Here is a 144,179-nt window from a genome sequence, read left to right on the forward strand (position 1 = left end):
ATGTAAACAACCAAATGTCTGATGTAGATGGAGAAAAAGCATACAGATCCATTTATGTCAAAACTCTCTTTTACAGTAGTAATGTCGGCCAAGCTTACAACTTTATTTTAATTACCAAGGAGATCATTTTTAAGCTATTCATTGCTATTTATTTTTCTTTCAGTAGGTGCCCGAAAAAATTGGTTGCGGGGGGGGCTGCAGCCCCCGCCTCCTACTGGACCTACGCCAATGTGTGTAGTGTTCGGTTTCGATATACCTGATATCGGAAATATCTGCTATTTTTCTGTTCCTTCAACCAAGTTTTATAATAGCCATTATAAGAGGTTGCAATATTTCTACACCAAGAAATTAACTGTGTCGGAATTTTAGAAAATTTCCTCACCAAAATTCTTCATCATACTTTCCTCTACTGGTGCAATTTGACCTGTCTGTTAGGGGTTCCAGGAGGTTTTTCTATATTGGTTGTCCATAGATTGAATTTTGTGCAACATTATGGGTATGTTTTCAAGTGATTTTATTCACGAGAAATCTGAATTTTCAAATTCTCAACAAATAATGGGCTTAAAACCTTCAAAAGTGGGGCTTTCGGATATTGTGGGCCGTCACGTAGAATCACCTACAAAAGCAATGATCCATAGGACATGCAATCAGGTCGAACATGATGTGTGACTGGTGACAATCTTCAAAAAGGTTATGGATGGAAAAAAAAAACTTTGGGGAAATACTTGGTTCTCAGGCAAAAGTGTACATCTGGTTGCTCATTTTGAGAAGCCCGAGAAGTGCCATTTCCGGTGATCTGGGGGGTATCAAAACCAGAAATTTTCTTGTACGCTGCGCGCCAACCGATGGTGGCGCTCCGCTTAGATAGTAATTCGCGCCCCCCGGGTTAGAAAATCCTGGATACGCGCCTGAGTAGTCACATCAATCATTTAATTATCCAGGAAAGAGGTGAAACGTTCTATGATATTAACCAGGATAGTATAGGCACCAACCAGGAAACGTTGGTTAATTTAACCAGAAAAGAGGTGGAATACGTTTGATATTAACCAGGATAGTAGTCACATCCATCCTGAAATGTTGGTTGATTTAACCAGGAAGGAGATGAAATACCCAGTGATATTAACCAGCATAGTGGTAAAATTTAACCAGGAATCCTGGTTATTTCTACCACGATTTTGTAAAAATCTCATTCACCAAACCTGGTCTAAACAACCAGGATATGGAGGGTGGCATATAAACGCAGCCCCTGGTGAAAATTTCACCAGTTTCTGGTGAACTTTCACCAGGTTGTTTTTCAGAGTGTATACCTGAAAAATATTACTTTTCGGATTTCGGACGTAAACAATGGGAAAGTCTTCCTTATAATAAGTAACCGAAAACCTATGTTACGTACAGTACACGTATCGTAAATAACACAAGTTTCAACTTTATTAGAATTAATCAATGTGAAAGGATTATTATTTATTGGAGCTGAAGTACAGCATTTACAAAGTACACAGAACATAAATTCAAAATACTGATGTTCCATGTACAAACATAAGTATATAATAAAATAAGCAGTTTAAAGAGTTCAGGAAGCCAATATAAATCCAGAAGAAGAAAAAAGGAATGCAACACAAGGTAGAAGTGACGTTTGCATGGTATAAAAACAAAGAATTAAGGCTATTGAGGCACATTTTGAAGATTGCACACTTAGTTCTAAGACATCTAAGAGAACTGTAGTTTTGGACTGCATGTGTAGTACCTCCATGAGAGTTAAACCCTACCCAGCTTCCATTTCTTAGCTGGGTCGTATAATTTCGTGATTATCACGGCTTAAATATCTTGCCTGCAACAGTCCCATCAAACTTAACTCCCCCGGGCAACCTGCAAGGCTTGTTGTTCAAAACAACACATGAAAACATTAGTCCCTATATGTGACAACATTCATAAAGTCCAGGTGAAATGACACTGAGCCAACTAGTCAACCCCACAGCATTAATTAAACAAAAACAAAGCAATTTGAATTTCACTAGTTGACGTTTATTATGGGTTCAAGCAGAATTACTGGGTATCAGGCCAGTAATATGACAAAGATATCTTTTACTCAAGATATGAATAGATGAACAACAGATGAATTACACTATCTTTTGTTTTATACGCAATTAAATCAACATAGAAGGGCGGTGGAAACTACTTAAATGTGACCGTTACTCTAGTACCTGGAAAAATAACAGATAAGAGGAAAACATATCAGTATCTGACAACATAAAATTTCAATCAACAATCCTGACATAATACATATTAATGTTATTTTATGCACACTTACTATTAAAGGTAATTCAAGGTTGATTGTACCAATAAGGGAAAGTTGTTTTTGGTAATTTAACCTCAATGGAATACTATTTAAAGTAAACATCAAACAAAACAATTAGTTCCCGACATTTTAGCAGATCTCCAAATAACACTACTTGAAGAGTATTTTCTCCATGCAAATTTACCCATATTTAGGTCTGGTTGCACAGTTAGGGCAGATCCAGAGCCAAATACAATTGAGATCCCTAAACATCATACTTGAGCCTAGCTCAAGGTCAAGCCAAGATACAGGGATGAAATCTCCGCTCTTAATTTAGAGTAATAGTGCAAGGCAACAATAAAATAACCCAACTAAATTTGACAATGCAATTCGTATGACCTATCTGGAGCTAAAACAAACTAATCTTACGAACACAACTAAATTACCCTTTGGCCAATACGGCAACATCTTGTGAAACCCAACTTAGTTACCCTTCGGACAACCAGTGGTCAGCCAAACGATAACATCAGAAAAAGGGGTTGAAGAATATACTTCCAGTAAACACATAATCTCAATATTACAGGGACACCAAACTACTGTAGCATGACCATGTCAAGGTCACAATACAAGAAATCCTAAAAATGTCATAAAACATCATACTTGGAAAATTCATACACCATAAATACGTATATAATCTTAAACAAGACTATCCTAGCGAAGCCTAGCTAACATGGATGTAAATATGGCAAAGTAAGGAGGATACCAAGTATGATAACGGCCCTGGGGAATGGGAAAGCCTGGGCCAAAGCTTTATGATAGAAGCCAACAAATAATGATCAGCACCATCAAAAATACAGTTCAAATCCCAGATCCCATTGCTTATAACTAATAAGCTTTTAATAATCAATAAAATATTAATTATCTGCTTTTCAGGAACAATACAACTAAAATTATTTAGATATCTAGCTATCCCACACACTCTAGCCTGATTAACGAGAGCGCGACCATTTTGGATGAGTCAACACCAAGAAGAGGAAGAAAGAGGGCGCCTAACCACGATTAAATATTATGTAACAGTGGGGAAACCTGACCTGGCAGTAGCAGCGTTATTTGAACGTTAAAATGATAACTCTTCCATAACAATGCTTCATTGATATATTAAATTCATCCATGATCTTAAAAACCCGATATAAATATGAATCACAAGTATGCAGGCTAAATCATAAATTTCAAGCCTAATGTCACAAATCACATATGTATACTGTGTCCCAATCCTATTGACACCACCCACTGAAGGCTATCCTAACAAGTTGATGAATTAACGATCTTTCAGAGGATTTTCCCTGCATTATTACCAAAGAAAATATAATCAATCTACAGAAAACACATGAATACAAAGTAAAAATAAGTATATACCCTGCATTCCTGGCAGAAATAGCCGCAAAATTCAACAGAACTGACAAAATTTACGTTTAAAAGGCAGAGGAAAATAACACGTCTTCACTCAATCAGAGCAAGGACCAGAGAGAGAGAGAGCATGACAGAACAGAGATGGTGAAAAGAGGGGCAAACAGGGTCATGTGACAGGATGCAGATGAAATCAAGTTAATAAAAACAAAGAGAGTCCTTGTTCTAGACAGGGATCATAAATATTGAAGAGCTCTAAGCTCCTCCCCTATGTGAAGGGTGTTAAAGTCACATCCCTACACAGGTTTACATTTAATCCAACAATTTATTACGTAGAGAGAGGAATGCTGGTTTGAAGTTATTATGTGTTACTATGTGCCACTCGGTGACAGCTCCTGGTTAGAATGCAATCATCATTCCCTTATAACTGTTCTGTGAAATGAATCAATCTTTTGTCTAAATTTTGATCAAGAGTGCAATCATTCCACACCTCTGCCATTGCACTTCATACGCTCTAGAATAAGATCGGTCGGTATTGTAGGCACTAACGTTCACGTGGCAAACAACAACTGCGCAATGTAGTAGCAGGTAACGTTCACATGCCAGGTAAAAATGGTAGTCCATCATCTACTCAAATAGTTTAACTTATTGTAGGTGCTACCGAATTAACTTGTCTTTTTTTTTAAAGAGACCTAAATAGAACCGATGTAATACGTGTTTAATTAAACGTTATTTACAAAGTGGTACCATAAATAGACGTTTGGGGTTAAACCTCATGCTTCCCCGTTGCGTGCATGGTTGCCTTTTTTATTGTTACGAGCACAACAATAAGGAAGTTCCGCTTAAGGCTTCGTTGATTTCATTCAAAATTTCATTCGAAATTGTGTATAAATCAGTACAACGATACCATATAACGACAGTATGCAGATAAGAGTCCATGCCAAGTAAGTTTATTACAGCCTTTAGTGATAAGAAATATGTTGAATCTGTGTTACTTCCTTGTGGCCAGTTCCCTGCTGGCCAAAAATGGAGTATTTGCAACCCAGGATAATTGTCCACTCTCAGGTAAGTTGTGATTGCTAAATTGCTTTCTCAGTTTTGTCCAGTGGCTTTATCAGCTAATAGAAATCGTCCTCGTGCATTTTGCTAAAATAATCAGCATAACGTTCCATCACGACACAAATTGTGTTATATCGAAGATGGCGTCAGATCCAAAATGCAGACGATAATGTTTAAATTAGTCCGTTCTTTTATGAATCCTTATACGAAAACATGGTATTATAATATCAACAAGAGAACCCCGTTGAAAGACATTCAACACCACCTGTCTTTTTAAATCGTTTGCTTTGTAAACATGTTATGATTTTGAGGCCATAAAGATCGTATATATTTTCCCATTGAATTTTGAGTTGCATCTAATGAGTTTACCTAATGATACGTGTGTGTTAGACAAAATATATTGTCCAGCCACTTTAATACATGATACCAGGTAGTTTAAGTGGTACTTACTCGATAATTATAAGAGGTATAGAAATAAAACAAATCCAAATTCACCGTGTGCTTGAATTAAAAGAGAATGCAGGATCAAACGGGGGAGAAGTCAACGCCTAATGAATGTAAGAACTCGGCTGGGTACTATGTGAAACCATTTACAGGTGGGCTCGATATGAGGGTCTAAGAAGAGGTGAAATGCGTGCAGGAAAAATTTCAAAAGTTAGAAGACCATTTAACATTAAGAAAGAAAGCACGTCTAAAGACACTTACTTCATAATATTTATGCAAACCAACATACTTTCATCGTAGTTCGTCAAGGTGAGTAAGGAATGAACCATTGTAGTGAAATATTTGATGCTAACTCGGGTTCTTCTACAACAGATCTCTAAATTTCTAAATATTATTCAATTTTATATTCCGTAGACGTTCCGGCCTGTGGTCCAAATGGTGTCTGCGATTGCTCTTTATTTATGGGTCAAGTCATCAATTGCAGTCATATAGGTTTGGTTTCCTTGCCTTCAAATATCTCATCGGACGCTTTGGAAATGTGAGTACATGTGAAGGGTTAATAATTGTATCATTTATTATCGAAGGACTTTCTTATCTGGAAATATAGGTAGGGTTGTTCAGTAAATGTACAGTGGTTAAGACGTTATTTACAGAAAGGTAACAGTGGTTTAATTTCGAAACCTTTTTCTTTTGTTAAATAAAGTATCATTGAAATGTAATATCTATAACTACAGTTACGGCAACATCAGTTACAAAATATTTCAAACTTATGCATTTCGTTGTTTTTTGTAATAGGATTTAAATCTTTCGTTGTAGTTTTTTTTCCAGATTATCCACTTTGTTTTGGCAGTGAAGGACAAAAAGGGACGAGATTGCAACTACAAGCTCCCCCTGGTTGTTACTTTGCACCCAAATCTTCCTCCTCTTCAGCAAATCACCTCTAACAACCACAACATTCCCCTCACTTCAGATAGACTCCAACGAGCCGTCCCTGCAAAACCCACCATCGCCTACAGACGTCCACGCAAACTACGAGACCTTCTTGTGCGTGCTGCTGTTCCACCTCTAACTTCTAACCCTCCACCCATTCAGCATGGTACTTTCAAATGTGATCATACTTCAAGATGCATCATCTGCAGCCACCACATTGTTGAATCTAATTCCATCACCAGCCACAGCATGAAACTCACACACAAGACTAAGGGTCACATCACTTGCACAACCACTAATGTCATCTATCTGATATCTTGTAGAGTTTGCGGCATCCAGTATTTTGGCGAAACCAAAACCACCACTAAGAAGCGATTTTATGGTCACAGATCCACAGTCAACACCATGAAGACTGAGACCCAGTTGTAGAACAATTTAACCTTCCCAACCATACCATTAACGCCATGTCCCTGCAGGCGATTGAATCCTGAGGTAGCCGCCCTGACTTGTACGAATCAGCAGAGAGAGGCTGTGGATGCAACGTCTTCGCACCATTCAACCTCATGGGCTCAATATTCAGGAAGGAAATGACTAACATTTCTTCTGTCCCCTCCCCCTCCATCTCCACTTGTTCCCCCATCACTTCTCTTCTCACAGCTCTCTTCCACCCCTTTTTCTCCACACCTTTCTGTCTTTGTCCTTCTCCAGTTTATTCCCCACCCGCTTCCCTTAATCCTCTCTTTGTCCCTCCACTGTAAATCTCCTACCTCTCCTCTTCCCCTGTTGCTTTCTTCTCTCCATCCCTTGTCTACTAATCCCCATACATCTATCTCTTTGTGTTCACCATGCTCATTAATCTGTCTGTATTCTGTGCGTGTTTTTGTCCCTTCTGTTACTGTTACTTGTCTTTAAGCCTCTGAAGAAGATCCTGCTAGGATCGAAACGTCAGGCCAACTTACTTTTTCACTTTCTATCACACAGGCTCTCTAGTGGATAAGCAGTTTGCTAACAGTTTTATTTTTTTATGTTGTATTTTTTCACGGAACTGAGTGCTCAGTGAAATGATCTAATGCAAACAGAAAATTTAGATGTTGGTTAAGAATTTGTTTTCATTAGACTATGGTAGTACATCCAATCGGATACAAATAGCAGATATGGAATTCATTTTGCTTACTTGTTATCTTGTGTATAAATACTTAATAGTTTCCACTAATTATAGTAAACCAGATAGAAAAAAGAAACAATGAAAAACTGTGATTGGGTTGAGATTGATTACTCAAGATCCGTAGTTGTCAACCACCCATCTGATATACTACAATTAATTGTATTGTTTGTGTTTACTCCTGTTTCCAACAGAGACTTCTCCTATAATAATATTGAGTGCGTTCCAACTAATTTCTTTGAACGCTTTACCAGACTAATGGGCTTGTGAGTAGTTCGTTCAGCTTTTCCGTTCTTTCATTGATCAACTCTCATAGACAATTCGTGATTTTTGTCTAAACTTATTTTTAAATTATGAGCATTTATTGTAGAGATTGTGTATATATATGTATGTCTGCCTGCATGTATATGTATGTGTACACGTATTTGCGCACTTATTGCTCATGCTGGGTTTGATTTTGAAGTTACTAGCTATCTTGCTGCTCTTGAACTTGATTGTGCATACATACTTTCAATAAGAATAGAGAGACCGATTAAAGTCGACACACATATATATCAATTAATATCGGTATATGTCCACTTTAATCGGTATATATGAACTGAAAACGGTATATGCCAATCTAATAGACAAAATACAGATTTAAATTGACTCATACCAGTTTCAACTGACGTATCAACGATTTACCTCTGTATTTGATATCAACCATGTATCGAATGATTGACAGCTCTATTGTATACATCGAGATATTTAAAATTCCGTTGCAGAAGGCGTGTGACCTTCAATGTTTTTTCTTGTTATGTTTACCGGCATGTGTTCAGACATTGATAACTGCAGAACTATGAATCTATTTAAACTGGTGTATGCAGACTGGTAGGAATTGCCTGTAGGAAGAATTTGATACATTGTCCTCATAGTTCACATTTTTCTCTTTCTAACCATGTGTATATGACGGATAAACGATATTTAAAACTTGTATAATTTATAAGAAATTTCATTGAAAATTTAAGGAAGAAAGTAATCTGTATTCAAACACGGTTATTTTTGTGATTACTGTAGGAACTGTATGGAGCATTGTTTATGTCGCAATCTGCATTTGCGAAGGTGACGTCACGTTCTCTACTGTTCAAAGTATATTTGAAATATTCATCCTAAACGATTAAAATATCGTTTCTCTGTCAAACACAACATTAGCGGTCTCATATTTTGAAAACATGTTTGGACAATTATTTATCGTTTTTTTAAGGAAACTTCTAAGGGCTATACCAGACAATTCTTTTAAATGAACATATACCGATACTGGTATATGTCGATTTAAATCGGTATATGCCAGATTTTAACTGGTATAGATATCCAATGAACTTTTTATATCAACAAATGCACCATTATACCAGTTTCGCTTGTGTGTCATATGCGTCAGCAACTGCTGATGGTTTTTTTTGTAGACGCATTCAAACTGCAATCCATTGGGAGATGTTGTGATAGTTATTTGGCTGTTCCCCAAAACAAATACAGTCCCCTTCACTACAGATTGATTATACGGAATAGTTTTTGTACAATAAGGAGGTTATGAGCTATACCGGGAACAGGAAGTTAGCTTTCTAGTTTGCCATCTATAGCGGCAACGATGGTGTCAATGACATAAACATTTACTATTCAGCTGTCAATATAACGGTTGTATAACATTGATTGAATCCTTACACATTTCAAGTTCGTTGCCGTGAGCAAAAACAATGGAAATATCGCTCAAAGAAACGAAGCATAGTCTCTGATGTTAGCAAATACTAGTTTGGGAGGTGTCAACGAAATTCAACTGTGACAGAAAGGTGCGGAATGCTTAAAGGAAAGAATGAAAATATCATGTGACCTAAAAGCAAATGAAAGTAAATTGTTTGTCAGTGTAGATGTTTCTTTACTTTTTACAGGGCGTTCGAGCATAACAATATAAGACGGTCATTCCATCTCCCCCCCAATCTTAAGCGGTTGTAAGCAGAAATATTTTTCTTTACGTAACATTTATTTAAAGAAATTGTCAGTTTTTCTTTAATTTTTACATATCGGAAAAAAATGTATAATGATTTAATGTCTGAAAATAATTTTAGTTTCACTTTTATAACGGGAAGGACGGTAAATATAATCTTAACCTTAATCATGTTTATATTTGAAGTAATTAAGCAACAAGGTTACGCTAATTCCTTCACGCTACTTATGTAAAAACTTAATAGTGGCAAAGGAACACAGCATGAAGAAAAGTGAACACATTTAACTGAGTTTCAGTGTAGATAAATGGTGCATCTATTTTTTAATATACTTGCAACTTCTTTCATCTACACAGTTACATAGCACTAAACTCACTCGAAGAGTTAGACAATTTCTTCACTCATTGTGATAAACTACAACGCATGTAAGTCTAGTATTCGTAAGTGTGAATGCGTGTAGGTGTGTGTGCGCGTATTTGTGCGCGTGAGTGCATGTGTGTGTGGGTGCACTAATGTGTTCCTTAATAAAAGCATTGTTTGAACGAATGTCTCAAATTTGATTTGAGAATATTCGATTATTATAATTATCTTATTATTTTATAATTAAACAGAAATGTCAACGTGTTTTATAATTCTGAAAGAAATGTTGCCATTTTAGCATATGTAAACATTTTGAGATCACTGTGTAGAATCTCCATTAGGGTAGACGGTACTGCATGAGAAAATAACTTAATGAAAGTGTGAAGTACACTTATATATATATTTTTTTTCAAAATTTTATTTCAACATTCTTTCGTTGCAAAAATTATAATTTCAACATTCTTACGTTGCATAAATTATAAAGGAACATAACATGAAAATAATTTATACGATTGATGATGTCTTTACGAAAATAAGAGATTGCATTTCTTAAATGCATTATGTATAGTATTATAGGAAATATATATATTTCTTGACAGTTATACATTGCACAACTTATATGATCTATGTTTTACCTTGTAGTCAACTGCAAGGCAATCAGCTGCACAACATTACCGAAGACGTATTTCAAAGATGCACCAATCTCACAGAGATGTACGTTGCCTATTTAACAACTTTTTAAGAATTTACATAATATGATACCCACTGATCAAATGGCATTCAAATTTCTTTCCTGGTTTTGTTAATTTGTGTTATTATAATGGTACAGTATTTTATGGATGACAGATTAATGTATACAGAATGGACAAAGACTGGGCAGTCGCCGTTTCAAATTCGTACATAAAACATTATGATTTAGTGCTACAGAGATGTATGTTGTAAAACTTACTGATACACAGTCATCAGTCGGACGTTTAACCAGGATGCAAAACGCATAGAGGTTTCGATGGCTTCATTGCATTAGACTTCTGCTTGTACACCAGAAGGAGCTGTTACAATATAAATGTCCCGAACCCTTATGTTGATGTACAATTACAGTATGGTATGTTAAACACAGGTCAGTATACTGTAGGTGGCAATAACACACCTCCACCTAAAACAACAGGGTTCTTGTACTCAATGTGATGCATCCACATATCAAGTATGGGAAGGGTCCACGGTTCCCATCGTTAGATATCATGTCAAAGGGTTAGGAGAGTTTGACCTCTGGTGTCCTCAAATGTAATTTGACATCACAAGTAACATGATTCTTGTACTCAATATGGCAAACTCATATACTATGTAGCCTATAAAAATATCAATGACTTCTACCATGAGACATCATGTATAAAAGATGTTCAGGGCTGACAATTTTTTTTTAAGTATACTCGCTATTTGGCGACCGTGACTAAAAGTCTATTCGCCAAAACGGAAAATTCACTTGCCGCTATGACTGCTGTTCCAGTCTCCATAGTACAGATCTAAAACATCAATACTAACTATGAACAAAATGTTAGGCACTTGATCCAAGGTTTCCTTCTTGAGATATCGTGTTTAAAATGATTCACAAAATGACTAAATGACCTTTGACCTCCACCAACAAACACCAAAACAACATGCTTCTTCTAATGAATGTAGTATCACCACTCACCAACAATTGGTCCAAGCTTCCCTTCTTAAGATATATTGTTTACAAGCATTGCGGCACACCCACACACACGCAAACTCATACACACATGCTCCATACAAACGCACATGCTCATCCGCCTGCATGAGCGCATAGATTACCAGTATCATCGAAACCAAATACTTGTGACGTCAAATGATTGATTCAAATGTCTATAATTACCTTGCACCCTCACAGAGACTTAAGCCTTAATCACCTGACTACGATTTGGAATCGCAGCTTTATTGGACTTAGTTCCCTTACAACGCTGTAAGTACATATTAATCATTACCAAATATACAAGCCTTTAGCATGCTTACTATTTTAACCTTAATACATACTTTAAGATCAAACTCGTTTGCTCGTAGAAAACGTTTCCGATACGTATAGTTTTGCCCATCACTGGTACCTCAATGGCGAAATTTAGGTATTGGAGCAACGTACCGCATCTGATGGTACGTACCACTTTAAGGGTTATAAGTTTCAGCACAAGAAATTTAAATAACATCCTTAATCACATAACATGAAATGAAGATTCTCGACTACAATTTTCCACCTTGCAAAATCATTTATATTGTTTGAATATTGTTGTATACTGTAGTTGTTCATTCCACTTCGGTGTTGATGGGAATTAAATATTCACCCAAATGTGAACTGATTTTTTTTTTCTCCAGAAACCTACGTGATAATAGAGAGCCATTGTATTTGTACGAAGAATCGATATCAAGTGTTTGCGAAAGCCTCGAATATTTGTAAGTACAACAGATAGAGAGTAATGTTTTCCTGATTGTGCATCCAGGAAGAAATGTGAAGCAACATAAAGGATGACGATACTGCATGATTAACACTGCATGGTCCACTCTCTCTCTTTCTTAAATTTAATCGGTATTTTCTTTTGTACCTAGGAAATTACGGTCAACGGAAATAACGTTTTTGCCCGACAAACTTCTACAAAACTGTACCAAACTTGCTACGTTGTAAGTAAACATTCCAATTGTGACTTATGTAATTGTCTGGGTATTTTTTTTTAACCATCAGCCTGCATTCCATATGATTTTTATGGATATGGTTTACTTGATCTTAAACAGTATTAAACACGTCCTTAAAGAGTAAGCTTGGGAAATGATTACACGAACACTGAGGCATAACCATTCAGCTAGCGTCAAAATAAAATACGATATTTGCATTGATTAATATCAATTCAGTCCTACTCTTTCCCAATAATCCAAGATTGAGAGTTTAACGCAAATATCTATATTCTGGAAGATTTGATTGAAGTTTTTTTAATGCACACTCATCCCAGCACCCCCAACAAAACAAAGAAAACAAAACCAAAAACAATCGGTCACATCTCTCCCGAATGGCCTGGTTTAGTTTAAAGACTTTTTCTCTATAATTTTTAACACTCAGTATCATAAAGATGTAATAAATAATTCACAGCAATTGATATGCTATTAAATAAAGATGTCCTGATTAATGGCATTAAAGTGCTAACCATGTGTCGTAATTGTACATGTTGAATTAGTTTTTCTATTGTTATGCTCAACAGAGAATTTCAGGAACTTGGAATAACTTCGTTGCCCGAGGACTTTCTGACTGGTTTACCAATCAGGTTCTTGTAAGTATGTCCTAAAAGGCGTTTATAACTGGTTCGCAGCTTTAACACGCTTGCAAAACATTCATGTGCAAATATTGTAGTGTTTTACTGCCTATGGATGTCGTAAGCCATTAAAAAGTGATTCAGAATAGTGGTTTCCTTACAAAAAACTTTCAGCTCTAAACTAAGGCCTACATACTATCGAAGTGAACATCTCTAGTCAGTGGCTTGTATAATACTTGAAAGGAGAGGGGGGAGGGGAGAGGTGGAGAAAAACTTCCACTGGCTGGTTTATAGGTTGGGAAATTAACCTGTATGGAAGAGCAGCTGGTTCCAGGATTGTCAAAAGGAGTGATGTGTTCATGGTGGAACGTTGATGCCAACTTTCAAGAGGGGTTTCGTCTGTTTCCTAACTATACTATGTCATATTGTTTCAAAATGTTCATTCTCCTTCATAAAACACGATAAATAATAAAAATAAATGGAGAAGGAAGAAATAATATGAATGAGAGGTTTAAGTAGTTTTCTTCACCATAAAAATATATTCAAGGATTTTATTTCATTCTAACCTGCTGACATCTTGCTCAAATTAAGATCGCAATTGTTCAAACGTAGACATCTGTCAACCCAGTTTTACTCGAACATGAAAGTCAATTAGCAAGTCATTATTAATTGTAAATTAACTTGATTCTGAAATCTCAGCATGCTGTTACCCGAGCACTGATAATACTTTTGGTAGCCGATTACCTTGTTATGGGATTTGTAATTCGTAATTTTGACCAAGTCAACTAAAAAGAAAAGAAAAGTAGTAGGTGATGCACACACCACAACTTCACATGTCCTCTCTTGTTCATCAATTTTTCGCTAAAATTTGTAATGCTCTACAGGGATTTATCTAGGAACGACTTGGTTGAACTTTCGGCAAACTCATTTAAAAGGCTCCCTGGCTTCGTGTACTTGTAAGTAATGTTTTACTTTCTCTATTCGGTGAGTAAGCCTGTACAGTTTCCCCGGCTACAATGTCGGTTTATACAACATCTTTATATTTTGCATCCTAGGACATCGGCCAATAATTGTTTCCCTGTCAAAAGTGAATAAATAAAAACAGATCCATTTAAACACCCGATATTGTTCTTGATTCGCAGAGCACTGTCGTCTACCAAGCTGAGGAAGATACCAAAAGAATTATTTGATACTACTTCTATTAATTCAGTTCTGTAAGTTTGATATGTAATTAGTAGAAATACCGGGCCACAGGAAATCGCGCGGGCAATTGGTGAATTTTAGCTGGTCTTGGTGGTCAAGGAGGGGGAAGGAAATTTGATTTGGCTATTGCAAAACCAAGAAATCAACCGGGTCCATTACTCATACCCCAAATAACGAAAGAATTAGTAAAAGAAACTGAAACGTAAGAAAACAGGCGAACAAGGGCGGAATGGAAAATGTTTTTAAGCAGAAATATACGTACTTATATAATTAATGAAATTGATCTTAACGTAACTTTAGTAAAGATTCTCGAAGGTGTTTAGAAAAAGTACACAAGTCTGTATAATGCATTCCCTCTCACAGCAAACAAGTGTGTAGATCTAGCGTATTCTGACAGGTATAAATTACACTTTAAGTTCTGCTGTTCGTATTTTAAATTTCATAATGGATCTTGGTGAGATGTGTTATTGTAAAGATGTGTTATTAAAGTTAATTAAGTGGAATTTGTATTCCGCAGTTGTGCCGAGAAAGAACCAGCGGGCTTAAGTTTGCTATAGCATACCATGCGGAGTATTTTGACAAATTGAATCATGTAAGTTAGACCAAAAGAATATGAGCTTTGTAATGATTTTAATAACAATTTCTTCTGAAATTTTGAGGGACCTTGGTAACAACGAACTGACAGAGGTGCCTTTTGATCTCTTCTCACGAAATGCGAACGGTCATAGGATGTCAATCCTGTTTTTGTGTGGCAATAAACTGACATTTTTACCAAAGGGGTTGTTCAGAAATGTTTCCTTGCTACGAACTCTGTAAGTACAGTTAACAATATAAGAGAAAGCATATTATACGTTTTAATTACAATTAAATGTTGACGAAATGAGTACTTCTTTATGTTCATAGACGCAAACTAGTCACTAGAGTCCAAAAATATCCGATTAACCTCTCTCAAAAACACACACAAACAGAACAATTGTTTGAATAAAATATTACCACAATTTCATAGCTTCTGCATTAAAATTTGAAATTACTTCATGACAACTGAATTAATACACAAGATCGTCATACTGAAATATGTCCATCATGATTTTCCAGAGCTTTCTACGTTGTTTGAATAGTAGTTGACGTGTTCCAACAGATTTCCATAAATAGGCATTGAACGAAGTCACTCTGAAAGAAAGATAATTATAGCATTAAGTATATGTTGTTTAGTGTTACAAACAAATCCCATACATTTCATTTCAGCATTATTTTTGAAGGAGTCCCGCTTCTACCTTGAAAAGCAAGACAGAGGATGCTTAGCATCTTGATATGTGTTCTCGTAATTAATATGTCGCATAAATTAACTAGTTACTAAATACATATCCCAGTGAGCAGAAAGGGATTTTTGGGGTTCTTAACAAATTCCCCATCTCTTATAGAAAAATTGGAATACTTTAGTATAAAAAATATTATTCATAATAATATTATTAATAACAATATTATTAGTAATGAGTATAAAAATTAAACGTATAAAACATGGGATTTTGTTAACGATTCTCAAATCTTTCACACTATTTTTCTGTATCGAAAAATGTCAGGTACCTTCATGGGAATAATCTAATGACCTTGCCAGGATCACTCTTGAAGTTGACACAGGTGGAGAATCTGTGAGTAGCCTACACATCGTTCTTGTACCATATTTAAAAATCTTGAAAGGGAAAATGCATGTACTGATAAGAACTAGGTTCGAACCACTCTCTTCATGACTGCTGTCTAATCAAAAGATAAAGAGACAGAAAGTAAAGCAAAGCAAATGTGAAATTGAAAATTGAGGATGATAGATAGATGCCCTTTATCATTACTTACCCGTCTATCCCACATTTTCAAATCATCAAACCTAAATAATTGAATGTTGGCATTTTCTATTTTTTTTTGCAGATATCTCTTTCAAAACAAAATAGAGAATCTAACAGAGCCATTGTTTGGAAGTGCCAATAGAACTCTCAAATATCTGTCAGTATAACAAAATGATTGTATCACAGACTAACAATTTAAATAAGCTGTGTTAAGACTCCTGCTTAACAAGTTGATCACAAAACATAATATTCTTCTATTATAACGTACGGTTTACTTTTTTTATAAATGGAAATTCTTTTGGCATTCGAAAACGAAAGATCAATTAAAATATGAAGACAATGGAACAAGAAGATGTTTCTTTATATCTACTGGCAGAAAACTGCCAGTGGCTATTTCTTCTTATGGCAAACCGAGAAATCCTACTGGCATGTAGCCACTATATAGCTCGAATTTTTGAGGCTTGCTAAATGAAACAACGGACGCTACCTAGTGCATTTTATGAAAGAACTATTTGCAGAGTAATTCCGCTCCTACCTAGGAAAAGGTAGACGGAGGATGGCTAGAACCTTGAAATGTTTCCTCGTAATGGATATATCGCATAATTTAACTAGTTGTTAATAACATATCTGATTAAAAATATTAAACTTGGTATATAACAAATCTCTTCTCTTATGTACATCGGAAACTTGTGAAGTGATCTTAAATATGAGTTTTCAGGACTATTGCGCCATGTAACTTGGGAATACGGAGCATACCTCTGTACTCCATATCCCGTGTACACAAATTATATATTGATTTTATTCACAGTATTATGTCGGACAATCCGATTCGTCGATTATCATCTGCAGTACTTGATGATATTGTCGACGGAGGTGTCGTGTAAGTTAATTTTTACAATCAGCTTACGGTAAATAAAACTATATTGTTATATTTAGGTACTTGTGGCATAAGTTGTAAGAGCTTGTGAGAACTATACGTAATACATTTTGATAAACAGGTCACTCGAATATTCTATAAAATGAATAAAAAACTATAAACTGTACGTAACATATAATGATAATAAGTCACTTATAAGGTTATTAGAAATTGCCAAAAACACATGCAATAAATGTTGGTAATGGAACATCTACATGGTTAACTCAAAAGTTTCTTACAATACTGATATTATTCTTTGGTTTTTTTGCCAAGATTCTAAATATTGACATAGTCATAAATTTCATTATTGTCCTACGTACAGGAATATCTCTTGTGAAAGTCTTACACTACCAACGATTCCAAAGCAATTGAATGTGTAAGTCATCTTCCCTCAATTTGTCTCTTCTATTTTATATAGCAATCGAATCTATATATATATATAAATTATCATTATCAAATTATTTACACAAAATTAGGCTAAATTGTAAATTTGAGAAACCGCAAACTTTGAATGGGCATCACTATATTTTTGATGTAAGAAAGAAAAAGAATAGATATTTACCTGAGTGCCTCCTTAGACAAAACGTGTTATATAAATATGACTATGAATGCACCATACACACACACACTATATATATATATATATATATATAAATCCTTACTTGCCTGTATCCATCTATCCATCCATCATATCATCCATCCATCCATTCATCCATCCTGTTTATTCAATCTTATCACAGAAAGTGTGTGTCACCATCGACTCAACTGTCAATGAACGTTAGCGTGTACGGTAGCAATTGGTTCAGTGTTAGAGGCTTTAGCTGTATCGAACACGAGGATCAGCTGTACGAGTGTGTATCTTGTCCAACTGGTACGTCCTCGGGACGAAGAAAGAGAAACTATTGCGAGAAGTGTCCAAGAGGTACAGAGACATTTATCTATTAACCTTGCAGTACGTGAAAATCAATTGTTTAGCCCAAAGCAACATTGAAGCCACTTATTTCGTTATTGACCTAATCATTAAATGACGATAAAACATCAACATTCAAGAAAAAAATGTTTTGTGTAAAGATTTTGTTTAGTTTGGTCGGATTTCCCCCTCAAACATATAAGTATTTCTTAACATACGATTGTTATTAACCACATTAAGACATCTTTCTTGTTTTCCCTTGTTCACCAAATGAATTGAATAATTAGTGAAATTTATTCAATCCTCAACAATACGTCGACCGGACACTTTTCATAGTAGTAAACAACTACTGTAAAAGCAAATTCCGTATTTCACTTTCGACTTTTGCTTCACTACTTGTAATGAAAATTGACCAACAAATTAATAAGTTACTTTGTTATTAAGAACGGTGAATAGTGAATATTGAATAGGGGATATTGAATAGGGGATAGTGAATACTGGATAGTGGATAGCGGATTGTGAATAGTGATGGTGATAGCGAATAGTAACTTAAGGGTGCGTAGTGGATAGAGGATGGTGGACAGTGGACAGTGATAGTGATCATGATCATGATCAAGATAGTAGTAATGATAATAATGATAATAATAATAATGAACATTTGTAATGCTCTAGAATCCGCTTAAAAGACATTAACTGGGCAGTAAAGCTATTGTGAGAATGGGCGCAGCAAGTAGCTGAGAAAGAAACAGTTAACAAAGGTAAAATTCGATTAGAAAACATCAAGTTCTAGAAACAGATGAGTTTTCAAAGTATATTTGAAGGACACAAGAGAAGGAGGAGTTTGAGGGTTTCAGTTAATTTGTTCCAAAGTTGTGGGGCAGCAGAAGAAAAGCAATGGTTTCCCAAGGAACTGTTAGAAGAGTTTATTGTGAGAAGTTGTGTAATATGAGAGCGTTATTCACGAGGTGCACAATGTGGCTGTAACAGCTCTGATAAATACATTGACGATAAACCGGCATAGTATGAACGGTAACCATATGTAAGTAACTTGAAAATGATTCTTAGTGAGACTGGTAGCCTTTTAATCCTCTAAATGCTGGAGTGATATGTTCTGTAGAATTAGTACAGGTTACATTTCTATCGGGTATCATCCCAAATTAGTATGTGTTGTGGTATTTTATTATAGCTAGCTGTGAAAGGTGTTTTAAGATATTATTTCTGATTTCTGAAGTATTTTGTTTCGGTAAATCTCCTGGCAGACAACTTGAAAGGACCTTAATATGTCAAAGACCTTCCCCTATATTATTTACCGTTTACTTTTATTGTGTGGTTACATGCTATCATCATCAATACTAGTGATTATTTTGTTGTTTCAGTAAGATTCACCTTTCTTTTCAACAGGTGGCTTCTATCAAGATCAAGTTGGCCAATACTCCTTGGATGGAACGTCCATGAACTGTAAAAATTGCACTGAAGGAACGTTTGTAAGGGACGGTTCAGGAAAAGACCCTCTGAGCTGTAAAGTTTGTCCCACTGGAACAAATAAGAGCGCATTGGCAGGATTACGAGCTTGCTCGTGTTTGGATAACTATTTCAGGCGTGATCGGTTTGATAAATGTGAACTTTGTCCTCAGGAGGGTGTACATTGCAAGAATGATTACATGACCATAAGCCAAGGCTACTACTGGAACTGGAGTTACACAAATATTGACGAATACAAACGATTTGTAGAAAACCTTCTGACATTTAATGACTCGTACGAAAACAATACAACGATGTTTAATGGATCTCTTCCCAAAGCTCATAAATGTTTGAAGAGCGATAGATGCGCTAATGACGTTGATCAAATCACAGGAAATTGTGCGGAAGGCTACATTGGTTGGATGTGCACAAACTGTGACGAAGAATTCTTCCCTATATTTGGATTTTGTCGTCCTTGTCCAGCTTTTAAATATTTCATTTTGGAATCTTCAGTCATTTTGATCATTCTTGCTCTTTTCCTCTTTCTTCTGTTCAAAACTTATCGTAACCAAAAAAGACGGTCTCGATCCCTTGTAGACAGTACGTTGGCCTTGGCCAAAATAGTTCTCGGATTTTATCAAATTATGGCAGAATTTTGGGAATCTATAGATGTCATCTTTTGGCCACAGTTTTTTAGAAGCATTGCTGCATGGCTAGATGTTTTGCAATTTAATATTTCAAGCATACTGATAAAGCCTAAGTGTTTCTGGCCTGCATTTGAGCTAACACCGTACACAGCTTTTACTCTGGGCGCTATGTTTCCATTCTTTTCAATGGCTTGTGCCATTCTTGCTATTGGTGCGGTAAAACTTCACGCAAGAGTTTCAGAAAAGAAGAGCCCTGCAAACGTTGACGATATTGCTTCCCGCTTGCAACTTCACCAAAATAATATTCTTACCTTTCTGGTTCTCATATTATTTGTCACTTACACATCCACTTGTAACGTTACCTTTGCACTTTACGGCCCTACTTGCGACACGTTTTTTCTTGATGAGTTTGGTGTTTATAACATCAGCATGCTGCGATCTGATTATTCAATAAACTGTAACACCACCACCCATCGTCGTTTTCAAATCGCTTCGTACTGTTCGTCAATATATGTTATTGCACTTCCCGCAGTTCTGTATCTTCTCTTGTGGAAACATTCTCGTCGAAATGGCAGCAGCGAGCTTGATGAACACAACAATGATGACTCACCAAAGTGGTTGAGATTTCTTAATGAGAATTACCAGTCTAAATTCTGGTACTGGGAAATCATCGAACTTGTCCGTAAAGTGTCACAGACTTTCGTAATCGTCATATTTGGTTGGAATGGTTATTTTTCTGTCACAATCACGTTAACATTGGCTGTTATCTTCCTGAGTTTACATATTTCCTTCAAACCGATGAAAGACAGGGTCGAGTATTACTTACAGGTGGGTTTGAGTACTAATTGTTTCATTTAGCATATCTTCTATTAATAGTCTAAGCGTTTTCTTCAAGAGAGGAAAGTGGGAGTGTGGTGGGATTGAGGGTAGGGAGGTAGACAGGTTACTATCTCGCGTGCTTTGTTGGTTCTGGAGTCATCATGGTAAATGGTATTCAAAACGTTAATCATTATTTGCATTGAATCACTTTATCGAAGTAAATACAAAATACCTAATCATTTTGAAGATACTTTGACTCTTTTCAGCTGATGTCCCTTTGGGCCATTTTCTTCAACATGCTTGTAGCAGCAATTCCAGCTCCGGAATCTTTCACTGGACAATTCTCAACTGATATCCTTGTCACGTTTCTGGTGATTTTAAACACCAGTGTTATTGTCATTGCATTAGGTGAGTGATATCAAGATTATTAAAACAGAAACACAATATATGCTTAGAAAGTTGTTGGGAAGAATACAATTAAATGGTTTCAAAATGTTAACTAGAGGATAATTGAGGATAATTAAGACGGAAAAAAACATATTCGGGAACAAACAGGTATCCTCTCTCCACGTTCAAGCTATTGCAACCCATGCGTACTATCAACGGTCCAAGGTGCGATAAGTTTAAATATTTGATTAAGCAGTCATTGTAGTTTTAATCACTATGTAAAAATATTGATATTTGCAGAAATGTCTCTTTTCAGCTGTGACCGTATTGAAGATGGGTAAAATTGTTTTCAGTAGAAATTGTCTACGAAGAGGAAATAAAGGGTACCAAACTAACGAAGGACAAGATGAGCATTTCTACGATGAAGTCCAACCTCTTATCAATTGATATCATCACTAGTGTGCGATATATCCCTTGGAGTTATAGATTCCCTACCTACAAATGATTCGGTCTTGCGATAAGCGGTTAAGAATGGCACTTGGATTCTGATGGTTTCCGACATCTGTTGCATTCATTTCATTAAAAACGTTTGAAGTTGAAAACAAAAACATTGCTGAAACACTGCATGAACTTAATGCGTAATAGCGGAGGAGAGGTTAAAGAAGGGATGGCTATCCCCATAACCTTTGAGTTTCAAATGACGCAATAAATGAAAATTTACATTGATATTTCAACTCATTTTGTAACCATTTTGTAAGTTAGCTAGAAGCGAGGCCTTCTTATAAATGCACGAAGCGATAGTGGAAGAGGAGTTAAGAGGAAGGAGGTTTTACAACGACGCAATATATATATATATATATATATATATAAAATGCCCTGTTCGATGGCATTGATTTTATCAATTTGTAATGATTTTGATAAGGAAATTTTTCAAATCCGGCATGAAAGCTCGAAAAAGTGTTTGATTTGATTCCTGAAAATAGAAAAGGATTTGGTAATTTTCTGGAAATAAATGGGGGTGCTTCTCAGATTTGATTATATCACAGAAAATGTGTCTAGACTTGCAGTGTGATTCTAACAGAAGAATTTACAAAATCCCAATGCATTGATTTTTCAATTTGGATGGATTTTGGTAAGAAAAGTTCCTCAAAGCGGGCATGTTAACTCGAAAATGTGTTTCATTTGATTCTTGGAAGTAGAAACGAATTTGGAACTATATTATAGAAATTAATAGAGTTGCTTCTCAGATATGAATATTGAAATCTGTATGAGCATTCTGTGATAAACCGTGACGTTATTTCATCGGATAATCGTAGGCGAAGTACTTCAATATGGGACCATTTCTTAAATAAATTAACTTCGAAAGTTTCTCAAACTGTGCATATGTTAGATCGAAAATGCGTTTTATTTTATTCCTGAAAGTAGAAAGAGTTTAAAATATTATTCTGGAAATAAATATAGGTGACTGTCTGATTGGAATTGCGATACATGACTTTATTTGATATGGCTGTACTATGTAGCATGTAGCAGGCGTGGGCTCGATTCGTCCAGAAATTCATAAACGGTTACCTAGATTTTGGTTTTGAATAGGTGAAAGAACCAGAAATAGTTAATTATATATGTTTTTAACATAGGCTACAATTTAGGATTTGAAAAGCAATTTTTTTAAACTAAGAACACAGGTAGGAAACTAGGTTTATTTTAATCTTGACTACATATGTTGAGTTCAAAGAGACCAGAGTTCACACAAGGGTTAATTATAATAATTGACTGAGCACATTGTGACCCATTTTTATATCCCTGGAGGCTGGAGCAGGATTTCTTCTCAAATTGTGCATGTAATTTCTAAAATATTTATTCTTTGATTTCTGAAAGTAGTACAAAAGATAGATGGATTAGATACATATTTCTCTCTGTGGATCACAAAATTCAACGCCAAAACAACTGCAAGGTATCTGACTTAGATTGTCCTCCTCACTACCACAATGTGACTCTCGTTGTATGTTACTGCCATCGTCTCCTCCATTGTCTTCCTCATTACTACAATGTGACTCTGTGGGTACCTGACTTTCATTGTCTTACTCATTACCACAATGTGACTCTGTGGGTATCTGACTTTCATTGTTCTCCTCATTACCACAACGTGACTCTCGTTGTATGTGACTGCCATCGTCTCCTCCATTGTCTTCCTCATTACCATAATGTAACTCTGTGGGTATCTGACTTTCATTGTCTTCCTCACTACCACAATGTGACTCTGTGGGTACCTGACTTTCATTGTCTTCCTCACTACCACAATGTGACTCTGTGGGTATCTGACTTTCATTGTCCTCCTCACTACCACAATGTGACTCTCGTTGTATGTTACTGCCATCGTCTCCTCCATTGTCTTCCTCATTACCATAATGTAACCCTGTGGGTACCTGACTTTCATTGTCTTCCTCATTACCACAATGTGACTCTGTGGGTATCTGACTTAGATTGTCTTACTCATTACCACAATGTGACTCTCGTTGTATGTTACTGCCATCGTCTCCTCCATTGTCTTCCTCATTACCACAATGTGACTCTGTGGGTATCTGACGTAGATTGTTCTCCTCATTACCACAATGTGACTCTCGTTGTATTTGACTGCCATCGTCTCCTCCATTGTCTTCCTCACTACCACAATGTAACTCTGTGGGTACCTGACTTTCACTGTCTTACTCACTACCACAATGTGACTCTGTGGGTACCTGACTTTCATTGTCTTCCTCACTACCACAATGTGACTCTGTGGGTATCTGACTTTCATTGTCTTACTCATTACCACAATGTGACTCTCGTTGTATGTTACTGCCATCGTCTCCTCCATTGTCTTCCTCATTACCATAATGTAACTCTGTGGGTACCTGACTTTCATTGTCTTCCTCACTACCACAATGTGACTCTGTGGGTATCTGACTTTCATTGTCTTCCTCATTACCACAATGTGACTCTCGTTGTATGTTACTGCCATTGTCTCCTCCATTGTCTTCCTCATTACCATAATGTTACTCTGTGGGTACCTGACTTTCATTGTCTTACTCATTACCACAATGTGACTCTGTGGGTATCTGACTTAGATTGTCCTCCTCATTACCACAATGTGACTCTCGTTGTATGTTACTGCCATCGTCTCCTCCATTGTCTTCCTCATTACCATAATGTAACTCTGTGGGTACCTGACTTTCATTGTCTTACTCATTACCACAATGTGACTCTGTGGGTATCTGACTTAGATTGTCTTACTCATTACCACAATGTGACTCTCGTTGTATGTGACTGCCATCGTCTCCTCCATTGTCTTCCTCACTACCACAATGTGACTCTATGGGTAACTGACTTTCATTGTCTTACTCATTACCACAATGTGACTCTGGATGTATCTGTAAATTAAATGGGACAATTTCTCAAAACAAATTTGGTCATACTGGACTCACTCGAAGAAATAAATAAACATACACACAGGTCTAAATTAGTAAACTTCTATATGTAGCAGATACCCTTGTAAAACATGTTGGTTTATATTTTTTGAAAGCGCAAAGACAATTTATGACCCAGTGAATTAAGGACTGTTAATTCTTTGCTCAGCTACAAACTGAGATGTCCAAATCTGAGTTTTGGTTCCGAGGTAACTTGCTCTCATTTCATGTGACATCAAGTCAGCTATAGTGATCACCCAGATGCATGTGTTTGATTCACTGCTAATTCATCTCGCAGGCATCAAGAACCAGTGAGCAAAGAGGTGAGTGTGGGCCTGTGGGGTAACAGAACTTTTTCATTTTCTTCTTTTATTGGGGGTGGCTGCAATGTAAGGCAGCAACTGGGTACAATTCTCCACCACATTGTTCTTTTACCGTTCAAACAAAATTAATCGTGATTTTTTTAGAAGAACTAATGTAGTGCATGTACTTTACACACCACTTCACTTTACTTTTACATATTCTCCTACACATGCTCTCGAGTGGATAAGCAGTTTGCAAACAATTTCATTTTAATTTGATTTCACTTTCACTTTAGGGTAACAATCAAGTAACTTTCAGGGAAGCAAGTGTCCCAATATTCTGCCACTGGCACTGTTCATTTCTGAAAACATTCTTAGGGTGTCCGCGTACAGAGCGGAAGGCCCGTGGTTCGAATCCCGGTGGAGGCTGAAAGTTTTTTCACTGTTCTTGATTTTCCAACTCATTACGATTTTCATTTATATATATTCATTTGCCTTTGTCGTTTACCTCCATTGCATTAACATAAAGTCTGTTCAAAGTATCTCTTTCGAGATCCGGCTTTAGGAATCACAAATGATTTCGAGTTGGTCAGCATCATGTTTGATCTCTAGAGTAAGGCAAAATATGTCACCAAAACAGAACTAGTATTGTTCGATACAGGTGACAAACGCCTACAGTGGAATTACGACCTTCCTTACCGGTTTCGAACCTCTGGACATACAATCAGCGTCCATAGCCTAGTGGTTAGGGTGTCCGCGTACAGAGCGGAAGGCCCGTGGTTCGAATCCCGGTGGAGGCTGGAAGTTTTTTCACTGTTCTTGATTTTCCAACTCATTACGATTTTCATTTATATATATATATATATATTATAATATATATATATATGTACATATATATAATATATATATATATATATATATATATATTGTCATGATGTAGCATGTTACTTTAAAGGTTTACTACGCTAATTGATGTTATGCAATGCTTAAATGGTGTATTATTATTATTATGCTATATATATTATTATATATATATATATATATATATTGTTATGATGTAGCATGTTACTTTAAAGGTTTACTACGCTAATTGATGTTATGCAATGCTTAAATGGTGTATTATTATTATTATGCTATATATATATTGTTATGACGTAGCATGTTACTTTAAAGGTTTACTACGCTAATTGATGTTATGCAATGCTTAAATGGTGTATTGTTATTATTATGCTAATTTGTAAACGTAGAGCACAATCAGTGCAGTTCTAAGCTACGGTCGAGTGGCTTCACCGAATGTCATATAAATTAGTTTTCAAGGAGTAGCTCGGTCTCTTCTCCCAGTGGCACCAACCTGTACGTCACGCCACGTAAAACAACTATGTCTGCCTAGCACTTACAAAACCCACCTTTTCCGTTCCGGCCTTTCTTCACCATGCCAACCACGCTGTGTGTGTCTTTCTCTTAACTCTCTTTTGGATACCATTCTTCTGGACTTATCATTTACCTTACCTTGTCCTGTTCTCTATACCGGAACTGTTATTTACGTAAAGCGCCTTCCGGAAGCTTTCAGACGCACCCGCACTACGGTTACTTAATCAACACCGACTACCCTGGGATTTGACACCCCGATGGAAAGCCCAGCGGTAGCCGAGGTACCTTGCGTGCGTGCTAAGTTAACTTTAAGTATTAAGGTATGTAATGTATTTATGCTAAGTAATATATTTTTGTTACCAAGAGACACGTATTAGATTCATTTTAAAAATAAAACCTCTCTAACCTACTTAATTGTGTTCGTTTCCCAAACCATGATATCTGGACTTCGTAACAATATATGCATATATATATATATATATATATATATATATATATGTATATATTATAATATATATTATAATATATATGTATATATATGCTGCCGACCATGGGTGTGGTCAGGGGCGTCGATTTGCTTCAAATATTGGGGGGGGGGGGACATTTGCTTGGGTGCAGGCGAATTACTATCAAAGCGGAGCGCCACCATTAGTTGGCGAGCAGCGTACAAGAAAATTTCTGGTTTTGATAGCCCCCCAGATCACCGGAAATTGCACTTCTCAGGCTTGAAAATGACCAACCAGATGTACACTTTTGCCTCAGAACCAAGTTTTTCCCAATAGTTTTTTTTTTCATTCATAACCTTTTTCAAGATTGTCACCAGTCACACATCATGTTCGACATCATCGCATCTCCTGTGGATCATTGCATTTGTAGGTAATTCTACGTAACGCACAATACCCGTCAGCCCCACTTTTCAAGGTTTTAAGCCCATTATTTGTTCATAATTTGAATAATAAATTAACTTTAAAACATACCCAATAATGTTGCACAAAATTTCATCTATGGACAACCAATATAGAAAAACCCCTTCAACCCCTAACAGATCGGTCAAAATTGCACGAGTAGAGGGAAGTATGATGAAGAATGTTGGTCAAGGAATTTTCGAAAATTCAGACACAGTTAATTTATTTGTGTACAAATATTAAAGCCTCTTATAAGGGCTGCTATAAAACTTCGATATTTTAAATATATATATATATATATATATATATATATATATATATATATATATATATATATATATATATATATATATATATATATATATATATATATATATATATATATATATATAAATTGCGAAGCGCAAAAGAAAATTTTGCCCGAAAATGCCTCCCAGATCGCTGGAAATGGCACTTCCCAGGCCTAGTAAGTTGCATCTAAGCATTTTCTATTTTGAAATTACTAGCGATATCATAAAAAACACATAATATATGCTAAAAAAAAACTATGCCACCAAATATTGGGGGGATATTAGATACTATATCCCCCACCTAAAATTTGGGGGGGGGGACATGTCCCCCCGTCCCCCCATGATCGCCGCCCATGTATGTAGCATGAAAAGGTATTATCACCTACTACATCGAGAGATATTCAACTCTCACACTGCGTGAAATCATAAAGAAAACGAAGAAAGGATATATATATATATATATATATATATATATATATATATATATATATAATGGTTAATTGTTTGTCATGCATGCTTCGTTGCAACTGTGATATGTGGCGTTACGTTTTTGCAATTTGCAGTATTTGTCTTCTCTTCTCCATTATGCGACTGAAACAAAGTACACAGAAGGAACTTCCCAAAACAAACGCTTTATCATCGACGGCAGATCTGTTTGATTTTTACTTCAATTTCATGGTCATGGATCACAGCACTAGGTGTTAATTAATGCCAAGGACACCTAAATATTGCATTTATGTTTATAACAGGATTTGTTGAACTCAAGCTGTACTTTGCGATAAATTTATCATAAAAAAACTGATGTCATCATTCATACGCAACCGTTTATAGAAATTAAGATCGGCCTATATTTAGGCCTACCTCGTAATACATCTAAATTGAGTGACAACAGTCGAAAAGATGAAAACACTCAACTGCTTTCAGTGTAGAAATAAGTCTAAATATCGAAATTTTCAAACCTGAAGTTAACATCTACAGAACGATAAATCTCCAGGTGCATGAAGACCACAAGCCCCATCGGTTTTTCCCTCTCACGTTTTGGTTTCGATGATAATCGTAACCTTTGTAGTCATGCAGCCGTATGAGTGTGTGGGTGCTTGTGTCTGTGTGTGACCCCTTGCTTGTAAACACGATATCTCAAGAAGGGAAGCTTGGACCAATCTCATATTTAGTATGTAGTTACGACACGTTGACCAACCAGATGTACACTTTTGCCTCAGAACCAAGTTTTTCCCAATAGTTTTCTTTCATTCATAACCTTTTTCAAGATTGTCACCAGTCACACATCATGTTCGACCTCATCGCATCTCCTGTGGATCATTGCTTTTGTAGGTAATTCTACGTAACGCCCCACAATACCCGTCAGCCCTACTTTTCAAGGTTCTAAGCCCACTATTTGTTCATAATTTGAATAATAAATTAACTTCAAAACATACCCAATAATGTTGCACAAAATTTCATCTATGGACAACCAATATAGAAAAACCCCTTCAACCCCTAACAGACCGGTCAAAATTGCACGATTCGAGGGAAGTATGATGAAGAATTTTCGAAAATTCAGACACAGTTAATTTATTTGTGTACAAATATTAAAGCCTCTTATAAGGGCTGCTATAAAACTTCGATATTTTAAATATATATATATATATATATATATATATATATATATATATATATATATATATATATATATATAAATTGCGAAGCGCAAAAGAAAATTTTGGCCGAAAATGCCTCCCAGATCGCTGGAAATGGCACTTCCCAGGCCTAGTAAGTTGCATCTAAGCATTTTCTATTTTGAAATTACTAGCGATATCATAAAAAACACATAATATATGCTAAAAAAAAAACTATGCCACCAAATATTGGGGGGATATTAGATACTATATCCCCCCACCTAAAATTTGGGGGGGGGGACATGTCCCCCGTCCCCCCATGATCGCCGCCCATGTATGTAGCATGAAAAGGTATTATCACCTACTACATCGAGAGATATTCAACTCTCACACTGCGTGAAATCATAAAGAAAACGAAGAAAGGATATATATATATATATATATATATATATATATATATAATGGTTAATTGTTTGTCATGCATGCTTCGTTGCAACTGTGATATGTGGCGTTACGTTTTTGCAATTTGCAGTATTTGTCTTCTCTTCTCCATTATGCGACTGAAACAAAGTACACAGAAGGAACTTCCCAAAACAAACGCTTTATCATCGACGGCAGATCTGTTTGATTTTTACTTCAATTTCATGGTCATGGATCACAGCACTAGGTGTTAATTAATGCCAAGGACACCTAAATATTGCATTTATGTTTATAACAGGATTTGTTGAACTCAAGCTGTACTTTGCGATAAATTTATCATAAAAAAACTGATGTCATCATTCATACGCAACCGTTTATAGAAATTAAGATCGGCCTATATTTAGGCCTACCTCGTAATACATCTAAATTGAGTGACAACAGTCGAAAAGATGAAAACACTCAACTGCTTTCAGTGTAGAAATAAGTCTAAATATCGAAATTTTCAAACCTGAAGTTAACATCTACAGAACGATAAATCTCCAGGTGCATGAAGACCACAAGCCCCATCGGTTTTTCCCTCTCACGTTTTGGTTTCGATGATAATCGTAACCTTTGTAGTCATGCAGCCGTATGAGTGTGTGGGTGCTTGTGTCTGTGTGTGACCCCTTGCTTGTAAACACGATATCTCAAGAAGGGAAGCTTGGACCAATCTCATATTTAGTATGTAGTTACGACACGTTGACCAACCAGATGTACACTTTTGCCTCAGAACCAAGTTTTTCCCAATAGTTTTCTTTCATTCATAACCTTTTTCAAGATTGTCACCAGTCACACATCATGTTCGACCTCATCGCATCTCCTGTGGATCATTGCTTTTGTAGGTAATTCTACGTAACGCCCCACAATACCCGTCAGCCCTACTTTTCAAGGTTCTAAGCCCACTATTTGTTCATAATTTGAATAATAAATTAACTTCAAAACATACCCAATAATGTTGCACAAAATTTCATCTATGGACAACCAATATAGAAAAACCCCTTCAACCCCTAACAGACCGGTCAAAATTGCACGATTCGAGGGAAGTATGATGAAGAATTTTCGAAAATTCAGACACAGTTAATTTATTTGTGTACAAATATTAAAGCCTCTTATAAGGGCTGCTATAAAACTTCGATATTTTAAATATATATATATATATATATATATATATATATATATATATATAAATTGCGAAGCGCAAAAGAAAATTTTGGCCGAAAATGCCTCCCAGATCGCTGGAAATGGCACTTCCCAGGCCTAGTAAGTTGCATCTAAGCATTTTCTATTTTGAAATTACTAGCGATATCATAAAAAACACATAATATATGCTAAAAAAAAAACTATGCCACCAAATATTGGGGGGATATTAGATACTATATCCCCCCACCTAAAATTTGGGGGGGGGGGGACATGTCCCCCGTCCCCCCATGATCGCCGCCCATGTATGTAGCATGAAAAGGTATTATCACCTACTACATCGAGAGATATTCAACTCTCACACTGCGTGAAATCATAAAGAAAACGAAGAAAGGATATATATATATATATATATATATATATATATATATATATATATATATATATAATGGTTAATTGTTTGTCATGCATGCTTCGTTGCAACTGTGATATGTGGCGTTACGTTTTTGCAATTTGCAGTATTTGTCTTCTCTTCTCCATTATGCGACTGAAACAAAGTACACAGAAGGAACTTCCCAAAACAAACGCTTTATCATCGACGGCAGATCTGTTTGATTTTTACTTCAATTTCATGGTCATGGATCACAGCACTAGGTGTTAATTAATGCCAAGGACACCTAAATATTGCATTTATGTTTATAACAGGATTTGTTGAACTCAAGCTGTACTTTGCGATAAATTTATCATAAAAAAACTGATGTCATCATTCATACGCAACCGTTTATAGAAATTAAGATAGGCCTATATTTAGGCCTACCTCGTAATACATCTAAATTGAGTGACAACAGTCGAAAAGATGAAAACACTCAACTGCTTTCAGTGTAGAAATAAGTCTAAATATCGAAATTTTCAAACCTGAAGTTAACATCTACAGAACGATAAATCTCCAGGTGCATGAAGACCACAAGCCCCATCGGTTTTTCCCTCTCACGTTTTGGTTTCGATGATAATCGTAACCTTTGTAGTCATGCAGCCGTATGAGTGTGTGGGTGCTTGTGTCTGTGTGTGACCCCTTGCTTGTAAACACGATATCTCAAGAAGTGAAGCTTGGACCAATCTCATATTTAGTATGTAGTTACGACACGTTGACCAACCAGATGTACACTTTTGCCTCAGAACCAAGTTTTTCCCAATAGTTTTCTTTCATTCATAACCTTTTTCAAGATTGTCACCAGCCACACATCATGTTCGACCTCATCGCATCTCCTGTGGATCATTGCTTTTGTAGGTAATTCTACGTAACGCCCCACAATACCCGTCAGCCCTACTTTTCAAGGTTCTAAGCCCACTATTTGTTCATAATTTGAATAATAAATTAACTTCAAAACATACCCAATAATGTTGCACAAAATTTCATCTATGGACAACCAATATAGAAAAACCCCTTCAACCCCTAACAGACCGGTCAAAATTGCACGATTCGAGGGAAGTATGATGAAGAATTTTCGAAAATTCAGACACAGTTAATTTATTTGTGTACAAATATTAAAGCCTCTTATAAGGGCTGCTATAAAACTTCGATATTTTAAATATATATATATATATATATAAATTGCGAAGCGCAAAAGAAAATTTTGGCCGAAAATGCCTCCCAGATCGCTGGAAATGGCACTTCCCAGGCCTAGTAAGTTGCATCTAAGCATTTTCTATTTTGAAATTACTAGCGATATCATAAAAAAAACACATAATATATGCTAAAAAAAAAAACTATGCCACCAAATATTGGGGGGATATTAGATACTATATCCCCCCACCTAAAATATTGGGGGGGGGGACATGTCCCCCCGTCCTCCCATGATCGCCGCCCATGGGTGTGGTAAAAGAAACGAAACCGTCTTTGACATATGCCAAAGCTAGATGCGGTTTTTCGTAGTATTTGACATCTGGCAACACAATACCTCCCAACACTTTGGTCGCTCCGTAGATGCCAAAATAAGTGTACATGGTGGCGTTCTGCCAATCATTAGAACTCCCCGTCAGAACCGAACATTGTCTCCACTTAAGAGCAGGATAGAACAGCCCCCCCCCCCCCCAGCCATCCGATACTAGCAAATACAGTAACTTGATAATGCCCTGCAACCTGTGCAGCAGTCGGAGTATCCTACCTTGGGGTATGGCCTCGCCATTGTCAAGAGCAATTTGATGGTAGGCATACTATATCATCCACTACAGGCCAACGACGACGAGGAAGAATTCTGCCCCAGCGAGACCAACAAATGTACCCATGGTGAAGCTGAAATGGTAGTCGGATGAAGGAGAAACAGATAAAACGTTTAAATATTTGACAATAAAAACAACATTTCATAATTATTACGATTAACCGAAAGAAAATGGTACAAACTTCTCATAGTATGGAAAAACATAGTGAGACAAATACCCTCAATAATCCCTCCTAATAACCCCTTCCCTCCCCCACTTTGACCACTCTTGAGTATTCTCTTGTTATTGATGAAATGAATAAGTTATGTTTGCGTGATCGGTATTTTGCCTACATTTTGGATAACATAAGGTACAAAATCAAACTTTGATATGTTAGTGTATTAAATATCACTGCTATCAGTCCAAGATAATGTACTTCTAATCCTCTTTAAATTTTTGAATAAAAAACCCTTTAAGCATCCGAGCCTCGTCAATTTTAAGTGGCTGAACAACATAGCTCATCTCGGAGATCATTAGGTCGGTGCCTCAGACACAACACAAACTCTTAAAGAAATGAGTTAATAAAAAAAAAACGAGTTTACAATGCATGACAAATTTGTCACGAAAATTGAAGGCTCCTCCTAAACATGACAATAATAATAATAATAATAATAATAATAATAATAATAATAATAATAATAATAATAATAATAATAATAATAATAATAATAATAATAATAATAATAATAATAATAATAATAATAATAATAATAATAATAATAATAATAATAATAATAATAATAAAAATAATAATAATAATAATAATAATAATAATAATAATAATAATAATAATAATAATAATAATAATAATAATAATAATAATAATAATAATAATAATAATAATAATAATAATAATAAATGGCGTTGGATGTTATCCAAGGGTACCTAGTTATTTATGTGCAGTTCAAAAATATGATTGTTTTATAGCTGAGTAACCAGTTAAGGTAAGCTCATATTATTCCGATATGTGATGTTATACAAGCTGTCGTTAGCTACATGAATATGCGAGAATTTCTGTTTGCCCCTGTACTTACAAGCGTCAATGATTTAGGACTATAACAGTTATTGATCTTCGTGTTGAACTTTGAACTTGAACATTTATTGTGACTTATTATAGTAAAATCATATAATTTTCTTCCATTGATTGGTGCACACCAGTATCTGACCTTTATCTCCTTTGATCACGTGACCTTTGGTATTTTACGTTAACCAATGCACTGAAGATTTTAGTCTCAGGTTTTTTATTTTTGTTTGAAGGTTTCGGCGATATTGTTATTTTGGTATGCGTAATGGTCACAATGCTGTTTGAACCCTGAACTTTGGCTCTATGACGTATTGTGATTGATATTAGTCTCAGGTTTCCTATATTTGTGTAATCTTCTTGTTGAAATGTTTTGTTGAAGAAAAGAAACCCCACAAGAATACGTTGTGGAACGTTCTTAAAATGTATGATATTGACAAAGAAAAGTGACCAAATGTAGTGAATATTGAGAAAGCATTATTCCACTTTTTCCACAAACAAGTGTGATCTGTGAAGTCTTAGGTTAATGGTATATGGAACTAGTACTAATTTTCATGTATTCAAATAATTTTTACTTGAAATATTTCTTTTTTTAAATTTATTACATCTTTGATTTCTTCTATTGTATGTTTATGAATTCAGTATATTTGTACAACTTACATGAGAACTTAAACATTGTAATGTCAAAGTTGGATTACTAAATTTAATTATAAAAAAAAGATGAAAAGAGAGATGGAAAATAGCTGAAGTGAAGGGATTCCAATATGTCGACAAATGATGCTTGTTATGACGTCACGGGGAAAATTCTGCAGTTTAGGTCCATTGTTTGTCTTATAACAGCTTGCAGTAGAAATCGATATAAAAGCAATGCGTTTACTGCATCGGTATCGCCCGTCAACTGCATTATACATAAAGAATTGAAAAATACTGCCAAGGGTAAACCCCTAAATTTATCATGAAAAAGCAAAACACTGTAAAGATTTTCGTAGACTCACTAAATAATCACCCCAGTAATTATCGAACCCCCCTCCGCAACTCCTCCTCCCCACCTTCCCCACCACTCCCCCAAAAATATGATTTGACAATATTCGTTAAAAGTATTTGTATTTTTGACAAAGAATTAAATGTACTGTAAGTAGGAAAATTGTAGTCTTGATATTTCGTCGAATGCAGTGAATATTGAAAAAAGCATTTGTACATTTTCCCCCCACAAAAAGTGTGATCTGTGAAGTATTAGATTAATGGTATATGGAAAAAATATTTGCAATAATATGAGATTGTAGGGAAGGTATTATTAATCAATAATTCAAAAATAATCCATAAACTATAATCAACTAGTTTTCTAGTACAGATTTTCATGTATTCAGATAATGTTTACTTGAAATCATCTTTTTTTTTAAATTTATTACATCTTTGATTTCTTCTATTGTATGTTTTTGAATTCAGTATATTTGTACAACTTACATGAGAACTTAAAGATTGTAATGTCAAAGTTGAATTACTTAATTTAAAATACGAGAAAAAGATGAAAAGAGAGATGGAAATAGTTGAAGTGAAGGGATTCCAATATATCGACAAATCATGCTTGTTATGACGTCAGAGGAATTATCCGGGGATAATTCTGCAGGTTAGGTCAATTGTCTTATAACAGCTTGCAGTAGGAGTCGATATAAAAGCAATGCGTTAGCTATACTGCATCGGTATCGCCCCATCAACTGCATTATATATAATGAATTGAAAAATAGTGCTAAGGGGAAACCCCCAAATTTATCATTTATAAATCAATAAAACAAAATCATGAAAAGGCAAAACACTGTAAAGATTTTTGTAAATATATCAGTATATATGTAGACAATAAGTAACGTGATCATCTCCAACAACGATTTCAAAATGTAACCCTCATGGGAGTTTCCCAAGCAAGATGTCGTATATAGAACAAATGATATCGTTATTTTTGCTCGATCCAATTTATTGCAGCGTTAGTGATATGCATTCTCAATCTTTTGTGTCAAAAGCTTTATACATATGTATTGGCACCCGAACCGAATTGTACAGTTGCTTATAATAGCGTTTTCGACTTGAATATATTGCGCATTTATATGCATCTGTGTTATAACATGATAACACGTGTTATGCTAGAGGCACATTTTATTGCGGCCTGTGTTAAAAAAATATTTAAAAAAAAAAAAAAAAAATTTTTTTTTTTATATTATATAAAAAGATAAATAACATATAAAAAAATATATGTATATGTATATATATATATATATATATATATATATATATATATATATATATATATATATATATATATATATATATATATAATATATATATATATATATATATATATATATATATATATAAATATATATGTATATATATATTATACCACTACGATTTCCTGTATTGTATCTTTAACATATAGCTTTCGCATGCTCCCAAAACATAACACCTGTTAGTGTGCTATAACACCCTGGCATATAAATGCATAATATGCTACACGTTAAGAACAAATATAAGTTCACACCTAAGTTCGGCTTGGGTGGTATTGGTGGCCCCAGACGCTGGATCACTTCATTTGGGTACCACAAAACAGTTACTACAGTAGTATATAATTTGAAAGGACGCGACCAGAGACAGAATTGCTTGAGCACTTTTAAGCCGAATAGTAGTAGACAAACAAGATAAATCAGTGGAATATGATATTCGAAAACAAATGGTTTTGTAAATTCGCCTTTATTAGTAGTTACACTTTTAAGGTGACAAGTTTGCAGTTTTACTGAAGTATACCTCCACCGAAAGTTGCACTTTTTCATTCAACCTTTCTGGTAAAGACGCTGATGTTGAAACATTTCTAGTTCGACATTTTCCAGGCGATTTGATATTGCAGGTACAGTTAAAATATACGTCATCACTGAATTAATGTATCTATGTATTTATGTATGTATGTATATGTATATCGGGGTGTAGGGAATAAGTGAAGAAATATGCTTTCTTCAGTTAGTATTCGGAATATCTAAAAGGATTTGCTCTCATAAATACAAGCCTGTATGTTAACTAGTGTCATTATTCAGTCGTCATTGATCTCACTTCCTGTATGCTTTCATTTGTGCTACATTTCAAAAAATGTGCTCAGGCAAAACATTTTACTTGCAATGAAGATGTATGTATATATATATTTCTGATAAAGAACTTTTTATCTTCTTTATATAACTATTTTATATACTTTTCTAGTTCTTAATATGTCATTTAGTGCATGGATAATTAGAACACAATTTTGAACAGCTAAAACGAAATTAAAATTGTTCTTATATACTTGAACTATAACGTCATAGTCGGCATGTTTTCCTTTTCTTCAAATTCCTTTCTGCCCTCCTTGACATTGCAATTACAGATAAAGCCAAACACATAATAAGTTTCTTAGAAATATCCTTACTCTTATAGTTAATGCTGAAATGGAAATTGTTCCATACTCGTCCTAAGCAATATTACAAAACGCATCTTTCCGTGACCAGTAGAAAGGGTACAACGTTTGACGAGAGCCAGTTTCAACATATTTCTTTACTTGTCAAGTTAATTATAGTTACTATATATTTACTATATATATACCATCAATTCTACAAAAAAAGGAAAAGTGTCAGAGAAAAAAAGGAACAAAAAATAAAAATTATCTGTGGTAAGCCCAAGACGTCGACAATAGTAATATTTTAGATCCCTTAAAGACCACATACTCAAGACACATTTTAAGCCAGAAGATTTCGTTAATACAATAAGTAAAACAACTAGAATATGTTAATACTTGATAAGGCCATGTGTTTTATAGCAATGTTGAATAAGGACTGCGGATTGTGATTGATCCTGGCATGGCAGCAAGGAAAATGTTATGCTCTCTTTATTCATGGATTTTTTTTTTGAATTTTAAATTATACAACGGTATTCTGCAATATTTGAGTGCAATCCTTTTAGTCTTCTCATCATTATACTTCGGAAACCGGATTCATTTGAATGATTTGGTTAACTGTTAAATAAACTAAAGTCAGTAAACTTAGCATATTCGCACTACCTATACTTACAGCAGGCCTAGCCTATATTTGCTCGGCTAACGTCAATTTAGCTATAGAGCGGTCAATAACAATATGGATTCGACCGCCACACCTCAGTGCGTGACACACGGATCAACACAAACTGACCCAGAAGAACTATTGATCACCTATTGTTCTGGATCCTGTGTCAGCCCACATGGCGGTGCAGCAAAAATCGTATCCTGTGACTTCTGTGGTGTTGATTACCACATAGGTTGTGTAGGTCTAGACAAGACACCTACTAAGAGTGCTAAATCCAAATGGTTCTGCCAACCCTGCTTGAGACTTTGAAGTAATTTGCTTGAATCCCAAAAGCAACTGACAGAGGCACTTAAACAGATAAACTCACTACAAGCGAAAGTAAGAGAACTCTCCGAACATAACTCGGCCACCACATCTGGTCAAAATTCACAAGAAGCTGAAGATCCCTGTCACGAAAAGAACACTTACTCACAGACCGCATCATACAAACCATCTAAGAATGGAGTATTAATCATTGGCGACTCAATGATACGAGATTTATCGGATGATGATTTCGATGGAAATAATGTTAGTGTCAAGTGCATCAAGTGGGGCTTCAACGGAAACTATAAGAAATGAGATGAAAGCGAATACAACTCCTCCAAGCCGTAAGTCACGTAATCATCCATGTGGAAACTAATGACGTTGTTAAAAAATCTGACAAACTAAGCGAAATCCTAAATGATTTTGAGGATTTAATCAAACTACTCAGGTTAGCTGCGGACATACTAAAATCCATATATCTGGTCCATGTCCACGGTGAGACGAGTGTGCCCATGCTATTCTGGATCTAAACGATTCTTTAAAGGATTTAGCCACAAAGTTGGACTGTCGTTACATCGATAATATCACATATGGCGATGGTGAAACGGATACTAGCCTGTTTGCCTATGATGGTATCCACCTTAGTCGCAAGGGTTCAAAAAAACTACGACAAAAGTACACCGCCATTGGTCCAGTTTGCCTTCGAATTCACGATAAAGATCAGGACGTACCATACACACGCTACCACCAAGAATCACATCACCAGCAACGCCAACGTCTCTCGGGACACCACCGCCAATTACGTCAGCAACAGCGTGAACACTTTTCAGGACACCATCGTGAATCACAACATCATCACCAACGTGAACACGATTATTCGAATCACCGTAAAGACGGACACCATATTGAACGGAACCAGAACCACAACGGGCACACAAGATACCACAGCAACCCTACACATCAACATGCAGAACCAAGCAACAGGAGTCAATCACATCATCAAACCTACGATCAACGCCACACCCATCATTCAAACCGTGGGTGCTACAACTGCGGCGAATCTAACCATGTTGTCACAAACTGCCGCTATGACCGCCCACTTCAATGTCGGATTTGCTCCCGTCTGGGTCATAAAGAACGCAATTGCTACTACCGATAGAATCATGGCCATGAAAAGAGTGCCGTAAGCATACCAGACGCCGATAAGGAAAAAGAAACTGATAACAATACTCACCAACTAACAAGTGTACAATATTCTATAAACTGTAAGGTAAGACAAAATACAGGACTCAAAATTGGATTTATAAACATCCAACATCTTCACCCAAAGATGGATCAGTTGGGAACCCTAATTACTCATGATGATAAAGTTTTAAATATTTTAGCTATTACTGAATCATTTTTAAATGAGAAATATTTTGATTATGAATTAACCATACCAGGATTTAAAACTGTACGAAGGGATAGAGTTGGGAAAGAAGGTGGGGGACTTCTAATTTATATTAATAATGACACACCATTTGTTAGGCGTAAAGAATTTGAAGTTGACAGCATGGAAGTTATCTGGTTAGAAATCAAGCTACCCTTTAATAAGAATATGTTTCTATGCTTAATCTATAGACCCCCGAGTGCTAGAGCTGAATGGATAAACACCTTTCATAACAGTTAAATATACCATATGGTACATGTCAAGATATTGTTGTCATAGGAGATTTTAATTTTAACATCTTAAATGAAAGTAATAATAAGACATGGGAACACACTGTAAATCATTTTAACTTGAAACAAATGGTAAAGGAACCAACCAGAGTTACCGAAAACACATGCTCTCTAATTGACCATATATATACTGATAGTGAAATGGTAAAAAATATTCAAGTACCACATATCATATTGAGCGATCATTTTCCGGTGTACTTTTCCCTGTGCCATAAAGAGAAACAAACAAAGAAAAAAAAGCACACCTCATTTACATATAGAGCAGTGAAAAATATAGATGATGGATTATTTTCGCAAGACCTGCGGTCATTCAATTGGCACAGTATAATTTCTGAATTAAATCAAGAAAAGGCACTTAAAATATGGGAAAATGCATTGATTAGTATCGTAAACAAGCACGCCCCTCAGAAAATGAAAAGGATTAAGAGAAAGTATCAACCTGCTTGGATGAACACAGAAATAAAATCTGCAATAAAAAATAGGGACAATGCAAAAGCCAATGAACCTACGCTATATCGTTTTGGAGAAACAAAACAACATCCCTTATTCGTCAATCTAAACAGGATTATTTTAAAAGTGCCATTTCCAAAAACAGTGGAAATACAAAAGAACCATGGCAGATTTTAAGAAATGCTCAACCATCATTTAATTACCCAAATTCAAGCGAAACAACACTCCTTGAACTAAATGGCAAGAGTGTAACCGATGCAAAAGAAATTGCTGATGCCTTTAATTTATTTTTTACTTCTGTATCAAACAAATATGTAAATGATGATGAAGACAACAAACAACTTATAAACAGAAGACATGAATCCTTGAATCGATATGTATCCACTAAATTACCAATAGACGCTTGTTTTAATATACCGGAAGTTACACATGAGTTTGTCTTTAAGTATCTTAAAAACCTTGACACTACTAAAGCCACTGGTACCGATGAATTAAGTGCCTACATTTTAAAGAAAAGTGCACGATATATTGCACCAAGTCTTACCCGTATCTTAAATCTTAGTATTCGAGAAAACGTATTTCCATCGATATGGAAGTCGGCTAAAGTTATCCCGATTCACAAAAGCGGGTCCCCCTTAGAGCCAGCTAATTATAGACCGATAGCGGTACTTCCAGTAGTGTCAAAAATCTTAGAGAAACATGTTCACCATGAATTATATAGATATGTAGATAATTTCGGCTTGCTAAGGGTGACTCAGTCTGGGTTTAGAGCCAAACATTCATGTGAAACGGCCTTGCTTAATTTGATAGATTGTTGGATAAAAAATATTGAAGAAGGATATTTAATTGGCTCAATTATGCTAGATTTAAGAAAAGCATTCGACCTAGTAGATCATGGTATCCTATTAGAAAAAATGAAAATTTACCAATGTTCAGATACATCAATTAAATGGTTTCAGACATATCTGTATAACAGAACACAAAGTGTATTTTCAAACGAGGAAAGATCAACCCCAATGTACGTTACAAGTGGTGTACCACAAGGTTCAATTCTTGGGCCACTCTTATTTTTACTTTATATTAATGATTTAGATTTATGTCTTGCACATTGTTTTGCGGATATGTATGCAGACGATACTACATTTCATGTTAGTGATAAGAGTATTGATGAGCTGTCTATTAAATTAAATGAAGATGCTAAACATATATACAATTGGTGTCAGCAAAATAAGATAGTTATTAATACTGAGAAAACGAAAAGCATGTTAATATGTTCTAAGCATAAGCAAATTACTCTAAATTCCAACAATCTAAATGTGATGATAAATAACGAGCTGCTAAGTAATACTTCATCAGAGAAGCTTCTAGGTGTCAGGATTGATGCAAATCTTACATGGAATGATCAAATTGATTTTGTTTGTAATAACATAAGTAGTAGAATAGCACTCTTAAGAAGAATTAAACGATTTATCGACATCCCTACATGTGTGTTATACTATAATGGCTATATTCAGCCATTCATGGATTATTGTAATCTCACATGGGGTTCATGCAACCAGGGATATATTGACCGAATAGAAAAGCTTCAAAAATGTGCAGCCCGAATAATACTAGATGCTACTTATGATGAAAGGTCCAGCGACCTTTTTCAAAGACTTGGATGGCATACTTTCAATGAACGTCTTAATATGAAAAGGCTGGTTATGGTATATAAATCACTCCACGGACTTGCCCCGTCTTACATGAAAGAAATGTTTGAGTATACTCATGATGTACATACATATGGCCTACGTTCAACTACATCATCTGAGCTCTTTCTAACTGGGGGAAAAACTGAATTCCACAGGAAAAGATTCCCCCACATTGCTGCAAAACAATGGAACGCACTACCAAGTGAAATAAAAAAATGCAAACAGCTTAAGTAGTTTTAAAAGAATAGTTCAACGTTTTATCAAGTAATGACATGTTTTATTGCTCTCTTCGTTTTATTCGAAAGTTTTAGATCAGTAGTTGTGTGATTTTGTTTTTATTGATTTTATACACATTGTATAATTGTAATATTAATAATATTCTTATTTCATTTTGATCGTAGTTTAAGAATCTTACTCGTTTATACTCATTCATAATTTTATAATTTCATACTTCATTTAGCATTTTTTAATTTGCAATTTTTTAGTTTTATACTTATATATTTTAATTGATATTGATCTATTTTTGTATTTTACTAGGGCCTCGTGGAAGATTAGCTTCGGCTAAACGAGTCACCCTCTCAAAATAAAGTTTAATAAAATAAAATAATAAATATATTTCTTGACGGGGCCCAAATTGGAACAAATTGGGCTTACAAAAACCAGCTAATAGACTCGTTAGATTTTTAAGATCAGATAAGATTTCCACAACCCTTGATATAGAAGATAGCTTTATGTCATCAACAGAAATGGTAAAATGCTTAAAAATCCCCATACTCAGATCACCGGTCGGCGGAAAAGCTTTAAAAATATCATCGTCCGCACGCAATTTCATTGCAAAATGTCTAGCACATTTAAAGCAGCATTTTGCGTTTTGTCGCCGTTTTCCTCTTTTTGACAAGTCCATCGAGTTTTTTTACATATATCAATCACAAAACAGCAAACTAAGATATTAGCCAAGTTTTTCCCTGCCAAAAGAGTTAATTGGCGAGTAATTAAGGACATTTGCAGACAATGAGAAAAGTGTTCTCCGACAAATTAGACATTTAATATTAATCGCATACAGTTCCCCCAACCCACTAGTTTGAATTCAACCAATGAGAGATGCAGGTTTAGTTATGAACCGTTGCTAAAAGTAGATTCAAAACGTCGAGTTGGTAACTTGGTACAACCAGCGAGCTGGACTCATAACAGCTCCCTGGTACAACTGGCATAGACAATCTACACAAATCAAGCATGGTGTTGTATTACGTATTGGCCAATGACGTTCGTAGCTTTTAAATATTCATATTATGGGCGAGGTTTATTTGGATCCCAAACGGAAAATATCTTCGGGAAAAACAAAGTTGAAAGTTGTAAATTTTTCGACTTTTATGCCACCATTTGAGGTAAGATCTGAATAGATAAGCTAGTTATGTATGTCGTTATGGCATCGTGGAATCAGTGAGGTTGAGAAAACCCATAGAAAAGGACGCAAAATGCTGCTTTAAGAAATAAGCAAGGGCTTTACAGGACACATTTGGCACATTCCGCGCTCAATAGAAAGATCAATTGTAACGAGAAGGTTTAAAAGAATAGTCTTGTGGCTATCGTAAATTTGCCGTCTGATTCTTTCGGTGAAAAACTGCATTCATAGCAGGTTGTATCGCGAAGACATGAATTTGTCAATGTTTGCGATATTTTGTAAATGCAGCAAAATGGATTATGTCATCAGGGCACTTAGTTACAAATATCTTTGTTTTTCTTTTAACATTTTCGATCATTTATCTGCAGAGGAATGGAATATCTTTACAATAATATACATTTCGATGTAATTCTTTGTACAAACAGGGAGTTGTTCCACAGCAACTCCCTGGTACAGCTAAGCAAACTTCCAAATGTATCAGGTATCAAGGATAAATCGAATAGAAGATTTATAATAGCCTAAGTAAAGCTTCTGTAGAACATTTGCCAGATGCCGTCATAGGCCTGCTACTGTGATCCAACTTCCAGAAGTAGTTGAAGGTTTAGTCAGTCAAGATTATGTTACACTCAATCAAACATATCTCGGCTTAGGGGTAAATGATATTGAGATGGGGGTTTCAACTAGCAGTGTGGATTTTTCCCCTTCAATAATAATAATAATAATAAAAAAAAAAAAAAAACACATTTTAACAAGCAAGACGAACAACTTGAGTAACATGTTCTGATACATCGCATTAACCCCCCCCCCCCCCCCTCACACTCTAAAATGAAAGTATGAAATTAAAACGTTTTGTGTATTTCTGCTTTATTCGACTACCATATCAGCTTCACCATGGGTGTATTTATTGGTCACGCTGAGGCAGGATCCTTCTTCATCGTCTTATCTCTCTGGTGGATGGTCCAGTATGCCTACAATCAAATCGCTCTCGACAATGGCAAGGTCAAACCCCAAGGTCGGATACTCCGAGTGCTGCACAGGTTGCCAGTGGAGGGCATCATAATTATTGTCTTTGCTACTATTGGATGGGTGGGAGAAATGGATTACCCTGCTCCTAAGTGGACAATGTTTGGTTCTGACGGGGAATTCAAGAATGCTGAGGAATGGCAGCACGTCACCATGTACACGTACTTTGGCATCTACGGAGCCACCAAAGTGGTGGGGGGCACTGTGTTGCCAGATGTCAAATACTACGAAAAACCGCTCGGAGCTCTGGCATATTTCATAGAAGGTCTGCTCTTCTTTTACCACACCCATGGTCGGGAGCATCTGGATATTCAACTACATAACTGTATAGTCATCGCGAGTTGGGCTTGCGCATTCGTAACTTTCTTGGAATTCCTGAGACCCAAGGAGAAATTATACTTTCAGGTGAGGGTCCTATTTACGCTATGGCAGGGAACTTGGTTCTGGCAGGTTGGTTTAGTGTTGTACCTGCCACCAGGTGGCAAAGAATGGGACCAAGAGAGCATGTATAACATTATGATGACAACGACTTTGTTCACGTGGCATCTCTTAGCAGACATGTTCATCCTGCTGGTGGTATACGGCAGTACCAGTGTCGTCTTGAAGGTGACAGGGAGAGCGGCCGTCAAGTACCACCGGATGGACATGAATGGGGAGGAGATCGTAGTCAAACTTCTTATCAGCAACGGATCCAGCAAACAGGATGACTCAGAGGAAGACGAAACTTAATCGACCATATCCATATATATATATATATATATATATATATATATATATATATATATATATATATATATATATATATATATATATATATATATATATATATATATATATATATATATTTACAAACACTTAGCTAAATTTCCCAACTGTAAGCGGCTATCTGGCAACAACTCATTCAAAATTCTCGACTCCGCTCCCACTAAACTCCAGCTTAGGATCAAAGAAAGTCTACATTTCAATTGGGATAAACCTAATCTCAATAAGCAGCTTGACTGTCCAGTGTTATCTTTGTTGAGTTAATCTACTTTTCCTTGTGTGTTATTGCTAGTGTACATTTGTCTGCTATTACTTGTTCATTTTGCGTCTGTAACCTGATGATGAAAGTCGCTACTTTCGAAGCATGTCGTTCTTTTTGTATCAATTTTGGTAAATAGATGTATAAGTTAAAGTCTGTGGTGTTTTCAATTTTATATATATATATATATATACACAATACATATATATCTATATATGATCTGTACATGTATATTTATATATATATATATATATATATATATATATATATATATATATATATATATATATATAAACAAATAAACTTGCAAACAGGAACAGATCATATAGAGATCATATATATATATATATATATATATATAAATATATATATATATATATATATATATATATATATATATATATATATATATATATATAAACAAATAAACTTGCAAACAGGAACAGATCATATAGAGATCATATATATATATATATATATATAAATATATATATATATATATATATATATATATATATATATATATATAAACAAATAAACAAATAAACTTGCAAACAGGAACAGATCATATAGAGATCATATAGAGATCATATATATATATATATATATATATATATATATATATATATATATACTAACCCTAACCCTAAACAAATAAACTTGCAAACAGGAACAGATCATATATATATATATATATATATATATATATATATATATATATATATATATATATATATATATATATATATATATATATATGATCTCCATATGATCTCTATATGATTTGTTACTGTTTGCAAGTTTATTTGGAATATTTACTTCACTTTTCATAATCTTTTGATCTTTTCTTTAAACATGCAGACGAAACATTTGATTATTTATTATTATTATTTACATTTCGGTATTGGATTATTTAGGTGATAGTTTTGTTCTTCTAAAATCATGAAGATTGCATATGTGATTTGGGTAATGTAGCCCTTACCTTAAAGTTTTGACCGAGGGGAAGTCGGAGGGGGGAGGAGGGGGTGATGGCGACGGACTGATTTGTCTTCATATGGTGTTTTCACCGCAATGAACTATGTTGTATATAGATCAAGCCATACTATGGTCAAGACATACAATACTCATGGATGGATGTCCATTTATCTAAGATCGATGTTTCTGCGTCTGATTGTCGAGTTATTTAACCTCTCAATCCAATATAAAAAATGATGTTTACAGAACTGCAATATGATTCATTATAACGCTCATGATCTTACAGTGGGAATGTCGTATACTGCACCCCAACTGTAGCACAGTGGGCGTATAATATATTGTTATCCTCTATAGTACAGTGGGCGTTTTACATACTGTAGCCCGGCCTCTATAGCACAGTGGACGTATAATATACTGTAGCCCTCTATAGCAGTGGGCGTATAATATACTGCACTCTCTGCAGCACAGTGGGCGCATAATAAAATGTATTCTCTACCGCACGGTTGGCTTATAATATACTGTAACACTCTAAGATAGCACACTTGGTGAATAATAAGCTGTACCTCTCAGCAGCACAGTGCGCATACAATAAACTGTAGCCCTCTATAGCACAATGGGCGTATAATATGCTGTAGTCCCCTGTAGCACAGTGGGCGTATACTATATTGTAATCCTCTATAGCATAGTGGGCGTATAATATACTGTTCCAGTTTTATTTGGAAATGCTCCGTCTACCGCGCAAATGTTGAGTAAAAACTGAATATAAAAATAAAGATGTTTGGTTGACGATTAAAACATAATAGCAAGTTCCCAATGAGGTCAATGTTGTATTGTGTTTTCATTTGTATGGGGTCTTTTGTCATTATTTTTGTAACCTGGGATATCAGTGATAATGTCACACGTACGGGACTCATGGAAGCTTATGCCCGAAGTGAAATGACAAAAAAGCCCAAAACACTCCGATATTAAATGAACCAGAAATGCGGAGCAAACACTACCTAGGGGAAGAATGCATCTCGATCCTGAAAGCGTATATCGTGGTCCATAGCTTTGCCCTTCTTTAAGAAGTTATAACTTGTTGTTTCAGTTATTGTGAAAACACTATGAAACTTTCCCTGGGAATGGGAGGGGGATGTGAGATGTCAGGGTAGGTGGAGGTATGGATTATCGAGAGTCTGTGTCTAAATGGAGGAAATGAAATTGAACTATAACAAGAACAATCAGACTAAACTGGTGTGTGAAAGGGGGGGGGGTTGGGGATTGGGTGCGAGGTTAGGGAAGTTTTGAGGATGACAATCCTTCCGTTACCCCTTCCAGACCGGTTGTTGTATATATATGCTACTTTAAGAGACTCTCGCTGTTATTGTTCAAGTACCAAACCAGTCCAACTGCACCCTCAAGGTTAAAATTGAGAAGAGGGTTAGTGCACTGGAGGGCCATCGGGCCGAAAAGACAGTCAAACATCAACATACTGTAGTATTTGATGTTGTCTGTAATATAATTCTAATTGGTTTCAGTTCAAACTTGATAATTTCAGTTAAGATTAAAGTTGGTTTTGTATAAGGGGTTGTGGTATAACAAATAAACATTTACCTTAGCTACCAAGCCACCCAGTACCACAATTAAACTAATTTCTGAGAAATAAAACAATTAAGAAAACAGAAATAAATAATAAATAAATTATGTATCACAGTACTGACATATTTTATCAATGACTTTACAATATATAAATTGATCGGAAACTGGCATAATTAACAAATCATCTAACAATTTGGCCACGATGTTGCTATTTAACATAGATTCAGTTGTGTTGATTTTTTTTGTAAATGCTCCTTAACCTACCACGTATACCTAAATATAATTACTTTGGTACAATATAAAAGCTTTAAATCATATGACAGATTGATTTACAAAAATTAATTGGCAGAGCAATAAGAACCCTTTAAGATGGCAGATTCGACCATCATTGAGCAATAATCTTTAAAAAAACAAAGACTGTGTCACCATAATCTCATCTTATAACCAATTTCAGAAATATGTGCTCCCTATGATCCATTCAAAACATTTCAAAGCATAATCTTAAATTCCGCAGAGGAAAATTTAATACATTATTGGAATATAATCATCCCTAATATACCACTTTATACAAGTGGTTAATAACATTTAGTTCTTTAACTGAACAAAATTATTTTCAACCATACTGTCAAATTCCGACAAAGGTTTATAGCATGAGCCCAGTAGATGAAAAGGTGTTGAAACTTTTAGCATTTAATGATAATCTTAAATTAGTAAACATTAGTAAAAATTTAAACTGCAAGAAGCAAACCGCAAAAGGTTTTTCTTTTTTACCATCAGGGTTAACGATCAAATTGAGCTAAGAAAGAGGAAACAGGATTGGGGACTTCATTTTGCAAATTGACAATGTGTACCTGGAATTTTCAGAGATATTCAAATGGACAAAAAAAGTACACCATACTGGTACTACTATATAACTACCATCAGGGGGTTGGAAGCTTCCAAAAAGTGGGGGGGGGGCACAACATCAGAGGGGCACTTTCACATTCCACAACTTCTACTCGTTATGCTATAAACCGATACACAACGGCCATATCACTTAAATATATATGATGTGTTAGTATGCTATGATGTACGTGAATAATTAAAATAAAATTTTAAATTAACAAAGGCTTAAGATATCCAAAAGACAGTTCTTCATCAAATTGGCACATTTTATTTGCCAGGAGGGCTCATTTGCTATTTTGGAAAAAAGTGTGGGGAGGGGGGAAGGCACGTGCCCCACGGCTCCTACCCCCCTGACCACCATAATACAAAAAATGTCACAATTTATAGGACATGGGTATTGTGTCCCACCTTAAATTGTTGGTGCCCCTCTGACCCAGAATTCTTGGCTACATGCCATTCCTATCAATCTTTAAATCTTACATGAATAACAACTTAAATGCATCTTTAATAATATAACACATATTTGACAAATGAAAGAACTTTATGTACAAAAGATGTACAGTGTCATGCAGAATGAAGTAAAATATAAAACTCATTAGTACTTGAAATATCATACACAATCTAATAGAATGGCTTGTATAAACTTTGGGAGTACACATTAAAAACAAATAACACCACCAAGAAATAAAAACAAAAACATGATTTGGGTTATCTATCATATAGCAGCTTTTACAAGCCAAATTGCTGTAGAATCTCCTTGTTTTTGTAATTCTCGTTTCACAAATGTCTCACAAACTACTGTCAGAGGCTCCGAAAACTTCTAAATGCTTGCATTTTACGCATACATGTCAAGAACTGTTGCAGTTGTGAACTTCTCAGGGGTGAATTAAAAACTAATAATTTCACCAATCTTATAACTGTTCCCACAATAGAGAAAGAACACTTGCTGATTATTTAATTTAAATGATACATGGATGAAGCTGTCTATTCTCACTATTTCTTAATCACCTTTCATACTTCGATGACCTTTGCTCAGTGACCTATGCCAAACCAGTAGCTTCCAAACAAACAGATCACATAAAGGTTTCAAGATTAACAATGAAACACAATCTTCAGTGAAAAACAAGAAAAAGTACCCTGTTTAGACTTTGCATTTTTTTACACAACTGCATTATTCCATCATGCCAAGACCAACTGATGATTAGACCAACTCCTCTGCATTTATAAATCAGAAATGCCACGAGGTGACGAGCACTTGACGTACACCATCCAAGAAGTAAGCAACAACCTTTTTCGTTCTGGGGAGAACAAAATCTGAACATTGGGCAGGGGAGGCGTCAACTTGGCGTACACCATCCAAGAAGTAAGCAACAACCTTTTTCGTACTGGGGAGGGGGCTAAGACCTTAAGTCGTCTAAGCCAAGGGTATCCTAGCTCTACCCTTTGAGAAACTTTGGTTAACTGGATGATGCTTGGATAAAAATTTGTGCCTAAGTTTCACGTTATAACGTTAGGCCATAATGTTAGGCTTACAGAACAACAAACATTGGCAGCGTTATACAAATAGTAGTACCAGTAGCACTGTCACTACTACTGTAGGCTAGACCAAAGCGTCTTTATCAGTAGGCTATACCTGGTGGATGTCTCTTTCAGATGACACATGTTGAGAATAAATTGTTGAGACTCTCTTTGCTATCTTTTCATGCATTTTTTTTTCCTTCACATTTTCAATTTTTTTCATTGAAATATTTCTTTTCTTTTCTTTCTTTTTGGATATCGTAATTTCTGTTTGTTATGACAGTTTAGAAACATTTTGAATTCTACAATGCGATGTGCGCAATTTTCCACAATATGAGTCATACATTCAGAGCACAAGGTAACTGTTAGTTGTGTGACTAAATGATCAGTGATTGTGTGAGGTTTTGCAGGTCTGGTATTTAGCTTAATTCCACTGCTTCTTCGTAGTGATCAGTGGAGAACTATATGATAGAACCATAGCATGTGAATCTCATTGGGTTCAAACAACTGGTTAAAGGAGACTTATGTATTCTGTGATGTTTGTGTCTCTTAATTTTTCTTTATGCTGGTTTGGTTTGTTTGAAAGATAGATTTCCGAATGTCTTGATAATCGCAACGAGTTGTGACATGGAAAAAGAATCGAAAGTTTACTTGGTAGATGACAAACAACATCGCATTTTCGACGAAACTTGGAAAAGTGGCATATTTGATGATGATAAATAAGGGGCACAGTCTTTGACATAGGTATAGCACTCATTTGATTATTTCCTCTGCATGTGTGTGCATATGACCGGCTTTATAGACATCAATTGAGGATTAAGGTAACGATATGCTGCATAGATATACCCTGCAAAACTCAGACATAGGTGGTTTATATTAAACAGGTAAGGTAAAGAGGTGGTTTCTACAAACATAAAGCTAACAGGCATAGTGATTGCTTGCCTTAGAAGTTGATACTGTATATACTTTATATGGTTTCTGGTCTATACTTTATATGGTTTATACAGTTTATACTGTAGATGGAATTACAGAGCAACTGAGGAAAATCTGTCCTGAAGTCAAGTACCAGAATAATCATACAAGGTAACTTAATAAATTGCAAATGTATCACCTTCTGAACATTGATGACAGATCACAGTCATTTATGGTGGAGTGTGGAAAACCCTCTCAGCTACTTAAAAGAGTCAAAAAGTCAAATACTGACACAGAAAAGCCATTCATCAGGAATGGTTTAGACTTCAAGTGACAGTCCATCAGCATCATATCTGGGCAAATATTTGGACAATATCTGTCACTGAATGTCCTTTTGGAATACCAAGCACTTATAATGGCAATTGTAATGGCTTAAATGGGTCAAGTGTTCTGTCAGATAAAATCCCTGAGGTCTCTAATATTGAGAGTACGGAGCAGTTTAAGATATTGTGCAGTAATTTCTGACTTGGGAAATGACATCTTAAACAGATTCTTAAACCTGGAGCATGGATGTACACCTATGGGTAAATTGAGCAATGAAATATTACCCTGACATGGTTCAGGAATTACCAATTAGGTTCTTAAAAATACAATCAATCTTAATTTCATAACGACAATATCAATTAAGGTCTGACCAATTATGTGTTTTTTTCTGCACACCATGTAGTCCTGTACACCAAAATTTCATGCTGAAACCAAAAGCATATTACTGAACATTACTGAACATATTGCAAACTAAAAAGAAAGGTTTTCAAAGATTTAATTCTGCTTGCCTTAAAAGCAACCATTGACTTGAAGCTCCAAAAAAGCAAATATGGAACTATTTATGTGAGAATCGAACAAATGGTAGAAAGTAACTGCTTAACACTTCCACTCTGTCAAAAACAGTTGTATTAATACCACGGAGTTACTTTGCTGCAAATCGCATTGAAACAAAACTTCTACTACTTGCAGTTTCTTGCACAATCTGATGAGTTATATTTTATTGTGACCTGAGAGTGACCTCTCTCCACTGATAACCAGCCACATTCAACTAGAATTGCTGTGAAATTATCCCATAAAGTGAAGCTTAATCAATCGCTCTTTTGACTATCACGTTGTTTGGGTCCACACATTTGAAACACCTATAAACTATCACCACTCTTCCAATGTCTTGGATCACATTTTATTCTGAGAGTTATACTTCTAACTTAAGTACAGCCTTGCCATGAAGAACATTAAAACCCTAACAAACTATACATTTTGGCAATTTTAAATAGATTTCAAATTAATTCCATTCATTTTAACTTTACCTAATACTAATGTATATTATTAGAGTAAACTGTCACTGTGTATTCATGTACTAATACCAGGTAAGCATGCCTGTTGACTTCGGTAGGCAGGTAACACGAACCAAGTTCAAAATAACTTTTGTTTCAACAAAGGTTGATTCTCTAGGAAGATTGTGCTAGTTCTACTATTGTCATGTGAAGTGAGTAAAAGATTGGGAAAGAACACCATTACTTTATACAATACCAGATCACACACAGACATCATCAAGGTACCAGCCCCAGATGTAAAATTTGACTATATGGTCCTTAAGCACTAAATATTTACATGTACTGCTATCAAAATGGCACTTGGTTTCTATTTCAAACTATTCACAAGCACCAAACAATAGAGAGAATTTTGTTGCTTTTGTAAACATGACTAAGTTTAAGATTCCCAATAAATTTTAACCTGCTGCTGCTGCTCAAATTTCGTAGGCAGCAAGAAAGATGCAGATGGCACAGGAGGTTGTAAAATGAAAGGCGGCAGAGCAAGATACCGTAAGTAAAAGTACCGCAACATCTAACTGAGACTATTCTACTTCTTTGTTGGAGGAGGTGGAGCAGCACGAACTGGTTTGGCGCTCTCATCCTTTGGTGGGGTTGAATTATTCCAGTTGCTATTATGCAATCCAGTTGAGCTGATGGGTCGTTTCGGTATGGTTGGTTTAGGCCCTGCTGGCTTAAGGGCTGCCCTCTGTGTGGTCACAGGGGATGGTCTCGAAGGTGGTGTGGGCTTTGGTGGTGGTCTGTTAACAGGTTTCAATGGCTGACTGTTCCAAGGTTGAACTATGGACACTGACGGTTGTATATCACTGTTATCTGGTTTGTTATAATTGGCTGCGGGACGACTCGGCACCTGTCTGGTGGGAGGATTAGTTTCGTCGGGCCATCCATGCTGCTGATGACCATTAGAGACACCGCTACCACCAAACGTCTTCTTGGGTTGTGATGCTCCTGTAGCAGTAGGTCGTGGTGGTGGGGGTTTTCTTGGTCTGTTATGGGGGAAAAACAAATGAAATATGTTATAATTAATTCATGTTAATACATAAGATGCATTATGCTTTTCAAATCATTAATATTCACAGCCATAACAGGGCTGGATAGCCCGGTCGGCTGGCACAGGATTATCAATCACACTGCAGTCATTACAATTACTTTCTTCTTTCAAGGTTGTTTGCAAATTTCCCGGTCAGAATTTTGAGGATTTTTTTATGATAAAATCAACCATTGAAAAGTTTTCAAAGAATTCATGAAAAATAATCAATCATAAATTCTATAAATGTGTTTTAAATCCTGACTTCTGAAAGTAAAAATTCCTGCACAATCTTACTGACATTCTGAATAAATAAAATGCAGCTCTACTTGTAATGACTTTCATGAGGTCACAAATTCAATTCCTAATGTTACCAACAAATTTTGCACTCTTTCGATACTGTCCGAATATAAAATGTTTTTTCTCATTGTGTAAATTAGTGACATACAAACCAACACAGTAAAAAGTTATTTGGATCAGGGGAAGCACAATGTATAGGGTAACATTGTGGAAAAGGATAAATGTCACCCAAAAAAAGGTCATATCTCATGTAAACAATCAGACATGACTTCTTGCAAAATGCAAACTACATTTAAATCCAAACAACACCTTATCGTCATGATAGTTTTCAACAAACATGGAGGCTTTACCTTTCATCATACAGACCGAGGACTAATCACTCTCTGTAGTTATACATAGTATTTAAAACTGAGACTTTTCGTCCTTTAACAATTACTCAAATTCTAAATCAATACTAAATCATATTTTTACTCTTACAATCTAGAAATGGATGGTGCATCATGCTACAAAGGTATAAAGAAGGTATAAAAAATGCTACAGAGATATAAAGAATGCTGCAAAAGGTAAAAGGTATAAAACGATTGCTGGATGCCTCCCACATTGGTTCCATTTTTAAATCATCATGGATTGAATTTGATTGGAAGATTGACTGATAGTAAGAATTTCAACCCGGTTTTGAAGGTTATTTCATATAACACTGTATTTAAATAAAAAAGGAAATTTGTTTTATAACTTTTGTCAAATATAGTCCATTTTTGTCAAGTTGGTTCTGTAGCATGACTATCTATTCAAATGAAACACCAATAACATCAAATTGTCATTTACATATAAACAAGACCATGCTTTTCAAACCTATTTAATGACAGATCGAACCAAAATAACTAAAAAGCCAAGACCTAGACATAAAAGCTTGTATCAAAGGAAAAAATAGAATAAAAACAAAGTATATAAGATGGGTAAAGGGTGGCACAATGGAATAGGGTTAGGGGTAGATTTTCTTGGGCTTTTACTTACTCTGAGTACTCAAGGCCTTATTTCTCATATTTATCTTCTATTCATGCCAATGAGAGGTACTGCTAAAACCGGACATATACGGTCATACTTGTAAGTAAATGCTAGTGTCCATCACACAGAGTTTCAGTTAGAGCACAAAATATTAGAGGGCAACCTACACAATGTCTGCCCTGATGTCATATTTAGCATCCTTTAAGAATTCCCAAGCAGAGAATTTTAGGGGATGTTCCCTCTACTAGTTTTGAGATGGGTCTCCCAAAGTTTGGAGACATAAAAACAACTATTGAATGTCCTTTGTAGAAGGCAAATGGGTGAAAAGAAGGGGGGGGGGGCAAAGACAGCCAGAAGGGGAACAAAGTGAAATCTGGAGTCGAGGGGGTTGTTAATAAAAAAAATGCATATTGCACACTGCAAACAATAACATTCTTTGACATGCTTGACATAATAAACAGGCTCGAACAAAATCAGATATATTGTTTCAAATTACCAAGACTGGTTAGTTTCACATATCATCTTTTCTAATATCAGAAATTTCATGCACTGACTCAAATCTATCTATTAAAGCAATCCACTTTGCCCAATGGCTGTTGTGAAATACAGCAATAACTAAATACTTCATTTAATACTACAGTTTGTCAAGAGCACTACATATTATAGAGTGTCATATTAATGGGCACAACTATATGATATAATAGTATGTTAAAAAAGCACTAACTATGTTAATGTCAAATATATACTATAAACAAACATCTATGTCATAGATAGTAACATTTAATGAATTGTGCGAGACATAAGGTCAAATACACTGACGATTTCTTCAAAGTTATGTCACATGCTTTGCATGTATTATTTAGAACAAATCGAAATTGGAAGATGCTAGGTCATGCACAAAGAGTATCAGAGGGTGCCACGTCAAAAGCTCTGTGTATCTACATAGGATGTTATTTGTAATGCATTGGTTTTGTAAGACGAATAAGGACGGTTTGTTAAAGGAAAACAGAGATATGTAATACATCACAGTTATTGAACGGTGAATGGCAGTCTTAAGTACTTATATAATGGAATGAACTAATTAATACATGATGTTCCATTCAAGGAGGCCTCTTCAAGTTCGCCTGTTCCTCTTTGTAATGCAAGTCAACAAATCACAACATATCTTTGTTGATGTTGCTTCTTACACCAGAGAGCTTCACTACAAAAATAGGATAATATCTACATCGATGAAGTATATCATACTGCAACACAGTCATATTATCTACATCAAAAAAGACTATCCAAACACACAGCCATATTTAAGCTATCCACCCAGATCTTACCATTCATTAACCGCTTCCTTTATTATGAACAGCGATTGTATCACTTAGATATTCAAATAAATCCATGGTCATTTCCCATCTCTTGCCCTCCTTCCTTCCTACCCTCCCTTCCCCCTTCCTTCCCTCCCCCTCCCCTCCCCCATCCACACTGACCATTAACTATATACACAGTCATAGCAGGAGCTGTTTCACACCATTTCACCATACCACAAAGCAGAGATATGTTGTTATTATTTGTCTTTTGTATTAGAGCAACCTTTTCCTGTAAACAGTTAATGTTAGTCTGCCATCTCGGTCAAAGTAATCTTAACACACCTCTTCCACCAGTTAATTAATTCCTCATTGTGTAGCAGAATGCATGACACAACGTTGCCATCAAAATACTGTCAAAGTTAGAAGCTTTAATATGAAGATTGAGACCCACCACAGTGTTAGTGACTTGGCACTATGGTAGATAAGCTAAAGGGGCTCATTAAGCTTTATTGGTGGTTTAAACTCATTTATCGATGCAAAACTATTCAGAAAGTAAAACTAGAGTTGATTGATAAACTCGTAATCAAATATCCCAAATCTACCATCATCGACTCCAAGTGGAGGCTTTCTGGTAAGTTACATCATTACTTGGGTGATCATTCATGTTTAAACATCAGGTGTTTTGATGCAAGTGATACATCTTTCAACTACAGGTGGGTCAACTACATGGGGCTCAGAGGTGAATTGTTATTAAAGAGAAAGTGCAGAATCTCACACCATATTAGTAGTTTCTATGCACTACTGGTGGCATCTACAAATTCAATTGGACATACAAGTACAAAGTATTGTGCAACACACTTACACATCACTAACCAACTCTTTGAATCGTCAGTTATTTATCCCCACTCATTATCACCACTAACCCCCCCCCTCCTGCCCCAGCTCCCCCTCCCCCCACAAAATCCATGTGGATAACATCAATTTGATCAGTTTTAAAGGCAGCCACTTTGTAATATTTGTTGTTGAAATGTTTCAAACATTTTTAATTTGATCTTTGTTCTTGGGTTATAAGAAACAAACAATTGCCTTTACATAAGAAGCAAGCAAAGGGGTATGGGAAATGTCTGGAGCTGGTTAAGTGTGCACATATCATACTTTGTATGTATCTACAGATCAGCATAAAACAGCATGAGAGGAAAATCAGAGAAAAGAATCACCAACCTTTCCAGTAATTTTGGGCTATGAAATGAAAAAATATGATACTTACAAAAAGTGATTGTTGAAAGTTAAAAAAAAAAAAAAATACCAAGAAACAAAACAAAAAGTGAATACAGACAATAGTAATTGTGGCTCAGAAGTCAAAGATACACCGGAGAGGAAAAAAATGTGAAAAACTCATGACTGTTTAGGAAATGAGATACAAGGATAACATGAGAAGAAGGGTTGAGGTATGGATATAATGTCAGCTTGCTTGCACGTTAATCTTTGATTATGCTTTATATATGCACATGCATTAAATATAAATGCTACATTCCTTAATTCATAAAAATGAATTATTTTCAATAATATATTTTATTTTCTCCCATCATATTTGTTACAGAAATTTTCAGATTTTTCTGAAGAAATCTGGTTCTGGCCCATAGAAGAGAAACTCTCATGTCACCCGACATGGGCTACTCGAACCATTCTGAGTTGCTTGAGGTGTAGACAAGGCTTCAAAATATATCTTAATAAGTTAAGAATATTTTGGAAGTTTGAACGGTCAAAGCTAAATCAAAAGACAGCACGAGCAAGAAGCGTTCACTTTATATCAGAGGGATATTAAACAAGATGATTGAGGATGCCACAACACCAGATGCATGGTGGGATACTTGCCGATAAATATATCCTGAGGAAGCAGGCTTGGTGACTTGGGCATATCTGCCCTTTGCAGCCCTGTCAGGCTTCCTTTACGAAGAGCAACACAAAAACAAGACATCGTTGAAGAGAGGGGCCAACCAACATTTAGCAGTTCTACAAGGCTACAAACTCATTTACCACAACAACATTTTTAATACTCTATAGATTCCTCTCTTTTTGTTTGCACCATTTTGTTCAAATTCCATCTTTTAGTTCAATTCTCTGATGCATAGGGTAACAGATGGGGGTAGGGGAGTGACATACCTAAAAAAAAAGGCAGGGTTTTTTTTTTGGTCCTTTTCTCTGCCTTTGTTGAGCCATTCCTAATCTTATGATTGGAGAAGTCACAGGCAAATTTCAAAGTAGAAGAGAGTAACAAAGTTAACTGGATGTGTAAGTGACAAACACACTAGTATACTTCACATCTTTAGTCTTACATTTGTATTGTTTGCTCAAAAGAAGGGATGAAGTAGGTAATGGATCAAAGAATATTTGACCACAATCTGCTGATTGCATTACTAGTTGTTGAGTGTGACAGTGTTTCCAACCCACCACATCACAAGTCATGATGAAATATGACACCAATTTATTGTCAAAGTAACCAAATATAAATCATTGCTAGACTGCTGTGCTTGATAAGGTAAACACAAAATGCTGATACCTATAACAGGACAAAAAAATTATCCTTCAAAGGAAGGTAAATTGACAGGATGAATGGAAATGTTATAAACTGTACAAAATTAGTACTATTAAGATGTAACTAACATATGGTTTAGGTCTCTAAGTCAAGAAAGGGATTTAGTGCTGACAGGGATGAACAAAGAAGGAAAATACAAATGTACCAAAACAGACTGAAAAAGCCGTTGGTAGTATAAATACATTAGAATATGGTAGAAATGACATAATTAAGAGAATGTCTAATTACAACTCGAACATTCCCTGTGAGAGTAAATTGTTAAGGCCTACAGACTAGGTTTGTGGTTCATTCAAATGGTATTTCAAATGATATTGATATATATTTCTTGAAGAATCAAACTTTCTCATGTGAAACCAGTGTAACAAACAGTCAATATTAATTTGTGCTTGTGTATCTTCATTATAGAAGATGATAAATTTTCAAGCATCAATTCACAATGTTGTATAGTATCAACATACATTTCACCGACATACCTGAACTGACTTCTGGCTTTCATTGCTTTCTCTATGATGTAATCTCTTTTCCAGATGGCGATGATGACGCCTATCACAAACAACGGGATGAGAATGACTAACAGAAAAATCATCACTAAACCGTTAGACCTTGGCTTCCCATTACCTGTAGCGGAGTCAGAGCAGGAGAGAAACAAAGGGGGAAAAGGGTAAGAGAATAGTCTAAAGAAAATATGTTACAATAAATGATACATACTTTTGTACCCTTTCCTACTCAGTAATATGTATATATATATATATATATATATATAGTCTGTTCAAAGTATCTCTTTAGAGATCCGGCTTTAGGAATAACAAATGATTTTCGGGTTAGCATCATGTTTGATCTCTAGAATAAGGCAAAACATTAACTAGTATTGTTTGATACAGGTGACAACCGCCTACAGTGGAATTACGACCTTCCTTACCGGTTTAGAACCTCTGGACATACAATCAGTGTCCATGGCCTAGTTGGTAGAACCTCTGGACATACAATCAGCATCCATGGCCTAGTTGCTTAGGGTGTCCGCGTACAAGCAGGAGGCCCGGGTTCGAATCCCAGTGGAGGCTGGGAGTTTTATCACTGTTCTGGATTTTCCAACTCATTACGATTTTCATCTATATATGTATATATATATATATATATATATATATAGATACATGTATACTCTTATACTTAACTAACTACTGTCATCAATATTATTACTTAATTAATTGTGACATGATGACCAAAACCGGCCTCATCCAGATCTCAATGTTTCTTTCGAAAGTATTTTATATCTGACAAACAAACTAACTTTGCATTTGACACTTAAATCTTTGCAGGCTGGAAGGAAGCTATAATGTTATATGCACAACTCTCTGTCCATTATCTACAGGGAGATACTTACCAGAGCCATCTTTGTTGGCTGGCCCACTGTCTATGCTGCCACCCGAGCCTGGATATTCACAGAAAGGTGGATTCCATGCATCATTGCAATGGCAGTTGTTATTGGAGTTACAGATCTAAATAATAATAATCATAATAAATTATTCTTATATAGTGCTTTACATCAAAAGAATGATCTCAAAGCACTTCACAGAATTGCATAAAATAATACAACTTAAAAATATTACAGCTTGAAAATATTAGTCTAATTTTTTTTTTTCATCCTAAGAATTACAGAAATAAATAATTTAACAATAAATATTAAAAACAATAAAATTCAGAAATTAAAGACGAAAGCAATAAAATATGACAGCATACAATAAAACTAAAATACTAAACTATTACACACGAAAATTAGTAACAATAAGACTATCAAAACATAAATAGAAAATAAATTTTAATATAAAACAATCAAAAGATGGCAAGATGGTAACACAAACAATATGACTGGAGGTTTAAACAGAATAATACTTTCGAAAAAGTTTAGTTTTAAGGAGTGCCTTAAAAACATTTAATGATGGAGCTGCCCTGATGTCCTTGGGTGCCATAAATGATGTATTGAAATTTAAAATGTTTGGAATAACCTGTCAAACAAATCAACTTTGATGATCAGGTTAACTTATGAATATCTAAAGATGATATTTCTCCCATTTCTCCCAAAACTTTAACATGCTTTGTTTATTTACAAGTGTTATCAAAACTTGTAAACATTTCTGGGAATGATGATTTGAGTCAGTGTAAAATGAGATGTCCAGTCTTATCAACCGCCACCCAGAAAGAAAGATAAAGTTACACTCACCCCCTCGTCATGACAGTTATATTTGCACGGGACAATATTAGCCATGGTGAAGTTTACACAAGCATAATTATAACAAATCTGTAAAGAAGAAGGGAAAAATTATGAAACTAAGTTATCACTTAAATTCTTTATGCTGGATTTGTGCTTGGAGATTTGATATATCGTTAAATATCTCAGTGTGGCTTTCTACTTTTAGAGTGACAGTAAAATACATTTTTTTAGTATTATTTTTTGGCTTGGGAGGGGGGGGGGATGCAATCCTACTGACTTTTAATGTAAGGACAATACTATAGTTGTACACATAATTCTTTCTTAACAATGGCTAACGTTTAGCACTGTGATTTATAATATTTAAACCATGCAGAGGTACTCCTTGTCTCGTTTGTAAATCTGCACCTTTTCCATACCATCCAGTAACACTTTACGGTAATTGTATTCTCCCTCATGGTGTGGATTTGAAAATTCCTATCACTTACCATACCTTCATCACATAATGAACCAGTGACAACATAACCAGGATCTGGGACATCGTTTCCTTGATCTACAGACGCAGCTTTGCATTCGTGTCCCTGTAGCACAGCTCTCTGAGCTGAGGCTAGACTACCAAGGATAGGAAAGTTTGCCCCACCCTCACAGTAGAGCTTGCCACAGTATTTGTTTCTGAAAAGAGGAACAAGATGTTTAAAGATTGATACCAGAAGCAAATGAATTCTGTTAGTAACATCCAGACTTAGAAACATGAGGAATCTTCGTACCATACCGCACCGTACTTAGTTGCATATCATTGCTACCATATTTATTCCAACAGCTAGTTCCATATTCAAAACCAATGGATGAAACATATTTCTCTCAAGCAAAAAGGGGCAGGTAGGTAAGTCGACAGCCTCTCCCAAATGACCAAAACTGGCCTAAATGAGATTACTGTCACCTATCTCTCTGTCTTGTTTTGCTTTAATGTATATTTATTTAGCTTGTACATACCCCTGATCAAGACACTCCCAATCTCTACATTACCCTGTGTCTCAATCAGTTTGTCAATGAATAGGATCATATCTAATTTTAACAAATAAATAACAAGAGTTAAAACAAGCAGGCATTCCTAGATTTGAGATTGAATGAGAAAACGATGCTTTAAAATTCAGTAACTTTTGACTTCTTTGATTGTCTATTATCTTTCAATTTATAAGCCAGAGCTACTATTATGGACCAAGCAAAGAAGAAACCTTACTTTTTTGAACACTTGACTAGTTCATTATTTGGGCCTGTTCCGCAGTTTCCAAATCCATTCCCTTGTTCATTGTATTTCCAACAGATATCATGGCTCTTCTTCGCATCTGGAAAAGAAAAAAATTAAGGATCATAACACAAACATAAGTACAAATCAATTCAATCTATGTTTGCAAAACGCAACATTACAACAACCAAGTCACAGCCGGACACCATCATATCAACTATGAGGTTCATCCAAGCTTTACTTTCAGAGTTACTATGTTTATAAATATTTGACCTACATTGAACGTTGACCTCTTCAAAAACATTACAGTTGATGTACTCACTAAGGTGGATGGATAAACAATCTGAGTTTGAGGTTCATTGCAGCTGTACTTTTGGAGTTTCATGTTTACGAGGATTTCAGACATTTACTGATCCCAAATTACCTTTGACCTTCTAGAGCAATTTAACCAGCCAAGAACTTACTGAGGGGCACCTACATACCAAATATATGATTCATCTAAGCTGGAACTATTGAGTCAGCTTGTGTGCAAGGTTTTCACTGACTTCATATGACCTTTGACCACTAATAAAACAGCTGATGCACAGTGCTCATTAAGAAGGACAAATCAACCAACTATGACACTTACCTATGCTACAGATGTTCATTAAGCTTGTTTATGAAGTATTCTTGTTTTGGCCACTGGTGACCTCAAACGAACTTTGACCTCACTCAATAACAATAGCAGCCAAGAACTTACTCAGAGGAATTTACATGCTAAGCTTGAACTCCATACAAGCTACCCAAGTTGGCGCCGCTAGGCAAGCACACATCATGCCATACGCAATCAACATTGCAAAGATTCCTTTTGCCTTTGCCAAGGAATCAAAAAAAAGTGGAAAAAGCAACATTGCCCCCCATTCTGCCTGCACAAAATTACCTAATAATAACACCTTAATAAGAGCTGTCTCTAGGCACCGTAGAAAACAATAATTAGAAGAGAAAACCCAAAAATGATTAACATTAACTTTGTTTTCCTTGTTTCATTGTAAAAACAACTGATTGAAACGGGACAAAGAGCTAATGCTTACCATCACCCCATATTCTTTTACACTGGTCATCATACGAGACACATCTACCATTATAACAGGATGCGACATCTGTATGGTGTTGAGTACACCCCACACCATTCTGACGATAAACATTTGGTGGACACTGCCAAGGAAAATACGAACAGCAAAGAATATCCATTAAAACTTGGTTTCATGATAGCATACTTCCATTTTTGCCAAAGAGAAAAAAGATAGATATTTATTTCAAGCATAACACAGACTAATGTAAATACGTATCTTAAGAAGTCAATTCGAAAAACATCTTTGGCAAGTCTTCTCCTTTAAAGGCCAAATATCTAATATCAAAGATATTTACTTGATTGTATAAGAAAATCAGCAACAGAAAATTGAGTTGAGTGAAACTGTTTCAATGTCATGTTTCCCATTCCATCTCTACGCAGGTAAACCATGCATCCTACTACGTTGATGGGTTTTTTCTATTTTAGTTTTTTTTCTTAGCTAGCTGCGAACACTTCAAGCATACTTCAAAATAAACCTTCACGATTATCTTGTGCAATGCCACAGATATGTCAAAGTGCCCCTTTTAATACTACATCTCAATTATGGTTCAATTCCATCATGAATTAGATATATTCAGGGATATCAACCTCTGGAGCCAATGAGAAGAGAGCAATGTCTAGTTTGTAGAGCATAGGCAACAATTTCCCATACATTTTCCGTGGTAGGCAAAGTTTCAAAAATAATAATAACTTTTAACTTCACACATTGAGATATTAAAACCGGCCCCTCTCCCTCCACCATACAGAAAATGAAATTTTTTTGGAAAAGAGACAAAAATGATCATCTAATTCAAGGAAAGAGTGTTGACCTAACCTCTTCATGAATTCCAGTACAATACTCCGGTAGATCACACTCATTGACCATACCACGACAGAGATTCCCAGCATCTTTCAGCTGACAGTCTTGGCAACATTCGCCGATGGCGCAAGTAGCGTTTACGTGGAGTGTGCATGTTTCTGCATAACAGCAGGGATTGTCACAATCCTGTCAGGAGAGGGAAACAACAAAAGACAGTGGTGATGCAAAGGAGCAACAGGGCACAGGTGAAGGAAAAAAGAAATGTAGCTAAGAGGAAAGACTACATTCATGCAAGGTTTCAGCTTGGGTGAGAAAGTTTTTGATGAAATTTGGCAGGCTCCAGAGGCCCACTTTGGCACTCTCGGGCTTTCCGACGGCATTAAAGGTGTCTGGATCTGGCCACCAAGATCAGCATTTCTTAGCCTAAGGTGCATGCACCCATGGCAGTGGCAACAGGATGAGTGGCTATTTTAATTTCTGGTACTCATCAATGGGTCCCAGGCAAAATTCTACATCTTTCCCTTCCAAGTCACTCTTAGGAGGAATGACACTTTTTATTTGCTCCTCAGAATTGTGTTCCGTGCTGCATGAAACTTTTGATTATGTTACTAATTAGCAAACAAGAACAACAATTGTTGACATCTCATGCAATATTGTTTATCTATTTAACATTTACATGTCTAACTTTTGAAATCTATTTTACAAATAGGAGATACTAGTTTGTGATAACAAGTCTCCAAGTTATGCTGAAAAACAAACAGATAAGTGTGAAGTAGTAGAGAGGAGACATGCAGGTGATGAGCACCAGTTTGGCGCCCTCTCTTTACCAACCTCAGGTGACCCGCAGTCGCATTCTTCTCCCTCCTCAATGAAACCATTTTGGCAGATGGGTCCATCAAATATTACTTTAGGGTAGTTAAACATACAAGCACCCAATCCAGACTCCAGATTGCTTGCATATTTCTCCTGAGAACATGAGGACCAGTTTGTGGGTGGATTTGATCTGGAAGAAAGAAAAGAAAAATTACAACCAAATTATCTTCATCCTCATTACGACTAATATCCATAGGAAATCTTCTTCATTGTGAAAGATATATCTATTGCGAAGGAAGTATGTTCCTTTGTTCATGGGATACATCCTTACAATTAAACCTAACTCTGATAATACTCTGGTCCAAAATGTCTACCATAATATGAATGTTCAATATGTAAATTTGAATATGCATGCTGTTTTAATGAGTAACCACTACGACATATCTATCCTCGGTTGATTATTATGACGAATAGTTATGTAGCAGAGGGTTTGAGTTTTGAAGAAGTCTTCTGGTTGTGACACTTTCTTTTCAAACCCCTCAGTCAGCCAATGTTTTTGTGCAACATAGTCATCAGCTGAAACCAAAGGATAATCTTCACCAAATCAGCTTAGCTATCTTCTCTGACCTGCTCATTATCTATTCCACTACTAACAGGTCACCCCCTACCAAAGGCAGATTTTCCCACTCGCACACCCACTTGGAACCGATGCGTCACTGGATGTGGGACCCCAAGGGAACTGCTAGATTGTCGTTGCCAAAGGTGCTGTTTTCCTCTTGTTCACTTTAATCACTTTCTGTTTCAAGGCCCAGAGCAAATGCCAGTTGCATTCCTGACCCGTTAGAGATTTATGGCCTAGCCTCAGCCGCCTATCACATTACCATGAAATGAATCTGTTAGGTACAAAAATGGAAGACTATCATACCCGCTAGAAGCTGTCATAATACAGCCAATTCTCGGAGGACCATCACATTTGCAAGTTTCCGAGTCATGACCCAAGCCGAGGTTATGTCCCATCTCGTGGCAGATTGTGCTGGCTACGTCGCCAGGATGGTCGCCATGATCCTGATAAAATATCCAAAAAAGACCATGAATTGAGACAATTTAATCCATCATCCTTACCAAGTGCAAAAAAACTTTGTTTCAATGAATAAAAAACTATATTAAAAGTGACAATTACAGTGTACTGTAAACATACTGCGATGAAGTCAAACTGCAAAAATACCATTTTGAATTTATAAAAAAAAATCTATATCTCGTTATGCATGAAACCTGAAAAAACGAACAAAAAGAGCATATTTAATTTAAATCAAGCAAGTCCTCAAATCATTACAAACAATAGTCCTTGTAAATGAACAAATTTCCCAAACCGCTACTGAATAACTAGCCTTATATTATGGTATAAAATCATCTCATGATGCTGTCAATTTTTTGGGGGTCCAATGTATGACTGCATGGCTAGGAGGTAAAACCAATTATTGTCACCTTGGATGGTTCATTTTGTATGTTACATTGTAAGAGTATTTAATGATGTCCTGGAAATCAATGCCATTTCTAGTGGCCCGGTGATGTCAATTTAACAGTAGGCTTGCTCCAGGCTTCCAGCATGTATTACATGGAGGTACATATGACAAAAATATCGCTGACTAGATTAAAACTTATCATATTTGATTGAGCCGTTGTTCATCACAAGCAGATTTACTACATAAGTGAACAATAACGGTTAGTTATGCTGTTAACACAACTGTCATTTGGCCCACCCAGTTTTTGGACTTTCATCAGAGGTAGCAGACCCTGAAACCCATCTGTCTGTATGATACTACTGTCATAAGAGATACCCACCATCCAAGTCTCCCAAACCATCATATGTGCCTCCTCCCCTACACCCCCCCCCCCTCATCTCAAGAATAACTACCATTATGAGACTCATACACTGCAAAAAAAAATAATGCAATTTAAAAAAATATATCTCCTAATACTCCCACAACGAAACTTGTAAAACTGGAAAATGAGCATGAATAAATTTTATGATATAATCAACTGTCTACCTCATCTTATATATACGAACTTGATAAATGTAGAATCTCTCCTGGGAATGCAAATTAGCTTACTTATATATATTATTAATTGCAAATTGTATTTGCTTACAAATTTTCTTCTCCTCCCTCCCTCCCTTCCCCACACACACATCAGAATCAGATGGTGAAAACTACAAAGAGGGTCCAAAAGAGAAATCGGAGGTGCGAATGTCCATGATTACCTGAGTTACGCCACAAGAATCGTCCAAGGAACACATAGTACTAACACCGGCCATACCCACAGTGTTGCCATCAAAGTTAATACCGCTACGTCCAGGTCAACAGGTCAAAAGGGAGGAAAAGGAAAACATCGACTGACCATCACAGGAAATTACAAAAAATATCAGTCAGCTCTTGCAAGGGTTTGATAACTTTAACAGTAACCATCAATACTTCATAAAGTAACCTTTTAGTTGAAATACAATACTATATTCATAAACAAAGCAATAACTGAGTTTGTGATAACAAGAAACAATCGAAACATATTATTCACCATTTGTTGAAGGTATATATGTTTTGTTCTCTTGGTATTGTAGTGAATGTCAGCTTAACAGAATATTGTTACTTTATGATAACTTTGGCCATGTTTGTAATAGCCCGTACAATATACTACATTTGGCATAGAATGGAACTTCGACCTAGAACAATTAACACTGTATTTGGAGCAAAGAATAAACAGTGTTTAACTTCACAAACCAGAGGCACAGGAAAATCCTCATCTCCCTTCAGCCTTGTATAGTAATATCCCCCGATAAAAACTTGTGCTAGACCTATTTACTTCAGGTAAATGGTCGTTCAAAAGGTGTCAACGGCTATAACATTTGTAACCGCAAGATATCACCACCAGGATTCCCGGTATTGGCATTTATAGGCCATCTGTTATTAACATTAACATTGAGGACCCATGTGAGCATGTCATAGCTTATCACAATTAACTACATCATGATGTAACAATATCATATCAGCTTCCATCCACAACTTCCTAACAGCAGAGATGAATTTCCTATTTTGATCCATGACAGACTACTTTTGGGCTAGAGATATCACCTTAAATTTCCTGTATTTTGAGGATTGAATAGAGCAAATATATCATCAAGGAATTACTATAGGAAGGATGTTAATATAAGCTACTGTGTATAATGAAAATAGTAAGGGGATAGTATACAGCAATAAACAGAGCTGCACATTCAAATCTGTGGACATTTCAAAATGAAAAAACTTCCACGTTCTATGTCTTGAAAATACATTAGATAGTCAGTTTTAAATAAAAACAAGAAAACAAAAGAATGAAAAACAGGAAGGACCAAATAGACTTGAAATGAATAGAAAAATATTACACTTTTCTATTAACACATTTAACACAAAATTTTGCTATACAAAAGACTGGGATGTTCAGCAAAGTGTGTAGCTTGGGGTGGGTCAGTGAGTGAGTGGGTGGGGGGAGGGGGAGGGGAGGAAGTAGAAGTGATTAAACATTGTTTACATATTATTTTGTGGAAGCAGGTAAGGAGGAGTGCAAACATGTAAAATAATGAAACAGAAATACTGTTTGAAATACCAAACTTCTTCAATTTGTTTAAATATAAACTTGAACATTACTGTGGTTCCGCCAGAGTTTAAAGAGGCTGGTCTGTACATGAAAAGTAGGCACAACCATCATCATGGTCTATGTGATAGAGATAACTGTGATTAATAGCTTCCCACAACAGACAAGAAATATCTTATTCCATTTGAAAGATATTACAGACTCAAATATGAAAATTGGGTGTCTGGCTCATTAAAAGCTGTTTTTATGACTCCAACATTATTCTACAGAATAAAATTGCTGAACAGTTTTTTATTGCTTACGTTATAAATTGAGCATTATCGTGACTTATCCTGTCCACCAGATGCTTCCTCCTCCAGTTCTGAAACATACCTAGAGTTTGTGATGGGTTGGAGCTAACTACAAATTCATCACTACTGCTCCATACTTCAACCAATGCCAAGGCGACTCTTGTATTGAGAGCTTGATAATTCTGTGAATCAAAGGAAAGAAAGTCAAAGTCAAAAGCCTATAAATTGTTGTCGTTTCTGGATGAAGTAAATAAGACATCCTCTTGTCTTTGTTCTATATCCTACTGGAAATACGCATTATTCCTTGGAAATTTCACTCGCCGCTAATCTTTTCTTTACTGGAGAGTCACGATCATCATTACTTGCTTCCCTCATTAATATATTTCGTTTCAATTATATATTTTTATTTGCTATGTTTGGTCTTTGGAAGATCTGCTGTAAATAGTCAAGAGGCTGTCTAATTTGTAAGTTGGTGAGTTGCATTTGATTGACTATAAGTATTACTATTTTCCTCCTAATACCTACTACCCATATCACTAAACATGGAAGGGGAATAAGATGAAGTGGAAGAAGACGGGAGGGGTGGGGAGGGTGTTAGGGCACATTCACACACATATATCAATTTCACAAGTTGCATCACAAGCTTCTCAATGACTGGGAGATGGAATACATATGTAGATGTAGAGGCCAAACAAAATATGGAAAACAAAAAAAAGATTTCATAGGTAGACAGATGTACAGTACTAGGTTAATACAGTCTGTCTGGTTAAGTTAAATTCTGTTGTATCTTAACGTAAAGAACCATGTTGCATTACTATGGAAACAGACATTGTGAGTTAAATATGAAGCATTTGAATATGAAATATGAAATCCATTTCTACCTAATTGTTGATCTTACCAAATCCATAATATTGGCTATAGTCTTACATCTCTCAAATACCACTGACTTGCTGCTTTGTCGTTTTTCAAACTGAGAGAGAAAAAGAAACATTTAATAAGAATAACGGCTTGTGAAGAAAATTGTCCCCAAAATTTTTCTTTTTCTTAACTTGTCTCTCCTTCTTTTGGCAAATCTGGTCATTTTAATACAAACAGATTTTGCTTGAATAATATTATATACATACTTTTAAACACTTTTGGACTTTGCCAGTTACTGTCACTTCTTAACTATCATCACATGAAAATAAAAAAGTTTTTTCTCCACTTGATTTTCTGCAAAGAAAAGATACATAAAATTGAACAAGGTGTAATTTAAATGTGTTGTCATCATAGGTCAGAAGTCAAAGGTTGTGACATTTTTAAGTCTGGGTCACTTTTTATCTACTACTACCACCAGCTGTTTCCCACAGATATTTTATAGTTGGTACAATACTCTAGGCGACGACCATGATGAACTTTGGGTGTTTGGAAGCTTTGAGAGAGACACATACTGTATACAGTGCACATGCATGCTCCAAAAGTGAGTACTGCATTGAGAATTACATGATAATGTTCAACTATATACTTTATTTCTTAAGTCACTGAAAGACGACACTGAACGTCACTTACATCCTGGCCAATACTATCCGATGAATATTCATATTGTTACGATATAATTTCAGTCAATTATCCACAACTACTGTGCACTAGCCAATATCCATAGTAAATGATCTTGTCTGTGTAGGATATAAATGCATAGGAAATCCTCTCTTTTGTGCATTGGGAAATACATTTACTTTTAGAATGTATCCCCTAAAATTTACCTGCGATAATATAAACCGATAAAAATGAAATCATCATTTATTATTATCAGATGTTCAAGTCAGGGGATTGTTAATATCATGGTAATCATGGTAATATCATTGTAATATTTATGTGAAAAAAACAAATAAATGAATGAATGAATGGTTAGCCTATTGTTTTGTACGGGCAGATGGCAGCAGATGGGCTTCATTGCTTGAATATTAAATGACCTTTGACATCCTATTGTTACAATGATACAGACTGGCATGAAATATTACTCTCCAAACCCATTATTGAGATGTCACCAGAGATACTGTACCTCAGGACTCAGGTGATAATTTCTACCGTAATTTGATAACACCAGCATACCATTAGAATGAGTCTCAGTTTCTTCCAGGAAAGCAAAAAGCAAAATGCCAGCAACAACAAATCCAGGCCACTAACCCAGCTGTTTTCCTTCCTGCATGTATGCGAATGTCAGTGTCAAACCATCAATCATTCGGTCATACCTGAACGATGACATTTGATCTTCACTATTACAGAATTTCTTAATTATATCAATTCCTTGGTGAGTAATAAGATGCATACAGTACATGTTAGTTAAAGCATACCATGTATAAATCTTCAGTTTCTAGTTTTTCAGTATCTCTAAATGCTATGCAGCTTAAGGATTTTTGCAGCTTATCCTATCAACTTGACTGTGGTTTTCACTAAGGGTGGATGGCGAGTGACTAATTCTGGGGGGGGGGAAGGAACATTTGGGCAAATGAAATTCACAAGTAAGAATCTTGTTTGAAACTTCCGAATGCTGGATTGGGGAAGGACAAAATCAACCTGAATGGGTTGGGGATGGGGGGTAGGGGGGATTCAAAATTTTGTCCAATTGTTGTACGTTCAGTAGATTGGAGAACAGATCAATGTACAGAAGATAGGTAAAAGGGAAGTGAGGTGAATAAAGGAATTTTCTACATGGACCTCAGAAATACCCTTTCCTTGACTGAATTCTCAAAGCTGTCATTACACATCCATTAAACTATTTCATATCAACATTCACATACATACAAGAAACCAAATTTATGATCCTATATAAATTACACTTTGGTACAAGACAGTGGCAAGTTTCATTATTTCCCTTTGAATTCTACTCAAAAAAGATAACATCAAGTTGCCCTTGAAAATAATCAACAAAGATTTATGTTTTCCAAAAATTACTGTAAGGGGAGAGCCACATTCGAGGGATTTCATCCTGATGTTGCTAAATCTCATTAAGATGAAAGCGTGAATAAATGCGGGAAAGCTATACAGACTGAAGGTTGACCCGTTCAACGACTGCATCAGCTGTTTGACTTGATTGGCAACAGACCGTGACATGAGGAAGTAATTACTTGCCTCCTGCTCCATCTTTTGACATAACCTCACAGGAAGAATGAACTCTCCTGTTTACAGTTGTCATATGAACATGTTTCCTCGACAACCATAGAAGGAGTGTGGACCCTCCCAGCAGTTACTCATCATTTCAGAGACAGTGAATTTCTTAATGCAGTTTGGTAAAACATTCAAATAAGGCTGGGTTCTAACAGTTTATGACGATACAGTTTATGCTCGGCATACAGTCCTAATTTGATGAAATATAGAGAAACTTTCTTTAAGGTTTGAATTCTTTAGATTTAGGATCTGTCAAATGTTCATCTCTGCTGACCTCAAATGACCCTTGAGTACCACCAAACACACAAGAGGCACCTACAGTAGTTCTCATTGTGGACAACCCACAAGGCATATATGTGACATTTGAGAGCATCCTTCTTTAAGATATTGTATTTTTAAGCTACCTAGGGTATCATTAATAGACAGTATAGGCATGCATGCCTACCCAACCACCTGCCTCACAAGTATATATGCATGCCTACCCAACCACCCGCCTCACAAATATAAAGTACACTGTACAGGATATGCATGCCTACCCAACCACCTGCCTCACAAATATACAGTACACTGTACAGGATATGCATGCCTACCCAACCATCTCTCAAAGTTACCTGCTATGACATGTAACCATACAAGATGCATTCTATTTTCCTCACAAGAGGTTGGTTTTTGGTGCATTTGCAGGGATAAACAAACTCATAGCCTTTTTTTGTACATGTATACTAGATTGATAGATAAATCAAAAATCCACAGTGTAATGGCATGTACTGTAAGCATATACTACAAGAGGTACTGTACCATAACACATTTTAAACAAAAACAACTGCGATACACATAAAGTTTAATTGCAATAAGTGCCACCACTATCATCCACATGATCATATTCACCATGGAAACAGCTCTATGATATAAAGAATTGTATAAAAGCTAAACGTTGGATGAAAATACGAGAAAAAAGCAAGAAAATGAAGAGACACATGTCAATCCCCCCCCATCTTAATTCGTCCCATCCCATCCCATCCCATCCCATGCCATCCCATCCTAAGAGTGCTGACCAGGATTTGAAATTCAGGATATTAACTGGCTAAATATGCCAGTAGATTTCTCCATTTTCCCACTAGAAAAAGATACCGCACTGGCACTTTTACTGCCAGTGCAGAACTAATGTTGATGTTGTATTAATTCCAGTAAAATGTATGTATTAAGGAATTTTAATTTGCATGTATCTTTCTTAAAATGCACTATAAGTTTAAAGCATGTGGCTTGTTAAATCTAGACCTGCTGATCATGCAATGGAAGTACACTTCGTTCCACAAAGCAAAGAGAAGTATCTTTTTATGGAATAACAAATTCAATAAAACACTTTTAATTGCTCAGTATGACGTCTAGTGTTGCGCCGATAATCGTTTTCAATATCGGTATCGGCCGATACTTGCAATATCGGCAGCATATCGGTATCGGTAAAATTTTGCCTAATTGCCGATAACAGCAAGCCGATATTGAACTTTTTTTTTCACAGCAGAGCTACTTATTTATACTTGCAATGATTTGTTAATCTGCCCAAGACGATCCATTTCTTTAGCGTCAGTTAAACTCTTATTCATTTTCGATTAATATCCATGGAAACCTGACCCTCCGTAACCTCTAAAACACGTCTACGGCGCGCGAATATAACCAATGACCTTCGTGAACCTTGGCCTACACATAGCATTAGTGCAGCATGTATACACTGTACTGTACTAACCATTCATTTTCTCAAAGGCCTCCGTGAAAACCTTGAACATGATGCATAACTGCACTTTTAATTTTCCGCGAACACACTGCCGATTTCCCGCCGGTGTTCGCCCAGCGAACACGCCGAGCAGGCGAGCATAAAGGCGTAGTGTCCAGGGGCCCGCCTTAGGGCCTTGGTGGGGTCATGGGGTAGAACCCCTTGTGGGGATCCTGGGGGATAAAGCCCCGAAAAATTGGCTTTTTTTTGCGTGTCTGGCGATAAAAAAAAAAATCGCAGTTGAGTATGCAAAATAATTTTCTTATTTAAATTGTCACGAAACAGATGAAAATTTTAAAATGACAAGTTAGAGTAGCTATATTATGTTATAAAATGAAAAGAGATTTAATCTGTCTTTCAATCTTTAAAAAGTGCAACTTACAAAACTTCCGATATTATGAAACAAACAACGTTCAGCAAAGCCCTGCCTCTAGACTGCCTAACAATGAATAGCGTGCACAATGCGTACATTTTTACAACTGCGGTGTTTAACCCTATACCCAACTACCGCCATACATGTGCTGCGAATTTTCCCAGGTACCTTCCCAAACACACTGTAAGCTCATCCCCTGTGTAACACCTGTTTGTTAACATTTTTTGGCAAGTTGCCAGGGAACTTTTCAGTTACGTGAGATCCGTAACCGCCGAGGTGGTTAGGCTATTTGCTATACAATTAACTATGGTAGGATATTATTTTTTCCGTATTTTTGGAAATTCTAGAAAATACTTTCTTTTTTCCCCGGCTTAAAAACAGATGTGGTCTTACGGTATATTCATAAATGGATGCACTAGAGCCTTGTTTACATGACATTAGTTGCATTTAGTACGATATCCCAGTTTTGCGTGAATTTTTCGAAAGTGTTTTGTTCGATCTTTCGTAATATTTGAAAGGTGTACCACCTTACTTTCCGTACACAATTGGCCATTTCTCTACTGATTTTCAGTTTTTTTCTTCTCTATACGGTCAAGTGAATAAGTTGTACATTGAGTATAAACTCAATAAATTATCATTTTTACATTGTGATCGACAGTTCGTAACCTAATTAAGATGCAATTTTGCAAGCATACGTTAACACTATAGCTACTTGTAAGTCTTTACGATGTTAAGGCACACATTTACTGCGTCCATTTTATTATCGCGTGCAGCGCTGCAGTGGAAAAGATTCTGGTTGGATTTCAATTATAATTCTCTTTTTCAAAATCAGGAAAAAAGTCATTCTTTTCAACTTAGGACAAAAGGAAAACAAAACACCATATTTTGTTGTTTACTTGAAGATTTATTTGTGAATGTATGCATGACTAAAAGTACGATTTTGCCTTTATTTTGTCTGTTAAAAAATATCGGTATCGGTATCGGACCGATATTGGGATGATAATATCGGATATCGGCCAAAACCGATATTGGAAATATCGGCGCAACACTAATGACGTCGACAAATACTCTCACAACATCTACTGTACTGTATGAACACTTTGCAACATTACCTTCCAAAATTGTCAAAGGTCTAATTAATAGTGCACTTTAAGTATTGATTTTTTGAAGAGGGAGGGGAGAGGGGGGGGTTAATATTACCGTCATTTTTATATATTTTCAGGATTGTTATGGTACCTTGAGGGTATCCATACAATACCACAAGATTACTCGGGTACAGCAGTCTGGTGACTAACGGTAACTGGATTTCAGTGGCTGATGATACCTGAGGTATAATGAAATTACAATCTAATCTGAATTACTCAACCTTGATATTCCTTTTCAAGTCTGAAAATTATGCTGAGCGTCATCAAGGCTTTTATTAATATTTGTAACTGTTTTTAAATTTTACAGTACGATGCTGTACCGTTTATCAAATAAGAGCTGTAGCTCTCAAGGTTATACACAGCAGGTCTACCATTCATACAGGTGTGCAGTTTAATCTATCAGGGTCAAAAGTATAAGATATTTCTAAAGACCCTTTTGTACTAGCTACAATGAAGCTATGCTGATCCAGACCTTGTTAGGGTATGTACTGTAAAGCAATCTTCTATCTTTGGAATAATTGCTCAACAAAATTAATTCAATTGAAAAACAACATAAAAAAGGAAGAAATTTATGCACTCCTCTTCAGCACATACAAGTATGCCACTGAATGTTGGAGAGAGAGGGGGTGGGGTGGGGAGGAGAAGGAAAAGGGGAAGTTGGAAATTCCAATGTATCTATGATTTGAGGCAATTGTAGCTGCCATTCTGTATTGTAGCTACTACATCTCTCTACATATTCCCTATAGGCTATACAAGGGAGGACTGTGCTAAAAGGTTTATCAAATCATTCTACGCACCACCGGACTATGAGAGTGAGCGAGGAAGGTAAGCGAGGAGGGCGATGCCAATAGTACTATTGTAATCCATGACGAGAGAGCAGGCCAGTAAATATTGATTTCATAATTACCTCTGCTCTGTCTGCTACTAGTACAAGCTCAATGTACTTCATCTCCGAGTGAACATCTCTTCTTTGCCTTCCACCACTCTCCCTTAACTTTTGCAACCTCTCCTCTCCATCTTGAAAGTACTGGGGTGGGACATCTCCTTCAAAAGCTGTCAAAAAAACAATACTGATGTAGACTGGTACCAGGGTACCCATGGGTAACGATAGAAAAAAATTACTAGCTGCCACAATCCATTACTACCCGGTGGTCCAGAAATGTTTAAAAATCACTATATTTACAGTCTTTTCATATATATTTATTTGAATCAATGTAAGAGAGTAAAACATTGCACCTGTAATATTGTTCTGTAATTTCATCATTTTTGGGATATTCCCTTCTATCTTGATATATGCTTAAGTGTAATATTTGGTGTAAATTTTTTACTGTTCCTGCCCGTACAAATTTTTGATCAACTGTTTACCATTACATGTGTACATTGTACTGCTCAATTTATAACAATTAGATGGCAATATAAAGTACACCCCAACAAATGCTTAAATAAAGGAATTCTTCAATCATGCTAACCACATTTGCGTTCAATGGTACTATGCACTGTTAGGCATGAAAGGCCATAGAGTTACAAGTTTGCAAACACTTTGATGGCACCCTGAAAAATTGGAAAATATGTAGACAATTGGACAGAATTCCTAATAAAACAGGGTGATGATGGTGATATGAAAATAGACACAAATCATGTACAGTGGTGGATGATGTAGCAATGTGTGTGTGCCAAATTTTACCTTCGACCTCTCCAGCTTACTGCCCTACAAGCTCAGTGAAAATAACACCGTTCTCTTCAATTTTCAAATTATTAATCATTTTTTTTATGAGTTATCTGTCGATAGACATTTTGAGCTGAAATAAAATTCGCCAGATATTTTAACTAGTCCGTAAATTCTACAAACTTCAATCAAAATTTGAATAGTATCTCTCTTTCAGTCATACCGATGAAGCTTGTGAAATTGTGTCATTTCCTTCCATTGCAAGGAATAAACAGGTGTTTCAGACGTTTCCTCCATGAAATTAGGTACAAAAAGTGGACGACACGAGTATATGTAAGTTACATTTGTGTAATGAACATGCTGATATGGGCGGTCGCAGTGATTTTACAGTAAATCATTCCCGCCATAAGGGCAACAAAAAGATAAATTTCTTTCTTTCGATTGCGACAGCTTTTCTCCATAAAACCCACATGGGTCAAATGGCATTTAGAATAAGAAACATTGAATCTGCTTTGAAAATTTTGTTTTCCGAAATTTGTCAGCAAACACCCATTGAGACTTTAAAGGGGTCAATGAAAACTTACTGTACAATGGCTTGTCCCGTAAAACATTCTCTGCTCTGTAAATTAAATGCTCTTGTTCTGACTCTTGGAGGGGTTCAATGTAAAATGATTCGCCATTGAGAAAAATCACACCGCTGAGAAATAGAAATAACAAAAAGAAGATATGAAAATAAACTTTCCTAAGTAAATATGTGAGGAACAATCTGAATAATATATTTTTGTACATACATGCTCACACATGCCAAATAAACAGTGGCTAGGGTGAGAAAATACAGTACATACAGTATATGTGCCACAAAATGATTGCAGAGCCTGACCATGTTCCTCCAACATTAAACACTGGATTGAATCATTCATATATATGAAAAATGTAACACTACTGCACTTCATTGAAAGGCAAACCTTCCTTTACACAATGAGGCTATTGCCTTTTTAATTTTTTTTTTTTATGTTGCAATTATAGTTTAATTATCACATTATCTGGAAGATAAATGTTGTTGGCAGCACAGGAGGTTTGTTTACCCCCCCCCCACCCCACCCCTCCCATCCCAACCTCATCAAATGTCCTCCATCTCTACCTTAATTCATGTCCAAATCATATAATATCACAGATGCTAATATAGGAATTCTCAAATAATGCCCTCCAGACAAGTCCGTCACTCACTCACCAATAATTGACAGAACATTTGACACTGTATAGACTAAACGGTTCGAACCTGGAGATGGTAGCATATGTACTGAAATTACAGATACAGTAATTAATTACATGTTACTTGGAAGAATACATGATGGTCCATAACTTTCATGATTTGTTAGCAATGCCTGCTATTTATAACATCTGTGCCCACACAGAACTATGAGACAAAGTACCTACAGCTACTGTACATAAGACTCTCAATCAAAATAAACCACATCTGTCAATGTAATAAAAATATAATGTAATGTCAGCTGGAGGGAGAAAAGGGAGAGAATTATATTAGATACAATCAACACTAAAGAGGAAGAAGGATTCATGTTGCTTAGCAACCGTGCCCTATATTTCAGGGCAATAACAGAACGATGGAAGTTTGTATCTCAACTTGAATCAAAGGTGAAGCAATGTTATGTAGTGTATTCGTCCACACTGGAGTTCACTTGCAACTAAATGATATCAGACAGACACTGAACAGATTTATAATGGTCATAATTTAGACCTAGGTCAGTCCTATCAGCAAGGTGTAGCAAGAAAACAGAACTTAGACTGAATTCTTGGGGTACATGTTACAAAACTATTGTCAAAGATATGAAATTATTTATGAGCATATATATTATCCAGAAGGTGTATTACAAAGCCCACAAGAAAGATAATCCTACCTTCAAATTCAATGGTCAGTATTATTTGACAAGTAAAACAGTACAATAGGAGGTAACAGTCACGTTAAGCCAGTACACAGTACATAACTGCATTGGACTGTATGGAGTACTATAGTCTTAACTTGTAGTGTGTCAAGGATTTCCTCTGGGATTTCTTGTGTGAGAGGTGGTAACTGGTTTGTGACACTGGAAGGTGTGAGCGTACCTGGGGGGGGGGGTGGGTAGATCTGGGGGCATGGTTTCCCAGAAAAGTTGTTTAACATCCTTAAGTCAGTCACCCTAATGGTAAATTAAATAAAAAAGCTAGATGCTAATTAGGCAGAAGAACTTTTATTTGATCATTGCTGTAATTTAGTGTTCATGCAGTCAGACGATGGCATGGGTTGAAAAAGTTGGAAATCTTGCAATCTTTGCAATTTTTTAAAGTATGACAGAATAGTTCTGGTATGCAAGACAGTAGGAAGAATCACATGATCTATTTTTAAAGCAGAGCCCTGATTCTCAAGTTTCGATTTTCTGGCAATTTTACCAAACCTAATTCTTTACAACTAATAACTGAGATTATTACAATCCATCAAACTATACAGTCATAAAAAGACACCTCTGTACTGTTTTGTTACTAAGTGAAAGGTATCTATATTTATAAAGAGTAATAAATGACTCAATTTCTGTCTGTTGATTTTGTTCCCCTTTGAAAAACATTTTCATGTTATGATATCAACATCATATGCAAACAGCATCTACCTACATACTGTATTTACAAGACGTAGGTACAGTATCTTTAATTACACCTTTCAATAAACTTGGCAACAATATACCGATCACATCACAGGGACTGCCCCTCATTCATTAACCTTTTCACCATGTACGCAAACAGCATCTAATTACAGTATTTACATGAGGTAGGTATCTTGAATACACCTTTCAATAAACTTGGCAACAATGTACCGATCACATCACAGGGACTGCCCCTCATTCATCAACCATTTCACCATGTATGCAAACAGCATGTCCAATAACTTTATTTACATGAGATAGGTACTGTATCTTTGATTACACCTTTAAATGAACTTGGTGACAATGCACCATGACATCCCTGGGACTGCCCCCCCCCCCCCGCCCCATTCATTAACAGTTTGGTGGGGTTACTTGTTAGTACCAACAGGGTCATGGCAAAGGCATTACTGACTGATAGGTTATTCCTCTTCTTCTTTATTGAATTGTTAGAAATTGTTCCCATTGAAATACTGCTATAAATCTCATAAAATCCATATCTATCTAAGTTAACCTTGAACCTTCAAAGCCACATTGAAATGAATCCCATATGTCCAAAAGAAATAAACATGATAATAAACTCCTTGAAGATTCTGAGTAAGTCCTGCTCGGTATATGCTTTGTAGGCCTACTGTATGTTTGTCCAGGCATACAGCCAGGAATAAGTTTACATGCACTTTGGCTCCCTTACAGGTTTGTATGTGGGACAAATGGTAAAATGCAATTTATCTGAACTGTATTGATGAACCCTGACACTGCTTTACTGTAACATCATTACACTACTATGTGTTTCCATATATGCATGTGTGTCTGGGTGTTTCTACGGCGGCGGTCCTGCTACCTGACTATACACCACACCTTATACACCCCTAATGTCAGATCCATTGATTCAACTGTTGTTGACTCATGATGACGTACCTACTGTGATTATAAGGAAACCATCAGGATAAGAGCAAGAGGGGAGGAGGATGACTCATAGCAAGGGGAATTCGGTGACATCCCTATGTTCCCTCTCTATGTTCTGACTGTCTCTATGTTCAGACAAAAAGAAAAAATTCGGAGCAAGGGGAATTCTACTTACATTTGTGCTCATACTGTTGTACTAATACAGAAACCGTACATAGTAGTTGCCTATTGGATGTGTACTCATACTCATAGGTGAGGCATGTTGGATGTACCTAGGATTTACCTGCACTTGTTTGATACTATAAGTCTGACAAGTACTGCAGTCTGATCACTTGCACTTCTGTCTTGAATCTCATATGCAAGTTAGACTAAACCTTGATCAATTTGAGCCCTAGAAGAATTAAAGCAGACATAAGACCCAAGTTTAGCCAAATGTCTTTTGATTTATATGACAGAGATTTTTGTGAAGGCCAACTCACCCAAACAGCTAAGAAATATCTTGTTCTGGTTTGGAGATATCCTACTTCCAAATCTACTCTGGCAGCAGTCATTTTGTAAGTTATTTGTTTAAGGGTGTGAGGACTCGTGCACAAAGAAACGTCTCATGCCGGTTATCTGATCTAGTTTCGAATGAGGTGTAACAGAAGTGTTAGACACCACCATAGATCCCAGAAAATACGCACACAGCTTGCTACTCTCGGTAATTAGACACTAGTGTACAGTCCGTACATACAGCTGCGGTCAATACCCACAGCACATTGTACAAACGATACAGCAATGGACATCTCAGGTCCAGCTAAAGATAACAAGGTATCACGTTTCATTACTGTCTGCAGTTTGTAGCGACAAGCAGAAAACTTCACTTGCAAGCAACCGAAAGTTACCTTTTTCAGAGCACGGCACGCGGTTTGGGGAGAGTCTTCAATGCCTTTAAGGTCATAGTGCCACTACGATCTGAAGGTATATAGTTAAAAGTGTTGACACTGAAACCAATACCATTATTAGGTCATATTAAGGGCTTCAATATGTTAGATTCAGCATTTGCAAAACCCATCTCCATTGCAAGAAATAAACAAGGCACAATGATGTCATATTAAGACTTGATAAAGTACAGGCTTGTGTATGAAGGAACTCGATGTCTGTGGTATCTCTCAAATGGAATAAGATTTTGCGAAGTTGTTTGGGGAAGATGTTCATGATAGTTATATCTACGACATAGACCAACAATGATAGTTGGGTTTGTGTCTCCTTGCTGTGGAGGATATGGTGAGTGGGGGGGGGGGCGGTGGGGAGATTTGTTCATGGCAGTTATAACTATGACATAGACTTACAATAATGGTTGGGTTTGTGTCTCCTTGCTGTGGAGGATGGGGTGAGTGGGGGGGGGGGGTGGGAGGGATTTGTTTATGGCAGTTATAACTATGACAAAGACTTACAATAATGGTTGGGTTTGTGTCTCCTTGCTGTGGAGGATGGGATGAATATGGGGGGGGGCGGGTGGATTTGTTCATGACTGTTATCTCTATGACAAAGACCAACAATGATGTTTGTGTCTCCTTGCTGCAGAAGATAGGGTGAGTATGGGGGGGGGGGGGGTTGTTCATGACAGTTATCTCTATGACAGACCAATAGTGACGTCTCTTTTAATGTTCAAGGCCCAGACTTTTGGCGCACGTTTTCAATGTTCTGTAAAACATGTATCATAATGTACATACAGATGATACAGTGTGTAATCAATAACTGATGCTGGTACAGTATGTGTTTACATGTATGATGCTGTCAGATAACAGACCACTTGAAATTTGATCCTGTTTCTCAGCAAAAGCATTAAATGTCTAATTTGTTTTTTTCTTCTTCTGGCAACTTTGGTATTACCTTTCCAGCTAAATGCAGCCCACAACCTGTGATAGATATCACCTTTCATTACACATGCATATTATTTGCAATATGACAAACAAGGAAATATGACAAACTACATAAAGCAGGGTCATCACAGACAACAGCTTGGTGATGTAAGGTTAGAGCTGTTTGAAGAAAGAAATTTGTCCTGGTATGCTGTTTTTCAAATCAATTACTTCCTTTGTTGGGAAACTGACAACTGGCAAAGGCTCACCAAGGAAAGCGGCTGGACTGTTTAGACTAACACACAGATTATTAGTACAGTAGGTTAGCTCCTCAGATGCAACACAAAACTCAATGTGCAAAAATAAGAATGTCTATGGTATCAAACCATGCATTCCAAAGCCTCAAGAACAAATGGGATGGAATGTCATCCAAGTGTGGGAGAGGGGAGGATAAGGGCAAGATGGGAGGAGGAGAAAGAGGATGAGGAAGAGGATGAGGATGAGGATGAGGATGAGAAGAGGATGAGGATGAGAAGAGGATGAGGATGAGGACGATTAGGAGGAGGAGGAAGAGGAGGAGGAGGAGGAGGAGGGGGGGAGGAGGAGGAGGAGGAGGAGGGGGGGGAGGAGGAGGAGGAGGAGGAGGAGGAGGAGGAGGAGGAGGAGGAGGAGGAGGAGGAGGAGGAGGAGGAGGAGGAGGAGGAGGAGGAGGAGGAGGAGGAGGAGGAGGAGGAGGAGGAGGAGGAGGATAGAGCTGTTCACAAACAAATGGGGTGGAATGTCATCCAAGTGTACTCTGTTGTTCATTTGAAATCAAATTAAGAGAACAGGGTTTGGTTGAGATATTATGATTCATAAACCAATGGATTAACATGACCATTTAGTTCATACCGTGACCTCCCAAATAAGATATTTATGAGCTTTTAGCTTTACTTTGGAAAGATTAAGTTTGCAACATATCCAAGCTTTAAACTTTTAAACCAAAAGTGTAACAACATAGTTTATAGATCATTACAATATAAGTTACAGTAGCATAAACAAACTAAGTTTTCTTATCTTTCAAATGTAAGTAATGAAACTTTTGACACTTCCCTTTTCCTGTTCAGGGCAACTGCAAAAATGAGATCTTCCAGTGAACAGTGATCAAATTATCCATAATTGCATATTTACATTCAAGAAGCTGGCAAAATATGATAACATAATTACCTCATTTCCACTTCCAGTCATATTAAAATTACTTATTACGATATTAAATGACACAGGTCGACAGGAAATTAAGGAAACAGTAACTACCTAATTTCAGGGAGAAACTTTATATGAACACTGTATCGCATCACAAAATGTTTCATGCAAAGTGAGCAACTTTCTATACTTAAGTGTACAGATACTGTATATACAGGAACTATAGTATTCAACGAGAGGACAAACTTTGGAGCCTTCGAAAATGCTACACAAAATATTCCCTGCCAAAACTGGGAATACTGTAATTAACTTAAAGTAATCTCATCTGAAATAATTTCTAATTGGTACTAATTGGTACAATGGATGATGATGAATGCAAATAAGAATGAACAAAATGGCTACACACTGGTATAGTACTTAAACTATGTAGACACTCATATGGAGCATATCACCATATGGATCATATCTAACATTTTGTTAACCTTTCACCTCAGTACTATAGAGCTCTTAAAATTAATGATGGACAGTGTACCTTGTAAGTTAATGTTATGTGACTCAATTTATCAGGTTCTGTGCAGAATACAATATATCTGTTCAAACAAGTGTTTTATGAGCTCTACTGCACACTGGTATAGAACTTAAACTATAAAAGACACTCTGAATATGGAGCATATCACCATGGCTTTACCAATATTATATAGTTGTGTCATAATGAGGTTGCTGAGTGCAGGGTCAAGGCCATCAAAACAAAGGAACCAATGAATTATGAAATATGCTATTCTGCCTTAAGAGTCTAAACGAATGTAGGCCTACCAATGGTAACAAACTTTTTACTAATTCCTGGCCTGCAAGCTTGTCCTCACACATGGGAGACTATATACTGTACACTTAACATTAAACCAGGAACAGAAACATGCAATGACTAACAAAACCTGTACTGTACATGGTTAAGATTGAATAGAACTGAGAACTCCACAATAATGGTAAAAAAATGTTTGCAGGTTGCCTTGGTAAATTTGGGAAGAGGGAAATGGTCAACAGCATAAATGCAAAGATAGCATTATAAATAGGAAGTAAATGAATGAGAGAAGACAGGTTTCAATTGGGATTAAACATGCCGGAACCATTATTGCATACAGTGCATTTAATATCTGGCCATATATACTATATAATGCTACAGGCAATAAATAACTGGGTGTGGTAATTACTAATTAGAAGACCCTTTATTGTTTCCTGATCAAGCCTCCCTCACTCCAGAATATAAGACAAGTGGGTGGTCTGATATATACTAGCGTACATGTCTGTCACTTATTCTTCAGAAGCTTTACTCTCGTTCTACAGTCTTATTATTAATCGTCTGTGAACCTGTAAAACACCGTCTTTGAATCGATACTTCAACTGTTAAGTTCTAGGTTGCGCTACATGTTATTTTCATTTTGGCAAATGCTGTACCTTACTCTGTTGATTACTCATCTAAACATTAAACTAAACACAATTTCATTAAAGGTAATTTGAGCTCAAATGCCAGGGAAAGCCATCTCATTCACTTTGATATTGCAAAATGCACCAGCTGGTAAAATGTCAACTTTTGTAAATTCACATCTCTGTGATAAAAGAAGCCATTTGGAAGGGGGCTTTCATCTCTCAAATGTTGACGATTTGCCAGCAGTCAACAAAGATGAAGTAAATATTCCTTTCAGAGACAATGCAGCAAAAATCTTTAGCAAGAGTGTAAACGTTGAGAAAAGACGACTTACCTCAAACCATTACAAGTACTCAATGCAACTTTGGATGAATTATGTCCCCTGACTCCACCTTGGTAATAACAGTGGTGCTGTGAAGAGGGAAATGAAGACAGTGCATGACGATTACCAGTTCATAGACTAAGACTATAGGGTAAATCAGAATTGTATGCAGGGAATCATTTATCCGGCATGGCATCACAAAATGGTCAAATTGCCCTACAAGTGTGAAGACCTGTAGCAATTTTTTCAACAGAGCAACCATATTATCTTATCAGAGACAAACTTCAGAGATTTCAAAACTGCTACACAAAAGTTCAACAATAAATTATTCCCTGGACTACGTATTCAGTAGGAGGCAGATAACTTAAGGTGGTGGTGAAAAAGGGGGTGGGAAATGGGTGAGGTTGGACATTGGGATTAAATCATTTTATTTATGACGATGACAGTACTTTAGCTAGCTGTCCTGTCCGTACAGCTCTCAAAAAGGAAGTGCCAGTCAAGCTAGCTGCCTCAGTTAACTTACAGTGAATGAGTCTCCTATAATGTTTTACATTCTACCATATTGTGGAAGTACAGCACACATGGTTGACTTCTGTCAATATTTTTACAGAGTTAATTCATATACGAATTTCATGGTGTCTGAAATCTCCATATGAACTTTTACTGCCACATGCATCCATGTCGTCTTTGATATAATAACCCATTCATATTTTTTTCTCAATTTGAAATTTTGTTAACAGACAGTATCTTATTGGTAAGAAAATGTTAAGTATGAAAAAGAACAAAAAATATGAACATAAGGTACACAGCCTGGATCAACTGCAGAAGGTGAGACAGATAATTTCATGTATAGGCAGGCATATTGGCAACTGTTTGGTTTGCCTATTTGATCACTGAGGCAAAAATGGGTATGTCAGAATGATGTCACTGGCAGTTGGCCAGTTTGAAACCTTATCAAAACATTACATCCCTGATTGAGATTAATTAATTCTCAACCTTGTCTGGCATTCTTGATGTTGTACTGTACTATAAAAGCAAACGCTCATTATAGCCTAGGGTTAAGCTTCAATATATAGGTACATATACAGTAGGAGAAGAGAGTTACTATATGGATGCCATAAATACTTCAGCCTACAGTGCAGTAGAAATCACAGAAAGAGTAAATAGGATAGAGAGTGATGTTTAAAGAGTGGGTGAAACGGAAATATTTATATAAATCATCGTTTTCTATACACACGTAGTTTTCCTATGGTATCCAAATTTTTGTCAAACGAAGCTTGCATCCCCGAGGAATATATGATCAAAAATTCGAGGGTAATTAAAACTTTCTCAAAATTGTTGTATATATACGGTAATGCGGTGTGACATCAGTCGAGGAACTCAGCTCACTTCCGAGACGCTATGTTAACATTCTTGAATATCTGAGACAACACTTTGCAGTGCTCTGTAGTCATTGAGATTTGGAGTTTTGTTTTTACGTAAATTTATCTCATAACTGTTAAAATGCCGAGCGGATGTGTTGTTTCAGGTTGCTCCACCACAAATGAAGACGGATTTCACCTGCACGCTTTTCCAAAAAATGACAGAAATCGAAGAATTTGGACATGACTCGACATGCCTATACTATTGCCATATTACTTGTTATGACCATAGCCCAGGCCTCCTTGATGCAGCAAATGACGAATTTTTTGTACTGGTTACCTAATATTTTGCACAAAACTTAAAGCCAGTTGGTTTTAGAACAATCAATACTAGATCTGCAATTTTTCTTTTGAGGTAAAGCTGGCATTGTGTTATGATTTTACGTAACAGTTGGATGATACAATTACACGGGCTAGCCTGTTATACAACGTCTGTTAGTTAGGTCTAGACAGTGAGGCGATTTGTTTCAAATATTAGGGGGGACATTTGCTTAGGAACAGGCGCGTAACAACTTTCATCCCCAAAATACTATCAAAGCGGAGCGCCACCATTGGTTGGCGCGCAGCGTACAAGAAAATTTCTGTTTTTGATAGCCCCCCAGATCACCGGAAATGGCACTTCTCGGGCTTGAAAAAGACCAACCAGATGTACACTTTTGCCTGAGAACCAATTTTTTCCCAATAGTTTTTTTTCATTCATAACTTTTTTCAAGATTGTCACTAGTCACACATCATGTTTGACCTCATCGCATCTCCTGTGGATTATTGCTTTTGTAGGTAATTCTACGTAGCGGCCCACAATACCCGTCAGCCCGACTTTTCAAGGTTTTAATCCCATTATTTGTTCAGAATTTGAATAATAAATTCACTTCACTTCAAATCATACCCATAATGTTGCACAAAACTTCATCTATAGACAACCAATATAGAAAAACCCCCTTCAACCCCTAACAGACCGGTCAAAATTGCACAAGTAGAGGGAAGTATGATGAAGAATGTTGGTAAGGGAATTTTCGAAAATTCAGACACGGTTAATTTATTGGTATACAACAAATATTAAAACCTCTTATAACAGCTACTTTAAAACTTCGATATCATAAAATAAATACAAAAAATATGCTCAAGGGGGGGCGGTCTCCCCCTTCGCCCCCCCTGGCTACGCGCCTGCGGTTAGAAATCTTGTAGGAAACAGGCTAAATGGAAACCCAGTGAACCCATATGGTTGTGGATCATAATCATAATAAACAGATCTTATATAGCGTTATAATAAGTTATAATAAAGTCTCGCCGCTTTACAAAAGAAAGTGAAAGGTATGTACACAATATACAATAAGAGTAAACATAACAATTATCACAATGAAAACAGGTGTGTCTTCAATACAGTTTTGAACATCTCCACAGACATGACCTTCTTTATGTTGAGTGGGAGTTTATTCCAAAAGAGGGTTGAGGAGTACTGGAAAGATCGCTGGCCATGAGATTTAGTGGACACAGGGTCTGTAGAGAGCAAAGATTGGGTGCTAGAGCGCAGACGGCAAGTTGGGGTATAACTTTGAACAAGTTCACCAAAGTAGTGTGGCGCAGTACCATGAATACATTTAAAGGTTAAAAGGATTACCTTGTAAGTTTGACAGGTAGCCAATGAAAGTCATGAAAGTATGGGGGTTATGTGAGAGACAGGGCTAGTGCGAGTGATCAGCCTGGCAGCAGAGTTTTGAATGCGTTGCAAATTAGCCAGTTGACTATCAGGAAGACCAAAGAGCACACTATTGCAGTAGTCCAAGCATGATGTAATAAAAGCATGGACAAGTCCCTTGGCTGTTTGATTGTTCAAAAAACGAAGAATTTTACCAATCTTATGAAGAACGAGAAATGCAGCCCGGTAGATATCATTTACATGACACTCCATGTTCAGATTTTTGTCAAATATGTGAAACAGGTGCAATCGAGGCATGTGCAACTCTAACAAGAGGGATAGAAGTGACAGATCTCATGATTGTACGTTCCTGCTTTTCAATGTGTCCAGGTTAAAAAATGTTGTGAATTGTATCAGACTCATTAACTAATTAAAAACTGCTCCACAGTGACAATTATTGCAGAAGATTGACTCAAGTTTTATAGAAACATAGGACGCTCTCATTCTGTACAGCATAAAAAGCACTGAAAATGAGCTAAAACAGTCTTGTACAGAGAAAAATATCAATATTCCTGTTTTCTTAGTGTACATTCATTTGGTGAGACTTTCCTCTGTTTGCATGCGAAACCAAAGCATACAATTCCACCTTTGTGTTGTCTACCAATCTCCATGCATGCTTGTTTTCCTTGAGTCTTTACCATAATACAGACAACTGAAGACTAAAGTTAGCCCTATTGTGTACTTCAGGTGAACTGTGTAACTATCAGTACAGTCACTTTCATGGACCAACACAAGACTGCTATTGTATTGTAATATGTGAAGTCATAGTGGTGGTTTTACAAACACACACTATACACATAATGGATGAGGACACAACTCCTTTTCAAAAGGTTGTTTTGTACAACCATACTGTAGCCCATCGATGAGATCATTGTCCACTTTCAACAAAGTTCATATTGTTAAACCTAAAGAGCACCATTTGATATACAGTAATATGAATATGTGGTTCCATATTTCGGAAGGTATCCTTCATGATTATTTGTTAACAAAGCACCCTTTAAGATGACAGTCATGAAAGATATTCATGTTTGGCTCGTTAATGGTATTAAAGATCATTGGTGTTACCTTCGAATACTGAGAAATGCAAAGAGTGCTCTTTTGAAGGTCTGTTCACATTATTTTCAGACAGGCAGCGAAAGCAACAGGGTTTCTTATAGATCTCCCAAAGCTTGCTTTACATACCAAGTACAGTATAGAAAGCACATTCAAACTTTACTTTGAGTTATCGTCTTAAAAAGATTGAAGACTTGGACAAGTTTAACTAGTGAACTTTGACACACACATGACATACACATGTTAACCCCCCCCGCCCCCAAACTTTCTGGTTTGGGCAACATGTACGATCGAACGGTGATACTAACCTGTCTCTTATTCATAAACAACCCGTTCTACCTAGCCTACAAACTGGTAACTTTCTTGCACTGTGCCCCCAATGACCCACACTCTATGAGATCACTGCTCTCTCATGTTTTTGCCCATCACCACCGCGTTGATTCCTTTTGGCTTCACAGCAGCGAAACAAAAATCTCAACAAATTTCTAAATTCTAGATGTCATGTATGGTATCCATTGAAACTACAATAGAAACACATCTGTGATGGTTTAAATACTTTCCCAGTATGAAATCTTTCAGTTCTTTGTTGTCATAGATAACACATTAGAGTTTATCTCTAAATACTGTAATAAGGCAAAGTATTTTCTGTTTATTCAGAAAGTAAAAATTACAGTGTTCAGAAGTCTTCCATTGATGTCATGCATAAACTTTCTAAAAGTCCAGTGCCGTAAAACTGATTAACATTCTAACAACACATACCATTGTAGAAACAGCATAACTGATACTTTTTACTTTTGGCCTTTCCAATAATCTCTTTAAGTACTCTAGGAAGCCAATACGCCACTTAACCAGCATCTGGTTCTTGTCATCCAAACGTTCTAATTGAACAATTCCCACAGGAGGTGAAACTTTTACAAAATTTTGATCTGTTGGGCTTTGACTGCTTTCATTGACCCAGAATTCTCTTCCAAAATAACTATAATAACTATCTAATATTTTCTGATTTGCTTAAAATACAGAGATATGTAATTGACAAAGTAACTCAGATTACAATATCTTAAAATACTTCCCTTGGTTGTACACTATGCATTTAAGACACATTGGCATTTTAACTTGTACTTCCAGTAAGAAGTAAGAATTATGTTTGCCACCAATGTAAATCAGGGCATTACTGTAACTCACAAGTCTGGGACTATTCAGGATAACCTGGTTTAATGGTATATACAGTAGTCTGGTCATCTGAGACGACCAAATGTCTGTTCGGACTTGTAACCAAAATCAGCTAGATAGAGCCGGTTGACCCACGGATGACTAGTTGTTTACATCAAATTCAAATTCCATTGTAATTATAAAATGTCCCCAAATAGGTTCAATAATAAATTGCTATCACCGACAATGCTTTTCACCAACCTACACATCCTCTCCTACAATGTAATGTTCCTGCTGGTCACTGCTCTCTGCTACTTTTGTTTTGGACAACCGAATGTGACATTCAAACAACCAAAATTTAAGACCCTGTTGTCCGAGGGGAAAACCAGATAAAATTCTTTTGCCCAGCATATTTGTGTATAAATCACGGGTGTGAAACCCATTGTAGCTATAAATAATATTTGTTCTTCAAAGCATATGTATACATGTATATACAATTACATGGAATTATCGTTAATCACTGATCAGCAATACTTAAAGCCTAAAGTTACATTTCTCAAATGATCATTTATGTTGTACTGTACAGAAAGTACAAAATATCATATAAATTTGTCATCAAAATCATGACAGGAGGCATAAAATTGGGCTTGAAATTTGTCAAAGATTGTAATGGAAACAATAAAACATTGAAATAAAATTGTGGGATGCAAAATTTTCCTTGGGGGATGCAAAATATTTGTGTTGGATGACATGGTTAATACCTTATGACTGGACATAGCTCACTAATTGTAACCACGTACAGTAAATCACTATACATGTATATTAATGAGGTGTTTCAGATACTGTGTTGAAATGAATATCAGATGGCTTGTTGAAAGTGACACATCATGGCGAATGTAGCTCTATGTTCTTTGAAACATCGACACCAAATACCTGTGATCTTGGGCAATCTTTTATGGTGCAAAAGTTACTGTAGCACATAGTTGAGCTATATCTAACTCAACGCATATTAACTTTATAAATTCACTAATGTTGAAAAACAAAAGACCTTGGAAAGAGGAAAAAGAATTAGTGATATGACCAGAAAGAGGTAAAACTTTCAAAGAAAATGGATAATGGGGATAAAAGTTAAACACTTGGAATGTATGTACATTTATGTACATGTGTATATTTCAGATTGAGGGTATAACTTCTGTCAATGAACTAAATGCTGTTCAAACGGGAGGACATATAGTCAGATTTTAGTCAGCAAATGAAGCTCTGGACTAGAAAAAAAAAAGAGTATTTCCTGTATTAGTCTTATCATGGGGTCACATGGTGCTGACTCCAGTAGAATACCTTGGAGAGTGGTTAACCGACAATTTGGCACGCTCTGGTTTCCACGAAAGGATTGGATTTCTTCCGATTGTGCTCAACAATGCAGGAAATAAAGCCAAAAGCGCTCTCTCCGTCCCTGGAAGGCGATCAGCCCATAATTAGGTATGGTATAGTACAATTGCAGAATGAGACAATTGAGATGAATAAGTCATGGCTGCTTTTTCCAAGAGAAATTGAAAAGTGCGAGACGATGATACAGTGTACTGTACTTCAGTGGTACTGTTGAACACTATATGGTGTAACGTCAATAAACATATTTCTACTGTAACATATTGACACAATTACATTAATGTCTGACAGATCATAACTGTTAATTTGTTAACTGTATGCAGTTTTAAAGATTGGGCAAAAATATACTCAAACTTTACAGTCTGTCTTTTTTGTATCGTATACATAGTATAATATACAATATATGTTTGCCCGGATTCTTTGTTCAGTGTCGCATATTTCACACAATTATATATTTCCCCAAATATTATTGAAAATTTATATGATAAATTGTGTAGAATTGAAACAGGGGAGAGGTAAGAGGGTTAACTCTATGTAACCCCCAACTGTAGATATACTGTAAGTATGCAGAAATGTAGTGCAAGCATTATTTCTAGGTCAACCGTGATAAAACAGCGCATGTACAGGTAGGATTACCAATTGCAACACAGCACTCCCTGGTTTGGAAACTTCAGCTGGATAACATGATTAGTCATTTGTAAAGATACTTGCATGAATCTTCAAACTTAGGAGGGTAAATTGCAACAAAGGAAACCACATTTTTTATCATTATAATACCACCCTTATAGTAGTGTACTAAGTACCAATAACCTGGTACAGTACTCAAGGGTTGGAAACTGTGAAGTTATTTCTACACATGATCTTCTACTGACCTGAAAGTATAATGAGAGTAAATTGCAACACACACAACTGAATCTTACTTAGCTACACCTGCACTTCCTCCTGTATGTAGTGGTGTTCTGTACCAAGTCCCAGTTGCATGTCAGTAAATGCAGCTACTGTAGATACCATGTAACAATTTATAAACATACAGTTTGCATGTTGGGAATAACAACAAAATGCAATTCAAAATGGGCAAATTGCATCACAAATGCAACACTGTAGAGCTGTACATACAGTATGTAAAGCACTGTTGTACAAACTGAAAGATAGTACTCTCAGAATTTGATGAGTACCAAAAATTGCATTAATCACATTAAAAGGAAAAGTGAGCCATGCATGCTTTTCTACTTTCGTAAACTTTACATATTTCCTTGTGCATCATTGCACAGTTAGATTATAAATGTCATCTTCCCTGAAATGTTGTCATATAGTACGGTTAACTACATGACTCTGCAGTGTGGCTCTGTGACCATGTATGGTGTTTCCTGTCTCATAACCAGAAATGTCAACACCTACACTCATAAGAACAAGGAATATTGCCAATGCATATTCATGAACCAATAAACCTGGAAGTTCAGTAGGAGTAATATTATTAGATTCATAATGTAAAATGTTGAAGTAAAGCACCGTATACAACTGCAGTACACAACTCACTTTACGAACAACTTACAAGAAAAGGTCCTTGTTTGAGTCATCGGGTATATAATTATAATATATACCTTATGACTCAAACAAGGAACTTTTCTTGTAAGTTGTTCGTCAATATGCTGGATAATCACATTTAATCGTCACCATCAGAGTATTTTTGCCTTTCATTTGAGACATGTAAATGTCATATTGGAACCACACCTTCTATGTCTGAAAATAATACAGAGGATCAGCATCTCTAGGAAAGTACTTTTGGAAAACTGCTTTAGCACACTTAAAATTTGGGGCCAATGCTGATGACCTTTAACCTTGCATGTTCCTATGGGAACACATCCAGCTGCTTGACCACTTACACAAGTAGTGTGAGATTAAGTTACCAAATGTTAAATATGAAAACAAAGTTGCATATTTTCTTAATTCCCAAGAGCTTAAGACAAACTTTTAGGCCACCTTTCCAATTGTAGTATCTTTTCATATCATATATCAATGTCCCTTAGAATGTTTACATTAAAGAGAGTAAGAAAGTAGAAAAATGCATTTACCAAAAATTTAAAAGCAGTATTACAAATTTGGTCGTTGGCTGGCAGGAAATTTGACCAAAAACCTTGAAACATTGTCCAAGTAATGTTTAGGGAAAGCAATTGTTCAACCTCTTTTAACACTCAAGGATTCGCAAATAAATGTTTTCCACTCTGTCTGCCTAGTATGTCACACATGCAAGTTTGAAGGTTTGAACTGACCCAAACAAAAACTGATCCAAATAGCAAAACAGATTGCAAAATCATGTAGCATTTTGGTTTTTCTATATCATTATAATCTGTGAATTTGAGCACGATGAGTTTATAAGCCATAGAATTGCAGACCAATTCACTGTGCAATACTTACAGTTGCCCACAGACCTGTTCTGAGTAACTGTGTGCTGTTAGTATGCTTCAGCTTGTAAAGGGATACAGTAGTCCAGTAACTGAGGATGGCTGATCAATAAAAATGCTGGAAATGTCCTGCATCTATTGGTCAAAACCTAATCCTTATATAGCATGTTGTATCGGGACGAAGATTTGAATTTTACAAATTACGGCAATTCATTTGGAAACATTTCTGGTTTTCTTTATAATATAATTTATATTATTTTTTTTTAATTTAACCCTTGAATTATTTCCAGAGGAAAATGGTATGTCTATACAGTTGCATTTTGATGACATTCTAAATGCAGAGAACTTTGACAGGTAAACAAACATTCCTAATGTACCACATTTAAAGACAAGTGAACAAGGAGATTATAATAGAAAAGTAATTCTTCTGCAGAAAATTTGTCAGAGACCACCCTCCTGTGATCTACTACTCACAGGGAAGAACCTGAGGGTTTAGCCTGCCAAAATAAGTTCCATTCAATCAAGCTTATCTTTATAGTTAGGGATACCATATTGAGATGGGGGTTTTCAACTACCAGTGTGGAATATTTTTATTTCCCACAACGTCTGCCACCAGAATATATCCCCTAAACTTTGGTCTGTATGGTTCCAAAGGTAGGGTGTATACCATCACTTACCACTCTCTTCGGGGGAGTATCAACTGGACTGTGATCTTCTGAATACGTTCGTTCTAAGAAACCATCAGCGAATAGTACACTGTGAACAAAGCAGAGATTAATTACTACATTAAATAGATAGAGGAAAGAAGATTATAAGTATACATCAAATACAAAACAACTTTACCATAAGCTCTGCACAAAATAGAGACATGATATCTACAGTGTACACTATCAACCACTCTGCTACCAAATATATTTATCAACAAAAGGGAGTCTTGTCAACCAAAACCAGAAAAGCAAAAGATGCACTGATGTTTTGATGATGTAATTTGTGGAAGTTTTAAGGGCACACATGCACTGAAGAATTCCTTCTCGAGTTACCATGTTTTACAAGATTTTCACTTTTTCAGAACACCTGAACTGGAAATGACATTTTACATCTGGCCACCACACAAAATGAAGATATCTGCACTCCCAACAAGACACCGTTATACTTACTGTAGAATGTGAATCATACAAACTTCACATCTTGATACAGTATATATCTGTTTAATTTCCTAGTTCTAATATGGCACTGTTCACCGCTTAGCATTCTTATTGCCTTCCCTTGCCATTCCCTTTTAAAGAAAACTACAGGAAGCCAATAGTATTGAAACTAAACTTGACAAGTTAAGTTTCAATATTACAACCGTTTCATGTTTGTGTCTATTTGAATAACAATTTTTAAAGAACAGGTTTTCAGTATATACTTACTCATTTAAATACAAATCGAGTATTAACTCCTCTCCATCTATTAGTACAATAAAACTTGGCTCCCTTAGGTGACCATTCTGAAAAATTTAAAGAGAAAAAGAAAATTGTAGAAATGTAGTAAACAATATCTTACAGTACTATAAACTACTATATGTACAGTACAGTATATGTACTGTATGTACTGTACCATATGTGTGTATTTACCCAAGTATGTATACATACGTAAGTATGTATGTACTGTATGCATATATGTATGCATGTATGTGTGTATGTAAGCATGTATGCATGTATGTACTATACACCACCATAAATTTAAGTTCAGCTGACCAGTAACGTAGCGCGGAAGTTGTAATCAAACTTCTGATTAGTACCAAAGCGCAAGTTACTTTGTAACTGCCAGTAACTTTGAATAGGAATGCTACTTATTGCTTTAAACTTTGGCCTAGTTCTACCATACTCGCAAGTAGTTTCCCACCAAATGGTTCTCACAAGTTCTTTTACACGCACATAGTTTGTCAAATGCTCTAACAAGTTATTCTAGGAAGAAACAATTCTGCACAATATGTGCATTCACCCATGTTGGTTAGTAGTAGTATGCAATGTCTTCTACATGAATACTGTACACGCTCTTGCAACCCTCGTAGTACATTGTAATGTTACCTGGTGTGTCGTTCTTACACCGATTCTGTGAATTACTGTACCTATATTTGTAAGTATACGTCATAGGTTCAGATCCTGATGTCAAGATCTGATCGGGATCTAGTGTAAAAAAACCCTCATGAACTTGCTAATGAAGATGTAAGTTGAAAATTTCTGAACTTTTCTGGAAATTGTTTATTGATCCCTAAATTGATTCTTTTGTACTTTTAGTTTGTATAATCTGATTCTATTTGCATAAAAAATTCATCACTTCTATAATTTCTATTACTCATTACATCAACAGCTGTGACCAGTACTTACTAGTGTTTGTAGGTCAACTAATCTTTTCACCATCTTTATACAGTTTATTTTAACTGACCAGTTCCATTCAGGATGGTTTCCTCTTCCATGGCTTTCCATGGACACAGCCTTACACAGGTACAAACATAAGGAAATCCTGAATAAGAAAGGTAGCCAATGCTTAAATGTGTCACAAAGTCGGCCACAAGGTTAATTGATTGATTCCTCTCTCAGATCTCAGCTCTTACTTAAATTATGACAATTAAAAAGACTAAAGTTCAGTATTTCTGACCATCAGTTTCACAAATTATTAGATACTGAAACAGTCCCTTTCACAACTCCTTTGACAAATTAAAATATTACTATTTTCATACAGTATTTTAGCTGTCTTTCGTCAGGGAAAGCTAATGAAGTACATGTATATACATTTCTAATTGGATTCTGATACTGCTGTGTGGCACTGATATATCACACATATATACCCATACAGAGCTGTTTTAACAAGCATTTATAAGCCTGAACACCAGTCAGAAATGACCTATAGTAAGACGGGGTAAAAAAAAACCACAGGGTAGTTGGGGTAAAAAAAAACCCACCCCCACTACAAGTCGTGAGAATTTAGAAACACATTTTTGTATGGTGTATGTGAAAACCATGGTGCCCAAGTCAATTTGGACATACTTTATTGATTGTTACTATTCTTTTCCATCGGCGTACCGATACTTTTAGCGCCGATTTTTCCCATACTCTAAAAATAGCAAATATTTAAGTTCTGAACACTGTCCTTTAACTTTATCCCGCAAAAATATTAGAACTGATATAGAGGTTTTTGTTTCTTGGTTATGATAACAAGAGGTGTGCCTACATGAATCAGTAATGTAATTACCCGCACGATCTGACATTTTTCTTGAATGACGTGGTTTTTTTTTACCCCAGGGTTTAGTGTCCGTTTGGGGTAAAAAAAGACCAGTCCTAATTTCCTCTCAAAATGGTTTATATTTATCACAGAATGTTAGAATTGCTATATGATTGACACAGGGAGTACATCTATGCTCCTCTAATTTCTACCAATATAATAATTTACATTTTTATAAATAACTGTTGCCTGTTCTTAACCTAAGTTATTGCTATGTTAGCCTAGTGTTATAGCCTAACACAATATATGTCTGCTGTATATATGGTTATCTTGTTATTTTTAGAGTCCTAAATTAATCTCTACCCTAAGTCCCAACCCCACAGCTGGATGTGATACTAATATATAGAATAAAACATGGTCAATAATGTTTTAGGGGGTATTAAACAGTCTTGATAGAATCTTGCTTAGTCTCGGAAGGTGGGGTGTGTTTCCTGGAGTTTATCGTTTGGCAATAGGTTAATTCATGCAGAACTCGATTGAAAATGCCCAAATAAAGCTTTTCTAAAGTGTGCTGAAAATATTTCTGGTGGTTTTGCACATTTTCTTTGGTAGTATGTTGTTTTAACAGTGTGGGCTTTTTTTACCCCAGCAGGGGTTTTTTTACCCCAAAAATGACTAACAGACGGGGTAAAAAAAAACCACCCCTTTTCTGGAATTTCTCCTTTACTAATTGTGATTGAAATTTTTATTATGGCTATTTAGGAAGGTATTCCCATTTGTCAACTGACAATGCTAAAATATCTACCTAAGCATCTACCTAACAAGTTTTATGTTAAACTTTAAGAAAACGGTTTTTTTTACCCCATCTTACTATATATCAACATATACAACATTTAGTGGAATCTCTAATATTGTAACAAATTCCAGGTTTTTATTCTAGAATGAAAATCATGTAACCTTAAGGCCTGTGGTTCCACTGTATCCTCACAAGAAGCTAGTACACTGAGTGTAGTTTAACCATGTAGTCTTTTTTTTAAACATAATTTGTAAAAAGTACTACTCGACTGTGTAATTGAACCTTCACCTACAGGAACACAGGTACCGTATATTAAAGAAGTACTGAATGTCTAGAGTTCAAACAGACCCGAAAAGCCTCTAACAGCAGATACTCAGTACATGTACTTGACAAAGAATTTTACATCAAACCAATTCCTTAGCAGAAAGCCTCAGTGAATAACACACATGTATGCTATGCAACATGAATATTCATTTTCAATTCATACCCATTTATCATCCACACCCGATGCCATCCACACCCCAAGTACACCAACATTCATCCATCATCCTTCAACTTATCATTAGTAATTGACACTGCCGTTGCGCCAACATGAAATCCCCCCTTCCCCTTCTTAAGAAATGAAAACAAAAACATGTTTCAGGAACAGTTTATAATGAACATAGCAATGAAAAGAATGCAAATTTATTTAAATCGAAATCATCTGATACCACCAGACTCATGATTCCACGCTCAAAGAGTAAAACTGGTGATAAATCTTTTCAGGTTATTGGTCACTGTCTCTGGAACCAGCTGCCTGTGGGTATTCCCATGCAGTTTCAGTCTCGGTCTTCAAAGGTCTCATGAAAACATTACATTTATTTACTGTGCAGTAATGTTTGTATTTTTTTGCTTGTGTTTAAGATTGGTGTTTTTTATTCATTGTGTAGTTTATTTTGTTTCTGTAAAGCGCTGTGATCTTTTGTAGAGCGCTCTATCAAATGTATAATAATAATAATAACAGAAATGTCTTTAACAAGCAAGGTACTAACTTCTGTAAGGGTATTTACTTCCCTCCGTTGTCTACCGTCTAATCTTCTTGGTGTGATAACGTCATACTCTTTTAACCTTCCTACTTGATTTGCTTGACTTTGAACTGAGTGCGCATCTGTTGACAAAGGAAATAAAAATATAGCACTTCACTAAATCCTCTTCAAACTACATGTGTATATAACCTGATAAAAATGATCATAAAGGTTCTACTTACACTCAGAATGCGGACTCACATCAAATCGATCCATACTTTATTACTAGAGTTATAATGCTTACATTCCAACTGTTTTACTTTGTTTTCTGTTGACCTCCAATGACCTCTGATCTCCTTGAAAAACTAATGTTTTACTTACAGATTGGATGGATTTACATACTGTAACAAACTTGTATGAAGTTCATCACAACCTTCCCTCTTTGTCATGCTTAAAAGACAGATAAATACTAAAGTATGAAATGGTGTCTCTTTTATTAAAAGGATTATGAAAGGTATGAACACTGCTTAATTGATCACTCATCATTGCATGGACACTGGAAATGATGTCACATTGTTAACATAAAATTGCAAAACAAATTTCAATTTTAATAATTGAAAATTATCTGACAGACATGTTTCAAAAAGAAGGGCAGAAATAGTTATAAACCCTTTTACCTTCTGGAATTTCCGAATTTAAGAAACATACATGCTTTATAATCTAATTATAATGCCACTGTGTCCAGCTCACTTTCTATGGAAAGAGCATGTTAAAGGTCTGCTGTATAGACCCCAACTATAGCTCCCTACCATGGAAAAGTTTCTTCAGATTTCATAATCGACCATCCTTGGTGGTAAAATTACCCTTTATAACCAATTAGCCTGCCACATATTTTTGTGTAAACACTGTACCATTAACTCAATGTAGACATGAGTGTATAGCCTAGTGGTATAGCCTAGTGGTTCGCGGAGTGTATAGCCTAGTGGTTAACGGCGGCGTCTCCTAGTCATGAGATCCCCGGTTCGATTCCCGCCGACAGCAATGTGTGTCGTCTGGCAAGGGTGTTGTTCAATAACAACTTCCCGACATGGACGTTAAATGGATGTGTGCCGAGAGATTGGCTTCGGTCAGTTTGCGAGTCTATAAGCCTCCATGGCTTCTTTCGCTAGTTCCTGCTTGCGGGAAGATCACATATAGATACATACATACATACATGAACCTATTTCCACACAATGTTACACAAAGAGCCTAATGGTGTTAAGAAGCTATGCAGGCTAATTGTTGAGCCGAGTTTGATATACGACCGTGGCAGGTTAAGTACATAATCGCAAAATTTTCCTGGCTATAGTGAGCGATACTTGGAGCCAATAAAGCAGATCTTTAAGTGCAGTTAACATAATGACCTTGACTTTTTGCCTACTGCAAGACTAAACTACTCAAGAATAGTTATAAGTACAGTATGCATCAGGAATACCCACTATAGTCCTGTGAAAGGAAAATACACAACAAGACCAAGTGAATTTAGTAATATGATTAATTTCTTTTCTTTTGCAAGCTGTTGCAGTTCTACATGTATATACCTGATTACAGTACCACATTCACAAATCAACTTTGCTCAACTAAAGTAGCAGATCACCTACTGTACCTGTCCAGCAAATGTTTTAAGTAGGATATCTCTCCTTCAACCAGCACATAGTAATTAACTTGGGAAGTTGCAAGGGTCCAAGGATTATTATTATTATTATGCAAACTTGCCCCATGCGATAAGGTTCCCATATCTTCTTGATGATATTGAATCTATCACTTTGCACAGTTTACAAAATTAGCTTTATCAAATGTCCAAACCTCCTATGACTACACTGTACATAAATGTTGCAACCCCTACCAAAGGTTCCATTGAATGAAGTGATCTCCTGTGTCTAGAATTGTCTTCATTGACTAGCTGAGGCATAGGCTATCTGCTAGTGTTATTACCTAGTAAATTAGCACAAATATTAAAGTCTTAAAAGGTAATAGGGTCCTATATCCCCAAAGAAGGAAGGAAAATTTGGAACTGAGGCTTGGTTCTGTTCTTTAAATGGTTTCTAAACAACTGTTTTCAGTCTCACCCTTTAGATAGGGGTAGGACTAGGTGTTCAAATTGGTGGGCCCTGGTGTAGGAAAAGGTGCGACAATTACACACCTGCCTCGTAAATAGAAGGTTGGGATGTAAAAGCTGTTCATCCATAATCATCACATGGAAAGAGTTCAAATGACCTACTGTTCGCTAATCCTTGGGATACAATAACCAACTGTAACTAAACCCCATCATCATCATCATCCCTAAGATCAACAGTACTACCGCTACATTTCATTTTCCACTCCGAAATCCTAAACGTAGGAGCCGAATACTGCTGGTACAGTATCTCTATTAATTATTGTACTGAAGCACCCTGGCAGGCTACTGTTTAACTGTGCAACTGCTATATAACGTGAAGAAATTAAAGTGTCCTCACCTGAAATTACACACAATATAATAAAACAAATAGAGTACATAGTCCTGTAGAAATGACTTCTTTAGCAGTGAAGGACAGATAGGCAGGGAGGTCCTTCGAATGGATGTGTTGTGTAATCACTTATGCTGTATGGTATATATGTCGATTCAACCGGAGGTGAAATATCTTTGATTCAACACATTCTGAAGCTGTAACACAGGACAGGTACTGTGATGTTAAAAACAAAAAACACCTTCACGGAAGCTTAAAAGTGCCATCAACGCCAACAATCATAGGCCTGGCCTGGTGGCGAGTGGAATTAGGCGAGTAGATTTTTAGTCACGGTCGCAAAATAGCGAGTACTTTTAAATATATTTGTCTAGGCCTGAACACCTTCAGAACATGATTTCTCATTGTAGAAATCATTAATACTTTTCATAAATCTCTTTTGGCCAAGTTTAAAATTCATCAGCTGAAGGTAGATTGCTTAGTCTCTGATGCAAAATTGAATTTCGAAAATAGCATTGCCCTAAAAATTAAGGATAACCCAAAGGCCTTCTTTTCTTATGTCAGGTCAAAGCAGAAAGTTAAAGATGCAATTGTTTCTCTTAGGGCACCACATACTGATAATATGGTTACTGATAGTCAGGATCTTGTAGATCTTTTGAACAACTATTTTGTGTCGGTTTTTACAAGGGAAGATATGAGTAGTATTCCAGATTTTCAGGGGGGCAGTGACAGGCCTAAACTGGATACGGTCTTATTTTCGGATGAGGTTGTCTTAAAGGAGCTGCTTCGTCTAAATGTTTTTAAAGCTTCTGGACCGGATGCAATCCATCCGTATTTGTTGAAGACATTTGCACACCATTTCTGCGTTCCACTCTCATTCAAACGGATTGGGATAAGTTTCTTTCTAAATGCTTTTTAATATTGATAAATGCAAGGTAATGCACATTGGTAGTAGTAACCAAAAGTGTACATACAATCTTAATGGTGTGGAGTTACAGGAGGTCGCTGTTGAAAGAGACCTAGGTATCTACATTGACTCATCTCTGCAACCTTCTGAACATTGTCTTGAAGCTGCTAAAAGAGGTAATAGGGTTTTAGGTATGATCAAGAGGAACTTCAGTTTTCTGAAAGAGGACATCGTAGTTAGGCTTTATAAGCAGTTGGTTAGGCCTCATCTGGAGTATGCTGTGCAGGCTTGGAACCCATATTTTGCTAAGGATAAGGAAGTACTTGAAAAGGTCCAGAGGAGGGCTACTAGGATGATTAGTTCCTTAAAGAGTGTTCCTTAGTATAGGCGGTTACAACTGTTGAATCTCACCACACTGGAGCTTAGGAGGTTACGTGGGGACTTGATTCAGGTTTTCAAGATTGTGTATGGTTTTGACAAATTATCCTTTACCGACTTTTTCATGTTTGCTAACAGTATAGTTGTACCAGAGGTCATTGTCTTAAACTCCAAAAGTCACATAGTAGGATTAATATTCGGCATAACTTTTTTTCTAATAGCGTTGTGAATATGTGGAACGGTTTGCCTGAGAGAGTTGTACTTGCAAGTAGTGTCAATGGGTTTAAGAATGCTTTGGACAAGCACTTTAAGCATTGTAATCGGGTCTGAGTGTTTGTGTCTTCATTTTTTCCCCCTCTCTCTATAGGGTCCTTGATGGGGACTTAAGTGTCCCTCCTGATAGTCCTTTTTTTCTACTAAGCTAAACTATACATGGTATATGGATTTGCCATATTGAGTACAAGAATCCTATTGCTTGTGAAGTCAAATCTCCTATAGGTCACCAGAGGTCAAACTCTGAAAAACCTTTTACATGATATCTAACGATGGAAATCGTGGATACCTCTAATACTTGGTGTGTGGATTCATAACATTGAGTACAAGACCCCTATTGTTTTTGATGGAGGTGAGTATAGCCACGTACAGTAGACTGACCTGTGTTTATCATGCCATAGTGTTGTTGTAACAGCTAGTTCTGGTTATACTAACAAGCAGAAGTGTAGTGCATTGAAGTCATCGAAACCTCAATGCATTTTGCATTCTGTAACATGAAAGGATTTGTTTGATTATACGATATATACGATCATTTCCAAGAATTCTCAAGTTGGGATTAAGAGATCCTTCCCTACATGATATATATGTTGCAACAACTTGCAATATCGAGGGACAGGCCAATGCAGTTCTCAAGTGCTCTGCCTTATCAGTCCCACCACGTACCCCCCCCCCCACCCACTTTTCACTCCTGTCTTGTGATTACAAAACTGCACTGATGCGGCCCTATATGTTGGTATTAATGGATATCAGCCGAGTATTATGATGTGAGTATGAGGGTGAAGAGCCTAATTGCTCTCCAGATTTTCACAAACACAGCAAAATTTAATTGAAAACATAAAGCAATGAGTGAGAAAAAAATCATTTTAGTAGAAATAAACATCTCTAGTTGGGGGACCAGACCGACGACGATGCATGGGGAGGGGGAGGGGGTTGGGCTACAGTCGGGACCGCACGGATGTGGTCTGGTTGGGTATGTCTACAGACCCTCTCATCACCGCCGTAAGTATGTCAAGAAAGGCTCAGAGATGCTGCGTGAACATTTTCATTCCCTCGAAGTATTCAGGCAAAACAGCACGTACATCGTCAGTATTGTGTGATCATTTACTCCAAAAAAACAAACAATTGTTTAAACTGTCGAAGTTGAATGCACAATGAGTCTTTATTGACATATATCATGTAGAACTCAACTGCATTGATTTACAGTGAAACCACATACAAATTCCTGTGTGGTTACATATATATACCGCACATATACCGCACATATATCACATACTTTGTATGGCAAGCCATGTGGGACAAACACCGCATAATATATCCGCGTATTAATTCGAATATATACGTGTATTAATTCGAATATACATGTGTTGTACATGTGTAAAGTTTCACTTTTTGAAGCGATCTCGCGAGCCAGCCAAAAAAATTATCGTTGGTATATGTACACAGCAAGAGCGGAAATGTTTTTTCGTGTATATTCTAATTAATCCGTGCATACATTGGATTTAATCTCCATATGTATTTTATTTAATACGTGTATATATTCGAATTAATACGTGTATATATTCGAATTAATACGTGGATATATTCCAATTAATACGCGGATATATTTAAGCCATATGATTGGCTCATAATATATACGCGTATAAATTCCAATTAATACGCGGATATATTATGCAGTGTTTGTCCCATATGGCTTGCCATAACCCTGCCCCAAAAATAATTGTCCGTCTTGATGGAACGCCAAAAGGATACAGGTCGCGTTGCTACCCGAAATAGAAGGTGCTATACACGTGTACTACCCTAAACTCGAGGTGCCCTAAACAGGAGGAACATTACTTTAAGAAGGAGGTGCTAGTACTGTAAGCAGGAGGTGCTACTACTTCAAACAGAAGATGCTACTACTCCTAAGCGACGATGCTTCTGTACAAGCTGGCGCTACAACTCTAAATAGACGATGCTACTATGCTAATTACTACAGCTAGCGGCGATGCTTGAATTAGTGACGAGTTTTAGTGTGTAAGTCAGAGGAACAATTACTTGTGGTGCGAGACCTATATTGTCACGTTACAACTTACAGTAATTTGTGTCACTACAATAACTAACTATAAGTACAACCTTCATCACTTGTGGTGCGAGACCTATATTGTCACGTTACAACTTACAGTAATTTGTGTCACTACAATAACTAACTATAAGTACAACCTTCATCAAGATGGTTATTTCAACTATTTGCGAAGGTTTATTTACAACATTAACGATAAATGTGACTATTCTAACATTCAGATATAACATATTATCCGGTATTAGATATGTTAGCTCATTACTGTTTCATGATTTGTACTTGGTAGAGCACCAGGATGGGTGCATCTTCATGAGAGTCTGTAAATAACATTACTGGTGGTGATAAATGCAAACCAGTGTTGAGTAACTGATTGTACAGCTAGTACGAGTATAGAAGTATAGGGATTGTTACGATATGACATTGATTGCATGTGTTGGCTGTGAGTATTTCATGATCTGCAGACGTCCTTATGCCCCTACCCACACAGAAAAGTCATTTCACTGCCATGAGTAGTTCCTCCTATCATTCGATGAAAGAAATTCAATTCCATTAGTTTTATCCCGCTTAGTTATATAGCATTTCGAGCAATACGTACCGACGTGGAACGGGACAGTCACCACTTTACTCGTAACCTGCATTCGTAACCTGCATTCGTGTGCGTATATATTTGTTGTGAACTTGACTCCGTTACAGGATGATTTGAAGAGAAGTGGGTACTTATTCGTGGTTAAGGAGTTTCTTCAGCGAATATAGGCCTACTATTTTTAAAATTGGAAATGATGATGCCAATTGGCATTTAAAAAAAAAAAACATTTCTCCAAACAGTTCGAATTTACTTTCGAAAAATACGGCCGAAATTCCCCTTCCACTCCTTTTTGTGTCTTTTGTCAATAACGATTGGATTAAACACATTTCCGTCATCAAATTCAACTATTACCAGACCTATACATTGGTTAATGACCGAGAAATTGGCCTTCGAAATTGGTAAGTTTTACCTAAATAATAATGAGGAGTGACGTCAAGAAACTCCGTGCATATTCTACAAGAAGAGAAAGCACTTGTAAGCGAGGCCGATGTCGGTAAATGTAGAGTTCGGAAGGATACAAAAAGTACTATGTACAACACTGGAAACGTGCGTAACATATATTTAATCAAAAGTACTATCTAACACCTCGAGGCCAACTCAACCAGCCTTCTTTACCAGCGAGCAGGGGCTCGCCGACAGCTAATATGCATGGGTGAACATAAAGATTAAACTATTGTTACAAAAATAAAGGGCATCATTCCTATATCGTCTTAGCATTTCGGATATGCAAATGAGGGATAAAGGTTAAGGGTGAGAGTTAACTTTACAATTGAATATACAGCCGTTTGTTATTTCATTAAAAATATAGTGGGCCATCAATCTTTATTATAAGATGTTACACTATTCTCCCCTTGGCAAAATAAATCGTCCTTGATTTATACATTTCCCTTAAATAAATACCTTGTTTTCCTGAATGGTAATATTGCCATATTCTATTGCAACTTGACCACAAGTAACACGATACTATATATCACAAAATACACAAAAATACAAATTTTCAAGTAATTAAGAACATCAAAACTACATACTACATATCAAAAAATACACAAAAATACAACTTCACAATTGAGAACAAGTTACTCCACTATTGCCTTACAATTACCTGATACTTCTAAATACATAATCTCCTTATCAATTAATAATTCTGCCAATCAGGGGGTGGGACTACGATGACGATCTCTAGATGACCCTGCATCGTGATTCTGCTTTAGCTCTAGCTCCTCAAACTTTTCTGACTAGCTTATCGACAGTTTGCTGCATTAGTTCGAAATTATCTTGATGAATAGGATGCACTACTGTTTGGTTAGGCTTACTCTCATTCTTGGTAATGTCAGGTGATATACGTTGGAACAGACAGTTTACTCGCCTCATGCGCTCTTTCTATTCGTCCTGCATACTCCAACGACTTTAAAAACGTAGTCGCTCCAAGCTCTTAAACTTTCTGTAAGTAGGGATCTATTCCTGCTATGAATCGTCTAAAACTTTCACCCTATTTTGCCACTTTGCCATAATTTGGGAAAGCTTCCTCAACCATTCTGGATATGTCGGCTGCATATATTTCCAGGGGTTCTCCAGTTACTCGGGAGCGCGCACCAATATACGTTCTAAAGGTGGTGATTTTCTGCATTTGCCCAAATGTCTCCTTCAAGTTGGCTTTCACTTTTTGGTAATCATTCTTAGCGTCTCTTGGCAAAGAATATCCCAGTAATTGAATGCGGTACCCCAAGTCGCGTCGGTAGAATGGTGGTTAAGTGCGATTCGTCCCAGTCTGGCGATGCCTCTACGGCCACCTCAAGCCTACGAACCCATTGACAAAAGTCGTCTTTACCGTCACCCCAGTATATTTGAGGGAGCTCAATTTTAAGTTGTGGGCTATAGGAACGGGAGTGTTTTTCGTCACTAGTCGACATTGCATGTGAATGACCAAAAATTAGGAATTGCAATAATAATGGGACAACCAGCATCAAAATCAGGGCAACGTTGTCCAGTGAATAGTCCAATGAAAAACAACAACAGCAATATATCCAATACGGAAGATTTCAGTGTTCCTCCGGTCTAAATTTAACAAGGACCTTTCTACAAACACGAAAACTCGTGTGTTAAATAACTGTACAATAAAGTATGTTCCCGTTTCTCTGGGGAGGGGGTAACAACAATCAAGTCGTTCACGATAATGACATTCGCATTCATTTGGCTTTAATACAGAAATCGTATGCATCGTCAGGATTCCATTATAATATTATAACAGAGTTTTAGTATGTCTATGAGATGAGTTGCTAACTGCGTATATGGTGGCAATGGCCATTTTGCTTGCCCGTATGTAATAATAAAGTTACCGTGACAGTTCCTTTAAAAATCGGTGTCCTCAGGCGAGAAGATGGCAAATAAGGGTTCGAAAAGCCTCCAAAAGTAATAATAGTTAATGGAAACACCGCTGCCACCACTGTAAGCGAGGCCGATTACGGTAAATGTAGAGTTCGGAAGGATACAAAAAGTACTATGTACAACACTGGAAACGTGCGTAACATATATTTAATCAAAAGTACTATGTACAAAACTGGAACTGTGCGTAACATATATTTAATCAAAAGTACACTATGTACAACACTGGAAACGTGCGCCACATATATACTTTTTAAGAAAAAGTCGCCCAGGAAAGAACCTAGGCACGAAAACCAAACTACCGAAAGACTGATCCGCCTCCAACCCCAGTCCCCTTGCATCGGGACTGTGACTGTGTGATCATCGTCAGGTTTGCATCACCATTCCCCTCGAAAGGGAACAGATACTACACACGATCTTAGCCAAAAGGCCGAGAAGCAACATATATTTAATCAAAAGTACTATCTAACACCTCGTGGCCAACTCAACCAGCCTTCTTTACCAGCGAGCAAGGGCTCGCGGACAGCTAACATGCATGGGTGAACATAAAGATTAAACTATTGTTACAAAAATAAAGGACATCATTCCTATATCGTCTTATATGCATTTCGGATATGCAAATGAGGGATAAAGGTTAAGGGTGAGAGTTAACTTTACAATTGAATGCAGTCGTTTGTTATTTCATTAAAAATACAGTGCGCCCACAATCTTTATTATGAGATGTTACACACTTTTCGCACAGCTGAGGGTGGCATACTCCTATTAGAGTCTATATCCATCCGCTCGATCAGGAAAAGTGCCAAAAAGCAGCAGGAGAACATCTTTTTTGACCTGTTATCAATCATGATCTAGTTTTTTTGTGGCGTGCATGTTGAAAAGCATGAATGGAAGTACATGTGGTGAGAAAGTTGGGTCAATTGAGGCAATTTTAGACCCCTTTAGGCCTCCCAGGAGCAGCGTAGGAAAATTGTTTACCACTGAGTGAAGAGGTTTATTTACAAGTGACGAAAACTTCCGGCTCGGATAGCAAAAAAACTACATTGTCATGATAAGGAAAATTGATAGTGCCATGAAAGGCCAACTTGTCAGCTATCCGATGATGGGTAGCGTTTAGCTAGTGAAAAATTCTATCTAGACTTAGAGACCACATTTCTTTTATGATTTAGTGTGTAAGTCAATGGGGCTTTTAATGGGCGTATGCTACCTGAGGACTGACTGTCCATCGACCAACGTGAAGCTATCCCAGGATTCAGATTCATCCCAGGATTCATCCCAGGATACATCACAGGATTCATCACAGGATTCATCCCAGGATTCATCACAGGATTCATCACAGGATTCATCCCAGGATTCATCCCAGGATTCATTCCAGGATTCATCACAGGATTCATCCCAGCATTCATCACAGGATTCAGATTTATCACCAGATTCATCACTGGATTGAAACGGTCACTGCACGCGTTTGTCTGATGAATCTGTATAGCGCAATATTAAGTACCGTTGTAGAACAACGAGTTTAATAAATTATTGGTAAAAATTAATCAACTTTCTGTTAGCTTGTTTGTTTTGTACTAGTCTACCGTCAACATTTTGACTGGTTTGCCTCTAATAAGCTATCGCTTAACATTGGCAAAACGAATTATATTGTTTTTAATACATCCCGAAATTTCAGCTGGGATAAAGATATTTTTATGGGAGGTGAAATTCTCAAAGAAGTATTTTCTAATAAATTCTTAGGTGTACATATTGATCATAAACTTTAATGGGGTGATTATATTTCCATAGTGTGCAGGAAAGTTGCAAAGAATATAGGAATATTATCGAAATTGAAACACTACCTGCCACAACACATATTAAAGACCCTTTATCAAACTTTAGTGGTCCCACATTTTTCTTATTGCTCGATAATTTGGTCTGGTACACGTGATACTAATCTTAAGCCACTTATTATATTACAAAAGAAAGCTGTCCGCCACATATCACATGCTGCACCACGTGATCACACCAACCTTCTATTCAAGGATCTGAATGTATTGAAAATTAATGACATAATACGTGTAAATCTTGCCACCTTCACTTATAAGGCTTGGAATGGACTCCTACCTAATGCATTTCATAATTATTTTGTCAGTAATTCGAAGATACATCACCGCAACACAAGACACGCAAATCATGCGCATTATCACAACACGAATACCTCAACAGGAATGTTCAGCCTCAGAAATCGAGCAATAAAAACCTGGAATTCTATTACTGACATTATTAAAAATAAATTATCGTGTAGAACATTTAGAAAATGTTATATTAAAGAAATAATTGCATCATATTAATTAAAATATAATTGATTTATTGTCGGAACGTTTAATTTGATCTTTAATTAATTCTTCTCTATTCTTTCTTCAGGGAGTCTTCTACATTGTTAAGCTATTGTATGCTTTGTAGAAGACTTCCTTTCACCTTGTATATTTGCACGTGAAAAATAAATCAAATCAAACATTTCGCGAGGCTAGTGCAAGGGCTAGTGTATAACCATTGATGTCTTGTTTTACCTCCATGGTGAAACTGTTTCACTGTCGGTTATCGGTATATATTTTAGTATCATTAAATACAACGTGCAAAGCTGTAACTAATAGTTGCAGCTCCCAATGTAGGCACGAGCTGTAAAAGATCAGCAAAAGACGTCACCAGGGTTCGAACCACCGATGCAAAAGAGAGTCTCGCTCATCAGTTAGTACAGTGCGCCAAGCCATAGCGCCACTGTATGGACTGAGATATTAGGCTGATTAACTAATAGTTACAGCCCCCAATGTAGGCACAAGCTGTAAAAGATCGGCAAAAGACGTCACCGGGTCGGAACCACCGATGCAAAAGAGAGAGTCTCGCTCATCAGCTCGTACAGTGCGCCAAGCCAACGCGCCACTGTATGGACCGAGATAATAGCCCAATTAACTAATAGATACAGCTCCTCATGTAGGCACGAGCTGTAAAAGATCAGCAAAAGACGTCATCACCGGGGTTCGAACCACGGATGCAAAAGAGAGTCTCGATCACCAGCTCGTACATTGCGCCAAGCCATCGCGCCACTGTATGGACTGAGATATTAAGTGGATTAACTAATACTTACAGCTCCCCGTGAAGGCACGAGCTGTAAAAGATCGGCAAAAGACGTCATCACCGGTGTTCGAACCACGGATGCAAAAGAGAGTCTCGATTATCAGCTCGTACAGTGCGCCAAGCCATCGCGCCACTGTATGGACTGAGATATTAGGCGGATTAACTAATACTTACAGCTCCCCGTGTAGGCAAGAGCTGTAAAAGATCGGCAAAAGACGTACGTCACCGGGGTTCGAACCACCGATGCAAAAGAGAGCCTCGCTCATCAGCTCGTACAGTGCGCCAAGCCATCGCGACCCTGTATGGACTGAGATATTAGGCCGATTAACTAATACTTACAGCTCCCCATGTAGGCACGAGCTGTAAAAGATCGGCAAAAGACGTACGTCACCGGGGTTCGAACCACCGATGCAAAAGAGAGTCTCGCTCATCAGCTCGATAAGTGCGCCAAGCCATCGCGCCACTGTATGGACTGAGATATTAGGCCGATTAACTAATACTTACAGCTCCCCGTGTAGGCACGAGCTGTAAAAGATCGGCAAAAGACGTACGTCACCGGGGTTCGAACCACGGATGCAAAAGAGAGTCTCGCTCATCAGCTCGTACAGTGCGCCAAGCCATCGCTCCACTGTATGGACTGAGATATTAGGCCGATTAACTAATACTTACAGCTCCCCGTGAAGGCACGAGCTGTAAAAGATCGGCAAAAGACGTACGTCACCGGGGTTCGAACCACCGATGCAAAAGAGAGTCTCGCTCATCAGCTCGTACAGTGCGCCAAGCCATCGCGCCACTGTATGGACTGAGATATTAGGCCGATTAACTAATACTTACAGCTCCTTGTGTAGGCACGAGCTGTAAAAGATCGGCAAAAGACGTACGTCACCGGGGTTCGAACCACCGATGCAAAAGAGAGTCTCGCTCATCAGCTTGTACAGTGCGCCAAGCCATCGCGCCACTGTATGGACTGAGATATTAGGCCGATTAACTAATACTTACAGCTCCCCATGTAGGCACGAGCTGTGAAGGATCGGCAAAAGACGTACGTCACCGGGGTTCGAACCACCGATGCAAAAGAGAGTCTCGCTCATCAGCTCGTACAGTGCGCCAAGCCATCGCGCCACTGTATGGACTGAGATATTAGGCCGATTTACTAATACTTACAGCTCCCCATGTAGGCACGAGCTGTAAAAGATCGGCAAAAGACGTACGTCACCGGGGTTCGAACCACCGATGCAAAAGAGAGCCTCGCTCATCAGCTCGTACAGTGCGCCAAGCCATCGCGCCACTGTATGGACTGAGATATTAGGCCGATTAACTAATACTTACAGCTCCCCATGTAGGCACGAGCTGTAAAAGATCGGCAAAAGACGTACGTCACCGGGGTTCGAACCACCGATTGAAACGAGAGTCTCGCTCATCAGCTCGTAGAGTGGGCCAAGCCATCGCGCCACTGTATGGACTGAGATATTAGGCCGATTAACTAATACTTACAGCTCCCCGTGTAGGCACGAGCTGTAAAAGATCGGCAAAAGACGTACGTCACCGGGGTTCGAACCACCGATACAAAAGAGAGTCTCGCTCATCAGCTCGTACAGTGCGCCAAGCCATCGCGCCACTGTATGGACTGAGATATTAGGCCGATTAACTAATACTTACAGCTCCCCGTGTAGCCACGAGCTGTAAAAGATCGGCAAAAGACGTACGTCACCGGGGTTCGAACCACCGATGCAAAAGAGAGTCTCGCTCATCAGCTCGTACAGTGCGCCAAGCCATCGCGCAACTGTATGGGCTGAGATATTAGGCCAATTAACTAATACTTACAGCTCCCCGTGTAGGCACGAGCTGTAAAAGATCGGCAAAAGACGTACATCACCGGGGTTCGAACCACCGATGCAAAAGAGAGTCTCGCTCATCAGCTCGTACAGTGCGCCAAGCCATCGCGCCACTGTATGGGCTGAGATATTAGGCCGATTAACTAATACTTACAGCTCCCCGTGTAGGCACGAGCTGTAAAAGATCGGCAAAAGACGTACGTCACCGGGGTTCGAACCACCGATGCAAAAGATAGTCTCGCTCATCAGCTCGTACAGTGCGCCAAGCCATCGCGCCACTGTATGGACTGAGATATTAGGCCGATTAACTAATACTTACAGCTCCCCGTGTAGGCACGAGCTGTAAAAGATCGGCAAAAGACGTACGTCACCGGGGTTCGAACCACCGATGCAAAAGATAGTCTCGCTCATCAGTTCGTACAGTGCGCCAAGCCATCGCGCCACTGTATGGGCTGAGATATTAGGCCGATTAACTAATACTTACAGCTCCCCGTGTAGGCACGAGCTGTAAAAGATCGGCAAAAGACGTACGTCACCGGGGTTCGAACCACCGATGCAAACGAGAGTCTCGCTCATCAGCTCGTACAGTGCGCCAAGCCATCGCGCCAATGTATGGACTGAGATATTAGGCCGATTAACTAATACTTACAGCTCCCCGTGTATGCACGAGCTGTAAAAGATCAGAAAAAGAGTACGTCAGCGGGGTTCGAACCACCGATGCAAAAGAGAGTCTCGCTCATCAGCTCGTACAGTGCGCCAAGCCATCGCGCCACTGTATGGACTGAGATATTAGGCCGATTAACTAATACTTACAGCTCCCCGTGTAGGCACGAGCTGTAAAAGATCCGAAAAAGACGTACGTCACCGGGGTTCGAACCACCGATGCAAACGAGAGTCTCGCTCATCAGCTCGATAAGTGCGCCAAGCCATCGCGCCACTGTATGGACTGAGATATTAGTCCGATTAACTAATACTTACAGCTCCCCATGTAGGCACGAGCTGTAAAAGATCGGCAAAAGACGTACGTCACCGGGGTTCGAACCACCGATGCAAAAGAGAGTCTGGCTCATCAGCTCGATAAGTGCGCCAAGCCATCGCGACACTGTATGGACTGAGATATTAGGCCGATTAACTTATACTTACAGCTCCCGTGTAGGCACGAGCTGTAAAAGATCGGCAAAAGACGTACGTCACCGGGGTTCGAACCACCGATGCAAAAGAAAGTCTCGCTCTTAACCCGATAAGTGCGCCAAGCCATCGCGCCACTGTATGGACTGAGATATTAGGCCGATTAACTAATACTTACAGCTCCCCATGTAGGCACGAGCTGTAAAAGATCGGCAAAAGACGTACGTCACCGGGGTTCGAACCACCGATGCAAAAGAGAGCCTCGCTCATCAGCTCGATAAGTGCGCCAAGCCATCGCGCCACTGTATGGACTGAGATATTAGGCCGATTAACTTATACTTACAGCTCCCCGTGTATGCACGAGCTGTAAAAGATCGGAAAAAGACGTACGTCACCGGGGTTCGAACCACCGATGCAAAAGAGAGTCTCGCTCATCAGCTCGTACAGTGCGCCAAGCCATCGCGCCACTGTATGGACTGAGATATTAGGCCGATTAACTAATACTTACAGCTCCCCGTGTAGGCACGAGCTGTAAAAGATCGGCAAAAGACGTACGTCAGCGGGGTTCGAACCACCGATGCAAAAGAGAGTCTCGCTCATCAGCTCGATAAGTGCGCCAAGCCATCGCGCCACTGTATGGACTGAGATATTAGGCCGATTAACTAATACTTACAGCTCCCCGTGTAGGCACGAGCTGTAAAAGATCGGCAAAAGACGTACGTCACCGGGGTTCGAACCACCGATGCAAAAGAGAGTCTCGCTCATCAGCTCGTACAGTGCGCCAAGCCATCGCGCCACTGTATGGACTGAGATATTAGGCCGATTAACAAATACTTACAGCTCCCCGTGTAGGCACGAGCTGTAAAAGATCGGCAAAAGACGTACGTCACCGGGGTTCGAACCACCGATGCAAAAGAGAGTCTCGCTCATCAGCTCGATAAGTGCGCCAAGCCATCGCGCCACTGTATGGACTGAGATATTAGGCCGATTAACTTATACTTACAGCTCCCCATGTAGGCACGAGCTGTAAAAGATCGGCAAAAGACGTACGTCACCGGGGTTCGAACCACCGATGCAAAAGAGAGTCTCGCTCATCAGCTCGTACAGTGCGCCAAGCCATCGCGCCACTGTATGGACTGAGATATTAGGCCGATTAACTTATACTTACAGCTCCCCGTGTAGGCACGAGCTGTAAAAGATCGGCAAAAGACGTACGTCACCGGGGTTCGAACCACCGATGCAAAAGAGAGCCTCGCTCATCAGCTCGATAAGTGCGCCAAGCCATCGCGCCACTGTATGGACTGAGATATTAGGCCGATTAACTAATACTTACAGCTCCCCGTGTAGGCACGAGCTGTAAAAGATCGGCAAAAGACGTACGTCACCGGGATTCGAACCACCGATGCAAAAGAGAGTCTCGCTCATCAGCTCGAACAGTCCGCCAAGCCATCGCGCCACTGTATGGACTGAGATATTAGGCCGATTAACTAATACTTACAGCTCCCGTGTAGGCACGAGCTGTAAAAGATCCGAAAAAGACGTACGTCACCGGGGTTCGAACCACCGATGCAAAAGAGAGCCTCGCTCATCAGCTCGATAAGTGCGCCAAGCCATCGCGCCACTGTATGGACTGAGATATTAGGCCGATTAACTAATACTTACAGCTCCCCGTGTAGGCACGAGCTGTAAAAGATCGGCAAAAGACGTACGTCACCGGGGTTCGAACCACCGATGCAAAAGAGAGCCTCGCTCATCAGCTCGTACAGTGCGCCAAGCCATCGCGCCACTGTATGGACTGAGATATTAGGCCGATTAACTAATACTTACAGCTCCCCGTGTAGGCACGAGCTGTAAAAGATCGGCAAAAGACGTACGTCAGCGGGGTTCGAACCACCGATGCAAAAGAGAGTCTCGCTCATCAGCTCGATAAGTGCGCCAAGCCATCGCGCCACTGTATGGACTGAGATATTAGGCCGATTAACTAATACTTACAGCTCCCCGTGTAGGCACGAGCTGTAAAAGATCGGCAAAAGACGTACGTCACCGGGGTTCGAACCACCGATGCAAAAGAGAGTCTCGCTCATCAGCTCGAACAGTCCGCCAAGCCATCGCGCCACTGTATGGACTGAGATATTAGGCCGATTAACTAATACTTACAGCTCCCGTGTAGGCACGAGCTGTAAAAGATCGGCAAAAGACGTACGTCACCGGGATTCGAACCACCGATGCAAAAGAGAGTCTCGCTCATCAGCTCGAACAGTCCGCCAAGCCATCGCGCCACTGTATGGACTGAGATATTAGGCCGATTAACTAATACTTACAGCTCCCCGTGTAGGCACGAGCTGTAAAAGATCGGCAAAAGACGTACGTCACCGGGGTTCGAACCACCGATGCAAAAGAGAGTCTCGCTCATCAGCTCGTACAGTGCGCCAAGCCATCGCGCCACTGTATGGACTGAGATATTAGGCCGATTAACAAATACTTACAGCTCCCCGTGTAGGCACGAGCTGTAAAAGATCGGCAAAAGACGTACGTCACCGGGGTTCGAACCACCGATGCAAAAGAGAGTCTCGCTCATCAGCTCGATAAGTGCGCCAAGCCATCGCGCCACTGTATGGACTGAGATATTAGGCCGATTAACTTATACTTACAGCTCCCCATGTAGGCACGAGCTGTAAAAGATCGGCAAAAGACGTACGTCACCGGGGTTCGAACCACCGATGCAAAAGAGAGTCTCGCTCATCAGCTCGTACAGTGCGCCAAGCCATCGCGCCACTGTATGGACTGAGATATTAGGCCGATTAACTTATACTTACAGCTCCCCGTGTAGGCACGAGCTGTAAAAGATCGGCAAAAGACGTACGTCACCGGGGTTCGAACCACCGATGCAAAAGAGAGCCTCGCTCATCAGCTCGATAAGTGCGCCAAGCCATCGCGCCACTGTATGGACTGAGATATTAGGCCGATTAACTAATACTTACAGCTCCCCGTGTAGGCACGAGCTGTAAAAGATCGGCAAAAGACGTACGTCACCGGGATTCGAACCACCGATGCAAAAGAGAGTCTCGCTCATCAGCTCGAACAGTCCGCCAAGCCATCGCGCCACTGTATGGACTGAGATATTAGGCCGATTAACTAATACTTACAGCTCCCGTGTAGGCACGAGCTGTAAAAGATCCGAAAAAGACGTACGTCACCGGGGTTCGAACCACCGATGCAAAAGAGAGCCTCGCTCATCAGCTCGATAAGTGCGCCAAGCCATCGCGCCACTGTATGGACTGAGATATTAGGCCGATTAACTAATACTTACAGCTCCCCGTGTAGGCACGAGCTGTAAAAGATCGGCAAAAGACGTACGTCACCGGGGTTCGAACCACCGATGCAAAAGAGAGCCTCGCTCATCAGCTCGTACAGTGCGCCAAGCCATCGCGCCACTGTATGGACTGAGATATTAGGCCGATTAACTAATACTTACAGCTCCCCATGTAGGCACGAGCTGTAAAAGATCGGCAAAAGACGTACGTCACCGGGGTTCGAACTACCGATGCAAAAGAGAGTCTCGCTCATCAGCTCGTACAGTGGGCCAAGCCATCGCGCCACTGTATGAACTGAGATATTAGGCCGATTGACTAATACTTACAGCTCCCCGTGTAGGCACGAGCTGTAAAAGATCGGCAAAAGACGTACGTCACCGGGGTTCGAACCACCGATGCAAAAGAGAGTCTCGCTCATCAGCTCGTACAGTGGGCCAAGCCATCGCGCCACTGTATGGACTGAGATATTAGGCCGATTAACTTATACTTACAGCTCCCCGTGTAGGCACGAGCTGTAAAAGATCGGCAAAAGACGTACGTCACCGGGGTTCGAACCACCGATGCAAAAGAGAGTCTCGCTCATCAGCTCGATAAGTGCGCCAAGCCATCGCGCCACTGTATGGACTGAGATATTAGGCCGATTAACTAATACTTACAGCTCCCCGTGTAGGCACGAGCTGTAAAAGATCGGCAAAAGACGTACGTCACCGGGGTTCGAACCACCGATGCAAAAGAGAGTCTTGCTCATCAGCTCGATAAGTGCGCCAAGCCATCGCGCCACTGTATGGACTGAGATATTAGGCCGATTAACTAATACTTACAGCTCCCCATGTAGGCACGAGCTGTAAAAGATCGGCAAAAGACGTACGTCACTGGGGTTCGAACCACCGATGCAAAAGAGAGTCTCGCTCATCAGCTCGTACAGTGCGCCAAGCCATCGCGCCACTGTATGGACTGAGATATTAGGCCGATTAACTAATACTTACAGCTCCCCATGTAGGCACGAGCTGTAAAAGATCGGCAAAAGACGTACGTCACCGGGGTTCGAACCACCGATGCAAAAGAGAGTCTCGCTCATCAGCTCGTACAGTGCGCCAAGCCATCGCGCCACTGTATGGACTGAGATATTAGGCCGATTAACTAATACTTACAGCTCCCCGTGTAGGCACGAGCTGTAAAAGATCGGCAAAAGACGTACGTCACCGGGGTTCGAACCACCGATACAAAAGAGAGTCTCGCTCATCAGCTCGTACAGTGCGCCAAGCCATCGCGCCACTGTATGGACTGAGATATTAGGCCGATTAACTAATACTTACAGCTCCCCGTGTAGGCACGAGCTGTAAAAGATCGGCAAAAGACGTACGTCACCGGGGTTCGAACCACCGATACAAAAGAGAGTCTCGCTCATCAGCTCGTACAGTGCGCCAAGCCATCGCGCCACTGTGTGGACTGAGATATTAGGCCGATTAACTAATACTTACAGCTCCCCGTGTAGGCACGAGCTGTAAAAGATCGGCAAAAGACGTACATCACCGGGGTTCGAACCACCGATGCAAAAGAGAGTCTCGCTCATCAGCTCGTACAGTGCGCCAAGCCATCGCGCCACTGTATGGACTGAGATATTAGGCCGATTAACTAATACTTACAGCTCCCCGTGTAGGCACGAGCTGTAAAAGATCGGCAAAAGACGTACGTCACCGGGGTTCGAACCACCGATACAAAAGAGAGTCTCGCTCATCAGCTCGTACAGTGCGCCAAGCCATCGCGCCACTGTATGGACTGAGATATTAGGCCGATTAACTAATACTTACAGCTCCCCGTGTAGGCACGAGCTGTAAAAGATCGGCAAAAGACGTACGTCACCGGGGTTCGAACCACCGATACAAAAGAGAGTCTCGCTCATCAGCTCGTACAGTGCGCCAAGCCATCGCGCCACTGTGTGGACTGAGATATTAGGCCGATTAACTAATACTTACAGCTCCCCGTGTAGGCACGAGCTGTAAAAGATCGGCAAAAGACGTACATCACCGGGGTTCGAACCACCGATGCAAAAGAGAGTCTCGCTCATCAGCTCGATAAGTGCGCCAAGCCATCGCGCCACTGTATGGACTGAGATATTAGGCCGATTAACTAATACTTACAGCTCCCCATGTAGGCACGAGCTGTAAAAGATCGGCAAAAGACGTACGTCACCGGGGTTCGAACCACCGATGCAAAAGAGAGTCTCGCTCATCAGCTCGATAAGTGCGCCAAGCCATCGCGCCACTGTATGGACTGAGATATTAGGCCGATTAACTAATACTTACAGCTCCCCGTGTAGGCACGAGCTGTAAAAGATCGGCAAAAGACGTACGTCACCGGGGTTCGAACCACGGATGCAAAAGAGAGTCTCGCTCATCAGCTCGATAAGTGCGCCAAGCCATCGCGCCACTGTATGGACTGAGATATTTGGCCGATTAACTAATACTTACAGCTCCCCGTGTAGGCACGAGCTGTAAAAGATCGGCAAAAGACGTACGTCACCGGGGTTCGAACCACCGATGCAAAAGAGAGTCTCGCTCATCAGCTCGATAAGTGCGCCAAGCCATCGCGCCACTGTATGGACTGAGATATTAGGCCGATTAACTAATACTTACAGCTCCCCGTGTAGGCACGAGCTGTAAAAGATCGGCAAAAGACGTACGTCACCGGGGTTCGAACCACCGATGCAAAAGAGAGTCTTGCTCATCAGCTCGATAAGTGCGCCAAGCCATCGCGCCACTGTATGGACTGAGATATTAGGCCGATTAACTAATACTTACAGCTCCCCATGTAGGCACGAGCTGTAAAAGAACGGCAAAAGACGTACGTCACCGGGGTTCGAACCACCGATGCAAAAGAGAGTCTTGCTCTTAACCCGATAAGTGCGCCAAGCCATCGCGCCACTGTATGGACTGAGATATTAGGCCGATTAACTAATACTTACAGCTCCCCATGTAGGCACGAGCTGTAAAAGATCGGCAAAAGACGTACGTCACTGGGGTTCGAACCACCGATGCAAAAGAGAGTCTCGCTCATCAGCTCGTACAGTGCGCCAAGCCATCGCGCCACTGTATGGACTGAGATATTAGGCCGATTAACTAATACTTACAGCTCCCCATGTAGGCACGAGCTGTAAAAGATCGGCAAAAGACGTACGTCACCGGGGTTCGAACCACCGATGCAAAAGAGAGTCTCGCTCATCAGCTCGTACAGTGCGCCAAGCCATCGCGCCACTGTATGGACTGAGATATTAGGCCGATTAACTAATACTTACAGCTCCCCGTGTAGGCACGAGCTGTAAAAGATCGGCAAAAGACGTACGTCACCGGGGTTCGAACCACCGATACAAAAGAGAGTCTCGCTCATCAGCTCGTACAGTGCGCCAAGCCATCGCGCCACTGTATGGACTGAGATATTAGGCCGATTAACTAATACTTACAGCTCCCCGTGTAGGCACGAGCTGTAAAAGATCGGCAAAAGACGTACATCACCGGGGTTCGAACCACCGATGCAAAAGAGAGTCTCGCTCATTAGCTCGATAAGTGCGCCAAGCCATCGCGCCACTGTATGGACTGAGATATTAGGCCGATTAACTAATACTTACAGCTCCCCATGTAGGCACGAGCTGTAAAAGATCGGCAAAAGACGTACGTCACCCGGGTTCGAACCACCGATGCAAAAGAGAGTCTCGCTCATCAGCTCGATAAGTGCGCCAAGCCATCGCGCCACTGTATGGACTGAGAAATTAGGCCGATTAACTAATACTTACAGCTCCCCGTGTAGGCACGAGCTGTAAAAGATCGGCAAAAGACGTACGTCACCGGGGTTCGAACCACGGATGCAAAAGAGAGTCTCGCTCATCAGCTCGATAAGTGCGCCAAGCCATCGCGCCACTGTATGGACTGAGATATTTGGCCGATTAACTAATACTTACAGCTCCCCGTGTAGGCACGAGCTGTAAAAGATCGGCAAAAGACGTACGTCACCGGGGTTCGAACCACCGATGCAAAAGAGAGTCTCGCTCATCAGCTCGTACAGTGCGCCAAGCCATCGCGCCACTGTATGGACTGAGATATTAGGCCGATTAACTAATACTTACAGCTCCCCGTGTAGGCACGAGCTGTAAAAGATCGGCAAAAGACGTACGTCACCGGGGTTCGAACCAAAGATGCAAAAGAGAGTCTCGCTCATCAGCTCGATAAGTGCGCCAAGCCATCGCGCCACTGTATGGACTGAGATATTGGGCCGATTAACTAATACTTACAGCTCCCCGTGTAGGCACGAGCTGTAAAAGATCGGCAAAAGACGTACGTCACCGGGGTTCGAACCACCGATGCAAAAGAGAGTCTTGCTCATCAGCTCGTACAGTGCGCCAAGCCATCGCGCCACTGTATGGACTGAGATATTAGGCCGATTAACTAATACTTACAGCTCCCCGTGTAGGCACGAGCTGTAAAAGATCGGCAAAAGACGTACGTCACCGGGGTTCGAACCACCGATACAAAAGAGAGTCTCGCTCATCAGCTCGTACAGTGCGCCAAGCCATCGCGCCACTGTATGGACTGAGATATTAGGCCGATTAACTAATACTTACAGCTCCCCGTGTAGGCACGAGCTGTAAAAGATCGGCAAAAGACGTACATCACCGGGGTTCGAACCACCGATGCAAAAGAGAGTCTCGCTCATCAGCTCGATAAGTGCGCCAAGCCATCGCGCCACTGTATGGACTGAGATATTAGGCCGATTAACTTATACTTACAGCTCCCCATGTAGGCACGAGCTGTAAAAGATCGGCAAAAGACGTACGTCACCGGGGTTCGAACCACCGATGCAAAAGAGAGTCTCGCTCATCAGCTCGATAAGTGCGCCAAGCCATCGCGCCACTGTATGGACTGAGATATTAGGCCGATTAACTAATACTTACAGCTCCCCGTGTAGGCACGAGCTGTAAAAGATCGGCAAAAGACGTACGTCACCGGGGTTCGAACCACGGATGCAAAAGAGAGTCTCGCTCATCAGCTCGATAAGTGCGCCAAGCCATCGCGCCACTGTATGGACTGAGATATTTGGCCGATTAACTAATACTTACAGCTCCCCGTGTAGGCACGAGCTGTAAAAGATCGGCAAAAGACGTACGTCACCGGGGTTCGAACCACCGATGCAAAAGAGAGTCTCGCTCATCAGCTCGTACAGTGCGCCAAGCCATCGCGCCACTGTATGGACTGAGATATTAGGCCGATTAACTAATACTTACAGCTCCCCGTGTAGGCACGAGCTGTAAAAGATCGGCAAAAGACGTACGTCACCGGGGTTCGAACCACCGATGCAAAAGAGAGTCTCGCTCATCAGCTCGATAAGTGCGCCAAGCCATCGCGCCACTGTATGGACTGAGATATTGGGCCGATTAACTAATACTTACAGCTCCCCGTGTAGGCACGAGCTGTAAAAGATCGGCAAAAGACGTACGTCACCGGGGTTCGAACCACCGATGCAAAAGAGAGTCTCGCTCATCAGCTCGATAAGTGCGCCAAGCCATCGCGCCACTGTATGGACTGAGATATTTGGCCGATTAACTAATACTTACAGCTCCCCGTGTAGGCACGAGCTGTAAAAGATCGCCAAAAGACGTACGTCACCGGGGTTCGAACCACCGATGCAAAAGAGAGTCTCGCTCATCAGCTCGATAAGTGCGCCAAGCCATCGCGCCACTGTATGGACTGCGATATTAGGCCGATTAACTAATACTTACAGCTCCCCGTGTAGGCACGAGCTGTAAAAGATCGGCAAAAGACGTACGTCACCGGGGTTCGAACCACCGATGCAAAAGAGAGTCTCGCTCATCAGCTCGATAAGTGCGCCAAGCCATCGCTCCACTGTATGGACTGAGATATTAGGCCGATTAACTAATACTTACAGCTCCCCATGTAGACACGAGCTGTAAAAGATCGGCAAAAGACGTACGTCACCGGGGTTCGAACCACCGATGCAAAAGAGAGTCTCGCTCATCAGCTCGTACAGTGGGCCAAGCCATCGCGCCACTGTATGGGCTGAGATATTAGGCCGATTAACTAATACTTACAGCTCCCCGTGTAGGCACGAGCTGTAAAAGATCGGCAAAAGACGTACGTCACCGGGGTTCGAACCACCGATGCAAAAGAGAGTCTCGCTCATCAGCTCGTACAGTGCGCCAAGCCATCGCGCTACTGTATGGACTGAGATATTAGGCCGATTAACTAATACTTACAGCTCCCCGTGTAGGCACGAGCTGTAAAAGATCGGCAAAAGACGTACGTCACCGGGGTTCGAACCACCGATGCAAAAGAGAGTCTCGCTCATCAGCTCGTACAGTGCGCCAAGCCATCGCGCCACTGTATGGACTGAGATATTAGGCCGATTAACTAATACTTACAGCTCCCCGTGTAGGCACGAGCTGTAAAAGATCGGCAAAAGACGTACGTCACCGGGGTTCGAACCACCGATGCAAAAGAGAGTCTCGCTCTTAACCCGATCGTACAGTGCGCCAAGCCATCGCGTCACTGTATGGACTGAGATATTAGGCCGATTAACTAATACTTACAGCTCCCCGTGTAGGCACGAGCTGTAAAAGATCGGCAAAAGACGTACGTCACCGGGGTTCGAACCACCGATGCAAAAGAGAGTCTCGCTCATCAGCTCGAACAGTGCGCCAAGCCATCGCGCCACTGTATGGACTGAGATATTAGGCCGATTAACTTATACTTACAGCTCCCCGTGTAGGCACGAGCTGTAAAAGATCGGCAAAAGACGTACGTCACCGGGGTTCGAACCACCGATGCAAAAGAGAGTCTCGCTCATCAGCTCGATAAGTGCGCCAAGCCATCGCGCCACTGTATGGACTGAGATATTAGGCCGATTAACTAATACTTACAGCTCCCCATGTAGGCACGATCTGTAAAAGATCGGCAAAAGACGTTCGTCACCGGGGTTCGAACCACCTATGCAAAAGAGAGTCTCGCTCTTAACCCGATAAGTGCGCCAAGCCATCGCGCCACTGTATGGACTGAGATATTAGGCCGATTAACTAATACTTACAGCTCCCCATGTAGGCACGAGCTGTAAAAGATCGGCAAAAGACGTACGTCACCGGGGTTCGAACCACCTATGCAAAAGAGAGTCTCGCTCATCAGCTCGAACAGTGCGCCAAGCCATCGCGCCACTGTATGGACTGAGATATTAGGCCGATTAACTTATACTTACAGCTCCCCGTGTAGGCACGAGCTGTAAAAGATCGGCAAAAGACGTACGTCACCGGGGTTCGAACCACCGATGCAAAAGAGAGTCTCGCTCATCAGCTCGTACAGTGCGCCAAGCCATCGCGCCACTGTATGGACTGAGATATTAGGCCGATTAACTAATACTTACAGCTCCCCATGTAGGCACGATCTGTAAAAGATCGGCAAAAGACGTTCGTCACCGGGGTTCGAACCACCTATGCAAAAGAGAGTCTCGCTCTTAACCCGATAAGTGCGCCAAGCCATCGCGCCACTGTATGGACTGAGATATTAGGCCGATTAACTAATCCTTACAGCTCCCCATGTAGGCACGAGCTGTAAAAGATCGGCAAAAGACGTACGTCACCGGGGTTCGAACCACCTATGCAAAAGAGAGCCTCGCTCATCAGCTCGTACAGTGCGCCAAGCCATCGCGCCACTGTATGGACTGAGATATTAGGCCGATTAACTAATACTTACAGCTCCCCATGTAGGCACGAGCTGTAAAAGATCGGCAAAAGACGTACGTCACCGGGGTTCGAACCACCGATGCAAAAGAGAGCCTCGCTCATCAGCTCGTACAGTGCGCCAAGCCATCGCGCCACTGTATGGACTGAGATATTAAGCCGATTAACTAATACTTACAGCTCCCCCATGTATGCACGAGCTGTAAAAGATCTGCAAAAGACGTACGTCACCGGGGTTCGAACCACCGATGCAAACGAGAGCCTCGCTCATCAGCTCGTACAGTGCGCCAAGCCATCGCGCCACTGTATGGACTGAGATATTAGGCCGATTAACTAATACTTACAGCTCCCCGTGTAGGCACGAGCTGTAAAAGATCGGCAAAAGACGTACGTCACCGGGGTTCGAACCACCGATGCAAACGAGAGTCTCGCTCATCAGCTCGTACAGTGCGCCAAGCCATCGCGCCACTGTATGGACTGAGATATTAGGCCGATTAACTAATACTTACAGCTCCCCGTGTAGGCACGAGCTGTAAAAGATCGGCAAAAGACGTACGTCACCGGGGTTCGAACCACCGATGCAAAAGAGAGCCTCGCTCATCAGCTCGTACAGTGCGCCAAGCCATCGCGCCACTGTATGGACTGAGATATTAGGCCGATTAACTAATACTTACAGCTCCCCGTGTAGGCACGAGCTGTAAAAGATCGGAAAAGACGTACGTCACCGGGGTTCGAACCACCGATGCAAAAGAGAGTCTCGCTCATCAGCTCGATAAGTGCGCCAAGCCATCGCGCCACTGTATGGACTGAGATATTAGGCCAATTAACTAATACTTACAGCTCCCCGTGTAGGCACGAGCTGTAAAAGATCGGCAAAAGACGTACGTCACCGGGGTTCGAACCACCGATGCAAAAGAGAGTCTCGCTCATCAGCTCGTACAGTGCGCCAAGCCATCGCGCCACTGTATGGACTGAGATATTAGGCCGATTAACTAATACTTACAGCTCCCCGTGTAGGCACGAGCTGTAAAAGATCGGCAAAAGACGTACGTCACCGGGGTTCGAACCACCGATGCAAAAGAGAGTCTCGCTCTTAACCCGATCGTACAGTGCGCCAAGCCATCGCGCCACTGTATGGACTGAGATATTAGGCCGATTAACTAATACTTACAGCTCCCCGTGTAGGCACGAGCTGTAAAAGATCGGCAAAAGACGTACGTCACCGGGGTTCGAACCACCGATGCAAAAGAGAGTCTCGCTCATCAGCTCGTACAGTGCGCCAAGCCATCGCGCCACTGTATGGACTGAGATATTAGGCCGATTAACTTATACTTACAGCTCCCCGTGTAGGCACGAGCTGTAAAAGATCGGCAAAAGACGTACGTCACCGGGGTTCGAACCACCGATGCAAAAGAGAGTCTCGCTCATCAGCTCGATAAGTGCGCCAAGCCATCGCGCCACTGTATGGACTGAGATATTAGGCCGATTAACTAATACTTACAGCTCCCCATGTAGGCACGATCTGTAAAAGATCGGCAAAAGACGTTCGTCACCGGGGTTCGAACCACCGATGCAAAAGAGAGTCTCGCTCTTAACCCGATAAGTGCGCCAAGCCATCGCGCCACTGTATGGACTGAGATATTAGGCCGATTAACTAATACTTACAGCTCCCCATGTAGGCACGAGCTGTAAAAGATCGGCAAAAGACGTACGTCACCGGGGTTCGAACCACCTATGCAAAAGAGAGCCTCGCTCATCAGCTCGTACAGTGGGCCAAGCCATCGCGCCACTGTATGGGCTGAGATATTAGGCCGATTAACTAATACTTACAGCTCCCCGTGTAGGCACGAGCTGTAAAAGATCGGCAAAAGACGTACGTCACCGGGGTTCGAACCACCGATGCAAAAGAGAGTCTCGCTCATCAGCTCGTACAGTGCGCCAAGCCATCGCGCCACTGTATGGACTGAGATATTAGGCCGATAAACTAATACTTACAGCTCCCCGTGTAGGCACGAGCTGTAAAAGATCGGCAAAAGACGTACGTCACCGGGGTTCGAACCACCGATGCAAAAGAGAGTCTCGCTCATCAGCTCGTACAGTGCGCCAAGCCATCGCGCCACTGTATGGACTGAGATATTAGGCCGATTAACTTATACTTACAGCTCCCCGTGTAGGCACGAGCTGTAAAAGATCGGCAAAAGACGTACGTCACCGGGGTTCGAAACACCGATGCAAAAGAGAGTCTCGCTCATCAGCTCGATAAGTGCGCCAAGCCATCGCGCCACTGTATGGACTGAGATATTAGGCCGATTAACTAATACTTACAGCTCCCCATGTAGGCACGATCTGTAAAAGATCGGCAAAAGACGTTCGTCACCGGGGTTCGAACCACCGATGCAAAAGAGAGTCTCGCTCTTAACCCGATAAGTGCGCCAAGCCATCGCGCCACTGTATGGGCTGAGATATTAGGCCGATTAACTAATACTTACAGCTCCCCGTGTAGGCACGAGCTGTAAAAGATCGGCAAAAGACGTACGTCACCGGGGTTCGAACCACCGATGCAACGAGAGTCTCGCTCATCAGCTCGTACAGTGCGCCAAGCCATCGCGCCACTGTATGGACTGAGATATTAGGCCGATTAACTAATACTTACAGCTCCCGTGTAGGCACGAGCTGTAAAAGATCGGCAAAAGACGTACGTCACCGGGGTTCGAACCACCGATGCAAAAGAGAGTCTCGCTCATCAGCTCGATAAGTGCGCCAAGCCATCGCGCCACTGTATGGACTGAGATATTATGCCGATTAACTAATACTTACAGCTCCCCGTGTAGGCACGAGCTGTAAAAGATCGGCAAAAGACGTACGTCACCGGGGTTCGAACCACCGATGCAAAAGAGAGTCTCGCTCATCAGCTCGTACAGTGCGCCAAGCCATCGCGCCACTGTATGGACTGAGATATTAGTCCGATTAACTAATACTTACAGCTCCCCATGTAGGCACGATCTGTAAAAGATCGGCAAAAGACGTTCGTCACCGGGGTTCGAACCACCGATGCAAAAGAGAGTCTCGCTCTTAACCCGATAAGTGCGCCAAGCCATCGCGCCACTGTATGGACTGAGATATTAGGCCGATTAACTAATACTTACAGCTCCCCGTGTAGGCACGAGCTGTAAAAGATCGGCAAAAGACGTACGTCACCGGGGTTCGAACCACCGATGCAAAAGAGAGTCTCGCTCATCAGCTCGATAAGTGCGCCAAGCCATCGCGCCACTGTATGGACTGAGATATTAGGCCGATTAACTAATACTTACAGCTCCCCATGTAGGCACGAGCTGTAAAAGATCGGCAAAAGACGTTCGTCACCGGGGTTCGAACCACCGATGCAAAAGAGAGTCTCGCTCTTAACCCGATAAGTGCGCCAAGCCATCGCGCCACTGTATGGGCTGAGATATTAGGCCGATTAACTAATACTTACAGCTCCCCATGTAGGCACGAGCTGTAAAAGATCGGCAAAACACGTACGTCACCGGGGTTCGAACCACCGATGCAAAAGAGAGCCTCGCTCATCAGCTCGTACAGTGCGCCAAGCCATCGCGCCACTGTATGGACTGAGATATTAGGCCGATTAACTAATACTTACAGCTCCCCATGTAGGCACGAGCTGTAAAAGATCGGCAAAAGACGTACGTCACCGGGGTTCGAACCACCGATGCAAAAGAGAGCCTCGCTCATCAGCTCGTACAGTGCGCCAAGCCATCGCGCCACTGTATGGACTGAGATATTAGGCCGATTAACTAATACTTACAGCTCCCCATGTAGACACGAGCTGTAAAAGATCGGCAAAAGACGTACGTCACCGGGGTTCGAACCACCGATGCAAAAGAGAGTCTCGCTCATCAGCTCGTACAGTGGGCCAAGCCATCGCGCCACTGTATGGGCTGAGATATTAGGCCGATTAACTAATACTTACAGCTCCCCGTGTAGGCACGAGCTGTAAAAGATCGGCAAAAGACGTACGTCACCGGGGTTCGAACCACCGATGCAAAAGAGAGTCTCGCTCATCAGCTCGTACAGTGCGCCAAGCCATCGCGCCACTGTATGGACTGAGATATTAGGCCGATTAACTAATACTTACAGCTCCCCGTGTAGGCACGAGCTGTAAAAGATCGGCAAAAGACGAACGTCAGCGGGGTTCGAACCACCGATGCAAAAGAGAGTCTCGCTCATCAGCTCGATAAGTGCGCCAAGCCATCGCGCCACTGTATGGACTGAGATATTAGGCCGATTAACTAATACTTACAGCTCCCCATGTAGGCACGATCTGTAAAAGATCGGCAAAAGACGTTCGTCACCGGGGTTCGAACCACCGATGCAAAAGAGAGTCTCGCTCTTAACCCGATAAGTGCGCCAAGCCATCGCGCCACTGTATGGGCTGAGATATTAGGCCGATTAACTAATACTTACAGCTCCCCGTGTAGGCACGAGCTGTAAAAGATCGGCAAAAGACGTACGTCACCGGGGTTCGAACCACCGATGCAAACGAGAGTCTCGCTCATCAGCTCGTACAGTGCGCCAAGCCATCGCGCCACTGTATGGACTGAGATATTAGGCCGATTAACTAATACTTACAGCTCCCCGTGTAGGCACGAGCTGTAAAAGATCGGCAAAAGACGTACGTCACCGGGGTTCGAACCACCGATGCAAACGAGAGTCTCGCTCATCAGCTCGTACAGTGCGCCAAGCCATCGCGCCACTGTATGGACTGAGATATTAGGCCGATTAACTAATACTTACAGCTCCCCGTGTAGGCACGAGCTGTAAAAGATCGGCAAAAGACGTACGTCACCGGGGTTCGAACCACCGATGCAAAAGAGAGCCTCGCTCATCAGCTCGTACAGTGCGCCAAGCCATCGCGCCACTGTATGGACTGAGATATTAGGCCGATTAACTAATACTTACAGCTCCCCGTGTAGGCACGAGCTGTAAAAGATCGGCAAAAGACGTACGTCACCGGGGTTCGAACCACCGATGCAAAAGAGAGTCTCGCTCATCAGCTCGTACAGTGCGCCAAGCCATCGCGCTACTGTATGGACTGAGATATTAGGCCGATTAACTAATACTTACAGCTCCCCGTGTAGGCACGAGCTGTAAAAGATCGGCAAAAGACGTACGTCACCGGGGTTCGAACCACCGATGCAAAAGAGAGTCTCGCTCATCAGCTCGTACAGTGCGCCAAGCCATCGCGCCACTGTATGGACTGAGATATTAGGCCGATTAACTAATACTTACAGCTCCCCGTGTAAGCACGAGCTGTAAAAGATCGGCAAAAGACGTACGTCACCGGGGTTCGAACCACCGATGCAAAAGAGAGTCTCGCTCTTAACCCGATCGTACAGTGCGCCAAGCCATCGCGCCACTGTATGGACTGAGATATTAGGCCGATTAACTAATACTTACAGCTCCCCGTGTAGGCACGAGCTGTAAAAGATCGGCAAAAGACGTACGTCACCGGGGTTCGAACCACCGATGCAAAAGAGAGTCTCGCTCATCAGCTCGTACAGTGCGCCAAGCCATCGCGCCACTGTATGGACTGAGATATTAGGCCGATTAACTAATACTTACAGCTCCCCGTGTAGGCACGAGCTGTAAAAGATCGGCAAAAGACGTACGTCACCGGGGTTCGAACCACCGATGCAAAAGAGAGTCTCGCTCATCAGCTCGATAAGTGCGCCAAGCCATCGCGCCACTGTATGGACTGAGATATTAGGCCGATTAACTAATACTTACAGCTCCCCATGTAGGCACGATCTGTAAAAGATCGGCAAAAGACGTTCGTCACCGGGGTTCGAACCACCGATGCAAAAGAGAGTCTCGCTCTTAACCTGATAAGTGCGCCAAGCCATCGCGCCACTGTATGGGCTGAGATATTAGGCCGATTAACTAATACTTACAGCTCCCCGTGTAGGCACGAGCTGTAAAAGATCGGCAAAAGACGTACGTCACCGGGGTTCGAACCACCGATGCAAACGAGAGTCTCGCTCATCAGCTCGTACAGTGCGCCAAGCCATCGCGCCACTGTATGGACTGAGATATTAGGCCGATCAACTAATACTTACAGCTCCCCGTGTAGGCACGAGCTGTAAAAGATCGGCAAAAGACGTACGTCACCGGGGTTCGAACCACCGATGCAAACGAGAGTCTCGCTCATCAGCTCGTACAGTGCGCCAAGCCATCGCGCCACTGTATGGACTGAGATATTAGGCCGATTAACTAATACTTACAGCTCCCCGTGTAGGCACGAGCTGTAAAAGATCGGCAAAAGACGTACGTCACCGGGGTTCGAACCACCGATGCAAAAGAGAGCCTCGCTCATCAGCTCGTACAGTGCGCCAAGCCATCGCGCCACTGTATGGACTGAGATATTAGGCCGATTAACTAATACTTACAGCTCCCCGTGTAGGCACGAGCTGTAAAAGATCGGCAAAAGACGTACGTCACCGGGGTTCGAACCACCGATGCAAAAGAGAGTCTCGCTCATCAGCTCGTACAGTGCGCCAAGCCATCGCGCTACTGTATGGACTGAGATATTAGGCCGATTAACTAATACTTACAGCTCCCCGTGTAGGCACGAGCTGTAAAAGATCGGCAAAAGACGTACGTCACCGGGGTTCGAACCACCGATGCAAAAGAGAGTCTCGCTCATCAGCTCGTACAGTGCGCCAAGCCATCGCGCCACTGTATGGACTGAGATATTAGGCCGATTAACTAATACTTACAGCTCCCCGTGTAGGCACGAGCTGTAAAAGATCGGCAAAAGACGTACGTCACCGGGGTTCGAACCACCGATGCAAAAGAGAGTCTCGCTCTTAACCCGATCGTACAGTGCGCCAAGCCATCGCGCCACTGTATGGACTGAGATATTAGGCCGATTAACTAATACTTACAGCTCCCCGTGTAGGCACGAGCTGTAAAAGATCGGCAAAAGACGTACGTCACCGGGGTTCGAACCACCGATGCAAAAGAGAGTCTCGCTCATCAGCTCGTACAGTGCGCCAAGCCATCGCGCCACTGTATGGACTGAGATATTAGGCCGATTAACTTATACTTACAGCTCCCCATGTAGGCACGAGCTGTAAAAGATCGGCAAAAGACGTACGTCACCGGGGTTCGAACCACCGATGCAAAAGAGAGCCTCGCTCATCAGCTCGTACAGTGCGCCAAGCCATCGCGCCACTGTATGGACTGAGATATTAGGCCGATTAACTAATACTTACAGCTCCCCGTGTAGGCACGAGCTGTAAAAGATCGGCAAAAGACGAACGTCAGCGGGGTTCGAACCACCGATGCAAAAGAGAGTCTCGCTCATCAGCTCGATAAGTGCGCCAAGCCATCGCGCCACTGTATGGACTGAGATATTAGGCCGATTAACTAATACTTACAGCTCCCCATGTAGGCACGATCTGTAAAAGATCGGCAAAAGACGTTCGTCACCGGGGTTCGAACCACCGATGCAAAAGAGAGTCTCGCTCTTAACCCGATAAGTGCGCCAAGCCATCGCGCCACTGTATGGGCTGAGATATTAGGCCGATTAACTAATACTTACAGCTCCCCGTGTAGGCACGAGCTGTAAAAGATCGGCAAAAGACGTACGTCACCGGGGTTCGAACCACCGATGCAAACGAGAGTCTCGCTCATCAGCTCGTACAGTGCGCCAAGCCATCGCGCCACTGTATGGACTGAGATATTAGGCCGATTAACTAATACTTACAGCTCCCCGTGTAGGCACGAGCTGTAAAAGATCGGCAAAAGACGTACGTCACCGGGGTTCGAACCACCGATGCAAACGAGAGTCTCGCTCATCAGCTCGTACAGTGCGCCAAGCCATCGCGCCACTGTATGGACTGAGATATTAGGCCGATTAACTAATACTTACAGCTCCCCGTGTAGGCACGAGCTGTAAAAGATCGGCAAAAGACGTACGTCACCGGGGTTCGAACCACCGATGCAAAAGAGAGCCTCGCTCATCAGCTCGTACAGTGCGCCAAGCCATCGCGCCACTGTATGGACTGAGATATTAGGCCGATTAACTAATACTTACAGCTCCCCGTGTAGGCACGAGCTGTAAAAGATCGGCAAAAGACGTACGTCACCGGGGTTCGAACCACCGATGCAAAAGAGAGTCTCGCTCATCAGCTCGTACAGTGCGCCAAGCCATCGCGCTACTGTATGGACTGAGATATTAGGCCGATTAACTAATACTTACAGCTCCCCGTGTAGGCACGAGCTGTAAAAGATCGGCAAAAGACGTACGTCACCGGGGTTCGAACCACCGATGCAAAAGAGAGTCTCGCTCATCAGCTCGTACAGTGCGCCAAGCCATCGCGCCACTGTATGGACTGAGATATTAGGCCGATTAACTAATACTTACAGCTCCCCGTGTAAGCACGAGCTGTAAAAGATCGGCAAAAGACGTACGTCACCGGGGTTCGAACCACCGATGCAAAAGAGAGTCTCGCTCTTAACCCGATCGTACAGTGCGCCAAGCCATCGCGCCACTGTATGGACTGAGATATTAGGCCGATTAACTAATACTTACAGCTCCCCGTGTAGGCACGAGCTGTAAAAGATCGGCAAAAGACGTACGTCACCGGGGTTCGAACCACCGATGCAAAAGAGAGTCTCGCTCATCAGCTCGTACAGTGCGCCAAGCCATCGCGCCACTGTATGGACTGAGATATTAGGCCGATTAACTAATACTTACAGCTCCCCGTGTAGGCACGAGCTGTAAAAGATCGGCAAAAGACGTACGTCACCGGGGTTCGAACCACCGATGCAAAAGAGAGTCTCGCTCATCAGCTCGATAAGTGCGCCAAGCCATCGCGCCACTGTATGGACTGAGATATTAGGCCGATTAACTAATACTTACAGCTCCCCATGTAGGCACGATCTGTAAAAGATCGGCAAAAGACGTTCGTCACCGGGGTTCGAACCACCGATGCAAAAGAGAGTCTCGCTCTTAACCCGATAAGTGCGCCAAGCCATCGCGCCACTGTATGGGCTGAGATATTAGGCCGATTAACTAATACTTACAGCTCCCCGTGTAGGCACGAGCTGTAAAAGATCGGCAAAAGACGTACGTCACCGGGGTTCGAACCACCGATGCAAACGAGAGTCTCGCTCATCAGCTCGTACAGTGCGCCAAGCCATCGCGCCACTGTATGGACTGAGATATTAGGCCGATTAACTAATACTTACAGCTCCCCGTGTAGGCACGAGCTGTAAAAGATCGGCAAAAGACGTACGTCACCGGGGTTCGAACCACCGATGCAAACGAGAGTCTCGCTCATCAGCTCGTACAGTGCGCCAAGCCATCGCGCCACTGTATGGACTGAGATATTAGGCCGATTAACTAATACTTACAGCTCCCCGTGTAGGCACGAGCTGTAAAAGATCGGCAAAAGACGTACGTCACCGGGGTTCGAACCACCGATGCAAAAGAGAGCCTCGCTCATCAGCTCGTACAGTGCGCCAAGCCATCGCGCCACTGTATGGACTGAGATATTAGGCCGATTAACTAATACTTACAGCTCCCCGTGTAGGCACGAGCTGTAAAAGATCGGCAAAAGACGTACGTCACCGGGGTTCGAACCACCGATGCAAAAGAGAGTCTCGCTCATCAGCTCGTACAGTGCGCCAAGCCATCGCGCTACTGTATGGACTGAGATATTAGGCCGATTAACTAATACTTACAGCTCCCCGTGTAGGCACGAGCTGTAAAAGATCGGCAAAAGACGTACGTCACCGGGGTTCGAACCACCGATGCAAAAGAGAGTCTCGCTCATCAGCTCGTACAGTGCGCCAAGCCATCGCGCCACTGTATGGACTGAGATATTAGGCCGATTAACTAATACTTACAGCTCCCCGTGTAGGCACGAGCTGTAAAAGATCGGCAAAAGACGTACGTCACCGGGGTTCGAACCACCGATGCAAAAGAGAGTCTCGCTCTTAACCCGATCGTACAGTGCGCCAAGCCATCGCGCCACTGTATGGACTGAGATATTAGGCCGATTAACTAATACTTACAGCTCCCCGTGTAGGCACGAGCTGTAAAAGATCGGCAAAAGACGTACGTCACCGGGGTTCGAACCACCGATGCAAAAGAGAGTCTCGCTCATCAGCTCGTACAGTGCGCCAAGCCATCGCGCCACTGTATGGACTGAGATATTAGGCCGATTAACTTATACTTACAGCTCCCCATGTAGGCACGAGCTGTAAAAGATCGGCAAAAGACGTACGTCACCGGGGTTCGAACCACCGATGCAAAAGAGAGCCTCGCTCATCAGCTCGTACAGTGCGCCAAGCCATCGCGCCACTGTATGGACTGAGATATTAGGCCGATTAACTAATACTTACAGCTCCCCATGTAGGCACGAGCTGTAAAAGATCGGCAAAAGACGTACGTCACCGGGGTTCGAACCACCGATGCAAAAGAGAGCCTCGCTCATCAGCTCGTACAGTGCGCCAAGCCATCGCGCTACTGTATGGACTGAGATATTAGGCCGATTAACTAATACTTACAGCTCCCCGTGTAGGCACGAGCTGTAAAAGATCGGCAAAAGACGTACGTCAGCGGGGTTCGAACCACCGATGCAAACGAGAGTCTCGCTCATCAGCTCGTACAGTGCGCCAAGCCATCGCGCCACTGTATGGACTGAGATATTAGGCCGATTAACTAATACTTACAGCTCCCCGTGTAGGCACGAGCTGTAAAAGATCGGCAAAAGACGTACGTCACCGGGGTTCGAACCACCGATGCAAAAGAGAGCCTCGCTCATCAGCTCGTACAGTGCGCCAAGCCATTGCGCCACTGTATGGACTGAGATATTAGGCCGATTAACTAATACTTACAGCTCCCCATGTAGACACGAGCTGTAAAAGATCGGCAAAAGACGTACGTCACCGGGGTTCGAACCACCGATGCAAAAGAGAGCCTCGCTCATCAGCTCGTACAGTGGGCCAAGCCATCGCGCCACTGTATGGGCTGAGATATTAGGCCGATTAACTAATACTTACAGCTCCCCGTGTAGGCACGAGCTGTAAAAGATCGGCAAAAGACGTACGTCACCGGGGTTCGAACCACCGATGCAAAAGAGAGTCTCGCTCATCAGCTCGTACAGTGCGCCAAGCCATCGCGCCACTGTATGGACTGAGATATTAGGCCGATTAACTAATACTTACAGCTCCCCGTGTAGGCACGAGCTGTAAAAGATCGGCAAAAGACGTACGTCACCGGGGTTCGAACCACCGATGCAAAAGAGAGTCTCGCTCATCAGCTCGTACAGTGCGCCAAGCCATCGCGCCACTGTATGGACTGAGATATTAGGCCGATTAACTTATACTTACAGCTCCCCGTGTAGGCACGAGCTGTAAAAGATCGGCAAAAGACGTACGTCACCGGGGTTCGAAACACCGATGCAAAAGAGAGTCTCGCTCATCAGCTCGATAAGTGCGCCAAGCCATCGCGCCACTGTATGGACTGAGATATTAGGCCGATTAACTAATACTTACAGCTCCCCATGTACGCACGATCTGTAAAAGATCGGCAAAAGACGTTCGTCACCGGGGTTCGAACCACCGATGCAAAAGAGAGTCTCGCTCTTAACCCGATAAGTGCGCCAAGCCATCGCGCCACTGTATGGGCTGAGATATTAGGCCGATTAACTAATACTTACAGCTCCCCGTGTAGGCACGAGCTGTAAAAGATCGGCAAAAGACGTACGTCACCGGGGTTCGAACCACCGATGCAAACGAGAGTCTCGCTCATCAGCTCGTACAGTGCGCCAAGCCATCGCGCCACTGTATGGACTGAGATATTAGGCCGATTAACTTATACTTACAGCTTCCGTGTAGGCACGAGCTGTAAAAGATCGGCAAAAGACGTACGTCACCGGGGTTCGAACCACCGATGCAAAAGAGAGTCTCGCTCATCAGCTCGATAAGTGCGCCAAGCCATCGCGCCACTGTATGGACTGAGATATTATGCCGATTAACTAATACTTACAGCTCCCCGTGTAGGCACGAGCTGTAAAAGATCGGCAAAAGACGTACGTCACCGGGGTTCGAACCACCTATGCAAAAGAGAGCCTCGCTCATCAGCTCGTACAGTGCGCCAAGCCATCGCGCCACTGCATGGACTGAGATATTAGGCCGATTAACTAATACTTACAGCTCCCCATGTAGGCACGAGCTGTAAAAGATCGGCAAAAGACGTACGTCACCGGGGTTCGAACCACCGATGCAAAAGAGAGCCTCGCTCATCAGCTCGTACAGTGCGCCAAGCCATCGCGCCACTGTATGGACTGAGATATTAGGCCGATTAACTAATACTTACAGCTCCCCGTGTAGGCACGAGCTGTAAAAGATCGGCAAAAGACGTACGTCACCGGGGTTCGAACCACCGATGCAAAAGAGAGCCTCGCTCATCAGCTCGTACAGTGCGCCAAGCCATCGCGCCACTGTATGGACTAAGATATTAGGCCGATTAACTAATACTTACAGCTCCCCATGTAGACACGAGCTGTAAAAGATCGGCAAAAGACGTACGTCACCGGGGTTCGAACCACCGATGCAAAAGAGAGTCTCGCTCATCAGCTCGATAAGTGCGCCAAGCCATCGCGCCACTGTATGGGCTGAGATATTAGGCCGATTAACTAATACTTACAGCTCCCCGTGTAGGCACGAGCTGTAAAAGATCGGCAAAAGACGTACGTCACCGGGGTTCGAACCACCGATGCAAAAGAGAGTCTCGCTCATCAGCTCGTACAGTGCGCCAAGCCATCGCGCCACTGTATGGACTGAGATATTAGGCCGATTAACTAATACTTACAGCTCCCCGTGTAGGCACGAGCTGTAAAAGATCGGCAAAAGACGTACGTCACCGGGGTTCGAACCACCGATGCAAAAGAGAGTCTCGCTCTTAACCCGATCGTACAGTGCGCCAAGCCATCGCGCCACTGTATGGACTGAGATATTAGGCCGATTAACTAATACTTACAGCTCCGCGTGTAGGCACGAGCTGTAAAAGATCGGCAAAAGACGTACGTCACCGGGGTTCGAACCACCGATGCAAAAGAGAGTCTCGCTCATCAGCTCGTACAGTGCGCCAAGCCATCGCGCCACTGTATGGACTGAGATATTAGGCCGATTAACTTATACTTACAGCTCCCCGTGTAGGCACGAGCTGTAAAAGATCGGCAAAAGACGTACGTCACCGGGGTTCGAACCACCGATGCAAAAGAGAGTCTCGCTCATCAGCTCGTACAGTGCGCCAAGCCATCGCGCCACTGTATGGACTGAGATATTAGGCCGATTAACTTATACTTACAGCTCCCCGTGTAGGCACGAGCTGTAAAAGATCGGCAAAAGACGTTCGTCACCGGGGTTCGAACCACCGATGCAAAAGAGAGTCTCGCTCTTAACCCGATAAGTGCGCCAAGCCATCGCGCCACTGTATGGACTGAGATATTATGCCGATTAACTAATACTTACAGCTCCCCATGTAGGCACGATCTGTAAAAGATCGGCAAAAGACGTTCGTCACCGGGGTTCGAACCACCGATGCAAAAGAGAGTCTCGCTCTTAACCCGATAAGTGCGCCAAGCCATCGCGCCACTGTATGGACTGAGATATTATGCCGATTAACTAATACTTACAGCTCCCCGTGTAGGCACGAGCTGTAAAAGATCGGCAAAAGACGTACGTCACCGGGGTTCGAACCACCTATGCAAAAGAGAGCCTCGCTCATCAGCTCGTACAGTGCGCCAAGCCATCGCGCCACTGTATGGACTGAGATATTAGGCCGATTAACTAATACTTACAGCTCCCCATGTAGGCACGAGCTGTAAAAGATCGGCAAAAGACGTACGTCACCGGGGTTCGAACCACCGATGCAAAAGAGAGCCTCGCTCATCAGCTCGTACAGTGCGCCAAGCCATCGCGCCACTGTATGGACTGAGATATTAGGCCGATTAACTAATACTTACAGCTCCCCGTGTAGGCACGAGCTGTAAAAGATCGGCAAAAGACGTACGTCACCGGGGTTCGAACCACCGATGCAAAAGAGAGCCTCGCTCATCAGCTCGTACAGTGCGCCAAGCCATCGCGCCACTGTATGGACTAAGATATTAGGCCGATTAACTAATACTTACAGCTCCCCATGTAGACACGAGCTGTAAAAGATCGGCAAAAGACGTACGTCACCGGGGTTCGAACCACCGATGCAAAAGAGAGTCTCGCTCATCAGCTCGTACAGTGGGCCAAGCCATCGCGCCACTGTATGGGCTGAGATATTAGGCCGATTAACTAATACTTACAGCTCCCCGTGTAGGCACGAGCTGTAAAAGATCGGCAAAAGACGTACGTCACCGGGGTTCGAACCACCGATGCAAAAGAGAGTCTCGCTCATCAGCTCGTACAGTGCGCCAAGCCATCGCGCCACTGTATGGACTGAGATATTAGGCCGATTAACTAATACTTACAGCTCCCCGTGTAGGCACGAGCTGTAAAAGATCGGCAAAAGACGTACGTCAGCGGGGTTCGAACCACCGATGCAAAAGAGAGTCTCGCTCATCAGCTCGATAAGTGCGCCAAGCCATCGCGCCACTGTATGGACTGAGATATTAGGCCGATTAACTAATACTTACAGCTCCCCATGTAGGCACGATCTGTAAAAGATCGGCAAAAGACGTTCGTCACCGGGGTTCGAACCACCGATGCAAAAGAGAGTCTCGCTCTTAACCCGATAAGTGCGCCAAGCCATCGCGCCACTGTATGGGCTGAGATATTAGGCCGATTAACTAATACTTACAGCTCCCCGTGTAGGCACGAGCTGTAAAAGATCGGCAAAAGACGTACGTCACCGGGGTTCGAACCACCGATGCAAACGAGAGTCTCGCTCATCAGCTCGTACAGTGCGCCAAGCCATCGCGCCACTGTATGGACTGAGATATTAGGCCGATTAACTTATACTTCCAGCTCCCCGTGTAGGCACGAGCTGTAAAAGATCGGCAAAAGACGTACGTCAGCGGGGTTCGAACCACCGATGCAAAAGAGAGTCTCGCTCATCAGCTCGTACAGTGCGCCAAGCCATCGCGCCACTGTATGGACTGAGATATTAGGCCGATTAACTAATACTTACAGCTCCCCATGTAGGCACGATCTGTAAAAGATCGGCAAAAGACGTACGTCACCGGGGTTCGAACCACCGATGCAAAAGAGAGTCTCGCTCTTAACCCGATAAGTGCGCCAAGCCATCGCGCCACTGTATGGACTGAGATATTAGGCCGATTAACTAATACTTACAGCTCCCCATGTAGGCACGAGCTGTAAAAGATCGGCAAAAGACGTACGTCACCGGGGTTCGAACCACCGATGCAAAAGAGAGTCTCGCTCATCAGCTCGTACAGTGCGCCAAGCCATCGCGCCACTGTATGGACTGAGATATTAGGCCGATTAACTAATACTTACAGCTCCCCATGTAGGCACTTGCTGTAAAAGATCGGCAAAAGACGTACGTCACCGGGGTTCGAACCACCGATGCAAAAGAGAGCCTCGCTCATCAGCTCGTACAGTGCGCCAAGCCATCGCGCCACTGTATGGACTGAGATATTAGGCCGATTAACTAATACTTACAGCTCCCCATGTAGACACGAGCTGTAAAAGATCGGCAAAAGACGTACGTCACCGGGGTTCGAACCACCGATGCAAAAGAGAGTCTCGCTAATCAGCTCGTTTAGTGGGCCAAGCCATCGCGCCACTGTATGGGCTGAGATATTAGGCCGATTAACTAATACTTACAGCTCCCCGTGTAGGCACGAGCTGTAAAAGATCGGCAAAAGACGTACGTCACCGGGGTTCGAACCACCGATGCAAACGAGAGTCTCGCTCATCAGCTCGTACAGTGCGCCAAGCCATCGCGCCACTGTATGGACTGAGATATTAGGCCGATTAACTAATACTTACAGCTCCCCGTGTAGGCACGAGCTGTAAAAGATCGGCAAAAGACGTACGTCAGCGGGGTTCGAACCACCGATGCAAAAGAGAGCCTCGCTCATCAGCTCGTACAGTGCGCCAAGCCATCGCGCCACTGTATGGACTGAGATATTAGGCCGATTAACTAATACTTACAGCTCCCCATGTAGACACGAGCTGTAAAAGATCGGCAAAAGACGTACGTCACCGGGGTTCGAACCACCGATGCAAAAGAGAGTCTCGCTCATCAGCTCGTACAGTGGGCCAAGCCATCGCGCCACTGTATGGGCTGAGATATTAGGCCGATTAACTAATACTTACAGCTCCCCGTGTAGGCACGAGCTGTAAAAGATCGGCAAAAGACGTACGTCACCGGGGTTCGAACCACCGATGCAAAAGAGAGTCTCGCTCATCAGCTCGTACAGTGCGCCAAGACATCGCGCCACTGTATGGACTGAGATATTAGGCCGATTGACTTATACTTACAGCTCCCCGTGTAGGCACGAGCTGTAAAAGATCGGCAAAAGACGTACGTCACCGGGGTTCGAACCACCGATGCAAAAGAGAGTCTCGCTTATCAGCTCGATAAGTGCGCCAAGCCATCGCGCCACTGTATGGACTGAGATATTAGGCCGATTAACTAATACTTACAGCTCCCCGTGTAGGCACGAGCTGTAAAAGATCGGCAAAAGACGTTCGTCACCGGGGTTCGAACCACCGATGCAAAAGAGAGTCTCGCTCTTAACCCGATAAGTGCGCCAAGCCATCGCGCCACTGTATGGGCTGAGATATTAGGCCGATTAACTAATACTTACAGCTCCCCATGTAGGCACGAGCTGTAAAAGATCGGCAAAAGACGTACGTCACCGGGGTTCGAACCACCGATGCAAAAGAGAGTCTCGCTCTTAACCCGATAAGTGCGCCAAGCCATCGCGCCACTGTATGGGCTGAGATATTAGGCCGATTAACTAATACTTACAGCTCCCCGTGTAGGCACGAGCTGTAAAAGATCGGCAAAAGACGTACGTCACCGGGGTTCGAACCACCGATGCAAACGAGAGTCTCGCTCATCAGCTCGTACAGTGCGCCAAGCCATCGCGCCACTGTATGGACTGAGATATTAGGCCGATTAACTAATACTTACAGCTCCCCGTGTAGGCACGAGCTGTAAAAGATCGGCAAAAGACGTACGTCAGCGGGGTTCGAACCACCGATGCAAAAGAGAGCCTCGCTCATCAGCTCGTACAGTGCGCCAAGCCATCGCGCCACTGTATGGACTGAGATATTAGGCCGATTAACTAATACTTACAGCTCCCCATGTAGACACGAGCTGTAAAAGATCGGCAAAAGACGTACGTCACCGGGGTTCGAACCACCGATGCAAAAAAGAGTCTCGCTCATCAGCTCGTACAGTGGGCCAAGCCATCGCGCCACTGTATGGGCTGAGATATTAGGCCGATTAACTAATACTTACAGCTCCCCGTGTAGGCACGAGCTGTAAAAGATCGGCAAAAGACGTACGTCACCGGGGTTCGAACCACCGATGCAAAAGAGAGTCTCGCTCATCAGCTCGTACAGTGCGCCAAGACATCGCGCCACTGTATGGACTGAGATATTAGGCCGATTGACTTATACTTACAGCTCCCCGTGTAGGCACGAGCTGTAAAAGATCGGCAAAAGACGTACGTCACCGGGGTTCGAACCACCGATGCAAAAGAGAGTCTCGCTTATCAGCTCGATAAGTGCGCCAAGCCATCGCGCCACTGTATGGACTGAGATATTAGGCCGATTAACTAATACTTACAGCTCCCCATGTAGGCACGAGCTGTAAAAGATCGGCAAAAGACGTTCGTCACCGGGGTTCGAACCACCGATGCAAAAGAGAGTCTCGCTCTTAACCCGATAAGTGCGCCAAGCCATCGCGCCACTGTATGGGCTGAGATATTAGGCCGATTAACTAATACTTACAGCTCCTCGTGTAGGCACGAGCTGTAAAAGATCGGCAAAAGACGTACGTCACCGGGGTTCGAACCACCGATGCAAACGAGAGTCTCGCTCATCAGCTCGTACAGTGCGCCAAGCCATCGCGCCACTGTATGGACTGAGATATTAGGCCGATTAACTTATACTTACAGCTCCCGTGTAGGCACGAGCTGTAAAAGATCGGCAAAAGACGTACGTCACCGGGGTTCGAACCACCGATGCAAAAGAGAGTCTCGCTCATCAGCTCGAT

General features: G+C 39.8%; 3 protein-coding genes across 7 annotated transcripts; 2 read left to right on the forward strand and 1 right to left on the reverse strand.

Annotated features, from left to right (window-relative positions):
- The first annotated feature begins 4,586 nt into the window (after window positions 1-4,586).
- Window positions 4,587-22,569, forward strand: LOC139967865 (uncharacterized). The gene is made up of 21 exons (XM_071972011.1): window positions 4,587-4,747; window positions 5,600-5,723; window positions 7,472-7,543; window positions 9,200-9,259; window positions 9,610-9,678; window positions 10,256-10,327; window positions 11,517-11,588; window positions 11,993-12,070; window positions 12,224-12,295; window positions 12,868-12,936; window positions 13,803-13,874; window positions 14,061-14,132; window positions 14,781-14,933; window positions 15,702-15,770; window positions 16,042-16,116; window positions 16,768-16,839; window positions 17,198-17,251; window positions 17,616-17,797; window positions 19,187-20,721; window positions 20,979-21,120; window positions 21,416-22,569. Exons 1-21 carry the CDS (start codon window positions 4,660-4,662, stop codon window positions 21,544-21,546), a joined length of 3,333 nt encoding a protein of 1,110 aa, XP_071828112.1. The 5' UTR covers window positions 4,587-4,659; the 3' UTR covers window positions 21,547-22,569.
- A 13,738-nt stretch (window positions 22,570-36,307) lies between these two features.
- On the forward strand, window positions 36,308-45,288 carry LOC139967866 (transmembrane protein 45B-like). Its single transcript, XM_071972012.1, has 2 exons — window positions 36,308-36,795; window positions 44,419-45,288. Exon 2 carries the CDS (start codon window positions 44,426-44,428, stop codon window positions 45,284-45,286), a length of 861 nt encoding a protein of 286 aa, XP_071828113.1. The 5' UTR covers window positions 36,308-36,795; window positions 44,419-44,425; the 3' UTR covers window positions 45,287-45,288.
- Window positions 45,289-48,229: 2,941 nt separating this feature from the next.
- LOC139967867 (zinc metalloproteinase-disintegrin-like ohanin) lies at window positions 48,230-102,412 on the reverse strand. 5 transcript variants are annotated; one of them, XM_071972014.1, is made up of 22 exons: window positions 102,216-102,412; window positions 99,748-99,863; window positions 96,126-96,202; window positions 95,391-95,469; window positions 85,619-85,695; window positions 77,824-77,936; window positions 76,481-76,626; window positions 70,036-70,107; window positions 69,150-69,319; window positions 67,484-67,568; window positions 66,149-66,288; window positions 65,242-65,413; window positions 64,426-64,596; window positions 63,571-63,694; window positions 62,495-62,600; window positions 61,743-61,926; window positions 61,267-61,344; window positions 60,430-60,544; window positions 59,522-59,666; window positions 58,328-58,399; window positions 57,674-57,691; window positions 48,230-53,808 (listed from the first exon to the last, which is right to left on the reverse strand). In XM_071972014.1, exons 1-22 carry the CDS (start codon window positions 102,253-102,255, stop codon window positions 53,352-53,354), a joined length of 2,757 nt encoding a protein of 918 aa, XP_071828115.1. In that variant the 5' UTR covers window positions 102,256-102,412; the 3' UTR covers window positions 48,230-53,351. The 5 variants fall into 5 exon arrangements, with proteins under 5 accessions (XP_071828115.1, XP_071828117.1, XP_071828116.1 ...); XM_071972016.1 differs by lacking the exon at window positions 102,216-102,412 and adding an exon at window positions 97,086-97,221 and having other exon boundaries at window positions 99,748-99,847; XM_071972015.1 differs by lacking the exon at window positions 57,674-57,691.
- Window positions 102,413-144,179: the final 41,767 nt, after the last annotated feature.

This window comes from Apostichopus japonicus, chromosome 5, assembly GCF_037975245.1.
Source record: "Apostichopus japonicus isolate 1M-3 chromosome 5, ASM3797524v1, whole genome shotgun sequence".
Taxonomy (NCBI): domain Eukaryota; kingdom Metazoa; phylum Echinodermata; class Holothuroidea; order Aspidochirotida; family Stichopodidae; genus Apostichopus; species Apostichopus japonicus.

Coding starts and splice junctions, on each gene's coding strand:
- LOC139967866 (XM_071972012.1), top strand. CDS start 44,426: ATGGGTGTATTTATTGGTCACGCTGAGGCAGGATCCTTCTTCATCGTC.
- LOC139967867 (XM_071972014.1), bottom strand. CDS start 102,255: ATGTACTCTATTTGTTTTATTATATTGTGTGTAATTTCAG. Junction 76,627..77,823: donor ACGGGACAAGCCATTGTACA/GTAAGTTTTCAT, acceptor TTTTTTTGACAG/CTTTTGAAGGAGATGTCCCA. Junction 67,569..69,149: donor GATAATGCTCAATTTATAAC/GTAAGCAATAAA, acceptor ACCTGGACGTAG/CGGTATTAACTTTGATGGCA.
- LOC139967865 (XM_071972011.1), top strand. CDS start 4,660: ATGTTGAATCTGTGTTACTTCCTTGTGGCCAGTTCCCTGCTGGCCAAA. Junction 5,724..7,471: donor TCATCGGACGCTTTGGAAAT/GTGAGTACATGT, acceptor TGTTTCCAACAG/AGACTTCTCCTATAATAATA. Junction 12,296..12,867: donor TGTACCAAACTTGCTACGTT/GTAAGTAAACAT, acceptor TATGCTCAACAG/AGAATTTCAGGAACTTGGAA.